General features: G+C 45.2%; 8 protein-coding genes across 13 annotated transcripts in view; 7 read left to right on the forward strand and 1 right to left on the reverse strand.

The window, feature by feature from the left end:
* Nucleotides 1-210: 210 nt before the first annotated feature.
* On the reverse strand, nucleotides 211-2,884 carry xbp1 (X-box binding protein 1). Its single transcript, XM_037258214.1, is given in 7 exon segments — nucleotides 211-543; nucleotides 652-1,265; nucleotides 1,462-1,552; nucleotides 1,657-1,787; nucleotides 1,789-1,827; nucleotides 1,959-2,055; nucleotides 2,531-2,884. Coding segments are annotated over 6 exon segments (1,140 nt in total). The 5' UTR covers nucleotides 2,761-2,884; the 3' UTR covers nucleotides 211-543; nucleotides 652-713.
* Nucleotides 2,885-7,455: 4,571 nt separating this feature from the next.
* znrf3 (zinc and ring finger 3) lies at nucleotides 7,456-42,386 on the forward strand. 2 transcript variants are annotated; one of them, XM_037258126.1, is made up of 8 exons: nucleotides 7,456-7,971; nucleotides 28,729-28,851; nucleotides 37,068-37,142; nucleotides 37,800-37,931; nucleotides 38,153-38,263; nucleotides 38,391-38,561; nucleotides 38,998-39,100; nucleotides 39,283-42,386. In XM_037258126.1, exons 1-8 carry the CDS (start codon nucleotides 7,642-7,644, stop codon nucleotides 40,776-40,778), a joined length of 2,541 nt encoding a protein of 846 aa, XP_037114021.1. In that variant the 5' UTR covers nucleotides 7,456-7,641; the 3' UTR covers nucleotides 40,779-42,386. The 2 variants fall into 2 exon arrangements, with proteins under 2 accessions (XP_037114021.1, XP_037114022.1); XM_037258127.1 differs by having other exon boundaries at nucleotides 38,156-38,263.
* A 953-nt stretch (nucleotides 42,387-43,339) lies between these two features.
* Nucleotides 43,340-58,962, forward strand: gak (cyclin G associated kinase). 3 transcript variants are annotated; one of them, XM_037258093.1, is made up of 30 exons: nucleotides 43,341-43,729; nucleotides 44,866-44,927; nucleotides 45,039-45,098; nucleotides 45,173-45,287; nucleotides 45,910-46,052; nucleotides 46,251-46,376; nucleotides 47,521-47,610; nucleotides 47,913-48,048; nucleotides 48,113-48,225; nucleotides 49,313-49,418; nucleotides 49,749-49,866; nucleotides 50,112-50,120; nucleotides 50,707-50,756; nucleotides 50,840-50,988; nucleotides 51,155-51,277; nucleotides 51,349-51,482; nucleotides 51,553-51,747; nucleotides 51,887-52,004; nucleotides 52,745-52,824; nucleotides 53,019-53,212; nucleotides 53,339-53,506; nucleotides 53,584-53,750; nucleotides 54,270-54,474; nucleotides 55,016-55,189; nucleotides 55,253-55,387; nucleotides 55,489-55,575; nucleotides 55,690-55,956; nucleotides 56,045-56,193; nucleotides 56,467-56,643; nucleotides 57,257-58,962. In XM_037258093.1, the coding sequence occupies exons 1-30, from the start codon at nucleotides 43,588-43,590 to the stop codon at nucleotides 57,356-57,358; spliced, it is 3,894 nt and encodes a 1,297-aa protein (XP_037113988.1). In that variant the 5' UTR covers nucleotides 43,341-43,587; the 3' UTR covers nucleotides 57,359-58,962. The 3 variants fall into 3 exon arrangements, with proteins under 3 accessions (XP_037113990.1, XP_037113988.1, XP_037113989.1); XM_037258094.1 differs by lacking the exon at nucleotides 50,112-50,120; XM_037258095.1 differs by lacking the exons at nucleotides 56,045-56,193; nucleotides 56,467-56,643; nucleotides 57,257-58,962 and having other exon boundaries at nucleotides 43,340-43,729; nucleotides 55,489-55,579; nucleotides 55,690-55,850.
* Nucleotides 58,963-59,475: 513 nt separating this feature from the next.
* On the forward strand, nucleotides 59,476-61,129 carry selenoe (selenoprotein e). Its single transcript, XM_037258208.1, has 4 exons — nucleotides 59,476-59,633; nucleotides 59,994-60,070; nucleotides 60,356-60,434; nucleotides 60,791-61,129. The coding sequence occupies exons 1-4, from the start codon at nucleotides 59,517-59,519 to the stop codon at nucleotides 60,932-60,934; spliced, it is 417 nt and encodes a 138-aa protein (XP_037114103.1). The 5' UTR covers nucleotides 59,476-59,516; the 3' UTR covers nucleotides 60,935-61,129.
* A 249-nt stretch (nucleotides 61,130-61,378) lies between these two features.
* LOC119126775 (transmembrane protein 17A-like) lies at nucleotides 61,379-64,122 on the forward strand. Its single transcript, XM_037258194.1, has 4 exons — nucleotides 61,379-62,008; nucleotides 62,477-62,574; nucleotides 63,128-63,241; nucleotides 63,523-64,122. Exons 1-4 carry the CDS (start codon nucleotides 61,759-61,761, stop codon nucleotides 63,820-63,822), a joined length of 762 nt encoding a protein of 253 aa, XP_037114089.1. The 5' UTR covers nucleotides 61,379-61,758; the 3' UTR covers nucleotides 63,823-64,122.
* A 61-nt stretch (nucleotides 64,123-64,183) lies between these two features.
* coq5 (coenzyme Q5, methyltransferase) lies at nucleotides 64,184-67,871 on the forward strand. 2 transcript variants are annotated; one of them, XR_005098695.1, is made up of 8 exons: nucleotides 64,184-64,410; nucleotides 65,205-65,354; nucleotides 65,564-65,782; nucleotides 65,909-66,015; nucleotides 66,315-66,403; nucleotides 66,504-66,615; nucleotides 66,860-67,038; nucleotides 67,382-67,871. XR_005098695.1 is itself a non-coding variant. In XM_037258187.1 (7 exons), the coding sequence occupies exons 1-7, from the start codon at nucleotides 64,218-64,220 to the stop codon at nucleotides 66,959-66,961; spliced, it is 972 nt and encodes a 323-aa protein (XP_037114082.1). In that variant the 5' UTR covers nucleotides 64,184-64,217; the 3' UTR covers nucleotides 66,962-67,294. The 2 variants fall into 2 exon arrangements, 1 of the variants encoding a protein (XP_037114082.1); XM_037258187.1 differs by lacking the exon at nucleotides 67,382-67,871 and having other exon boundaries at nucleotides 66,860-67,294.
* A 1,446-nt stretch (nucleotides 67,872-69,317) lies between these two features.
* On the forward strand, nucleotides 69,318-85,476 carry aacs (acetoacetyl-CoA synthetase). The gene is made up of 18 exons (XM_037258137.1): nucleotides 69,318-69,601; nucleotides 70,551-70,654; nucleotides 70,977-71,097; nucleotides 71,504-71,617; nucleotides 72,656-72,753; nucleotides 73,529-73,643; nucleotides 74,034-74,115; nucleotides 74,512-74,665; nucleotides 75,417-75,497; nucleotides 75,600-75,724; nucleotides 77,635-77,699; nucleotides 79,185-79,307; nucleotides 81,692-81,805; nucleotides 82,360-82,485; nucleotides 83,222-83,291; nucleotides 83,588-83,646; nucleotides 84,003-84,205; nucleotides 84,432-85,476. Exons 1-18 carry the CDS (start codon nucleotides 69,472-69,474, stop codon nucleotides 84,567-84,569), a joined length of 2,022 nt encoding a protein of 673 aa, XP_037114032.1. The 5' UTR covers nucleotides 69,318-69,471; the 3' UTR covers nucleotides 84,570-85,476.
* A 12,935-nt stretch (nucleotides 85,477-98,411) lies between these two features.
* The window catches only part of si:dkey-215k6.1 (transmembrane protein 132B), a 75,000-nt gene continuing 32,443 nt past the window's right edge, over nucleotides 98,412-140,968 (forward strand). Inside the window, exons 1-4 of one of the 2 annotated variants that reach the window (XR_005098692.1) lie at nucleotides 98,412-99,021; nucleotides 124,083-124,498; nucleotides 124,959-125,521; nucleotides 136,327-136,470. Coding sequence is in view for 1 of the 2 variants with exons in the window: in XM_037258096.1 (XP_037113991.1) it covers nucleotides 98,922-99,021; nucleotides 124,083-124,498; nucleotides 124,959-125,521; nucleotides 136,327-136,470 (1,223 nt within the window). In the remaining variant the exon portion in view is untranslated. The remainder of the gene's footprint in view (nucleotides 99,022-124,082; nucleotides 124,499-124,958; nucleotides 125,522-136,326; nucleotides 136,471-140,968) is intronic. The other variant, XM_037258096.1, reaches the window with a different exon arrangement.

A 140,968-nucleotide genomic window follows, 5' to 3' on the forward strand; every position in this document is an offset into this window, starting at 1 on the left:
AATGCCAGCACATCACCTCACACAAGCAGGACCAGATTACACCAAAAATACAGTAAGAAATTATTTTAAATTACTCACTAGAAAAGTGTTAAAAAAAAAAAAAAACATGGTACAAAAGTGATATTCATTTATAACCAATAACGTATTTCATTAAATCTATTTTAAAAATCTGAATGTTCATGATGCAGTGATGAAAACAAGACGAAAAAATGCAACACAGAAGTTATTTTTTAATGAAGACTTACAAGGAAAGTTGGCAACATTTTGAAGCTTGTTTGTATACAGCGACCCGAAAGCAGAATACACTAATAAATAGTATTTCATATTTAAATGACCCCCCCCTTCCCCCAATCCATTCCCATTTACAATACTGGATAGCAATCTAAAAGCGAACTCCATCTCCCATGAGCCATTGCGGCATGGTGAGCGCTACAGACCTGCTGTAAAGTGAAAGGGAGATATAGTGTGCTTGGCCAGAAACACCAACAGGTGACGTTAGCACTAATATATCGCTGGCGTCGGGCGGAATGTTTGCAACCTCCAAAATGATCACTATTCCAGAGACCCCCAAAACGGCATGTGTTGTTTCAGCTGTTAACCGTTTCAGACATTCAACCCACATGTGTGGACCGACTATAAAAAAAACAATTGTAACAGGAGGTTTAAGCTCGGCACCAGCGATATACGTTTGTTATGGCCAATTGTGAGTGCGTTCACACGCTAATGAGCTGGGGGAAGAGTTCAGTGGCAAATATGTCGTCCCAGGGGCTGCCGGAGCACAGCGGGGACGACGACATGTTGCTCAAAGGGGAGAGGGAGCACTCGTATCCAGAGTCGCTGTAGGCGTCCGCCAGGCAGGCTTCCTTATCCAGGCCGCCGAAGGCGGGTGAGGAGGCGGCGGCTGCAGCATCAGCATCGCAGAGGAAGTCATCCATTTGTGTAGGGATGACCGCTTCCCCCGGCTCGTCTTTGATGCAGACGTCGTCCTCCGACACCACCACCTCGGCGACGGAAAAGGAAGCAGTCAGGTTGTTGTCGCTTTCCTTGACATCTTCCGTGGCCACCTCTGCTGGCTTGGTGTAAATGTGATCCAATTGTATCAGTCCATTAAGGGTCTCCAGCTTGATTGATGGGGTCCCCATAGGCGCAAGTGCGGCGGTGGGTAGTGGATCGCCTCCGCTGACCAGGAGCAATGACGGCTGCTCGCAGGACTGAATGAAATGCTCCGGGTCAAAGATGTCCAGAATGCCCAGGAACAGATCAGACTGGCGAGAAGAGGGGGGGGTTAGAATAAAACGGTGTTGCAATTTTTATGACCAATGTTCCACGTTTGATTTTCGATTGCATTGGAAGAGTTCAAGTTTATTGTGTTTTGTGAGAGCGCGTTACAGGCTTTCTATTGAAACTGCCAAAATTGGAACCTTTTGCTGTGATTTGAGGTGCATGATGGCGCACACTTACCTCATCGTCTGCAGCATCAGGACCATCTGTATCCATTGGGATGTTTTCAGGTTTAGGAACTGCTGGGTCTGCACCTGCTGCAGAGGCACACGTAGCCTGAGTGCTGCGGACTCAGAAAACCCGATTCCCAAACTTGAGTCATTCCCATTGGACACCAACACCTGAACCATAAAAAAGGGGGCATGAAGGAGAGATTGATTTGTGTTATGTTCCAAATTGTCAACCTTGCTTGCACTCAAGAGTCGCACCTTCTCCTTTGAGTCAAAGGCGTCCAAATTAAGTCTGTGCTTCAGCCCATCATTTTCAGTAAGCAGGCCGTTGTTTTTTTTCCCGGAGGAGCCGGTTTTCAATGTGAAGCTTTTTGTTCTACAAAAAATGCAGATGAGAATACAAGTTTGTCCTGCTCGCTCTGGATAGAGGTGACACACCAAAGTAAGCCAAGCGGGTAATTAAACTGACAAGGCTGCATAATTGCAACCAACGGCAAAAGAAAATACCTCAAGCTCCAACTCCAGGACCTGCTGCTCCAGTTCGCCCATTTTGGCTTTTTTCCTGTCCCTGGCAGTCTGAGCCGCAACTCTGTTTTTCAGTTTCCTATAAGGAGGAGAGTGAAGAGAATAAGTGAGAGCATTCTTTCCGCCGTGCTGCGGAATCACTCCAGTCAGCCATGTTCCTGCCACGCAGGCACGTCAAAGTCCCGCAAGGCGGATTCACCGTGGCCAGATAAGCAAGTTTTAAAGTCCAATTGACACAACCGGGAGGCATACGCTTTAAAACCACCTCGATCACCAAGCTAAATACATTCTTCATTCACTGTAGAAAAACAGATGAAGCAAAGGGCCAGACAAATACAAATCCAGAAGTATTTAAAGCCAATGTGTATACTGGGCTTTGGTTAAGAATGATTGCAAATATTCGGCGTAAAACGCAAGAAGCAAGAGGGCATTACTTTATTAGGCTTGGGCTAAAAATCACCGCCATTTTGTGTTTTTTTAATCAACATTATAGGACTGCGCCTGACCCACATGTTTATTTCACACAAACCAAAGTAGATGTCTTCAAAGCAAACCTTCTCAGTGCCTTCTCCTCGGGACTCAAGTGTGTGAGCCGCTGTCTTTTGCGCACCGGCGGCACCGCCGAGCTGCTTGACTCGGAGTCCGACGACGCCTGGCTCGAGGAGGACGGCAGGACGACCGAGATGGGTCGGCCGAAACTCGCCGTCGACGTGCCGCCCCTCTGCTTCCCGGAGATGAGAAGCAGTTTGTGGGCGCCTCCGCTCGTTGATGTTACCACCACCATGTCGGCACGATATCCTCCTCTGTCTCCAACCACACAAATAATTGATGGCCCAAATTTCTATTACGGCCACGGTGCTTCTCTTCTTCTGACAGACAGAGTCGCAGTGTCGGCGAGCTTTCCTCGATCGTGTTGATACTTGATAGGCTGGAAAGACGTGGACGTCACTGAGCTACGGTCTGTGATTGGACAAGATGCTTACCTCATTTGCATTTTAAGTTTCATCCTTTTACAAAAGGCATAAACCAATCCTGTCCTCAATCATAAAAATGACAAAAAATCTCCGTTGATCATGTTCATCTAAGCGTTTTTTTGTGTGTGCAGGAAACAGTGCTTTAATCTGGTGTAGCGGATTTAGACCAAAATGATGCAAGCTATTGCGGGGGGGGCTTAAAAGTGCATCATCTTTCTTTCTTGGACAGGTGGCCAAGCACGCTGTGAAAAATGTAGATTAAAAGGAAACATATAACAAAGAGTTTAAAATAAACAGACACATTCATCATTAAGCACAATAAACACATTAACAAAATAATAATGCTCTGTCTAAAGGCATAAAGTTGTTCGAGGCTCAGTAAGATAAAAGTATGCCTGCCATTTGAAAACAAACACTTAAAACAAGCTGGCAAGTTTGCAAAGCTTTGGATTCAGTCAACTTGTACGAGGCCGAACATTCAACAGGGAAGTGAGCACTTTGTCACAGTGTTTGCTCCGCTCGAGTGCAGTGGAATGAAGTAAAGTCCCTTAGTCATAGTGTGAAACACAGCTGCTGCAGTATCAACCGTTTCAAGGCTGATGAGGAACCATTTTATGCCACTGAAGTGAGTCTTTGCACAAGCAATCAACGTACCAGATAACAAATTCATTAAAATACATAAACCGTCCAGAAAGAGTCAAATTAAAACAGTACCAAATTGATCCTAAAAATGTTCTAAGAAAATAGTAAACATTCAAGACAAAAGAAACAAATCTTAAATTACAAACATTAACACAAAAAGTAAAGTATAATTAAACAGCACATCCAAGTTAAACATATATTTAATATTTAAAAACATGCAAAAATCACAAAGGCTAGCATTGAAAAAAGCGCCCAACTTAGTTAACTATAGCATACACTAGTAACACACATGTTTGCCATCTTTTCACAGTACAAATAACAAAATGTCAATGGGTTTTTTTTCTTAATTTTTTTGTTTTAGTTTTGAGCACAGTTGGACTAACTTGTTAACAGTTTACTGTGAGAACGCACTTGCAAGGCCATAAAGGCACAAAGTCCACAAAGCTTTCAAAGCTTTCAAAGCCGGTCGAGCTAATGGCAGCGAAACATTGCCGTTTGATGTACTATGAAGTACTTTTAAAATGCTGAACTCCAAGTACAGACGTGTTTTCATCTCTTATGACGTCTGATATGTTTTATTCTCTGTCCCGTGACACACTAAAACAACTCATTTGTTGCGCTCATGCCTCAGGGGAACTTTAAATGTTTTAACTAGTAGCACTGCCAAGTTTACATTTAAACTATTATAAAATAAGCCATAGGACATATCTGACACATTAAATGCTGATTAGTGACTCTTAAATGGTTTCCGTTATTTCACTTTGGAAAAAGTAGGCCTTTCATGTGTAGTAGATGTCTCTGAGGGCTAAAATAACAACGGGCTGGCACATTTTTACTGATTTAGCTGAGCGCAGTATTAGTTGTTTCACTTAGGAAAAAGTTTTGTATTTCTTATGGATGTCTGTAAGTGATCAAATGCTAACTAATGAGCACATAAGTATGGATAGTTCATCAATTAGCATTTATTTAATGTTTCTAGGCCACAAAACATTCAACGATTCACAGACCAGTAGCAGGATTCTCAAATCTATTCTACAGCTGACTGGTAGGCAGTGTAACAATACATGAAATTGTAACTAATGGGGGGGGCGCGGAGTTTTGAAAATCATTTTTACGTTGACACAAACCTGTTGATTTGAATAAAGAGGCATAAAACACACAGCCTCCCTCTCAGTAAACAAAAGTCAGGTCAAGCATGTTTAAACCGCAGCAGTTTGTGTAGCAGTGGCAACGCCCTGGGACTGGAGACATTTGGGGGCATATTTGGTTTACCCTACTTCTCCCAACATTTCACACTCCGCCCCCCACCCACAATGTACGAGGATGTTGTTCGCTGGGCCTGCAGGCTTCCCACGGCTGTTGCGTGTGTGTGTGTGTATGCATGCGCAAATGGTGCGCACATATGATATTTTAATCAACCATGCATTCATTTTTGCTCAACACGAATTTTACTACAGGGCAGAGAAGAGGGGGTCGGCTGCAAGAGGACAGTATCTTTGGGCAACGGTCTCTGAAATCTTGTTTCTTTTAATGCACAGAGTAGGACATTTAGAAAATAATAAAAGGGCTTGTCATGGACTTGCTTCCCTAGGGCAACAGATCCAAAACAGGGGAGGGGAAAAAAACAAGACAAAACAAACATCATGAGCATCTATTCGTCTGTTCTCATCAAATGAATAAAGAAAAAAATGAATAAGAATCGATTTTATCATATATTATTTACAAAGTTGATAAGGAAATTTCTAGATGGTGGAGATGGCATGACGAAGGAAGGCAAATTGTACTGTATGTGATGCAGTCTCATGTTGCCCTCGAGTGCTTGAAGTTAGCAACTGCAACAATTAATACGGCCTCCTCCTCAAGACCACTTTCTCACTGCCACCTTCATGACTGGGGTCGCCATTGATGTTGCTGCCGCTGATAATTAACAACAATAATCTTAATGTATTAAATATTGCATTCTTAAAAGACAATCCATGTAAGAAAGCCCAGGCATAAATCACTCTCATCATTTTTACGCATGCAGGCTAGCCTGTACGTCCTGGACAGTCGCTATGTTTTGTTAAAAGGTGGCTGTGTTGATTAATAGCCACGCATTTAATAAATATACAGAAAACTACCCTTGACCACTTTTTTTTGGGACAGTACGTGCTCAATTGACTCATTGTTGCAACTGACCTTATATTTGAAGCCAGAATCATGGTGATGAAGATGAGGATGATGAAGAAGGGGCCTCTCACAAGGATGCCATGTCATGACATAAAGCAATTAGGGCAGGATGGAGGACGCAGTATTGGAGCTCCCCGGGTTGATGATGTTAGATACCTTTCTCATGATGACATTGTGGTGTGCTGCATGTTTACTTCTTTAATTATAGGTAGAAGAGATGGTCACTGAGTGTGCCAGTTAGCTTAGCCTATTTTAGCGTTAATACCGCAAGCCAAAAGTCTGTTTTAGTATTTCATCTAGAAAATTGAGCCTTGATAGCATTGATAGAGAGAAAAAGAGTTGGCAATGATGATCAAAACATTGGGCAATAAGTGTTTGTTGTTGCAACAATTGTGTCCTATTCAGACGTGCAGCAGATGGCAGTGTTACCCAAAAAGTGAAGTCGACTGTGCTCAGCGATGGGATTATTCATAAAACGTTCTTATAGCATTACGAAAAAGATGAATTAAATCAAATGTTTGGAATAGCGACAGCCAAAGCGAAGAGTGCCATGTTAAACTCTGCCACACAATTCAAAGTCTGCTTTATTGTCAATTTCTTCACATGCCAAGACACGCAAAGAGATCGAAATTACGTTCCCACTATCCCACGGTGACAAGACATAGTACACAATATACATACAAGTCGACAACACAAAAAATAAAAACAAGAAGGCACAAACAATGAATAAATAAGAGTGATGAATAAATAATAAATAAACATAATAAATAAGAGGAGCAAAAATGGAGCAAGTCATCTGACTTGGTTGTTTTAAAGAGCCAATTTCTTTTAAGCCATTTTCAAGGGTGCTAATAACATCAGATATGTTGAGGCTACTGATACAACGCACTGGGGCCTATCCCAGCCGTCAACGGGCAGTGGGCGGGGGACACCCTCCACTGGTTGCCAGCCAATCGCAGGCTACTAATACTTAAAACAAAGAATACCCGATAAAAAAGTAACCAACATTAGTATTTCAAAAGTAATACATCTCTTGTAAAAACTATCTTTATTACAAACGGCACTTGAACCAACCAAGTCAAACTTCTGTCCCGGTGACCTCCCGACTGAGTACCCCCCCTTAACAATCCGAGTACAGTGATCCCTTGCTACTTTGCGTTTCGTTTATCGCGGCTTCACTACATCGCGGATTTTAAACAACAACAACAAAAAACATACAACGAAAGTCAAAATAAAACTTCTAAATTGAGGAAACATGTGTCTAACTTTTAGGACAATGTAGTATTGCTCCAAATGTTCGTTTACATTCCTTTAGAAGTCCGTTTTTGCGTATTGGCATGATCGCGAATTAGCATCTTTCCGCTAACTCGTTAGCCTGCCCAGTACTTCTTGTTGGTGACCGTACTTTGCGGATTTCACTTATCGCGGGTGGTTTTTGGAACCAATTATCCGTGATAAACGAGGGATTACTGTACTGGCATTTGAGCATGAAAGGGGGCGGGGCCAAAAGCCTTTTGGAAGGGAGCGAAGAAGAAAAAGATTTAAAAAAAGAAATATATATATATCACATATTTTAGATCAAAGGAGATACGCTTTGTGGAGGAGGACGGTAGAAGGAGGGAGGGGTGAGAAAGAAAGGGGTGGTGAGAAGGGGGGCGAGGGGGAGGCGGCTTGAGCAGCAGCCAGCCAGTGTCATTGACAGACTCTCAGTGGTAAACTAAACACGCTCCCCCGGTGTGTTTCCGCACATTTTCGCTCCTTATCCCCCCCCTCCCCCCCGCCCCTTGGAAAAAAGTCATTTCGGCGCAGCACTCCACGCTCTCGCCCCGCGTCGCGTCGGACATGCCGTTCCGCTCGGCGCCGCAAAGCCGACCGGCGAGATGATAACGACGACTACCAGGACGACTACCAGGACGATGCTGCTGCTGATGCCGACGATGGTGGGGCCGTGGCGGGGCGGATCGGAGCGGGACCACCCCTACCAGTACCAACACCACCATCCCGGCTCCTCGGCTGCGGCGGCGCTGCTCTTCCTTGCCGCCGTGCTGGCCGCCGAGACCCGCGTCGCCCTCGCCAAGGATACGGCCTATGTGGAGGTGGTCCTGTTTGAGTCAAGCGCCAACGGGGATTACACCACGTACACGACGGGCTTGCAGGGACGCTTTTCCAAGGCTGGAGCCACCATCAGCGCCGAGGGGGAGATCGTCCAAGTACGTGTCAAGTGTCTCGAAACACGCTGCTTTCTAACTTTTCCTTGGCGGAGGTTGACAGGCGGGCGTGCGTGCGTGCGTGCATGCCCGTGTGCGTGTTTAAAGATGGTACGACTTTGCTGCCCCAATGCGGTCACAAGATGGCTCCTATCTGGTGGAATTCATTCTCACTGGCAACTTTTTTGTTCTCTAATACAAAGTTGATCAAATTTCTGTTTGTGTTTGTTTGGCGCGTTGGGTGCACGCATGTAGTGGTTTGCATGGTGCAAAGAAACTTTGTTGTTTCGAAGTTTTTTTTTCTTCTCTAAAGTAAAGGGTCTATTACTTCCGGCGTTACACACAGAAAACACGATGGTGCGTTCAGGTGCGCATGTTTTCATTTAGATTTGCGCTTCTTCAAATATCGCTTCTTGCTTTAACGTGACTTGACTACTGCTGCATCGAAAGCGCCTTATAAATCTCGGATAGCGTAATGTAACGTATTGACGTCACATTTAATGCCCAGACCGCCAATTAACCTCATTTCCATAATATTTCATATGTATACAACTCCAACATACCAGAGATGCGTCACATTTAATACCAAAGTAACATAATGTTCAGTCTTCCAATTAACTATACAGTATGTATATAACATTTAATGTTGTGCGACAGATTTGTCCCTAAGGTCTATACTTGTGGACCATTATATTTAATGACATTAAATGATAGTATTTCCATCAGTATTCATGCTTATTTCCTTACAATGTAGGATTTTGACATCACGTGTACATTGGAATCATATTCAATGACTACAAACCTCCAATATATGATATTTATGTCAATAATACACCTAATTTAGCCTATTTAACATAAGCTAAAGGCTTAATGTACCATATTTAGAATGATTGAAAAAAATGCCAAGCACTGTAACATGTCTGTACATCAAATTTACTGTATTTACATTGAATGCATCATATGCAATGGTGCGTTCAGATGTTTGACTTGTTTTGCCAAGTTTCTGAATGCATTTGTTTGTTTGTTTTTGCCTCATGGAGTTGGCTGCCATTGAATTGATAGTGCCTCGTATGTTGTTTTTACAAATATTTGATCGGAAGCTCGATTGCGGAGCTGATAAGGCTTTCAAATGGTTGTAACGTTTGTCATAATGTGTGTGTATATTTAGCTTGTGTGCACACATGGAGAACATACCTGCGCAGTTTTGTGATATGTTAAGAAAAACACACAGCAGGTGCACTGCAGGTGCCCAATGTAATGGCCATGTCATTTGCTGTGTTGTTTATGAAAATCAGCACCTCCAAATCTGAAACCATGGTTCTCAATCGTAAAAAGATGCCCTCTTCCGGTCGGCGATGAGATCCTGCCGCAATTGAAGTATCATGGGGTTATGTTCCCGAACGAGCGAGGGCAGGAAGAAGCATCAAATGGAATGTGCAATGCAGCATGTGTGCATCACATTAAAGGCTCTGTGTCCACCGAGTTCATCGCTGTTGGGTGAGTGACACACGGCGAAATGAAAAATGTTGCCTTCCCGCTCGTGTTTCCACGCCTTCGTGGCCGTTTTGGCGCCGCCTGATGACCACGCGCGAGCGCCGGACGTCGGCTTTGCGTCGGAAAACCGCACGCAGTCTATTTAGGTTTGCCCTAGCGTAGCCGGCAACCGCTCAGAGGCGGCCCGGCCCGTGTTTGCTCTCCTCGTATTATGACGTTTATTTCTTTGCCTGCATGTGATTGATGCATGTGACGACCCGAATAGTATAGCTCGCTGCACTGTTGTTGTAAGCATGCGGCTTAAGATCAAATATTTGCGTTGTCCGTAGTGACCTGTCAAGATATTTTATGCTCTGAAGCGTTTTTTCGTCTCTCTGGATTACTTTGAGTGATTTCTATTGTGCAAGGTGTAATAAGCGAGAGGAACCATCACATTAGACTCTTACATTGAATACGTTTATTTCTAGTTTTGATTTTCTATCGTGCTATCGCATTCATTATATGACTCTTAGATTGGATATAACTGCACAATTGGTTGACTGGGACTTATTTACCGTTGTTGGGTTTTTTTCTGTTGTAAATTAACTGGCGAGAGGAACTGGTGTCACGTGACCAGTACATTTTATGCGCTAATATGCATTGTGTGAAAAGTGTTAGGAACCTTTATGAATGATAACTTGCATGGGGAACCATGGCATTATTTACTTACGTTAAATCCGCGCCTATTCCACGAGACATGTTTTTTTACACTGGATTACGGTTATTTCTATTGTATCTGTTATTTTTCATAAGTAGCGAAATGAACTTGACACTTACATTGCATCACTGTAGTACATGCCAAGGATCAATTCATTGTTTTTGACAGTGTTGATTATTTGTAGTTGTGGCTGTTATTTCTATTGTGCAAGGTGGTGGTTGTTATTGATAAGTGGGGAGAGGCGCAGTTTCATTGTCAAAAGATTCATGCATTGTGTACACATATGCCTGTGCACACAACTTGCTTATTTGGGGGGGGGGGGGGGCTGTGTGGATTAAATTTAACCGGTTCCGCGATCGGGTTTGTAAGTAGAAACGTTTGTAAGTAGAAGCAACATTTCTCATAGGAATCAATGTAAAAGCAAACAATGCGTGCCGGACGGAAATTCCCCCGAGAAGACACGAAAGACACACGTCGGTTCGGAAGTCAAATATTGGTTCGTATGTCGATGCAAAAAAAATCGTGAGGCTTCGCCTCGTATCTCGAAAAGTTTGTACGTATAGGCGTTCGTAAATAGAGGTATTGTCTAGCAGTCAAATGTTCTGATTGTAATTCATATATTTCACGTTGCAAAAGGACCTTAATTTTGTACATTGTATGTTTTCTTTAAATTCTTTCGCCGATTATTCGCATATCAGAATTTGATTAGGCCAAATGTCAGGATTGGCTTTAAAAAAAAGATCCATTTGGTTTGCAGGTCAGGGCTTTAGTTCTTCCTTTGGTCCTGTGAAGAGTAAGCAACAAGACTTAACCGCTATACCTTTCGGAGCTGGCAGGACTTGTGTGGCGCCACATTTAGACTATAATGACAGCTCTGGCGGTTTGAAAAGGCATCCAGCGCTCCTTCTCCCGCCCGCCGCATGCTGGAAAGCTGGGCTCTTATGGACCCGTCACAGACGGGAGGTGCCACGGAGCGGGACAACTCCCAGTAGCGGCGGCGCTGCTACGCGAGCGCAAGTCTGGAAGCTAGCTGTGCTCTCCGCTTCGCAGCTGGGTTCGACTTTCAAGTCCGGGCCAAAGTCAAGGCTCCCTTCCCAACCCCATTCTTTATTCCTTTTGATGGCACCGCAAATTTGTCAGCACATGACCTCAGCTGATGCTTTCCACTACTTCATTACTCCCTCGCACTGCTGACTTGACACGAAAACATTGGGGTGCCCAACGGAGAGGTTGGGGCCTGTCTATGTAACTGGAAAGTGGCCCCAAGTAAACGCTGTCTGGAACTAGTTAGCTGTGTGAAAAAGGAACCATGACGTCTGCATGAGGAGAATTGCTCGGCTCTATTTGATGATGAAATGGAATCGAAGGCAATTTTCATTTTCAATCTCCTAATATTTGTGTATTTTTGAGTATTTGTGATTTTTTTTTTTTTTCTTTTTATATTCACCTACCATTTCGTGAGTCAGTTATTTTTCAGGTGATATTTTTGGCTTTTCTATTTAATGTTTTTTTTCCCCCTATGTAGTAATTATGTGCTTCGTATGTTTGTGTAACATTAGCCATCTTTGGCTCCACCCATTTGGAAGCCTCTAAACCTCTGCATTTGACGACGCCTGGCAGAAAGGTCGTTTCATCGCCCACATCTTCATCCCTGTGACATGGTGAGGGCCGCCAAAAACAAAGGGGCAAGGGAGTGGTGGGTCACGCCGCCACAATGACCGCCAGCCGCTCGGCGTGCTTTGTTGTGAGCCCAGAATGTGCTAACTAACAACGACGCCGGCCTCTATTGTTGTATTTTGTTTTTTTGGGGGCATTGGACAGGCGGTGGTAGCCGAGGGTGAGCACTGCGTTATCGCTCGTCGCCTCACTCCTCAAGTTCAAGAACATGTGGTGCAAAGTTCTTTTCTTTTGTGGACATCATTGCATCAGCCTCTTATGTCTTAGAAGGAAAATAAAAGATGGGGGGTGGATATCAATGACTACTGCCGCCTTGGACAATAGAAAGAAATAGAAGTCGTGCAGAAGTCAAGGATGGTTCCCAGGTCGTGGTTTGTGTGTGCATCATATTCATGTACACGTGTGGAGATGCTTCCGGAGCCTTCCGGACTGCAAGACAATGAGGCCACACTGTTGATGGATCGGCTGTGTTCCGTCCGCATGGAATTTGCCGCTAGGGTAGCCTTCAATGGGAGAGGTTTTTACTCTGTGTGTCTATGGACAATATTTCACGGCAAATGGAAGGCAAAAATTCCCACGCATTTCATGTAAACTTACTGAATGGGAAACAAAAATATTAGTCTGAAGAATTATACAATTAAGAAATGGGAACATCTTCGCCAAACACACATCATGTATACGAATGAGAGCAACGAGTTGACTACCAAACAGCCTGTGGCGTAGTTTCCGGTGTGTGCCCCCCCCCCCCCCTCCCTTTTCGGTCTTCCTCCCACTCAGCCCCTGAACCCTGAACCGGGGTGGGGGTGCAGAGGTGAATAGCTGCCTGCCGGGAGTTGTGCTGCGGGCGTAAAGCACATGAATGTGCCGCCTGAGCAGATAGGATCAGGGCAGGGGAGAGGAGAGGAGAGGAGGCCCCGCCAGCCTGTGACGCTGCCTCGGCATTACTCCACTCGCTTACTTCAAAGTCGGCGCTACTGCGGGGGCGGGAGTGCCTGAGGGCGCCGTCCAAGTCTTCAAAGTCTTTGCCGATGTTGATACGCGACACCGCCAAGGGGCACATGATGTCATCGCGGGCCAACTGCATTCAGGCTCCACACAAATCAAGGTCAAAGGGCTTCCTTGTGCGCAGTAGTACGATACTTCATACACTTTTCAGTTGGCCTGCTCGCCACCTCTTGCTTCCTACGACTACTCTGAGTACTTTTTACACTGAAAGTTGAAATGACTTCAGAAGTGATTTTGCTTTCGAACAGTGCTGTTTGGGTTTTCTCCGTCCCGTTGACGAAACAGTGGGTGCACGGAGGGATACATGAGACTAAATAATAATATGATTAAGAATTATTAGGAAATAAGTACAAAAATATTTGGTCAAAAATGTTTGATGTTAAAAAGAAGAAACCCAAAATGGATAAGATTTCATTTTTGACATATTTAAATAAAATGAAGGGGAAAAAAACCCCCAATATCATATCAGAAAACGATTAAAAAATTCCAAATAAAATGAAAAAATAAAATCGGAACCAGCTCCCATGGGCGCTCAAAACGCTACCCGCGCTAATTGCGCTAAAAGCTAATCGTCTGAAATCTGATAAGGCTTTATTCGTAACCTATCCATCGTTTTATTTCACTCCAACTACAAATCCTTTCAAAAATTCACTCAAGATCATCCGTCCGTCTGATAACTCATTGACAGCGCTTATGACAGATCCGCTCCATCAAAGGTTATTTAAAGCCCCGCCCGCTCTGCCCGCTGCGCCCGCTCCGCCCGCTTCGTCCGCTCCTCGCTTTGTGATCGCCGTCCGTCCCGGCCGGGCGCAAAATAAGCGTCAACAGCTGCATTCTTATTCATCCAGGGTTCACATTGAGGTTGGTCTCTTTAGCTCCGACGTTGCCCCTCAGGGTTGGTAAGTCAGGGGGGCTTCCTCACAAAGTCTACGTATGTCGGTCCACATACTGCTCCTGGCATGTGGATGCAGACAGAACACAATTCATAGCTTGCTCGGCCGGCCTAGGGAAAATACCAGAGCTTATTTTTGCTAGCCATTCATTTCTTCTTGTCATCTGGAACTGTGAAATGTGTGTGATTCAAATCCGCTCACTGAGACGCTCTACCGCTAAAAGCGTAAACTTTCCGATCCAGAATGAGTCCTAGCTTTGTTTTTGTTTCTCTTAACATAGTCGTTCTCAAACTGGGCTCCGCGAAGCCTAGCTTAGGGGTCCGCAAATACGTTGCAATGATTTGTATCTGAACTTTCGTTTACCACTACGTACTTAACTCAGTGATATGTTAGTGGTAATAATATCCTCAATTGTTTTGTTTGTACCAAAATAACGAACACGTTTTTAGACTAAACGACATGAACTATGTCAACCAGAATAGCGAACGTTATGTTAAGAATCTGAAGTTTTCCTCTCGTACGATTTCTCCCGAAAGCCTTCATCTGCACTCAAGTTACCGTTCTTTTGTTTTGAAACCTTAATTTATTGGACTGATTAGCTTTATTCTCAATTGCGTCGTGTCTTGATTTCATTTGTTCCACTTTCTGTCAGTACTTTGTCGACTAGTTGGAATGGTCTTCACCTCTGAGGTTTAGCACAGGTTGTCATTCCACTTTGAAAGTATTTTTTGCTCGGTCGGGTGCAGTGTAATGGAAACGCGCTAATGATGACTTGTCAAAAGAGAGCACAGCACGCTGTGCACGGGAAGGACGGAAAAAGCCAGAGGCCAATGCAGCCCTTTGCCGCATCCCACAGGCATGTGACACGGCCAAGTTGTCACGCCGAGGGCGACGTTTTGCATCCCACAAAAGCATCTGGAAGTAAACACGCGGCGGAATGCGACATTTGGACTGCGGCCTGTCTTTGATGTGCACAACAGCTCAAAGGAGTGTGGCTGGAATCTTTCATTTGCATGTCGCCTGATTAAACGCTGGCCATGAGACTCAAATATAGCTTCTCATTCTGCGTATGTAGGGGAATTTAGAAATAGACCTTTTGTTCTTAGGATGGTTGTTTTCTTAGCTTAGCTAAAACAGTGGAAGTAGACAGTGGTTGGAAGTAATGAACTGCAAATACTATGTCACTGTATTTTAGTAGAATCTTCTGTACTCGTGTGTGTAAAATTGAATTCTGCGCATCTTCTTCAATAGCCCCCCTAAAGCCCCTTGCAAATATCTTCACACTGTGCCCACCCCAACCGGCTCAACACATGGCCCCGGCTTAGAGGGTCCTCTTTTAACGAGAGGATATCCGGGCCGCTGCGGTATGCAAAGAGCCTGCGCATTCCTGACACGAGCGGCTCGCCTCAAAGGTGACTTTCAGGCGATTCGGGCAAACGTCGGATTAGCCGCCCGCCCGGCTTTGGCCACAGGCCTGCCAAAGGCCCCACCCGAATAGATCTGATTTAGATGTATTTTTGATGACACTCCTGCTTGTTTGACAAAAGCATGTCGAAGGGTGTGTGGGGGGGGGGGGGGGTTCAGCCCCCGCTGCACCCAAGCAGGACCAACTGGTTTGTCCCCATCTTGAAAGGGGACACCGCTATGGGATGCATACGTCCTAAGAGAGGGGAGGTCGTGGCGGCACCTGTCCCCTCCACTCAGAGTGTGCCGACGACGGGCAATCCAAAGCGCAGGCCTGCAAGCTCCTAAAAACAAAATGGAATGTTTGATAAGCGGATTCTTGGAATGCCTCGGATTGGTCACTTTGTGCTCTTGGTTTTTGTGCGGAGGATGATGGAGAACTTTGTGGCGGCGATGACAGGAGACCGGTCTGTCTCTTTGGCTCTCGGGTCATCCTGACAAAAGGGCCTCTGTCGTCGGAGCTATTGGTACAAACACCGACCCATTCCGCTACACACGTTGTTGTTGTTATTGATCGTATTGTTGTTGGTTTTTTTCAACTTTTATGTTATCCAGAAAAAAAATGCCTGAAAGTGATTGTAGTGCCTCTTCTTGGGCATGATTGAATTTCTCAATTTTATTTGTTCACTTCACTCGAGCAGTGGCTTACCCGAAGCTCGGCTGTTCCCTCAAATTTCGGACGGCAATGCAAAGCACCGACTCACCAAAGTGGTGCCACTCCTGCGTCAAGGTACCGCTAGAAAACTTCTTTCAAATGGGTCAAGCCCAGCCGCAACATAACAGAAGGGAGCCGCCATGGCTGCTACAAAATGTTCCATCACTCCTTTGAGCTGGCCAAGGAAAATAGCAACTGCTCACTGGACTGTGTGAGTCACTCGCTAACATGTTAGCGGCGCAACCCCAGGGGACCATAAAGGCTTTAGCGAGAGTCGTCGTTCATCTTTTTTTTTTTTTTTTTTTAATTGTATCAACCCCCAAGAAGTTGTAAATGGTCTAAGCAGGAGATGGGAGTTCCACACGCAATGCATGATGAGAGCTTGGACTCTTGCACATGTGCGTACACGCGCGCTTCCTTTTTCCAAAAGATTCACAGACGCTCTTTGATCCGCACCCAGTCCTCCCACCAGAGAGGCCTCGAGGATGTGAGCGCAGATTCCATTTTCAAGTCGCGCACGGCTTCCTCTGGGGAGGTACATTGGAATTCCTCGTGCAGAAACAGGCCAGATAGACGACTTGAAGTGCCAGTCGAACCCGGGATCCTCACAACTCGCTTCAAAAAGTCACTCAAACAAAAGAAAACACAGGTGGCGGACCAAAACATTTACCGTATGTATAGTAAATATTTTATTTGAATACATATTAATTGACGACTTGTTTAGGGCTGAGAAAAGAAATCAGCTACCACAGTTAAATCGACCACCGGCGAATTGGCTAACATTTTTCCCTTGAAACTATAATTGGAAGTGAATAAAAGCGGCAAGAGTAGTCAGTGGCGTTGTATAGTGTGCGGCAACTCTAACTGTTGCTCAGAATACAATACCACGACAATGTGCATGCATATATTTGTCTCTATGAGCTCAAAAATGGACTTTTAAAAAACAGAGCGCTGGAGAAAACGGCGCCGAAGTCGCTCCTGTCTCCGATGGGCCCGCTTTGCATAGTTGTACCAGCTTGTTTTTGCATCTCCGGAGGGGTGAGGTGGGGGCGGGGTGTGTGTGTTTGCCACGTCCGTCCCTCGGCAGTGCGTTCGCAACCTGCGGCCCCTTCAGAAGTGGAGCCAAATGCCCCCGGAGGTTAGAAGCGGCTAAGTGCTTTTCTTGTCTCATAAAAACAAATCAAATATCGCCGATCCCTCGGGGGAGTTTCAAGACGGCAAAGTCGTGACGCGGCAAGAAGAGCCGCTTTGCTTTGCCTTGGATAATTAGTTTTGTTTTTTTCTCTCCACTGCACCTCAATCAGGGTTGGGTGCACTTTGGTGCTTGAGGGCCATGTTGGAATTTTTAAAATGGTCAGATGGCCCAAGTCATTTGTTGTTGTGTATGAAAGCAAAACAAAATCCAAGTCTTAAAATATAATGTAAAACAGATCATTATAGACAATCAATTGAGCAAACATTGAGAAATGACAAAATGTGTTAAAAAAAATATTAAAAAAATGTAATCTTCAACCCATAAAAAACGTAAGCAGTAAATTATTTATGCAAACTGTTCTCATACATGAACGACAATGTGAATCCCTCGCTACTTTGCGTTTCGCTTATCGCGGCTTCACTACATCGCAGATTTTTTTTCCAAATAAAAAAAACATTTAAAAGTCAAAATAAAACTTCTAAATTGAGGAAACCTGTCTAACCTTTAGGACAATGTAGCATTGCTCCAAATGTTTGTTTACATTCCTTTAGAAGTCCGTTTTCGTGTGTTTGCACAATCGCGAATTAGCATCTTTCCGCTAACTCGTTAGCCTGCCCAGTACTTCTCGTTGGTGACCGTACTTCGTGGATTTCACTTATCGCGGGTGGTTTTTGGAACCAATTATCCGCGATAAACGAGCGATTACTGTATTGTGACGAACCAACAACAAATGTCGATCTTGGGTGGGCAGGATGAACGAGCAAACTCCGCCCACCTCTGATCTAATGTGTCCAAAGTTGTCCGTTACTTTTGAATGGCCGTAGGGAGTGCCGTTGTCTGTAAAAGGGGTTGGATGTTTACCTCCTCGGGGCTTTATTAACCCTAACCCTAACCCCCAGTTCCCCCTCATTCTCCACAGCCCAAGAGAAAACAGGGGCAAGAACAATGCGACATTTGTCTCGCGCGGCGCACCGGGCCCGCCGCTAAACAAACGTTCCGAAGAATACCAACCGCGGGCCACGGTGACTTCATAAACAGTCGTCAGCGGATCGCTGATGTGTGCGTGATTATTGACCCATTGATTGACCGCTCCAAAATTGTCCGTAGGTGTGATTGTGAGCGTGGATGGTTGTTCGTCTCTGCCTGAAGGACCCACGCTTGAAATTTTGCCCAGAGAAGCATCCATCCAATTCCAGAAGCTGGCAAACTCTTACTTGGGAATTCACCCAAGTCAAATGTTCTTGGTCCACGCCGTTTGCCACAAATTGCAGCGGAGCTTCTTCAAGTGTTCAGTTTGAGAACCTGGCCTGAATCCTAATCAGGACGGCATCCTCCCGAGTGCTTTCCGGCACCCCGGCGAGGCCTCAACTTGGCCCGCCACCTTGCCTTGCCTTTTCTCTCCGCCCGCCGATGGAGCTTCTGCTGCAGCCCTGGCCCCTCCCCAACCTTTCTCTGTGGCACAATGGCTTCCCTCGGCGGAGTTCTAAGAGAACAGCGTTTGTCCGATGGCCGCCGCAGCTCCCCCCCCTTTTTTTTCTTTTCTATTGGGGCTCTGCGGGGACAGTGAGCACGAGGGAGATCTGGCTGGGTAGGAGTTACAATTGCCCCAACAAGTAAACAACTTCAGGTAGAGGTGGTCCACATATGGATCAGGAGCCAGCTCATTGCAAGTGGTTTTTTTTAGTCAATGCGAAAGCTGCCTTGTAAAAGTTCAATTCTGACCTAACCAACACATTGCCTTGATTTGAGATATTCACGTAGGCTTTGCTTTCCTGCAACTTTGGACCTCATGTGTCCACCATGGAATGACCTCATCCATACTTGATCCTTTTCTTTGCCAGCCAAGGGCTTTTGCTTTCCCCTTTTTTCCACGCGGCTAACCTCCAAACGGGCAGGGGGCGCACCTCGGCAGGCCCTGGCCCGCCCTTGATGTGGACATTGTTGTAGAAGCGGGTCCCTCTCACCCGGGCAACCGGGCCCCTTTTGAGCCCTTACCCCTCGCTGTTTGCCCAGCTCGCTCTTTACCCTGTCCTAAGCCCACTCCTCTAATACCCCCCCCCTCTCACCGTGGGACTGGAGCTTTGAGAGACGGTTGTGTGAGAGACGTGTTGTTTTGTGCTCGCTTGTGCCGCTGGCGGCCGGCTTCCTACGGCGCACCAAAGCCGGCCATTCACTTCTTTTAGCCCCCACTCCATTGCTTCCTTTGACCTCCTTCGGGGAACCTGACCCCGTTTGATCACATTAGGGGACCGAGGAGGAGCTCAGTACTTTGACATTCCCGTTCGCTCACTGCTTACAAAAAATCACCTAAGCTTGCTTTACAACGGCCACTTTTATCATGCCACGCCATGCCTCCAGATATCTGCCATAATTGTCCACGTTAACATGCGGAGATGATCGTCCTCTCGAATGTTTCCCTTAACATGGCTTGATCAAGATCCAATCGTGGAAACGGTCCTGACTGCTGTAAGACCACGGGCCACTTTAGATTCAGCCCGGTTCCCAAATATGTTAAATGCCTTAAAAAGACACCGGCTTATCTTATTTATGTCTGGTAAAAAAAAAAAAAATGCCTGACCACAGTTTAAACAACCACGATCACCCCAAGTGTCAATTTAGGTCATTTTATATCCTCACAGGACTTGGAAGCCCTGAAGCAGAAAAAAAGCTGATGTAATGGGTTTAAGAAAATCTCCTTGGGGAGTCAACCCTCAACTCCCCCCCACGCCAATGACACCCCTGCCCTCTTCATCCCCAAATATGGTGACTTGGATCTCTCGGATCTTGAACAGTTCTTGGTGAGCTCTTGAGACTCAAGTTGTCGCGGTGCTAAAAAAACAAAACAAAAAAAAACACAGGACAAAAGGTTTATAATTCACTGATTTATTGTTTTGGCTGGGGGAAGGGGAGCCGGAGATGAAGGCAACAGAGAAAGAGGGGAGGGTGCTTTTTAGAGAAAAGAAATCCCAGCCCGGCTACACACACACACACACAAGCCCACGCACTCACACACGCACGCACACTCTGTGTGAGCCGAGCACAAAAGAAACCTGTAACGCCTCCAGATTCCTTCTCGTCGGGTATCAAAGACATGCTTTGCTTTAGAACAAGAGACGAGTGGGTAAGATAGCACCAAGCAAGCCAGTGAACCCAGCACTGGCCCGGCTGGGTGCTGCCAGTTAATCTCTCAGATAGGATTTTCACCCCCCCCCTCCCCTTCTTCCTCTTCTTCTCCTGCTCTGCCGCCTCCCTCTCTTTTCTCTCTCTCGGTGGGGATATCGCTTTTACGGCGAGGCCTTGAATGGAGGGACTTGTCTAACCTGATCACTTGTCAGATTGAGCACAGGGAGAGGCACCCCAAAGGCGCAGCGATAGAACTTGGTTGCACAATGAGGGAAGGCGCTGTGCGTTAGCTGCTAGCTTGGTGCTGCTCTCACGTGGACCCAAAATGATCCCGTTTGTCTTTGGTCGAAATGAACCCTGCTAGTATTTGAGTAATCCGTATCCATTTTCAGTTCCCAGAAAGCTCCATACATGCTACCGGTAGTTCTCTTGTTAAACTGTTAATTTGGAAAATGTCTGCCCCCCCTTTCCCCCGTTATTGCTCTTTACTAGCAATCAGCTGAAGGTTTTCTTTATCCAAATCATTTGGTTGGTTCCTCCTTGAGCCTTACTACGCCACACAACAAAGACACGTCAGGACAATTGGTGGGTTTGGAGCACATCCAAATAGCTTCCGCTTGCTCCTGTTCCTTGACACTGAAGACTTTTTCCTCCTTTCTGGAGTTGAAGAACTTGCCTCTGTCCCTTCCAATGATCTCGGAGGGCCGGAGCTCCCCCGTTAACCCCCCCCTCCCCGCCCTTGTCCAGGTTGTCCTGAAAGGTGATCGTGCAGCTATTCACAAGCAAAGAAAGAAGGGAGTGAAATCTTGAAATCCATGACTGGGAGGAATCAATCCATCCTCACGTTTTTTTGCGTTTCTTTCTGGCACAGTAAAGACCATTTTGTTTTGACAGACCGGCAGCATATAAAGAAAAACAAATGAGAAATACGGATCACATTTACGCTAATAGGTTGGCCCAAGATGGTGGATTCTTGTCTTATTTTGCGTGTGTGTGTGGGGGGGGTGATTAGAGATATTTGCAAACCTGTCGCCACATGTCACACACAGTAATTAAGAGCGTGAGAAATACCCCGTGGGAGTAAACCCATCTTTTAGGTAACATCTTTTTTTTTTTTCCCCCTTTGAAAATAATACACTCCCAGTTTGCCATCTCCTTTTTCCAAAGTCACTCTCCAAAGGTGTTTTAGTGTCTTTTTTGCCAGCTTGTGTGTGGGCTTAGCTTTTGACTAGCATAGCGCATGACAAGCTGCTCCGCATGGGACTCGGGTGGACTCACCTGATTTTCTTAATTAAAATGTACCAATGTCCGCCAAAGCATCTCGAAGACATTTCACATTTCTGAAGCGCTTTATTGCAGCAGTCGTAAAACATTCCACATGTTATTTGAGCTTCTGGTCCCCCCCATCAACCAGTGTGACCCCAACGCTTCATCCCGGAAACGGTGTAGGTGAACACTTCCCGCAGTGCGGTTTGGAACCCCAGTTGGCGTTCCTCAAAGAAAACAAAGTCAGAAGCGCGTGAAACCTGAAACCGGCGCTAATGCTGGCTAGCTCCACCTCGGCTTTCCTCCTTGCCTAAACACTGAGGCCCGTTTGGAGTTTAGGGGGATGCTGGGGGGGGCCTGGATGGTCAGTGTTGTTCCAACTCATGCACGGGGGTGTGTGCATGCACTGAGAGTATGATCATCTGCTTTCCTGTAAACAACCACCGCTTTATTAGGCACACCTTGTTGGAAAGGCCCGAGGTGAAACCTGCTTTTATAACGACGAGCTCTAAGTTGCGGCTCGTTCTATGATCAGCCCACGGCCGGTAATGCTAATAATATTAGGCACATCCCGACAGTCAGAACTTGTACTACCATTAAAATGTAATTACCAGTCGGCAGCACAAGGCAAGGACAGCGCTTATTTTGATGACTAAATCTTTAAAAACGCACCAATTTTTGCAAGCTCTCAAACAAAACACGCCAAAACTCACTTAGCCGTTCCATACTGGGAAATTTGAAAAAAATACTTTGGTTTAATTGCTCAGTTGACCTGAAATTATGAAGATGTGCTTATCGGTATGGGATGCTCAAATACGTCTCGATGATTCTGCCAGAATCGTCGTCCATTTTTGTGTGAAGCTGCCATTCCGGGCCTATTAGACAGTTCTTTGAGAGGCAAGATGGCCGAAGCTTTTTTTTTTTTTTTTTTTAAACTATGTCATTGAATGTAGGCAGAGTGTGGCGAAAACAATCATTTCCAGAATCCTTAAAAAATTAGGATTAGGAAAAGCACGATTCTTCTCATGCTTGGTTAAGCGGAAAAGTAGTGAGCGACAAAAAAAAAGAATATTCTTCTCTTTCTGATTGCTCCGAACTTGTCTTTCCATTGGCATATAAGCCGTATCCCAAACGCTGATGTCATCTTGCCCTTCCTTCGACAGCAAAACGAGTTAAGTGAAAGAACAGACCCAAGTTTTTATTTTATTTTCCACAGTACAAAAGGTATGACAACTTTGTGGCTTTTGAACATTCCGTGGAAAAGCTCAATTAGCGTTGGCGTGCACTTTAAAGGCCAACTTGCCGCCATGTTGTCCGGCCGGCTCAGAGGGTGGAAGGAGGAAAGAAGGGCAGTCCGGGCCCGTCCTCTAATCCCGCTCCAGCGCACCGAGTTGCAGCAGCTTGCGCCACATTCCACAACTCTGGGGGCTTTTTGGGGAGGGGGCGGGGGGCATTCCTCCTCAGCCGGGGCCATCAAAGAAGCAGCGGTGCTTCAAAGGCCTGTCAGAGCCTAGGTGTTGATGACTGGAACCCCCCCGCCCCCCAAGTGTCCAGTTTTAGCTCAGCCCTCCAACGCACGTACGGGCCGAGCCAGGTATGTGCCGCCAACCTCCTGCGGGGGGCTTAATGCTGCCATTAATCATAGCTCATTACCAAGTGACTCGGACATTTGGGGCGGGGCAGAAATGAAGAAGAGCTGACTTGAGATGCTACACTGCAAAGAGTTTGCTGTTTATTTTAAGATCAATTCTTTGCCTGTAGGACAAGAACATTTGACTTGAAATAAAATGAACATAGCTCTTCTGAAGGCCGCCACGATTCTTATTATTTGCATCTGAGTCAAGCGTGTGACTTTTTGTTTTCTTTTAACGTGAGTATCTGTGCTTCTCCTTTTGCCACCTCTGCTCGGGTGCCCTTGCTTCCCCTCCTCTACTCGTCCTCATCTCCTTCCAAAAAATGTTGGCATCCCGCCCAATGTTGACCTTTGAACTTTGCTGGCCAGGCCTTTGTTCGTGTCACTCTGGATTTGAAAGCCTGAAGAGCTGAAAGTGACACCGGAGAGACTTAAGAGTGTGTGTGTACGTGCATGCGACACACATATACACACACACCATTGACGGTTTTAGGATGCCCTGGCACAGAGTTAATAGAGTCACAAGCCAGGCAGTTGTGCTCAGTGTTGAAGCTGTCAAGTATTCAGCCTTGTGCCACATATCAGAACATTGACATGATATTAGATGTCCCCACTTGTTTGCTTTGTGCGTCGCTACGACGACTGTGCCGCCATTTTTCTTTTTCTTTTTTTTTTGGCGACGATAGCGAGGGTTCACCTTTGGGACACGAACTTAAACGGATTCAAAAGTAAACTGCAATCTTGGGCAGGGTTTCCGAATCTTTGGTGACCTGATACACTTTTTTGGTGGGGAATAAATGCCATTGACGTATTTTTTGAAATCTTTGCAAAGCGCGGCTAATTTTATGACTGTAGACAGGAAAAACTAAACAAACCAAAAAGTTGAATTTCATTGAGAAAACAAAAAATAGCTCGGAAAAAAGGACATCCTGCTCATTTCCGACCCAAAAGATTTCACAAAGTCTCTCTTAAATGAAACCCTCTACTCTATTATCTTAAAGACCGATCCCCCGTGCTCACCCTTTGAACAAATGGACTGCCAAAATAAACAGCGGACGTGTTGCTAGCCTTGCTAATTGCCCCACCCCGCCCCGGTCCGGTCGCCACGGAAAAGACAAAAGAGAGGAAGTGCATTCTTCCAGGGATCCCTCGCCAACGCTTGTGTTACAGGAGAAGGAGGAGCGAGGGCCCCACCTGGAGGGCCCTCCCAGCTGCTCCCGTGAAACTGGATCCCCCGGCCGCACTCCTCCGGGCTCGGGGCTCCTACTTTGAAGTTATTTCCAGTGCTGGGAAAAAGAGCAGAGGCAGGGTGGAGTGTGTTGTGCGGATGTTTGCGCGTGACATCCCGGAAGGGAATCGGGACCAACGCTGGGACCAGCGCAGCACTGGTTTGGCTGTGTATCAGCATCAGAAAAATTGAAAAGAAAAAAAAAAACAACACCAGCAAAAGAAGACCATCTTGCTTGAGCTCCCGAATGCTGCATTACTCAAGTTGGGATTGTAGCTTGCATCGCTATCATACATACAAAACAATATGTTCAACTTAAAACTTATAAATCTGTAAGTATGCGCTCACGCCGACTCTGTGACAGGACAATAAAATATTCACACTTGCATCATGAGATTTTAATGGGTCTTCTCATGATGTAAGTTTGTCCTGGTTCTGACCTTGTGGAGCTGAATTATGTATGTTGGTTTTGTGTTTTATGCTGAGTCAACAAACTTTACCACCATGGCCCTCCTACACACAATTTTTAAAATATTTGTCAAAACGGTCTAAAAATGTCTACTTTGAAGATTTCCTGGATTTTTTGCGACCCACTCTGGATTTTATGAAACTTTCTGTCTTTGAGTGCTTGAATTTTCCAAACAATTGTGATGATGCCAGACGAGCGGCTGATAAGAAGAAGAAAAAACATCCCCTTCTTGTCTGACCCTCGTGGATCCATTTGGCATTTAGCAAATCCTCGCCCGCCCGCCCGCCATTTTTTTGCCGTCCAAAATGTCAGAAGGCATTTTTACGTGTCGGCGTAAAACGTCCCCCCCCCCCCCCCCCCGTAGGCTCCCATTTTCAGATTCTTGTTTGCTCTGTCGTCACTTCACCTCCCGTCAGGTTGCCGCCGCGTCTTCTCCATTTTCACCATAACCTCTTTAAGCGCAAGATTGCCGTTGAGCGGCGAGCCATTGATGAAGGTTCATTTGCTTTCCAATTACACGATGAAACCTCGATACCTGGCACCCGTGAGCATTTCCGATTGTTGGGCGTGGCTGTGATCTTTAATTCGGCAGCTGCACGGGGTGGCCTCTTTTGGCACCCGCTTGACATTTTAACATTTATTTTGTGGACATTCTTACCACCCGTGCCAAAGGAGGAGGAGGTTCAATTGGTTATTTTTCTCTCTTTTTGTGGGGGGGGCATGACCGTGCCTGCGTGTAAGGCGAGGTGAGTCTGGGACTGTGACGTTTTAACACCCGGCGCCGACTTCTCCCCAATGTTGTGTCGAAAGCAACGCTCGCCGTCTGACTTCATCAACCCTCGTGCGTCAGCGACGGCGTGTTCCGTAAACACTCGGCACTCACTCGCTTTTCATTTTTCTCCAGAATGCCTCAGTAGTCTGTCCCTTCTGCGTATTCCCCAACAATCTGTTTGTAGCGAAGCACTCCCAGTGCGGAGCCAAAACTCCGCTATTCACAATTCAAACATTTTTTTATTTCATTAATTTTTTGGAATGGTTCGGAAACATAATGGTAGCTAGCAATCTGAAAAAGTGCGTGCATCCCTGCCATAGAGTGTCTTCAATCTGTAGCAAAGCAAACCGAGCCTGGGCGTTTGGAGGGAGCTCAGGAGGGGTCAGCCGGGGGTCTTCTTTGCAAGCCGCCCGGTCACCTGCGGGTCAGCGGCGGGGCCTTGGGAGACAGGCGCTCGGCGTGCACGCCCTACGCTCAAACACGGCGCCGGGGAGGCGTGAGGGTGCGAGGACTGGCGCCGGGCCCAGGTTTGCCTACCTCGAGGTTTTTGTGTGCATGTGATCGACAACACGTTGCTTCAGTTGACTTTGTCTGACGGGATATCGAGCAAAACCTGCTTTGAAGGTGAGGCGGTAAATACGAAGAAGCAATCTGCTGCCTCTCTCTCTCTCCTTCCCTCTCACTCACTCTCCCTCTTTTTTTTTTTTTGCCTCGGACACCATGTGCTGAGTGTTAGAACGTTGCGCGACATGCTTCAGCAAGAGCCGAGCTTGGAATAGACTTCTTTGAATTTTTTTGGCATCTGTAGCCCGCAAGCGTCCTACTCACACCCTCAACTCTCCTTAGTTCAAAGGCCCTCATGGCTGCTGGCGAAACAAGAAAACAAGCGGAATGGGTTTGCCCTATACGCAAAAAGAAAATCACTGATGTACAGCTCTGGGGAAAAATGAAGAAAAAGTAACAGTTTTTGCTAATTATAGGTGAAAATGAAATATGACACTGCTTTTAATTCAAATTTAATTAAACATGCATTAAAAACGTGACATCCCAAATCTAACTACAAATCTTGTTATTCGTTTGCAGAACATGCATATTATTCTCAATAAGTAAATAAAATGTCCAAATTTTGGGGTCCCATGGATGTGCCAATAAAACCAACCTAATTAAGCAATAGGGTCATCCCTACCTAAATTTGGGTTTGCGTTCGGGTTAACCTAATTCTGTCTGTCAGAAGAAGCAATGAATAGTCACTCAATGCCTGATCAAAGGCTTAATCAATTGTGTCACAGGCAGACACAATCAATAGCCCGGAAGGTGTGACTTGCATTTTCCTGTCCTTCCGAGAATACCCCTCCCACCCCACCTCCCACAAATGGTGGTTTAGAATTAGGATTCTTTAGAAACTCTCGAGTCATACAAGGAAAGTTCTTAGCAGAGCGCGGTTGGAACGAGCGCCACCCTCCGAAGTTGCGGCCGGTGCGCTACAGGTGAAGTTGAAATTCCCTCGCCAGGATTTCATTGAGCATTTGTAACAGGACACTCATGTGACAGGCGGCCCTCACTTTTCAAGCATATGACAACAGGCGGGGCAGGACAAAAGCTGCCCCCTCGTGGTACTTGTGGCGAGCGCCTAGCCTTTTACGACCATTATTCTTTGGAATGTCACAACTTCAGAAAAGCAACCTCTGTTTTTGGACACGTTTAGACCAAACCTCTCCCCTATTTTTGTGATAGTGCCGCTTCTTCTTCAGGTGCTACATGGTGTCAAAGGTTTGAGACCAGCAGCATGTTCTAACCCTTGTGGAGATAATGCTAAGCCTCGAAAATAACAACAACATTGGCCTATTTTGCAGCGCAGAAGTCTCCCAAGGCCGGCCGGTGAGCGCGCACAATGCTCCAGTGTTCAGGCAGCGGGGGCGCCGGCAGGGCTTGTTCCAAAAGCTCCACAGAGCAGCGCTTAGCTTCTAAGGCACAGGTGTCAAACTCAAGGCCCGGGGCCCAGATACGGCCCGCCACATCATTTTATGTGGCCCGCCAAGACAAATTGTGCATCAAATTCATGTGTCATGACTAGAATTGCAAATTGTCTTCACTTTTAATAATATCATTTTTTTTTTCAAATTTGACCAGTTTTTACTCGTCTGATTTGAAAACGAGTTATTTGTCAGTTTGTTTTGTAGCTTTTATGTATATAATAGGAGGTGCTCATACATTTATTTGGGTTGACAGTCACAATGGCTCTCCGAAAGAAGCTATGACTACAATGCGGCCCGCCAAAATAATGAGTTTGACACCCCTGAATCTAAGGGCTTCCCTTCCCCCACTCACATTTGCGCGAGGCACTCTTGAAGTGCTCGTGCAAATCTACCGAGAAGTGAAACTGACAAAATATAGAAGTTGTTGAAGTCAAAAATGTTGTCTGGGCTCCCACGCAAATATTGTCCTTGTGAACTATGAATTGAGATTGAAATGCAGCCGCTTCTTTCCGTCTCAGCGGGCGGGCGGGCGGCCACTTTGCCACTCGCTGTCGGTTGAAAATGACATCGCAGTTGCCCCGGGCGTCGCCGACCGATCACAACTCAGCTGTTTTCTGAGTTTAGTCATTTGCAAGCTGAGCCCTGAGCAAATGCGAGGTCCTTTGCGGTCCACAGCAAGTGGCAAAACTGCTTTGTTTATGTTCATATTTATTTTTGTGCCTCGTCCTGGATTTCCACAAAGGCTGCTTCAAAAATGCGACTTTTTCATATGCACTGACATTTGTGTATAGTGCGACTGCAGCCGATGAAAAAGGTCAGGGGTCACCTCAGGGATGAAGGCTATCTGGGGTCATCAGCAATGGCCCGGGCGGGGCCCCAAGCGGACGGCGCCACAATGCTGACTAATTGGTTTGTGAGGCGCATTTTCTCTTGGCATTGTTGCCAGGGAGGCCAATCGATTCGGGTTCTGCTTCTTGCCCAGTGACAAATTCGACGAGTGCGTCACGGAAATTGGAGCGCGTCGGACTTGTTGGATTTACCGGATTTGGAAATGCTGGGCGTCGTTCTCAGCACACCGACAATCTCTGTGGAGTGTTTTTTTTGTCAAATAGTTTTTAGAAAACAGGTGCCGATCCGATTGAAACTTGTTCCTCTGTCTTGTCAGAGGGGATAACTCCAATTCTGAGAATCTTTTCTTTCCCCTCCTTTCCAGATGCATCCTTGGGGATTGTGTAACAACAACGACGAGGAGGACCTGTACGAGTACGGCTGGGTGGGCGTGGTGAAGCTGGAGCAACCAGAGCTGGACCCCAGTTGTCTCACCGTGCTGGGAAAGGTAAACAAGAGCAGCCGCCGACGCCTGTTGCCGTCCCCAAATACGCCAACTGTCAACGTGCCGTGTTCCTCAAGACGGGCTTTGTTGTTTAAGACTTGGCCTGAGCGCTCCAAACATGGTCGCGCGTCGCTCAGACCTTCACGCGGCTTTGAAATCAACAGAGCTGGAATCTATTCTGCTCAATTTAAAAAATCCAATTACTAAATTCGTGTGAATGCGCAAAAACGGGCCGTTTACTCAGAGCGGTGTCTAAAAATAAAAGGTGTCTGGGAACACAAGGACCCCCAGCTGTGCTTGGCATAGCAACGGCCACGTTGGCCTCTATTTAAAGCACGACCACGGCCATTTTATCGAGGTGGTCGATGCAAATGGTTTTGAAAGCAGTTTCAGTGTTGCCAATTTATTTTTCTAAATCGAGTGCATCAATGACATGAAACTAGTTTGTTTGAGTCGCTATAATTCAAGCTTTGAAAAATTCAAAGAGGAAGAATTTGGAGGAAACGACGAGGGGCTCGGCGAGGGTCGGCCGCTCGGCTGTGTGAGGTCGGCGGGCCGAGCTGACGAAAGTGCTGGCGTGTGACATATCTTGACACGCTTCTTTCCTGCCTGCTTTCCTGTCTGCTTTGTGTGAGCCGCGCCGGGTTCGGGAGCCTTGATCCCGTTTGCTGTAGTAGCGGCGGCATCGGCGGCGCTCTGTCTGTCTGTCTGTCTGTCTGTCTGTCGGTCTGTCCAGCGTAAGTCATCATCTGCAGCAGTTATGTGCTTGTCGTGTGTGGCCTGCGTCAAGCACCATCAGGTTAAAACAACGCGTGCCAAGATAATATTTCAGAGCGCGACCGGGGCCCACTACAAAGCGCTTAATAATAACCCCAGAGAGCGGCAAAGAGAACAGTAGAAGAAGGGGGGGGGGGGGGGGTTCATGCCATTTCCTCCCTGAAATAAAGCGAGCAAGCTCCTTTCAAGTTTGCCAGAGGCGGCACGCAAGCGTATCATGTGTATCCTATGTCCTAAAATCCGCAGCGGCCTGTGGAAGGAACAATGTGTGTGGCCAAAGCGAGGGGGTCTCCTTCCGCCATTTCAGCCCATTGCTTTGCGGCCTCCCATATATTTGAACCCACGGCGTCTCGTGAAAAAACAAACTCCAACTTGAAAGACTTCTGGCCAGACCTTCGACTTGTGCCAGATTTGGTCTCACGGAGGAATGTCTGCGCAGATCGAGCGCTGCCGCAAACAGTGAAAGGTGTTGGGTAGTTGCGGCCCCTTCAAAAAGTTGGTGCATCAAGAGGGTGTCAAAGCACTACTTTACTACTAGGCAGGGCTCATGAAAAAGCATGCCAACAAATGATAAATGGCAAAAAGGTTGTCATGTAGGGCAGAGTGAATATGATTGTGTTTTCTGTCCCCCCCAGCGTTAACATAAGTCAAAAGGTAAAGTAACACAGTGACCTCGTACTCGTGTCCTCATCTTGCTTTGTGGACGCGTGTGGAATGCGTCTGGTGATGGGTAGGCACGCCGGCCAGGAGGAACTGGCACGGATCGTTGGAAGCCTTTGAGAGCAGGTTTGGTGGTTCACACTAATGTCATCGCGGTCCCAACGCAAACAAACTTTGTACGCCCCCTAAACACTCCACTCGTGAATCCCCCCCCCCCCCACAGCAATTGATAAAAAGCACCGGCAGGAGGTCCGGGGCTGGAGAACGGCTTACGGAGCTCTGGGCTCCCCGGGCGTCCCACGGCTCTTCCTGGCAGGGTGCTGGCGGAAGAGCTTCGCTTTTTCCCCGAGGGTCCCGCCTCGCCCGTTTCCATGGTCACTGGGAAGCTTCTCGTGGCATGCGGCACCGAGTGAGCCCGGGACGGACTCGCCCGGCTTTCGAGGCCAAAAGAGCGCCACGGCACACTTGTTCTCCGGCTTTAGTCACGTGATGTTTACAATGAGTTTCAGATCACAACTGGATTTTGGGCCCTCCCAACATATCGTTTCACGAGAGTTCAATCTCAGCTGCGCCTCAGAACGTCTGATCAAAAGCGAGGGACGGACACCCAGCCGGTTGGGCCACTGCCTCGTGCCTCCCCTTCCCTCCCCTTCATCTTGGCTGAAGCTTTTGTCGAGGAATGTCTGCGTGAGAATCCGCGCGCCCCGCTGCGGAATCTCCGAGAGGGGCCCCCGCGCTGCTAATCTGAGGCCCGTTCCTATCTGGAGATGCTTCCAGAGCTGGAAGATTAGCGGGGGCGAGAATGGCATCCTATGCTCTCGGGCTGCTTTTATGCTCGGCCAGCGAGCCCACGATTGTCCGACATCATGTGATGAGGAGGAGGAGGAAGGCCCGCTTGCTTCAGTGAGCACAAGCCTTAGCAATTGACTCACTGGCCCTAACATTAAAAAAAAAATAAAATACACTCTTTTGACTGGATGTCTCGCTCCTGTTGAGATTATATTGTTTATATTTATCCACCTGACCACACATGCGATGCCATTTCACTGCCTGTTTCCTCCAAAGGTGTTTCTTCAATATTGACATTCGCTAAGGGGGGTGTTTGTTTATTTTCTTGGGTCACGATATGATGGCATCTATCCACCAGATGGCGATCGTGTTCGCATATGCAAAGCATGCAGCAATATTTTACAGCCATTACTATTTCCTGCAAGAGTGCCTCGCCACCAAAATCAATAGTCGCCTTGGATGTTGGAAAATGGTGTTTTTATATTTCTCCTTCGTGATTATGTTTTAAAAGGCAGAATTTTCTACTCTTGCCAATGCACGTCATTGGTTTAATTGTTGACCGAGCGCCAGGGTACACTCTGCCAGATAAGACAACAATGGAGGGTTGTGTTGCGCCATCTCGATTTTTGCCCGCTGCTCAAGGCCGCTTTACAGTCGTGCCGAGGTTATCTTTATTGGGACCACAGAACAAATACACAACAGAACACTCGCACCAAAAAAAAAAAATGAAAGAAGTGCTTTCTTCAGTGTTTGCTGATAAGATCTTTTGATCACTTTGTTCTTACTGTGAGAACTTCATCCACAAAGAGAAAACGCTTTGAACCCCTGAAGAGGTCCAAGGGATATTTCGTGCCTTTTTTTTTTACATGAATACGATTCAAAGCATCCGGCCGCATTCTACGTTTACGAAATCCAGCAAACTTGCTTTGCTACTGAAATGATCAGCGTCTGTGGCTATTGATGTTGAATAATTGTTTATATGTCTGACGGAAGTACCTGTTAAAGCAGGGATTGTCAACTGGTAGTCCGCAGCCCTCTAGTGGTCCGTGGCAGTATTGCAGGTGGTCCGTGGAATTGGAAATAGAAAACAATTGTAACATTTTCAAAAACAAAATTAATTTATTTTCCAGTTAATTTTGTGAATCATTGACCCATCTAAATTGTGACAAACGTAGATGAGATTCTCAAAATAGACATACAGATGCAAAGCCTGTGTAGGTCTATCCTCCTTTGGTGCAAAAGGAGATAATAATCCGCCAAAGCAGCGATCCCTGAGTTGCTTCTTCTGGTCCCTTGGACAAAACCAGTTGAAGATTCAATTCCCCCGTATTTTAGTCTAGTTGTGCTCAAGGGGCGAATTTCCCCCAAGCTTGTGACACTGAGGTGTACATTGCGAGAGGTGTAATTTTGCACGGCGGGAATACTGCTGGTGGTGGTCTGGGCTACGGAGTGAGCTACATGGGTTTGGGAACTTGGTGTATGTGTGCACGCATGCGTGCGTGTGTGGTCTTAATTGGGACCCGCTGCTCGTTTTGCCCCATGACCTTGTAAAATACAACTGTTAAGGCCTCGTATGTTCCACCCCCACCACCACCACCAAACGTTAGCGTCCTCGTTTATTTGTGTCAGGGCCATAAAGTCGCTCCGTAACAGGATTTGTTTTGTTTTTTGTTAAGATCATGCTGGCACAAGCTATCGTTATCAGATAACTGGCTCAGGATGCCGCATTACATCACACAAAAACCAGTGATTGCTTTGAGTCTGCAATTTTGGATGAGAGATCCAGTGGCTCTCGTCCAAACATCCTCTGTGCTTAAAAAGTGGTATTCCTGTCTCGGCTCACAGAAAGTTTGTTTGTTTTCCTGCAAATCACAAAGGGCTGCAGTCCTAAAGCGGTAAGAAAACAGCACGAGAGGCACGCCGAGGAAATTTAATTAGCAGCTCGTCCTGCTCCTGTGGCTGGGAAGCCCGAGTCGGAGCACTCCCTCTAAAATCAAGATAAATACTCCAGTCGTGCTGTAGACTCTCCGCAGAAGGTGTAATTCTGACATATACCAACATGTTTTTGTATTTGATACTTTTCCCCCACGTCACACTTTCAAAGTCATCAAAACACACTTTTGAAATGATTCCTTAGCACTCCCTACTCTTGCTTTAAGTATATTGTAAAAACATGACAAAAAAAATAGTTACACATTGATTGAACTGTATATTTAAAGTGTGCAATGTTTGACTAAAAAGTAAAAAAGCAGGTCATCTAATGAAATTCTGTTAGCTTAATGCTAACATATGAAGGCAAACGTCATTGACTGGCTAATGGACATTAGCATGGATCTCTCCCGCGAGACTTTGTCGAAGTGTTTCTTAGCGTAGCACAGCACGACATGCTACTGCACTGACGCTGTGCAACTCCTAATTCAGAAACATTTGAGACGTAGCCAAAGACGCTAGGGTGGAGGACATGATTCTTTGCAATACACTAACTTTTGTTAAATCAATGTCGCCACATTTTCCTAAAATAGGCCAATACAATACTTTGTGTTCATGTCTTTAAATAAATTTCACAGATTTCTTTTGCAAGCTAAATAACATGGCAACTAGTTAAACCACAATACATGGCGATACGTGCTGTTGCTGAGTACAACATACATAGAAGCCTCTCAGTACACACACACACACACACACGCACACACACACTGTTCGGTAGCACAGGATAATTGTGATTACGCAATGGCTGGTGACTGGCTGCTCCACATTGTTTCTTGGCAGGAAGGGATGGATGGATGGATGGACGGATGGATGGATGGATGGATGGATGGATGGATGGATGGATGGATGGATGGATGGATGGATGGATGGATGGATGGAGGGATGGATGGACAGATGGACGGATGGTGGGCAGAAGAGAGAGAGTGCTTGCTGGTCAGGGAGAAAAGAAAATGACATGGAAACAAGTGATGTGTCTTTGTAACGTCAGACAGAAAGCACTGAATGGAACATGTGATGACATGATTTTTGTTGTTGTTGTGGTGAGCCGCTGCCCGCTCAATGCCCGTGTCCTCTGACACTGCCAGTCGGGCAGCTTGTGTTGGCACTTGACTCAATTCGGTGTGCACTTCATCCGAGTTATATGACATCCACTTAGCGCTGGAAGTACCTCAAGTGACTTCTTTCCCGAGTGTATTTATGTTGGCGTGACTAAACTCTTCACATTTGCTCCGCCTTCCAAGTGTGAACGTGATCTAAACTTCAAGTCTGGCAAAAGTAGCGCCAGCCGTCCGACTTGTATTTGTCTTTTCGGTGGTTAGATAGTAATAATGCGCAGAGCTCCTCCTCGGCCAATCAGCACCTTTGTTTTTGAGCATGTGACTCGGAGGCGCTCCGAAAGGTCTACTAAGCGGCGCTTAACACAATTTTGAAATTGTTCATTATAGTTTTGAGGCAGAAAAGTTTGATCTTTTTTTTTTCCCCCATATTTTTTTGGGATGGTTCAATTAGGCCTGAATTGTTCACATGATAACAATGTCACTCTTGTTTTCCCCGTCGGAAGTGGTTTTTTTTTTTTTACATTTGCGGTGTGGCAAATGGAAAAGATAATCAAGGTTAATGGTAGGAAACTCACCAGTTTGCCACTTGCGGGAATGAGGAAGTTGGCGCCGAGTCCCAGTTCGCCTCATCAGTTTACAGGCTGTCAGGTGACTTGAAACAGAGCCGACCTGCCGGGCGTTGGGTCACGACATTGACGCGGCGGCGACAATTGATGCCAGCGCAGAAGACGCAAGAGTCAGGGGATGACTTTGAGACGTACCGAAGAGGCTCCGCGCCGTGTTGGGAGTACGAGTTCTCTCGGTTCCTGTGGCGTCGAGAATTACAAAGTTTACATCGACAACAGGGGGCGGTGCGTTAACAAAACGGACGCTTAATTCTTGTTCCGCCAACGCACTATGAATCAGAAAACCACGTCTGCTAGACAACCTTACAACATTTTTTACCTGAAGTTTTCCTCAAAGCCAAACAAAAAGCAGAACACGCTGGTGGAGTTGAAGCGCAGAACAGACCGCTATGTTTGCTTTTATTTTTGGGCAACTGTGGCCGAACAACGGCGAGAGGGGCGACCACATATGAGAAGAGCTATGGGAGAAAAGTATGCCTTTATCTTTTAATAAAGCCAGCAGGCAACATGGAATTACGACGTAATAGCAGTGCGCAGTCCTCTGAAGACTTAATTGCTTTAATTATAGCAGCAGTGGCGGGTGGCGGAAGAGGAACAAGACCAAAGGAGCGGCAAAAGTAGAAGGCCATGATAGCGGAAGCAGGCGCAATCCAGGTGTGCAAACGTGCCGTGCGTACGTTTGCACGCTTGGGTTACGCGGAGCAAAAGCATCCCAAGCTGCCAGGCCGATGTGGCGAGGCTAAAGATAGCTCCCGTTTTGCTCGCCGTCTAGACTCAGTAGCCGGCTGCTCTTTTTGCGGCTGCGGTTTTTGTCCTCTCGCCCGCCCGGGCTAGATTGCGCGCGCCGACGAGCCAGCAGCAAATTGGCATAGCCGGCACCCAACCGCACACGCACACACACACACACACACACACACACACACACACACACACACACACACACACACACACACACACACGTGCACAGCCGCTACTCCATACCTGACCTCGGTCCATACCTGTCATCAAGCCTTGAGTATGTGAAATGATTTTTCATACCATATTGCTAAATATTACAGTTTCGTGCTCGTTGTTTTTTGAATTTCCAGTTGCTTTCATTTCCACCAAATTGTCAGCGGTTTTTTATGGTGTTTTTTTTATTTTGTGTCTTGCAAAATAAACGTTATTTTTCCTATAATTGTTTTTTGTTTAAAAGATACATTTTGATCTTGTTTGTTTTTATTCTATGATAATGAAATCGATGTATTCAGAAGACTTTCTATGTTAACATCTGCTTAGTAAACTACTCAGTAATTTGGAAAATTGTCATGCCTGGATTTCATTTCCAAATTTCAACAATTTTATATTTTAGCCTCTTTTTTGGGCTTTGTGTCGACATTGCCAAATCCTCGTTGGAAATAAATAAATAAAAATTTAAAAGAATATTTTCCCAAAAGAAAATATATTGTCACTTCTATTTTGGCCCCATGTTTTTTTTTTTTTTTTGTAAGGCCTGCCAGTTTGCCTGCGGGGACATTTTTGTTGTCGTCAGGCAAGTCGCTGCACTGCAGATTCTTGAGGAGGGAGTTCGTCAACTTGTTCGTTTTTTTTGTTTTTTTTTTAAACTTCACAGCCACAGCTATTAATTATTAACTGGGAGAGACGACATCAAAGCTGCAGACTAATGCCAAATTAAGTGTGTGTGTGTGTGTGTGTGTGTGTGTGTGTGTGTGTGTGTGTGTGTGTGTGTGTGTGTGTGTGTGTGTGTGTGTGTGTGTGTGTGTGTGTGTGTGTGTGTGTGTGTGTGTGTGTGTGTGTGTGTGTGTGTGTGTGTGTGTGTGTGTGTGTGTGTGTGTGAGGCTATGGAGGAAAATTGAGTGTGAAAAGAAGCTTTTGGACTTTCCCAATGCAAGAAGACAAGCAAAAAGAAAAAAAATACCAAAAAAAACAATGAAAAGTGCAGGAAACAAGTGGACAAGTGAAATAGCTGTTCCTAATATTTTGACCGTTCCATGTTGCTACATAACATTGACAAATGACAAAAAAAAGTATTCATAAAATAGCAAAGAAAATGACTTAGAAAAATGACTGTTCCTGGTAATATTACGTCTCGTAAAAAAAAAGCACCGAAATATCCATCCATCCCTTTTCCGAACCGCTTATCCTTTTTTAGAGTGTCCAGTTGTACCTAATATAGTATGTGCGTGTGTTTACATTTTGCTTGCGGGTTCCGTCACCACGTGTGTGCTGCATCTGATGGAGAGCTCCCCCTAGTGTACATTTTCTAATGGTCAACCCAAATCAAAACTGTGTTGCGTGTTTTTTGTGTGTGTGTTTTCAGGCCAAGCGAGCAGTACAGCGAGGCGCTACCGCCGTCATCTTTGATGTGTCAGAAAACCCGGATGCCATCGACCAGGTTGGTACACACAGAAGTCTGCTGTGTCCAAATTTGCCGGCTGTGTCCTCCAAGGCCAGTTCGAAGGTTCCGTCCTTCGCATCCCTGGAAGCTCCGCCTCTGCGGACCGCATGAGCCGTGGTGAATTTGGACAGGAGGACCTATCTCTGTACAAATTAATAGGCAGCGTCCTTCAATGCACAATATGGTGACGACGTGGTGTCATTTCCGGCGCGACAAGGTCGCACTGCCAAATTGTTCCAAGGTTATGTGACCTATTGACCCCAAACTATGAAGAATGATAGTCCCACATAGGCTGATTGAGATACACCTCTATCGTTTGAATGCTTAATTTTTTTAAATGAATTTATTTCTGTAAATACTAGCATTTTAGCTCAATAACTTCCAAATCATGTGACCTATTGACCCCAAACTGTCTAGGATGATGATCCCAAAGTGGGCTGGATGAGATACGCTTTTTATAATCTCATTTGAATGCCTACATTTTTTAATGAACTGTAAATATTAGCGTTTCTATTATATTAAATTACGAGATTTAATTATATTAAAACACTGGCTCGAGCGCAGCCTTTCAGATTCCACCGGCACGATTGTCTCGAGCGGGTGTCCGATCCGGATTGGGTAGCTCACGTGGCTCTTGTGTGTCTGTCTCCTCAGCTCAACCAGGTGGCGGACGACCCCCTCAAACGTCCCGTGGTCTACGTGAAGGGCAACGACGCCGTCAAGCTGATGAACATCGTCAACAAGCAGAAAGTGGCGCGCGCCAGGATACAACACCGACCGCCCAGGGTACGGCTCATTTCAAATCAATGATCGTGTCAGGTCGCACGCCCTTGTTTTATATCCTATTTGACTTATCTATTACTCTGGCAGCTTACTTATGCCAACAGACGTTTACGGAAGAAGAAGAAAAAAAACGCGCTCCTCCCATGCGCACTGAATTTTGGGTAATATTTCCACATTGATGCTAATTTTTGCACTTTGTTGCTGCGGCGGGTGGCGTTGCGCAGCAGCCCACCGAGTACTTTGACATGGGCATCTTCCTGGCCTTCTTCGTGGTGGTGTCGCTCGTCTGCCTCATCCTGCTTGTCAAGATCAAGCTCAAGCAGAGGAGGAGTCAGGTAGGCGATTGCGTCGCTTCTGTGTTTTTGTCTTTCGGCACACACCACAGTTTATACGACCTCGCACGTCGTAACATGTCTGCTTTGCAATTCCGACCTTTTTTGGTCTGTCTGTTTTTGTGCGCAGAGCTCCATGAACAGGATGGCCAGCCAGGCACTCGACAAAATGGAGACACGCAAGTTTAAGGCCAAAGGCGGCAAAGTGGCACGTGAGAGCAGCTGCGGGGCGTCCGACTCGCTTAGCAGCAGCTCCACGTCCGACTGCGCCATCTGCCTGGAGAAGTACATCGACGGAGAGGTATGCAAGGGGGGGGGGGGGGTCAAAAACCGTGACAGTAATGCCAATCAGTATCAAACGACAACATAAAGCGCAGTGCCGCTAATGGCTCCCTCTAGTGGGATGCGAATAAAATGTTCAAGCTGTGCCTAATGATGCAGCGGCTTCAAGTTTTGTTTGCATTTTTTTCAATCAAGATGTCTATTGCGATTCAGTTGTATTTAACTTTAAACGGCTATATTTGTGTTCCTATTTTTATTTTATTTTTACAACTGCTTCTTCTCAAACATTCATTGAGGTAATACATATGTACATGTGGGTGAACCAAATTGAATTGATAAGACGCATACAAGACCCGGACTGCTTCTTTTTTGGGAAAGTAAAAGCAGCTCTCCTCATGTAAGCCATTTTCTTTGATTCTTTAACCGTGTTATTTTTCCCCCTCCCACCCCTGCAGGAGTTGCGGGTCATCCCTTGTGCGCATCGCTTCCACAAGAAATGTGTGGACCCCTGGTTGCTCCAGCATCACACCTGTCCCCACTGCAGACACAACATCATCGGTAAGTTCTGCAGTGCTTCACCCGCTGGCTTTTTGTAGGAATGAAGAAAAACAGTATGCATTTTCATCACAGTTTAAAATGCTTCTCAGGTCATAAATGAAAAAAAAAAATGAAGCAGCCCGTAACGATTGCATTGCTTGACCCGTCGCATTTGTTTGAAGTGTGTTTGTTTGGCTCCACAGAGCAAAAGAAGGGAAATGCAGGCCCCGCTTGCATGGAGTCCGGCAACCCGCTTCACGGGCGGCAGCAGAGGGTGGTGCTGCCGGTCCACTACCCCGGCAGAGTGCACCGAGCCGGCCAGGTGACGGCATACCCCACCCGAACCAGCGTGGACCTTCACGGCAACGCCATCACCGTGCTCACGGTGGACCAGCACGCCGACCCTCCGGGCCTGTACCCGCCCCGAGCCGCCTCGTCCTTTCTGCGGAGCTACCACCCTGCCGCCTTGCACTTGGACCACTCCCTCAACCCTCATCGCTGCGGCCTGGAGCAGCACGGACCCCCCGCCTACCAAGCGCCGCCGCCGCCGCCTTCCCAGCAGCCTGCTTTGAAACGCCCCAAATTCCACGGCCGCAACTTCTCGCGGGCGGCCTGTTTCTCCCAGTACGAAACCATGTACCAGCACTACTACTTCCAGGGCTTGACTTTCCCCCAGCAGCCTCCCGAGGGGGGTCAAGGCCACAAGAGGGCCTTCCAGCAGGGGCTTTTGTACCCTGCCGTGGTCCACATGGCTCCGGCGTCCTCCAGGGTGGCCGACGCTTCCAGCCTGAGCTGCTACCACGGCCACCGCTCGGCGTGCAGCGGCTATCTGGCCGACTGCCCCGGGAGCGACAGTAGCAGCGGCGGCTCGGGCCCGTGCCACTGTTCCTCCAGCGACTCCATGTTGGACTGCACCGAAGTCAGCAACCAGGGAGTGTACGGGAGCTGCTCCACCTTCCGGAGCTCGTTAAGCAGCGACTACGATCCCTACGTCTACCGGAGCAAGAGCCCCTGTCGGGGGGAGGCGGGGACCGCGCCGTGCCCCTCCGCCCCTGAGGAATCGACGCCATCATCCGTGGGACCCTCGGTACGCGATTGCCTCCAGCTTCCCTACAACTCCGGGGACCGGCTGGCCAACTGCAGCTTGGAGCCCAACCGCAGCGGTCGCTCATCACTGGAACCCGAGGAGACCATCGTCCCTGAACCCCCCGCCGCGGACGTCGGGGCCCAGGTGAGCGAGCTCGGGGCAGGAACTGCGGCGGGGTGCACCTGCTGCTTCGAGGCGCTTCCCCAGAAGGCAGACTCCAAGGCCCGAGACTCGGAGCAGACGTCCGGACCTTCGAGACCCTCCGGGAACTTCTCGCGCCCTTCTTCGGAAGGACCTCCTCGCTGTTTCTACAAGGAGATGAAGGTCCATAGGGGACACTATACGGAGGACTACGCCGTCAACGTGCAGTACGCCGAGTCGGAAGCCCAACCGGCACAGGGCTGTTGCGAACTCAGCCAGCGAATACCCATTATCCCCGAGGACAGTGACTGTGAAAGCAGCCTTTTGCCCGACTCCGGCGCCACGTGGTCGGAAGCGCATAAGGACGACTTCTACACCCGAGGTGGCTCGTACCCTCAGAGCGAGGAGACCAGGGCTTTGTTTCCGCCGCAGCTCTCTGAAAACACTCCTGGCCGAAGTACTGAGGGCTGAATTGTGTTTGGTACTGTCCGGTCGGTTGAAACCTCCAGTCGCCTTGCTTTCTGGTGAATGCGGCTGCGTAAACAACCTGGGGGTGTCTGCCCAAATGCTGGTTTCTGGTGAATGTCGTCGTGTAGGAACGTGGATCTTTCTACCGAAATGTTCGTGAACGTGTCCGAGCGGCCATCCAGGGCTGGACATCTGCATCTTACACTGCCTTCCGAGCTTCGAGCCAGTTTGTACGGTCGTAGCGATACCAAAACAAGCAAGATGTGATTGTGTTGTTGCCACCGGAGCTGGCCACCACGTCAACCACGTGGAGGAAAAATACATGTCGTGTGCTATTTTTAACACTTGAAACTGGTTAAAATGAGAAAATATTCAATCACAATGGAATTGACCATTTGTACCAATTTGGGGTTGCTAAGTGAAAGAGGTTTTGTGGTCTGAATCTTTAAAACGTTACCGCGTTTACATGAATTTTGGAGACTTAAAACCCAAACCCGCAGAAAGTCAGTCAGAATCCTTCCACGATGTTTCCGAAAGCCCTTTGAGCATTTGTTCGATATTCAGCACAAGGTCCGTGCGCTCGTATGCTCTTTGTCCTCACTAGCACGACAAGTCAGCGCGACAGAAACGGGCCGCTAGCTCGCGAGCTAGCGTGCGACTGGCGGCCAGCAGACTTATTTTTTTGCTGGTTTTCTCATTTCGACATTGTTTTGTCTTCAACGCAAAGAAAATGTTTCCAATCGTCATTCGAACACGTCCTACTCGTGCGCTAAAAGGCATTTTCTTTCTGGTGAGGACAAACGCGAGCATGGCTCTGGAGTCCGTGCTCAAAGGGTTTTGGCCATGAGCGGGCTTGCGCCAAAAGGCCAAAGCAAAAAATCCGACGTCAAAAGGCTTCCTTGTTGTACTTTGACGAGTTGGAGCAAAAAGAAAACAATGCATTTGAAATACGATACACGTTCATGCCTTTCTGTTTGTCCTGCAGACTGCTTTCCATACTGTTTCTATGAAATACACGCACGCACGCACGCGCAGAGGACAGGCGTCCCCAAAAGTTGCCTTTTTGCATCGCAAACCTGCATGCTGGCGGAACACATTTGTTGCTGTTGTCTTTTGGGGGTACATGAGTCACTATTTAATGTGTTTTTTTTTTTTTTCATGTTTGTAGCACTTAAAAAGATGAAATTGTGTACAAATGAATATTTTGTAAAAAAAAATGTAAGAAAGAGTATAATTATTTGTCCGTCAGTCAGTCTCATTTACGAATGTTTTACGACATCAACCTTGTGTATATTTGTGTACATGTACAGCAAAAAAAGCATTTCATGAATGGAAATATGTTCTCTGAATATTTATTTACTAATATATTTATCTCAAAGCCATGTCTTATGTTCAGAGTTTATCGGAGAGACAACGGAAATCACTTACGGGCGTAAGACTTTGTAAATACGCGTGTGTTCACAATTGCACAACAGTTGAGACGGGATGATTCAATCTTCTGACCAAAACAACAACAAAAAAACATTTGAGAAACTTTTGTAGCGTAGCAGACTGTTTTGTAATTACCAGTGTACAAAGATGTGTGTCAAATATACACTTTTATTCAAGGAAGTCCTGCCTTGTCCTGTCTTGATGCTGAGAGAAAAAAAAAAGGCACATGTTTACCACATGGACATCACATTCATTCAATGCAAACACATTTTGAAGGCACACAAAATTGTTCGGGTTCGATTCTGGCTCCGCCCTTCCTGTGTGTGGAGTTTGCATGTTCTCCCCGTGCCTGCGTGGGTTTCCTCCCACATTCCAAACACATGCATGGTGAGCGCTCCAAATTGCCCGTAGGTGAGAGTGTGAGTGCAAATGTTTGTCTCTGTGTGCCCTGCGATTGGCTGACGACCGGTTCAGAGTGTCGCCCGCCTACTGCCAGCTGGGATAGCAACCCTCATGAGGAGAAGTGATTCAGAAAATGGATGGGTACATACTGAAATGAAAATTCTTTTTTTAAATCTTGTCATAATTTACATGAATGAAGATATATAGTAGCTTTTCCTCAGTCATTTTCCTAATAAAAAAGGTCAATTTGGAGACAAAGAAAAGAGAACGCAAACCCGGCTCTAGCTCGACCCAGAAATGCAAGTCCCTAACCCTTTTGAAAGTGAGCATGTATTGTAAGACTTTTCTTTTAATTTAACCCTTACATGCATAAGTGGGTTGCGGTTTGGTGGCGCACTGGTTAGCACGTCTGCATCACAGTTAGGAGGGTGCTGGTTCGATTCCACTTCTGACAATTAAATCATTGCTGTGTGATCATAGATATAATACCTAATATCATACAAGTGAATTACTCTCTCCCAAAATTACAAAAATGGCATTTAAAACATAATATGGGTCATTTTTGACCCACTTATGGAAGAGCGTAGGCTAAAGTCTTTAGTGCATCTCAGGGTTAAAAATAAAAAAGGATTATGCATACACCATCAGCAAGCACCGATTTATCTTGATTTTTCTTACTTCCGCTCACGTGACCATAGGTCACTCACGTGATCAGCTCGTGTCGTGACATCACCAGGCATCCCGGAAGTAGTCTCTAGCTAGAATGGAGTGATGGCTGCGGCCTTTCGTCGTCAACACCTCAACAGGAAGAAAATGTCAGCAGATTTTCAACTCTTCTGAACGATCTATCATCGAGTCCGGTCGGACCTCCGTCGGCGTCGCCAACGTCCCCCACACCCCGAGCTGTCCCTGGTTGGCCGTTTGGTGCACCTTGAAAGAAGAAGAAGAAGAAGCAGGCTGAAAGAAAAATTGGACAAAAATGTCACTGTTCCAATCGGCGCTGGATTTCCTCGCCGGGCCCGGCTCGATCGGAGCGGCAAGTCGGGACCAGAACGACTTTGTGGGGCAGATGGTCGAGTTGGGTGACATGAAACTGCGGATCAAGCGGGTGATTGCGGAAGGTAAAGGAATACACATTGTTGTTCATTGACAGTGGACTCGTGCTAACTCGCAGCCGGTAAGCTAACTTGCTAACAATTTATTCAGTTGCCGATAAATGACAGTTACGTTAGCACGTATTTTAAGTAGATATGCAGCAATAAACTAAACTTTGGTGCAATTGCATCGGTTTGACTGACAGGACTGCGTGACGACTTGAACTCCAAACTGCTGATGATGTTTGTTTTGTAGGAAAATCTAGCTGTCTGCAAAGTGAACCTTTATATTCGCGCTCCACTGTTCACGAATTCAACTGATTGCACATTGTCTTATTTTTATTTTTTCTTCTTCCCCAACCTCCGATTAATTCCGGACATAAGTCAGCCATTCACATTCTTTGGACACCATCTCATAGAATTTGGGAGCCATTGAATCATGTTGAATTGAGTACACAAAAGCTTTGCCAACATCTCTATCGTCTATCATAGCCCTTTTTGTTAAGGGTTCCTTCAAAAGTCCTACAGAATAGACATGTCATCTCCAAAGCTGACCTTTATAGGCCAAATCAGGGATGATGACAACTAGCAGCCCGCTGCCATTCAACAGGTTAGGGAATGTGTGATCCTATGCTGCCCCTCCAGTAACACTGAAGAAAAAATGGGGACCCCTCCAGCATTTAAGTAGCCGATCCCAGGGCTAGATAGACAAACACAAATAAGAAACTATAACAATTAAAGTAAAGTTGTGTTTGTCCTTGTCTGTTATTTACCCTATTTTGAAATTTTGGCCCTTGTTTTATTCTTGCACTCGTATTATTCTTGCACTCATGTGCGCTGCTGTGACAAGTGAATTTCCCCGCTGTGGGATGAATAAAGTTCAATCAATCAATCAATCAATCAATAGAGAAGCAAGGAGTTTATTTATGTGAGATGGAGTGAGATCTAAAGTAACAAAGATGTAGAGAAGGAACGAACACAACCAGGTCATGTTAAAAAGAAAAGAAAAGAAAAAGAGAAGATTATGGCCAATTTTCTTATTAAAAAAATACAATGACTGCAATAATGAAGAATAGGAGTGAAACAAAAAATCAGAATCAGAAGAATTAAAGCAATATAGACGAAGAAAGTGGGAAGAATCGTTAACAATGTGCTTTCCGCAGGCGGCTTCGCATTTGTCTACGAAGCCCAAGACGTCAGCAGTGGCAAAGACTACGCTCTGAAGGTCAGAGGAAACTTGTTGAATACAAGCCTTCCGTGCTTTAATCCGGATTCATTCCGCTTTTATACCTCGTGAGCGTGACATGTCAAATTCTGCTTCTGGGTTTTACTCCAGCGACTTTTGTCCAACGAGGATGAGAAAAACAAGGAAATAATCCAGGAAATTTGCTTCATGGTACGCCCGCCACCCCTATTTTCGAAATCTGAAAATTCAAATTTTGTAAAAACTTTCCCGGTCGGCCTTTGCAGAAAAAGCTGTCGGGGCACCCCAACGTGGTCCAGTTCTGCTCTGCCGCCTCCATTGGCAAAGAGGAGTCGGACACGGGTCAGGCCGAGTTCCTCATCCTCACCGAACTCTGCAAAGGTACGTTCATGACGGCCGCGACGCATATTTTGCGCAGTCGTGACTTCCTCTTTTCCGGCCGTCTGCGGCTTGGCTGAACCTTCACCCGCTTTCTGACGTTTGAATATGACTGCTTTCGAGGGCAACCTTTATCTCCTGTTTGGAATGAAACAACATCAAATCGTTGCAGCATCGACGTGGTGCGCCATCTTGTGTTTGTGCCTGGGCCACCAGGGGGGCAGGATAATATATACATACGAATTTACGCAAAGAAGATGGGTCACAACAGCTCAGTATTCTATACCCGTATTTTTTTAATTCCGATATTTGACGGAATAAAATTCTGCGTGACCGATCAGCCGAGCATTTTAAACAATATATCATGAATTTAAAAATAATTTTTTGTACTCCCATAACACCTAGAACAATCCTTTAATTCGTTGGGCTGCTCTCGTTCATGGTTTCTACATCAAATCAATTTGTTGTCCTCTGCACAGTGCAGTGCTGTTCCTCTCCAGTCCTGTAGGTGGTAGTAAACGCCAAATACAGATTTTTATCTGTCTTCTGCGTGTTGCTACTGTGTTTCAACGCCACTGAGACAGAAGGTAATGGGGACCCTGCAAACATTTGGTCTCACCCTCAGGCCAGCTGGTGGACTTCCTTCGGCGAGTGGAGCAGCGCGCCCCCGTCTCCTGCGACACGGTGCTGAAGGTTTTCTACCAGACGTGTCGTGCCGTGCAGCACCTGCACAAGCAGAAGCCCCATGTCATCCACAGAGACCTTAAGGTGGGCCCCAACAATGACATCACCTTTGCACACACCGCGTCGCACATCTCAAGAAACAATTTCAAATCTACACACAAGACCTTATAATCTTTTCAAGAGTGGTTTTTTTTTTGGTTTGTGGTCATTTTTGCTCAGTAGAGCGAATCACTCGTAATTCCTAACGATGGTTTGAGCCATGTCGCCATCTCTCGCTTGCAGATTGAGAACCTGCTGATTAGTAACCAAGGCACCGTCAAACTGTGCGACTTTGGCAGTGCCACCAGCGTGGCTCACGACCCCGACTACAGCTGGTCGGCACAGAAGAGGTCCATGGTGGAGGACGAGGTACGTGCGCGACCTCACGCTTCTTTGCCCACATTTTAACGGCGCTTTGATTCAACGTTTGGGGATAGTCTCAAATCGGTTCCAAAAAAAATAAAGTCCACTTCAAAAGCATTGGTGGTCAAGTACATGAATGGCAAAGCAGCAGGTGGCACTCTAAGCCTAACAACAATGCTGAGAAATAAAAGAAAATAATCCCATCGAAATGATCAAATTGTTATTAAGTACACCCTTTTCGACACATTTCTACTCCAAAATGACTTTGCAGTTTAAATTTAGATCGTATTTCCCTCTCTCCATAATTATCCACGCATAATTATAAATACAAAAGATGTCCGTCTAATGAAATATGTACTTAATATTTGATCGTACCGCAGTCTATTGTGTTTTGCTCTAAATTAATACTTTATAATTATTTAATCTGTCCATGTCAGTTAAATCAATGCGTTAAGTTATTAGATCGTAGTTTTGCTATATTTTTTTGTCATTTATTTTTACATTCTAAAGTGTCTATATAGGATTATTAGTATGGCATAGATATTTGATTATGTATACTTCTTACAATTAGAATAAAAGACCGAAAGAAAAAATATCAAAATCGTTTTTTTCCCCCGATTGCAAGTTCTGAAACGTATACGAAAAGAAAAGGTCGTTTGCTGCCATTAAATAACCATGAAGTTTCCCCCCCTCCCTCATGACCGCCGCACCCGTAGGAGAAATCACATTGACAAGCACCAGGCTCGCTGTTGATTGAATAACCAAGCGGGCAGTCCATGATGTTTTGTGCGGCTTTGACCACAACGAAATGCGCCCCGAGATTTGTGTTTGTAACCTGCACATCCGTCACGCTGATAACACACACGTGCTTTTATTGGACCATCACGGTTAAAACCATTCTAACCTCGCGTTGTTCCCCTCATTCAGGACTTTGGCCTTTTATTTCCACCTCACCATTTTTGCTATTTGTTAGCAGTTAGCTATGCTGAATTTGATTGGATCGACTTTACATATGCTAGGTCTAAGTAATGACGACCGTGTGGCTCTCTGAGCTGAAGTCTTCTGGAGCAGTTGCTTTGGATTTCGCAACCTTACAGTGTGTACCTGTGTGCGCGTACACACGTCTGTTTGTCTGCCTGTCTGTCCGTAGATCACAAGGAACACCACTCCAGCATACCGAACACCGGAAATGATCGACCTGTACTCCAACTATCCCATCAATGAGAAGCAAGACATCTGGGTCAGACCTCCGTTTTACCTTGTGTTTAATCACCTGAGCACAAAACCAACAGATGCCAATGTCCACAGACCCATACCCACCCATCTAACCACCCAGCCTATGCATCCATCCATCCATCCATCCATCCATCCATCCATCCATCCATCCATCCATCCATCCATCCATCCATCCATCCATCCATCCATCCATCCATCCATCCATCTGAAGCAAATTTCTTATCCCACCCTACGACAATCAGCAAGGAAGCGGATACACGAGTAATCAATTAATCCCCCATGCCTAATTTTTCCTGCCCCATACAGGCCCTGGGCTGCATCCTCTACCTGTTGTGTTTCAAGCAACACCCGTTCGAGGAAGGCGCCAAGCTGCAGATCGTCAACGGGAAGTACTCCGTGCCGCAGAACGACACCAAGTACACGGTCTACCACAATCTCATTCGTAAGTGCGCCGCGTCTAGAGTCGGTACTGGAAGCAGGTGGCAGTACCCCTCTTTCATTTGCAGGCTCCATGTTGAAAGTGAATCCCGGGGAGCGGCTCTCCATCACAGAAGTGGTCAACCAGCTTCAGGAAATAGCGGCGGCCCGAAACGTCAACCCCAAGTCCCCCATCACAGAGGTAGTGTCACCTTTTCGGAATGGTTGCTCATTCATTTTCGTCGTAGCGCTGCACTTGTTAGCAAATTAGCAAAGTCATTTGTCACCAACATGGAAGCATGCTTGAATCGCCGCACCGATTGAAATAGAAATAAATCCCCGCTCGAACCCCCGTCTTCACGCCCGCTCGGCATGGTGCCTCACATTTAGCAGTTGAGCCACAATCCTTATCCCAAATTATGCCACTTCATTAATGAGCAAATCCTCCACCAAATTTGCCATTTATGTTAAGCTGATTTCAGGGTCAGAAAGCCTCCACTTTGTAGCCATTATATACACAGTCGTCAGCTTAGATAATTGATAGGGGCCGTCTATATAAATAACTACTGAAGGGTTATCGAATCACATTTTAACTCAAGAAAAAACAAATTTGAGGAGAGGCCACTGAAAGGACATAATTGATTAGAATGCAAAGAATGAAACATTTTTACCACATTTTTGCTCAGTTCTATGGGCATGAAGCGACTCTTTCTGGTGCGTGCGGATCAGACACTATTTTGTCTTTTTATTATCCGTCCATCATCGAGGATAAAGAATATACGCCTGTTTATTTAAATATGTTGCTCTACAATTTGGGTTCTGAGATCAGCTGCTCAAAGGGGATCACGAGACCCCAATTTTGATTGAGCTCAACAGATTTAGACGACGCAAAATGAGGCGGTTGTTTGCTTCTAATTTTTATGTTGGAAAATTGCTAAATAGGGTCACTGGCGTGTGAAGGCGCCACTCTGTTTTGCGGCTCGCGGGCCTCATTTTGAGAAACGCTACTTTACAGCTCCCGATACTGTCCGTAGCCGCCTCCTTCGAAGGGAAGAAGGCTAATCTGATTAGCGTTATGGGGTTTCCCTGCTGCCCGTAAGAAGATTATTGTCCTCCGCCTCCTCATGAACTTCCTTCGACGACACGGTGGAGTGCAAGGAAAGCGGAGTAGATAGCGCCGATCGCCGTCTCGGGATTTTGTTAGCGTTGAAAGAAGCTTTTGGAAGGGCATGATGTTGACCGCCTACTACTGCTGGCGTCCCATGCATGACGGATATGAATGTCTGCAGCTCCTGGAGCAGAATGGAGGGTTCGGAAGTAACGGGGCGGCGGCGGCAGCATCGACGGCGGCGACGACGGTCACGGCCCCCTCGCAGATACAACACAACAATGCAGGTGAGCGCTACTTCTTTTGTCCATAATGGGATTTAGAATTGTTTTTAAATGCTTTCTATGGTGATGGGGATGTCTGCTTGTAGGCGTGGCTCTCTTGAAATGGCACTTGTTGGGTCTACTCATTTATAAATCATCAAATGTGTACAAATAAAACCTCTTTGTATAAATTGCTAATTGATGGATCGCTAAAACCAGTTTCTTTGAAATGTTGTCTATTTGGTGAAAAGAAATACAGGTACATTTAGACTGTACACCATTGCCATGCTAATAATAAGTAAGAGATTGGTTTGACAATTTTGCCCACATTTTCCCTAAACTCATACGATAAAGGCATTTACGATCCCGACCAGTCGGGTAGCGGCTTCCTGGACATCCTCAAGGGAGGAACCGAGCGCTTCCTGACCAACATCAAGGATACCTCCTCCAAGGTCATCCAGTCCGTAGCCAGGTAAGATGCTTGTTTCTTGTTTTTTTTGTCTTTTATCGACCGATCTCACATGGACGTCGCCGTCACTGTTTCCTCCCGGCTCCTTATGCCGGAGTGCAAATCAAAGTCTGAAGGTTTTCCACTGTTCTCCTTCTGTTTGGCTGAATTCATTGTTTTTCACCCTTGGTATTTGGTTTGGTCATTTTGTGTATTTGTTTTTCCTTTTTTCTCTCCGTCCAATCCCTCACCATGTCTCCATCTGCTAGCAACCCAAGGTAAACATTGAGCCTCGGCCAAGCTCCTGTAGTCTGAGCGTGTGTTTGATTTAGTTCAACTCTGTTGCATTTGTATTGTCTGCAAAATAACTGCTAATTTGCGCGTGCTCCACTACCACCGCAATCATAACGAGGATCAATCGTTTGCTGTTTTTGTCATTTGATTTGAAGCGGCATAATGTGTCTCCCCTCAAGACGAAGAAGAGACGTGCGACAACGCATGAATGATTGCTAACCAAGCAGTGTCCGAACTCGACGTCACATAATGATGCATACTAACTTTCAAATTGACCCGGTTAAAAGGCATTTTACAATTTGAAATATGTCCCGGTCAAAGTGACCCGGGTGCATTGTTTGTACTCCTGACAAGCGGCAAAACGAGAATTATGCCACTGGATGACCTGAACTCGGGTTCCTTTGACTCGCAATGTATTGGGAGTGCCGGGCCAGTTGTTCGGCTTTAAAACGGGTCACTTTGACCCGCAGTGTGTTACTTAATATGGCTGTCGCAGTCATATGCAGGGAGGATGTTTGAAGCACTTTTTTTTTTTGGTCCACCTCTGCGACCCTGCCCTTTGTTTTGCAGCTACGCCAAAGGTGACCTAGATATCTCCTACATCACCTCGAGAATAGCAGGTTAGTTTTCGGTCGGGAACCAACCTGTTCAATATTTCCATCCCTTTTTTCGTCTCACAAGTAAAGTTTGCATCTGTATGCAGTCATGTCTTTCCCGGCCGAAGGGGTGGAGTCTGCTATAAAGAATAATATCGAGGACGTGCGCCTATTTCTGGATTCGCGGCACCCAGGACACTACGCCGTCTACAACCTCTCCAGGCGCTCCTATAGGCCGTCCCGCTTCCACAATCGGGTACGCGTGCGAGCGGGCGGGCAGCTTGCGCAAGCTCTGCTGTCGATTATTTTGTCGATTTAATAGACAAGTTGGTTGATGTCGATTGTTTCCGAACATCAATGAGATGTCCTTTAAGAGCTCCCGAACGTGCGCAAACGGCGTCCCCCGTGTTTTCCCGGCCTAGGTCTCGGAATGCAACTGGCAGGTTCGCCGCTCTCCCCACCTGCGCAGTCTGTACAGCGTGTGCAAGAACATGCATCAGTGGCTCAAGCAGGACCAGAGGAACATCTGCGTGGTCCACTGCCTGGTAAGCAGGCGCCAGAAGGTGGCCGCGCTGCTCTTGCCTTTTGTGTGCAGCGTCGTCTGTTTTTGCCGCAGGACGGCAGGGCAGCGTCCGCCGTGGCCGTTTGCTCCTTCCTGTGCTTCTGCCGCCTCTTCACCACGGCCGAAGCGGCCGTCTACATGTTCTCCATGAAGCGGTGCCCGCCCGGTATAGCCCCATCTCACAAGAGGTGGTGCCGCCGCCCCGCGTTTGTGTCCCCTTTCCGTTACGGCGCCGTGACAGCCGGCTGATTTGTGCAGGTACATCGAGTACATGTGCGACATGATGGCGGAGGAGCCCATCGTCCCGCACGGCAAGCCCGTTCTCATCCACGCCATCACCATGACGCCCGTGCCGCTGTTTAACAAGCAGCGCAATGGCTGTCGGCCCTTCTGCGAGGTCTACGTCGGCGACGAGAGGGTCCTCACCACCTCGCAGGAGTATGACCGGATGAAGTATGTCTGCGTTTGGTTTCTTTTCAAGCATAGAATGCTCCAGGCGGTAAATTGAGAGGAATCTGTGTTTATGAAATGGAATCAAATGTTTCAGCAGTGTGAAGCTCCTTTGATGTCGCGGCTCATGTTCCATTTACAGGGATTTTAAAATGGAGGACGGACGAGCGGAGATTCCTCTCAACGTGACCGTCCAAGGAGACGTGCTGGTGGTGATCTACCACGCCAGGTCCACGCTGGGAGGACGTCTGCAGGCCAAGGCAAGAATGAATACCGTATTTCTTCTAATTATCGCCAAGGGGCACTGAAATGGGCGATGATATGTATATTTTCCTTATGTAGTATGCAATAGCTGCATCTCACCGGTGTTCTCAACACTAGATCTACCTCTAACAGCGGGGTGCGTCAATTGACGCTCCATCGATGAGACACGTCGCACATCACATGTTGCGCACGTCATATTATCGCGATCGTCTTGTTCGACCGCACGCCCCGATAACGTAATTGTGTGAGGATATTGTAGCGGAGTGACGAGTGTAATAGTTTAGGGAGAAAACCAATTTAAAAGGGACATTCGATGTGCTGTCACAATCAGTCATATTTAAACTTGCGCAATGACGTCGGCATGCGGTCGCGGAGGAAAACGTAAGTTTTGGGGGGGATTTTTAGCAGCATGGGCGATAATTAGAGGTATCAATGTTTATTTATTTATGTCATCGCTAACACACACTGGGGGATTATTAGAATGTGGGCGATAATTAGAATAAATTCGGTACCTCCGGTAAAGAGTTCTTTGGTCCCGTTATGATGCACACATTTTTTTTTATCCCTTGGGCAAACTTCTTTTTTGGAACGTGTGCACTTCCAAGCAAGACGGCAGGGTCGTTGATACTTTTTGATCCAGCGTCGTCGTATCTTCCTCGGTGAAAGCCGCTCCCAGGGGCTGAATTTCCAAAACATCGTCATTTATACATTGGCTTCCCTGCGTTTGCTGTTTCAGATGGCCTCCATGAAAATGTTCCAGATCCAGTTCCACACAGGCTTTGTGCCCAGAAATGCTACCACGGTGAAGTTTGCCAAGTCAGTATTTTCATTTTTTTTTACGTTGAAACGTTTTCTTATTTTGCACCAGAAAATAAAAAGGAAAAAAAAATCACACAAACTATTGGTTCGTTCTCAGTAACGGGAGAAATGTCTCTAATCTCAAAACTTTGACTTTTTGACCCCAACAAAATGCATCTTTGTTCTTCTGCCATGACATTGCTTTCCGGCAGATACGACCTGGACGCCTGCGACATCCAGGAGAAATATCCGGACTTGTTTCAGGTCAACCTGGACATTGACGTGGAGCCCCGGGACCGAGCCAGCGCCAAGACTCTGCCGTGGGACGGCTTTCAAACCAAGGGCCTCAACCCCAAGATCCTCTTTTCGTCCCGCGACGAGCAGCAAGAGATCCTCAGCAAATTTGGTAGATTACACCTTTTGGAAGCAATGTTGTTTTTCAACTCTGCTGGCCATTTTTGGACCAATTTAAGGTCGAAAGAGCCGTGCAGTAGAAGAATGAAAGAATTTGCTCACCTTTCACGATCTGCAGGTAAACCGGAACTGCCACGTCAGCCGGGATCCTCTGCGTTCTATGACGCCGGTCAACCGCCTCAGCAACCCGCGCAAGCCTCGCAAAGCTCGACCGCCTCGGAAGCGGATTCTCCCGTGAGCAGCGACACCGGCGCCAACAACTTCTTCCAGACGCTGGACTGGGAAGGTGCGAGGTCATTCCATGTGCTTTAAAAGCTTCTACACTTTGAATTGTTCATAAGCCTGTCTGTGCGTGTCTGTCAGATGTCGGCGGGCCTCTAGACACATCGGGCATCCAAACGGGCGGGTCCTCGAATGAGCTGGAAGATCTGAGTGACCAGTCGGAAGGAGAGTCCTACTCGTGCTCGACCCACAGCGGGGAGCCTCCGGCGCGGGATAACAGCGAGCCGCTCTTCGATGCCGACTTCCAGGTACGCAAAATATAGCTTGAGGCTTTCCGGGGAGAAGCTAACGTGGCACTTTGCAGCTTCACGTTCCACACCAGTCACAGATGGTCCAAATCTAGAAGTTGTGGAATCAACATCACATGAATCACCCTTGATTGTTATAGAAGGGTGGCACTGCTTAGCACGCCCACCTCACAGTTCAGAGATGCAGGGATCCATTCCTGCCCTCACCACGTGGAATTTGCATGTTCTTCCTTTGGGTTTCCTCTGGGCACTCCAGTTTTCTCCAAAAACATGCACGGTAGGCAGATTGAGATCTCCAAATTGCCCGTAGGTGCGAGTGCAGGTGGTTTTTGGTCTCTGTGTGCTCTACGATTGGCTGACAACTGGTATAGGTTGGCACCCGCCTACTGCCCGATGACTGCTGGGATAGGCTCTAGCATGCCCGCCACCGTCAGAACAAATTAAGTGTTCATAGCAGTGTAAGCATATTGATTGCTAGCATGAGAAGCTAATGCAACCCCCTCCCTCCTTCCCTCCCAGACTCCAATCCCATCTCCCGAGGACTCACCCACCGACAACACAGCCGATCTCTTAGGTTTGAACTCCGAACTCCAGGCGCCGACGACGACCTCCGCTGGCCTGAAGGCCTCGTCTAGCCATGGCGACCTTCTCAACGACCTGTTTGCACCACCTGCCGAGCACACGACGGCAACCCAGGAGGACTTGTTCTTTAGCAGCTCCAAACGTAAGCATCTTTGTGAGAATATTTGGGTTGAATTGCAATATTTCAGGCCTAAAAGTCATTTGAACTCCGGGTTTATGTAGCTTTAGATGCCTCTTTTCAAGAAAATGTCGGTGAAATTCTCAGTTGAGCAACTCAAAAATGTTGCCTGAATTTCTAATCCGACTGACTTCCGAGTTGATCTTTTGATGTTGACTGAACTGAGTAATTACACCGAATTTCGCGTGACGTTGTGCTGGCAAATTTTGGTTTGAACTCCCATTTATTGATATTTTGTTCAATGTAGGGATGTGCAATTATCGGAAGCAGGGGCGACGGACTGATACCGACCTTTTTGGGATATATCGGTCCCTTGCCAAGGCTGCCGATTCCAGCCGCCCTATACTTAAAATAAGAAAAATGAAAACGTGTCGAGGAAGTTCTTGCCAACGGTCACTGCGGTGGTTTGACACATTGGTCTTTGGTCCAGTTTATTGAAAAGGCTGAAAATGTTTGACATGCAGTAAGTAAATATGCAGGGCACCGTGTGTGTGTTTTTGGGCAGCCACAAGCGACCCGTTCGACCCGTTTGGGATGGGCTCCAGCTCCGGCGTGGGCTCCAGCGTGGGCTCGTCCCGGCAGGCCTCTGGCCCCGACCTGTTTGGGGACTTGATGGGTTCTGAGAGTTCGGCGCCGAGCAAAGCCGCTTCCGCTTCCAACGCCAGCCTCTTGAACCTGAGTGAGTGATGCCCCTTCCTTTAGCGCATGATGCCGGCGTGTTCCTATTTGTGTTTGCTGTCAGATCAATTAGGTAACAATGCTCCCAAGATGACATCGTCGGCCAGTCACCCGGACCTCTTGGGCGGGTGGGAAAGCTGGACAGCCAGCACGTCGGCGGCCATGAACTCCACTGCCAGGCCCGCCTATGTCAGCGCAGGTAAGAATCACCTAATGTATGAGAATACATCAGGTAGTTTTTTTTTTTCCCCTTTGTTTTGAGGGGGAGGGGGCTAACTTCCCGTATTTGTGTGCTCGTAGCTTCGAGTAGGTCTTCCATGTCCAAGGCCAAGTCTCAGACCTTAGATCCCTTTGCTGATTTGGGGAATTTAAGCTCCAATTTACCGGGTAAGTGTTAGCATCCATCCATCGACTTTCCAAAGCGCTCCCCTTGATTTGAATATCCAAGTATCCATCCCCCCCCCCCCCCCCCCCAAATTGAACGTGATGCATTTGTTCCAGGTTCGACCACCGGTAACTTCTCCAAGCCTAGCAAGGCTCCATCGCCCTCCTCATGTTCGGCTAAGCCTCAAGGTCCGGCGTCCTGGCAAGCCGGCAAAGCCCCCCAGGGCCACAACAAGACCTGGCAGTCGGGTCCCGGTTCTGCGCCCAAAGCGTCTGCGCCCCCCCAGTGCGCTGGCCCTCACACCACCAAGGCCAACTACAACCTCAACTTCCCCAGCGTCATCGGGGGTCGCGAGGAGAGAGGCGTTCGGCCTCCGGCATTCGGTAGCTCCCCGCCGTCACGTTTGGCGCGTGTGCCGCCAATGTGCTCTGAAAATGTTTCTTTCTCGCCGCTTGCGTTGCCGTTACGCAGGCCCCAAGCCCAAAGTCAAGGAGGACGACTTTGGGGACCTGCTGTCCACTCAGGGATTCTCCTCCAAGATGGATAAAAAAGGGCCCAGGACCATCGCCGAAATGAGGAGGCAGGAGCTCACAAAGGAAATGGATCCGCTTAAACTGCAGGTACAATTTCCCTTCCCGAGTGACTTTTGATTGAGAAGTGGATTCAACCTTTGACAACGACCGAGATGTAACGGAATTTCCAGCGCACTGCAATAACGCGACCTCCTTTTTCAGGCATGCAAAACCTCTTGGAAACTTTTGGGAAAATTTGAAAAGGGACCATCCATTGGCAAATGTCTTTGTATTCTTTGTTTCAGTTTGTAACTTTGAGTTTGTAGTTCTCTTTGGCTCAGCCACGTGCCTTCCGATGACTCTTGACCTCCCTCCTCTTAGATCTTAGACTGGATCGAGGGCAAGGAGAGAAACATCCGCGCGCTGCTGTCCACGCTGCACACGGTGCTGTGGGAGGGCGAGAGCCGCTGGAGGCCCGTGGGCATGGCCGACCTGGTGACGCCCGACCAGGTGAAGAAGTTCTACAGGAAGGCCGTCCTGGTGGTCCATCCAGATAAGGTGCGCTTTGGACACAATACGTATAGTGCCGTGAGACCTGCAATGGTCCCTTGACTTGCGAGTGCCCCTTTTTGACTAAGCTGAGCAAGTTGGGAAGACAGAGCCGTTCATTGAACGAGACAATTCGTCCAAGACGCAAATACAAAAATAAAACACTCACAAGCGGCCTGAATGTTGGTCAAATTTGAATGTGAATTCTGATTTTTAAAAGAAAGATCCCTTTACTCAAAAACAGGACATTGACGATGACGCAGTTACTGGTTTGGTTGGTAATAAATACATCAGGGGTGAAAAAGGGCCAAAAGGTTGACTCTATATAGTAAAGCAAAAGAAGATTTTTGCCCGTGTCTCATTTTGGAAGAAAGAAAAACAACGCAAGTCAGTCTGCTCTAATGGAAGACGGCAGAAATCTCAAACAATGAACCTTTTGAGAGGTTGAAATTCAGGGGGTTGGGCCATTTGAAATTAAGCAAGGTCCATGCATCTTTATCGGGAGTTAATTTGATTAGGTGCGGGTTAATCGGATAATTGTTTCCCCTCTAATGACAAGCATTCATTCAATCCTGATTTGTCTCTTCCTCCCTCTTTTTGAATCAACGGAATCACCCCGCAGGCAACTGGCAAGCCATACGAGGACTACGCTAAGATGATCTTCATGGAGCTGAATGATGCCTGGTCAGAGTTCGAGAACCAGGGATCCAAAGCCCTCTTTTAGTAGAAAAGACAACAAAAGTGACACAAAAAGACGGTCCGGCTGAGGACTGCATTGTGAACAGATATATCTAACCCCGCGGGGCATGATTGGACGGGACTGAGCCCACATTGGGCCTTCTTTGTTTTTCTTTTGTTTTGTATTTTTTTTGCACTGCCCGTCTTTCACTCCACTTCACAATCTCCCCAAGTCCTTGCTACATCTGTGGAAATACAAAAGAAAAAACAACACCGTTGACGCTCTGCAACATTCAAGGGGTGACAATGGTGAGAAGAGCGAGGAATTTCTGAATGCTGAGAAATCCTAATGGATTTTACAAACGGAACTGCTTTGTTGGTGCCTGTCAGTATTGTAGACAAGCCTTCAAAATGGCTGCCAAACAATGTGATTTGTCTGCCAGTCACTATTGTGAAACACACACGCTACATACTCACGCTAGTTAGTCTAGTGGTACTTTCTGACAAAACAGACCCACGTAAACAAAAGTGCTCTTTTTTTTAAAATTATTATTACTATAGCCGTCCAATCGTGCTATGCTACGTGACTAACCGCTCATGATAAGGCCATTAGCGATAGAGAGTGACGAACATTCCATTAGCGCTACCGCTAACTACTTGCACCTCAACAATCCGGCTTGTAGTTAGCGTAATGTGACAAATAATGAAGGAGGTGTGCATCCAGTTAGCATCATGCTATCCTAAATCGCTAACATCGCGCACTGCAGCAATCAGGCTTTTTCGATGCACTCTGACGATGAAGCAATTAACAGCCGACCACATGCACCCTAATTAACAGTCAGGCTACTTTTGACAGGGCAAAGCCTTGAGTTGGGAGCTATGCCACCCAAGACTGACAATGTGAAGTTGGCAAAGTAGCACGGCGTACTGCTAACCACGTACACTGAATGTTGGACAGGAGCTCGCTCTTGTTGGCATCTCTTGCTAACTCGTGAACGGGCGTGGCTGATGTTTTCTGAATGACATAGATCAACCATAACATGTGTGATTCGCTTTTCATATTTCAGAAGGGTCCATTGTGTGCATAAATATTGTAAATACAAAACATCCATCTCGTGACTTTGTGAAGATGACATTCGAGTGACAGATCCGCGCGGGAGTACGTGTTTTATAACATCACACTGTTGTTAGTTGACGTCGTGTTAGTTCACATTTTTACCTCATGGACCAATCCAATCACTTTCTTATTTATTATTATTATTATTTGTCAGTTTATTTTTTGCATTCTACTGGTGCCTGATTAAAAAAAAAAGATTAGAGTTGGAAAAAATCATTGGTTAGATTTTCATATGATAATATATTAGAGGGTGTGTGGGGGACCACTTTGATTTCATCCCAAAAGTTATAAATATGCTTTTTACAAATATGAATACAGATATATATAGAAATATATATCCTATCTTGTCATATCTTTCTTTTCTTTTTTTTTTTTACTTCCTTTTTTTGTTGAGATTTTTAAATTTGTGTTTCCAGTATGATTGTAAGTTTAAGAATGGAAATCATCAATACAGTGTTTTACTGGATCAAATTGTCATAACAAGAGAATATGAATGTATGAATAAACATTAAAAGTTCTGACGGCAAAAATAATTTTTTGTAACAAGCCGACCACATTTTCAGTCACGTTTTACTTGAACTGAGCTTCATGGTACGTAGCTAATTAACAATAATAAAATACAATACATCTTTATCTATAGTACTCTGTCAACTGTTGCCGTTCATGTATTGGAAGACAAAATTGTCTTTTGTGAGCAAATACGTTGGCATCGCTTACAAGGAAACGTACGTTTGGAAGCTCTTGAAAGCTTCTTTGTGCAAAGTCGTGTGGGAAAAGGTGATAAGGACCCAGATGTCACCTCTGACACCATTAAATGTGGACCATCCCACCAACTTAGGCTTGACGGGTGACTTTTTCAATGATGAGAACTTAAAGATGCCAAGGATCAAGAGGCTAAGCCAATTGAAGAAGACTCGTGCGTTTAATCACGAAAAAGTTATCAGATGCTCGTAATGTCACAATTTGACACAATTTGTTTTGGACTGGAAGGAATCCAACTATGATGCGAGGTGGTCTCGCCCATGCGAGTTTAGACCAGGTGGACACGTCGGCATGAGCCAAAGCAGCTTGGAGAAGCTGAGACAACATGTTGCCCACTTTGTTGATGCTAACCCTCGGCGTTGTCTTGGTGGCGACGGAAAACGACATCAAAACCACGGCGGCACCGGACGGTCACATCACCATTGCGCAGGGGAAACTTCTGGTGAGTCCTCCACATCCAAATCAGCCCTGGGAAAATGTTGAAAAGATCCAAATATTGGTTAAAATGTGCATGTAAGTGAATGCCAAACAAATGAAATATTTTCTATTTTAATTTTTCCTGATGCAATTCTAAAGTGGGTCAATGATTCACGGATTTTTGCTCTTTGCCGGCCAACGGAATTGTTTTTCCTCACAATAAGCGGCGATGTACTGTATTAATGAGGTGAATACATATATCATTTTTCATACCAAAATAGCAACAGTTTTGTATTTTTGATGAATTGGATTATTCTTAATTATTTAAAAATCACACAAATATATATCAAATGGGTGATGTAAAACTTGTTTGTTTGTTTTTCAGGCTCCCAGCGTGGTTGGATGAGGCATCAAGAAAATGCCCGAGCTGCATCAATTCCTGATGGAGCGCTGGGCTTTGTAGTATCCTTCTCGTCAACACCTTTTCCACACAAACGTCTTTTTTTCCCAAGACGCAAGTCGTCTTGAATGTTTGCCATAACACATTTGGTCATTTATGCTGTCGAATGAAAATGGAATTTACTCGAGTAAATGATGTTGAGCTCATTACACAAAGATGCTAAATAATTTACGATGTTAAAAAAATAAAATACGTACGTTTCTTTTGTTTACGTCAACGTTTCTGAAACCATGCACCGGAGGTGCGTTCGAGTCGAAGTTTCCTTGATTCGAGGTTTCCTCTTCCAGTCACAACCTGGAGTATGATTCCTCGGAAGAAGTGGACCCTCGACTCGTTTTTTATGATGACAAGGGCGAGGTCGTGAAGGTGATTTGTAACTCTCCCCGTTTTTGGCAACTCAAATTCAGAGAGGTGGGAAGGCTGCAGCTATTAGCTAAGAAATCCAAACAATACCAGAACTGAAGCTTTCTTTTTTTTCTTCTTATGAAAGCTGGATTTCTGCAACATATCTACACAAAATAATTTTACAAGAAAAAAAGCTTAATATTTAGCCCATATATTTTTAACTTCTGATCTAAAAAAAAAAAAAAAACTAAGTTAGTCAAAAACATTTTTTTCTGCTTGAAAACTTTTTTTGTTTTTTCAAAAAATGTTTGATTTCCCTCCTAATACTGTAAAACTATTTTAAAACCAAATTGTTTTGCGTCTCTTTCTGTTTGCAGACGGTTGGCGTGAAAGGTATGAAGGCGGTGGAGATCGCCGCCCTACTGGACTCCCTTGGCTTCTACAAGCGGTCGCAGAAGGGCGAAGCAGTGCCAGAGGAGTTCCAGAACTTCCCCTTGCGTGCCCTGCGTGACGAGCTGTGACGTACCCCAGGAAGCCAAACGCCGCCACTGCGTCTCGCACACGCCATTGATGACGAACGGAGCCTCAAGGTGTTCCCAAAATACAAAAACCCGGCTTTGTTCTGACGGCTCGCTTGGCCTGACGTAGTGCGCGCCCGTCGTGCGCTTATTCCTCACGTGTCTGATCCAATTAAAAAAAAAATTTAACATGCTTGAGCGTGCTTAATATTTATTGTACATAAATCTAGGATGTGAGCAGAAACCAGAAAGTTATATACAAGGAAGAAATGAATTGAATTCAGCTGTAGTTTGATAAAGGACCAAAACGAACAAAATTAAAACTAAGTAAAAGTGAAAATAAATACAAATATAAAAAAATAGATAGCTGAAAAAAATAGATAGATATTTTGACCCACGGGGGTCGCGGGCTTGCTGGAGCCTATCCCAGCAGTCATCGGGCAGTAGACGGGGGACACCCTGAACCGGTTGCCAGGACACACTAAAAATGGATGGATGGGTTTTGGTCCTCCATAGTTCAGGTCTTCCATCGTCTTGGACCACTATGTCTGTCTGCCGTTGGCTCCACAGCGTCGTTTACTGGCGGCAGCGTGCAATTGCAGCAAATTTTATAATAACTCGACTCTGACATCTACTGGACAAAACCGATCGCTCTTTTCAGTCCGTTAAATCCGGAGTTCTTAGAAGAGAGGAGTCAGTGTTCAATGTTGTTATCCGATTATTCCATTTTCTTTTCAGTACGGTCTCACTGCGCCCTTGAAGGGTATTTTCTTGAATTTCTGTCCTTTTCTTTTGCCATTAGTTGAGCCGTGTTTCTTCTCGACGACATGCAATATGCACGCTGTTATCGTTTCAGATTGACTCATGAGAAGATTTTGACTAATCCGCAAGGCGCCCGCCTCCTCTTTGCCAATCTGATTATCTGCCCCCGCGCACGCCTTGCGCACGTTTGCGTGATGCCCGCGTTCTACTCGCCGGTTCCCGACAACGTTGGCGTGGGCCCGGCCCGCGCGTACTCTTCGCCCGCCCGCAGAGAGCCCCGTGACCTTTCACCTTCGTCTTTAGTTTCACGTTCAGGTTGGTCCTCATTCTTGACTTTGATTGATTTGATTGATTGAACACATATGACACAAAAGGTTAAAATTTTGGAAGAAGGGAAAAGATGCTCATCAGATATCATCGATCAAAGCGGTTTACATGTTCAAATGGAGCGACGACATTCTTCACCGCATATGTCGGAGGGGGATTAGCGACACAAACAACACATGCGGACAATTAGATGGCTGCCTTCTAAAACATGAACATTTAAACACACACAACAAATGCAAGTCGGATTTGTAGTCAGTTGAAAAGCCAATATTTTAGAAATCAATAATAATGATACTAATGATAATAATAATAATAAAAGTGCTAATCAAAGAAAATATATAGTGCTTTGAGATCATTCTTTTTTCCAAGAAAAAGCTTTTTATAAAATTTCAGTCAACATTCATAACATTGTGTGTGTGTGCGTGTATGACATTTGTACAATTTGTGCCTTTTCAGCATGGTGGTACGACGTGTGTCTGCAGATGTCGATCTACTTCAACATGTTTTATGTGCCTTGCTGGTGGTTTTCGTCCGTCTGCATGCTGCAAGTCAAGGTCAGCGCTTCGACGAAACATGACCCAGAGCCACTGAGAGGGCCAGTGAGCCAACTCTGTTATCGTCGTCACTGTCAAACCTCATCCACGATCCGAGAAATTGAAAAACAAACAAACAGGGTTGCAAAATTATTTTTTGGGCTTCAAAGATTCCAATGGAGATCCTTAGGTCAGGATTAGAGTTACCTTTAAGATTGGGTTTGGTATCAATGGGGTGAATTAGTTTAGGGTTAGCGCACCGACCTTTTTGAAAATGAGAGCTCGGTCCTCTGTTCCCAAAAAGGCGAAAAAGGTTTACCGGTTGCGTACAGACTCTTGAAATGACAAATTTACCGGTTGCGTACAGACTCTTGAAATGACAAATTTGCTAAGCTCCCAGGAATGATCAGCATCGCAAGCTAGAAACGAATGATTTCCCTCAATCTGTCCATGACATTTCCAAAAGATGGCTTCCACTACGTTCCTAGGAAATTACAATGCCCGGGCCGTCACTGCTGAGCTGGATTTCAAGCAGACCTGCAGGCAACTCGAAGCCTGTGTGTTTGTTTTTCAGTTTGCGCATCTTCCAGGATACTATCAGGGTCTGGCGATCAGCGGCATCGCACTCGTCACTGTCGTGGAAACTGTCCGCCTTTACCTGGGTTACTTTGGCAACCTGCATCAGAACGTGAGAGCTTTCCTTCGCATGCATTGTTTTGATTGCTTCTTTTTGTAGTTCACATTCTGTTTTCCTCATCATTTATGGAATTACTTCATGTACTTTGTTATTTACTTGAAGTACTTCCTTTTAAGATTCTCAATGTTCCTGTCACTTTTTTTTTTGAATCTACTTTATGCTCTTAAACTGCTTTATATACATCGGAACTTGATGTACTCAAAAGTACTATGTAGTGTGTATACTTGTAAATTGCATGCAACTAATGGATATACGTGTGCATGTGTGTGTAGGTTGCATGGCTGTGCTGCTTCTGCGTGTTGACGCTGTCGTTGGAGCTGCCGGTGCTGTTGTTCTTTGTGACGGACGAGGGGGAGCTCATCCTCCCGCTGGAGCGTGCCGTCCACTCGCTGCTGCTGACCGCCGCGCTGGCCCAGGTCGTGGCCGCCGCGCTTGCGCTGCACTCCATGACCAGAAAGCTGACACTGCTCTTCCACCTGCGCCAGCTGGCCAAGGTTGACAGCTTCGGCAACTCCGCCACCCCCGGCGAACCCGGCCTCGGCTTGTCGTACCGCCGGGTTACTGCTCCTTAATTTGGAAGTCGAGCCCAAGTGTTTCCTGACAAGAATATTTCTAAACGTTGCATTCTGATGAATTGCGTAATGTGGATGAAGCAGTGGCAGAGGGCGGCCATTCCGTCACCTACTGTACCTAAAAATGACATGAAGGTGCCGATTAATTGTTTTTCTATTCTTTTTTGAATGTTACGCATGAACACATAAATGAATGCCGACTGTGGGAAAACCTTTGCAGGAAATTGTCCGTCGTTTTTGCATTTTGCAGTTTAAGGCTATTTGCTGATGCATTAAGTCTCTATTGTCACGATGGAAATACGTCTGATAAAAGTGATTGATAAAAAAAATAAATAAATAAATAAAGTCGCCCATTGATTACGTCACGTGACGTAATTTGAGTTGCATCGGTAAAGATGGCGGCCCCCATTGTCCGGTGGGTTCTTCACCCATCTACGACGGCCGTCTTCCTTTCTGCGGCGGGCAGTCGGCGTCTGTTTTCCCCAGGCTGTGCGCCACCATCCTGCCGAAGTTTTAGCGATGGAGCCGCGGAGAAAAACACTCATTTTGGCTTTGAAACGGTTCCGGAGGGCGAGAAGTCGAAGAAAGGTAAGTCAAGAACGAAATTCGTTGTGAATCTTACTATTTTAACCATTACTTGCCTTGTAAATCGTGGGCATTCCCTCAGGTATAAGACATTTGATATTTATGACATTTCTACATGTAAATTCGGATTCTAACTTTGTGCTGGGATTGATACTTTTGCTCAAAGAAAGCCCATTAAGTTTAGAGCTCATGCCATTAAAACATGTAAACAAATGGGTATCTAAAACAAATTAAAAGTATTGTTTGATGCTATACATCTTGCCGAATTCTGAGATAGGGGTAAATTGTTGACATTAGCAAAAAAAAGAAGCTCATATGAGATTGTTACCTTAATATTAAGCAAATATGAAATGGATTTTTTTTCCAATGAAGTCTAGTACAACACAATGGAACGTGTAAAAAAACAAATATTTTCACTTTTACATTTCTAACATAAAAGGTGCAAACATCATCAGACATTTTGTAGCGAATCCATTAAAACTGTGAAAAGTAAAAACGAACAGGTATGCTGAGATCGGTGCAGTATGATAACATTTGTTCAACAGCACTCCTACCTTAACATTTTCTTAACAGGCATTGAAAACTAATAATCAAATGGAAATTGCTCCAAAAATAAGCAGTGACTAATGCTATTAATACTGCAGAATTTTAGGGCGGAGTTAATTCTTTACTTTAGCCAAGTAGTCCCGACTTGAGATTTGTCTTAATTGCAAGGAAATATGTATGTTTTGGCAGTCAGATAGAGTTTGGTCAAAACAAAATGTGATTCTGCTTTTGACATCTTCTCACTGTTGTAGTGTATAAAGTGTTTGAGAACGTGGCACCGAAGTACGACGTGATGAATGACGCCATGAGTCTGGGCATCCATCGTCTGTGGAAAGACGCGCTGCTGCATGCTATGCACCCCCAGCCCGGGGTGCACCTCCTGGACGTGGCCGGCGGAACAGGTGCGCCCAATGTTCAAAAGCGGGGATCTTTTTGAGCCGGAGGTGGTACCATCGAAATGTTCACAACTGAATAGTCTGTGTGTAGTGATTCTTACGTGTACCACAAGGGGGCGCTTGTGTCCCACGTTCCATCCACCCATTAAATTTTGAATGTCGGAAAAACTCAGAAATCAGCAAAATATGCTTAATCTATTCTCCTCTTGTCCCAGGCGACATTGCATTCCGTTTCCTGGAATACACATCCTCGCAAAAAGAGCGGCAGGCCAGACGGACGGCGTCGTGGCAGGACATGTCTCACAACTACCCGGGCAACCGCGGGGAGGGTGAGGAAGGCGGAGCCCGAGATTCCAGGGTGGTGGTCTGTGACATCAACAAGGAGATGCTCAAAGTGGGCAAGCAGAAAGCTCACCATGAGGGCCTCGCTAGCGGTGAGCAAATAGACCCGCACGGACAAAAAACAAAAAGGGAGCTGTGAGGCACTTTTAAGTCAGGGTGCGCTACATTTGCTCAGCCAAATATCCAAGTCTTCATTCATGTGTGTGAGTGTGTGTCAGATGTGCTCTGGGTGGTCGGGGACGCGGAGGAGCTGCCGTTCGACGACAATCAGTTTGATATTTACACGATTGCGTTTGGGCTTCGCAACGTCACGCACGTGGAGTTGGTAAGCACTTTTCGATCATTTTATTCTTTTCCTTTGTCATTTGCGGGACCTGAGATGCTCTTGGAATGTTCACAAAAAAACACAACGAAAATCTAATCAAAAATGAAGAAAAATGAGTCTTCTCAAATTTAAATTAGAAATAAATTCTTTTAAAAAAAAGGAAATAATTTTATAAATGTATTAGTGAGAGTATTTAATCCAGAGATCAAAAAAATATATATTTTTGTAAAAATCCGACTTTTATGTTGTAAAATGACTCTCTTCCCCAGAAAAAAAAAGTTGTGTATTTCTCTCTTGAGGCCCTACAGGAGGCCCTGCGAGTGCTAAAGCCTGGAGGCAGGTTCATGTGTTTGGAGTTCAGCAAGGTGACCAATCCCATCTTGGCCAGGTGAACCCAAAGCGTACCGGGACTCCACCAAGATCGAATTTGACGCTGTTCTTGAACAATCTGCCAATTTTTTTTCTTGCTATTTCTTTTTCTTTGTTAGGCTTTACGACGCCTACAGCTTCCAGGTGATCCCGGTTTTGGGAGAAGTGATTGCCGGAGACTGGAAGTCATACCAGTATTTGGTGGAAAGCATCCGCAAGTTTCCAGCTCAGGTAACAACAAAAACTACCTTTGTCATCATGCTTCAGTCATTGTATGAAATTCTTGTTTATTTTTTTTATTCTTACTTGTGCATGGTAAATTTTTTTCACCCAAAAAAAAAAAAAGCCTTAGTATACATGGTCATTTTTCTTTGGTCTTTTTCAAATAAAGGTGTTATGGTTAGGCGTAGAGCATTCAAAACCTTACTGTGTAAAAATCATTAAGAAGCCTTTCCTTTTTTTCTGCAATGTGCAGGAGGAGTTGAAGGAACTGCTGGAGGAGGCAGGTTTTTGTTGCGCACGCTACCACAACTTGACAGGCGGCGTGGTCTCCATTCATTCAGGTTTCAAGCTGTGACAGACGGCAGAGCCACGGCACCCGGCGGCGTCCACCTTTTTCCATCGGGCGTCGAAAGCCTGCAGCTGTTTTGCACGGTGCTAATGAGTGACTTTTATGCCGTGCGCTCAATATTTAAGAGCGGATCCAAAAAGGCAAACTTCATTCCCCCATCAGTGAAACCGAGATTTATAATCTCTCTTCTTTTTCTCCAAATTGACCTTTTATAACAGAAAAAAAAAAACATTGACAAAAAGATACTTTGTAATAAATCATGTAAATTATGACAATATTTAAAAGAGAAACTGTTTATTTTATTCATTTCAATGTCAACAAACCCATCCTTCCATTTTTTTTAACTGTTCTCCTTGGATGAGGGTTGAGGGTTAGGGTAGGGTTCGGACATAGCCTTAGTTGTACACTTGCCTGTCTTGTGTGCAGGCACCATGAGTTCGATTTCAAAGGACCACTATGTCTTGGTGTCCAATCACGAACCGAGCAGATGGATTCTATGGACCCTTTCTTTGTATGTGTTTGTGTATGTGTGTGTGTGAATGTAATGAAATGTATGTATCTGTATATAAAATGTATCTGCATTCAAGTTGGCTTAGTTTTTCCTCACGTTAATTAGGACTTAGTGGGTTCATACAACTTGGTAGTATGACAAAGGTAGTAAATAATGCAGGATTAAAAGCAGAATGCCAGGGGTTTAACCAAATTGTTTCTATGGGGCAACCGGACATGTGCTTGGAGCTGTCCCCGGTATCTCGTGTGAACTGGATGCCAAACTGAAGGCTGGAGTTGGGGTAATATGTGGGGGTGATAGCGTACATTTTGGGGTAATTCTGCACAGCAACAGAATTATTTTTGCAGTCGGATACTGCTTTAGGGTCTGCGTGGACAAGTCAACAGGCTGTTGCAATGTGGGTAAAATATTGAAAGTACATGCCTTGTAGACAAAGTTTTAAAACATTTGAAAATTTAAACAATGTTTACTTAAACATATTGGTATTATGTGGGCCAAATGCAAAAAAAACCCCAAAAAAAACTTGAAAGTGAAGTCACTACTACGGAAAACACAAATAATGCACTGCAGACATAACAAAGCCATAAAATTACAATGTTTATAATTGCAACGGTATAATGTAGGCCAAATGCTAAACATTGACATGATGTAAAAACGTGACATCACATTTGCCAATGCCGTCCATGTGAATGTGCTTCATCATTCCAATTCCAGCAGTGAAGAACGTACATTTAAAATGTTCATTTTGCCGAAGCAAAATTGAATTTCAAATAAGTGGAACAAATATTTATTCTGTTAACTGTGAGGAGGGCTGCGATTCAACCGACCACAATGAGGGTTTGACCCCCTGTCTCCTGATAGGGCACACCCCTCGGGCGTCACTCCTACCTCGCCCTCCGATTGGTTGCTGATGGGGAGCAGCGCCCCTCCCCTATCCCTTCGCCTCCTCCCTCTCCTCCTCCGACATGATGCCATCTGTCGGCTGATGTGGAACCAGGGCCCCGAGGGCCAATCACAGCCCGGCTCTTTTTTTTGACAGGCGGATTGAGCGGCGTGCGCGTGAAGGTTTGCGTGCGCGTGCACGCTGGGAGCCGTTCAAGACCTCCACGTCCTCACCAAACTGTAGGACACATTTCAAAGAAAGGGTATCTGCATGAAAACAACTTCGATCCATTCATTTAGCAATATGTATACAAAAAAAGATACTATTTCTTGCATTACTTTTGTGCTGTGTTGTTACGTGCATATTTTACTATGCATATAAAACAACAATCATACTTTACAAAGTATGTTGATGTTTGTGTTTAATTTGCAATTCAAACAATACAAGCACTACCCTCTCATTTTAGTCCTTTGTACATAAAAGTACAAACATAATTCTAATTTTTTTGAAACATCTAAAAACATCCAAAACACTTATAGATGTTAATTATCAATTTTTTTGTTATATAAAAAAATAGACGCATAAAGTATTTACTGTAACATATATGTACTATAATATCTTAGAGTCCACAAGAGGATGGAAAAAAACCCGCAGACAGGTGAGTTTTTTCACCAAATAGAGGACTTAAAAAAATCAGTGAATAGGTGAAATATATTTGAGAGTCCCCGAGATAGACACTCTGAGAAGTAGCAACCATACATTATTGAATTATTTACCTTTTTTTTTTTTTAATTGCATGACACCAATGGAATTGAATAATTGAATATAATTGGATGAATGAAAAAACACGGATCACAGTTTCAACTCGAAACGTCGCTGGAACACCACATGGTATTTGATACGCCCATCTTCGTGACGTCACGGCTACGCAATCACAGCTTTTTTTTTGCCCCGCCCCACCGGACTCGCTTCCTTGACAGCCCCTCATACGCGCTAGGTTCCCACTGGACTGGAGCGCAAGGACGACTCAAACTGGCTAGCTGACTGTTAGCTTAGCTTATTGCATCCAACCCGAGCCAGCGAGCGACGTGTCGTCAAGTGAAGACGGGAAAGGACGCCAACATGTCCAAAGACAAGAGCGACACAATTATGGAGGTGGACAACAAGGTGCTGTGGTACCCGGACTCCAAGAGGGACACGCGGATGGACCAGTTCAGGCGGCAGGTGAACCGCCAGCACGGGCTTGACTTGGGTGAGTCGCACGTTCGGTGGCGCTCGTTTGCGTGCTTTTGTAGTGGTTTCAGTTTCCATTGCTTTCATGGTTGTGGGATTACTGGTGACAATGACGCTGTGTATCTCCGTCAAGGCCGCTTAGTGGAAATATAACCCCAGTTAAAACAGACAAGCGACCCTCTCAGATTGCGGTCGGTTTATAAAAACTTCCTTTTATACAAAGAAAGCAAAACAAACAGAAATAAATAAATAAGTACAAAACAAAACACCAAGAACTGGGAATGATCCGTTCCTGAGCCAAATTGTCGCGTTCACCTTTTCACGGATTTTTTTCAATATTTAATCATAGTTGACAAAAATAATTTCGAAAAAAACAAAAAGAAACACCAAGAACTGGGAATCATCCGTTCCTGAGCCAAATTGTCGCCATCACCTTTTCACGGATTTTTTTTCAATATTTATTAATAGTTGAAAAAAATAAATCTCGAAAAAATAAAATATATAGTATAAAAACACCTGTCTATGTTGCTGTTGCAGGAAGCTCGTCTTGCTGTCACCGGTTCTGCTTTTTCAAGAACTTTGGGGGTTAACAATTATATGTACCGTAATTTTCGGACTATAAGTCGCGGTTTTTTTTCATAGTTTGGGTGGGGGGGCGACTTATACTCAGGAGCGACTTACATACATATATATGGGGTTTTTTCACTTTTTTGGGCATTTTATGGCTGGTGCGACTTATACTCCGGTGCGACTTATAGTCCGAAAATTACGGTACTGAAAAAACTCAATGTAATTATAGTTGTGGGTCTGTTATGTACCTTGTGACATCAACAGCAAGTAGTGAGTGAAGTTGCTCTTTGCGAGTGATCTCACTTTGCATTTGCGTGTTTGACCTAGCAGTTAGCAAGAGTAAAGAGGAGGTGGGCGTGATTTGCTCCTTGACCCGTGTTTTTTTCTCTCACCGCAAGTCAACTACGGCGACTTGTACCAGTGGTCGGTGGATTGCTTCGCTGACTTCTGGGCAAATGTGTGGAGCTTCTGCGGCGTGGTTAGCTCCAAACCATACCACCAGGTAAAAAAAGTCAAATCGTTATAAAGTTAAAGTATCTTGTGACAGCCATTGCTGCTTGCCGCATGAAATAAAACAACCTGGTAGAAAAACAAGTTTTCCGGGAAAATGTCTCTAGTGACGGTGCATAGTGTCACTTTCAAATAACCTGTGTGTGTGTGTCTCCTTGTGTGTGTTTTCTTTTTTTAATATATCTGTATGTGTGTGTCCATTTGTGTGCGTGTTGTGTGTGCCTTCTTGTGTGCAGCTGTGCACATTCTGTGTGTGCGAGTGTATAGATCTGCCTGTTTTTGCTAATCTGCGCTACACGTGTCTCTGTGTGCAGGTCGTGGACATATCCAAGCGTATTTCGGACGTTCCGGAGTGGTTTTCAGGTGCTCGCCTCAACTACGCAGAGAACCTGCTCAAACACGCCGATCAGGACAAAGTGGCTCTTTATGCCGCAAGTGAGTACGCTGCACATGCACGCATGCGAGCTGGCTAAAGATAGCGCTATCATCAGCGCGCTCCTTGCGGAACTCTAATGTAATTATGGTTCCATCTCTCGGCCTCTTGTTACCTACATCTGCGCTGTTTTGCTGTATGGTTGTGTTACTATGGGCAATACCGGCCCCTGATGGTAGTTGGTATCAGATCAATTCCCGTTTAACAACAGTTGATACGTCTGTGTCAGCTTCTCTCGTTTGCATTTCCAGTATATATTTGCATAAAATATCAGTAACACTATTAGTCGTATTGGTTTAAATGGAGACTTTTCATTGCTACGGTGCACAAGCTCCACCAAAACCGACGTCAAAACGGAAGGCCTCTCATGTCGCGGGAATGCTAAGCTAACTGAATCGTTCTTTCCAGCCGAGGCTAACGAGGAGATTGTAAAAGTCACCTTTCGGGAGTTGAAGCGTGACGTGGCATTGTTTGCCGCCGCCATGAGAAAGATGGGCGTCCAGACGGGAGACAGAGTTGTGGGTGAGTTGCCGGAATGTTAGTGCTGAAACTAAAAAAAAAAACCTGACGAAAAAACACAATTGACCCTGTCCTCCATCTCCAACACATTTACGAGGCATCATTTGAAGTTGATCTTCAGAAACTCTGAGGAGAATCTTACTCTGAATGATAAAAATCAGAGATGAGCACTTCACCAAATTTTACCGGTCCGTCTCGGGCACTCAACTGTCCGTCCTTATTAAATAATATAATCAACCCTCCATACCCGCGCGTCCTCGTCGTTGAAAAGGGCTTCCGTCCCCGGTTCGGTCCCTGAGTCCATTCTCTGTTTGGGGAAGAAAAAAAACAAGTCATTGTGCAACAAATGAGAAAGCCAGTTAGATTCAAAATCAAAGTATATTCAACCGTTATCAAAATAACCAGGTTTAACATCTTACCCGGAAAATGTAATCCTTAATAAATATTTAGGACTATGCTAGTTGAGCTTATTTAGAGAGGGCCAAGTATCAATACCAGCTCAAGGACAATTTGTAAAAAAAAAAAAGAAATCACACATTGAGTGGTATTGAACGTCCATGATCATACGTTTTACGAAATCTTTATTGTCAATGTTTTCTGGACCATTTTCTACGCTAATGGCGACCAATCTTGTGATAAAGGGTGCTCATGTTATGAAGCGAAATGAATGAAACCATGTCAGCGGTGTCCTTGTTCCTCCCAGTTGCTACGAAGACGAGCACTTAGCTGATGAGCTAACACGCGCGCACGTGCACACAAACATTTCGCGAGGGTCCTTGCTCTATTACTTGACAATAAATCACGAGATGTTATGGCAGAGCAGGCATTTTCATTCCACGCAGCAGCACTTTGCTCGCAAGTAAGGTCAGGTCGGACAAGATGGCGCCATCTAACAGAAGCTAAGCTGTACTGATCTGGAGTTTATCTTCTTAGCCGCTTTGTATGACTTGAAAATATATTTGTGACGACGTCTTGGTCTTGTGTTCATTTTCCTTGCTCTGAATTTCAGGCAGTTGCATTAATGTGCGCGTGCGCTCGCAGGTTACCTTCCCAACGGCATCCACGCGGTGGAAGCCATGTTAGCAGCGGCCAGCATTGGAGCCATTTGGAGCTCCACTTCCGTCGACTTTGGCGTCAATGTGAGCAAATATTTTTGTTTTTGTGTCGTAGCATGATAATATGAAGCATACGGCCGTTAACAAGCTACAGAGGACTACATTGCCAACTACCTTTTGCACCTGCTGTTTCTCTCAGCTTTGAAACGCGAGGGATGTCTTTGACGGTGTTATAGCGCCTCCTCTGGACAATAGCGGGAACAATAAGTGCAACACGCGGGGAGGAAGACTCACGCCTCAAACTATTCCTCGTGTTACTATCGATTGTGACTTGAATAAAAGTAAAAAGTAACGTTCCATACAATTACTCTAGTTGATAATTATGCTCCAGTATTTATTGGTTTTATTTATTTTTGCTCTGATGAGAAAACATACAGACTTTATGAAACGTAATTTAATTCAATGAGTTATTAAATAATTTAATAATAATAATAATGTAATTAATTGAATTAATTATCCATGCTCAAATTAACGAAAGCCTACTTTTGGAAGCCCTTACCCTGACTTGAAAAATAATTTGAAATCCCAGCTCTGGTTTAAAACCCTAATCCAAGCATTCAAGCATGAAATCAAAATCCTTACCTTGATTTGAAACCTCTAGCCTTTGTTTTAAATTGTAACCCGAACACATGTTTAAAACCCTGGCTTGAAATCCTACTTTTTGAAGCCCTAGTGTGCGTTTAAAACCCTAACTCTGGATTGAAACACAAATTTGAAGTCTAACCTTTTTATGAAGCCCTACTTTGGACCTTTTAGCCTTGTTTGAAACCCTACCCCCCAGTATTTGTGGTGTTTTCAGGGAGTTCTGGACCGGTTTTCGCAAATCCAGCCCAAGCTGTTGCTGTCTGTCGCCGCTGTGGTTTACAATGGGAAAACTCACGACCACATGGAGAAGCTCACCTGTGTCGTCAAAGGTTTGGAGCACCAACTTGAAGCCCTAATCCTGACCTGGAGCAAACCCCAACTACAACTTGAAACCCTACTTTAAAATCCTAACTCTTTTGTCAGACACCCTAAACCAGGTTTGAAAGCATTTACCCGACTCGTGAGGTGTAGCCATCTTCTTTCTGCTTTAAAACACTAACCGTTGTTAAAACCCTAACTCAGTCTTGAGACCCTAATTTTAAGCCTTAATCCTTATTTAAAAGCCTTAGTCAAGCCTAAAACACTTTAGCTTCAATGTAGTTGTCTGTCAAAACCCAGTTAATTGAAGTACCACTTTTACATCCTGAGGGAAAATTGCCCGCTTCTGCTTGTGCGTCAAGAACAAAAATCCCCAAGGTGTGTGTGTGTGTGTTCCGTAGGCCTTCCTGACCTGCAGAAGGTGGTGGTGATTCCATACGCTCGCGACAAACAACACATTAACCTCTCCAAAATCCCCAACAGGTATGTTCACCAAATACGACATGAATGCTAATTTCTTTCACTTTGACATCTATGCTAATTACCATTAGCCTGATTGTAACATTGTATGTTAGCATTTAGCTTATGGGGCTTTTATTCTGATTTGTTTTGGTTGAACATTTTCATCCTTTTGATTTGTAATTCTCTTTTTTTAGTCTTCAACTTGGAATGGCAAATAACTTGAAGCTAGCATGCTTTGCGTAATATTGGAGAATTGTACGAGCGAGTCTTTTTTTATTTCCTCCCTCAAAGTAAAGTTATACCATAGTCTCCCATTGCTTGACAGATACCGGGTAAAAAAAAAAAAACATTTATTTTTTATGACCTGTGTTTTTTAATTGATATTTCTGAGATATTTTTTTCTCTTGTCCCGTCCAGTGTGTTTATCGATGACTTCCTGGCGTCCGGTCGTGGCGATGGTGATCATCTCCCCCAGCTGGAGTTTGAGCAGCTGCCGTTTAGCCACCCGCTTTTCATCATGTACTCCTCAGGAACAACCGGAGCTCCTAAGTGCATGGTCCACTCGGCTGGGGTGAGAAGAACAACATGGATCACTCTGGCTTGAAACTTAAGCTCTCCTTTCCAAGTGTTGCAGCTCATTGTGTGTAAAACTATTGCTGTCACTTTCCACCAGAGAGCAGCAAAGTTCCATCAGCACACTCAGCAAACGCCCCACAAAGTCCTTTCCTCATCTTATCCTCTCTTCAAACCCTAACTCGGATGGAAAGACAAAATTGGAAGCCTAGTACTGTTTTAAAAGCCACATTTGAAATCTACACCTAGCTTGAAACCTTAATTTGAAGCCCTGCGGGATCAATGTATTTTGAAGGCCTAATTTGAAACTTTAGCCCAAGCTTCAAATGCTACTTTGAAATAATAACTCTGGCTGAGATCACAAATTAGATTTACAACCATAACCCTGGCCTGGAAGCTTTAATTGGAAGCCATAGCTGGAAACACTAACCCTGGTTGAAAATCTTAACCCCGGTTAGCAAATGCTAAATCTAGGTGAGAACCCTAATTTGAAACGCTAACCCTGGTAAGTAAGGTATCGATACCTGTAGTATTTTTGATATTCTGGATTCAAAAATACTAGAGGTATCCTGTAGTATTTTTGATATTCTGGATCGGCGAGTACTCTGCGAGACTGAATAAGTGTACAGTGGTTCTCGAACATTTCTGAAACTCTAATAATGAAACCGTTGTTTGGTGTGTGTGTGTGTTTGTGTGTGTGTGTGTGTGTGTGTGTGTGTGTGTGTGTGTGTGTGTCTTTGCACGCTCAGGGCACCCTAATCCAACATTTAAAAGAACACATTCTCCACGGCAACATGAACAGCAATGATGTCATCATCTACTACACCACGGTAGGTTGCCACGACGACCGGCCCTCATTGATGCATTGCGCTGTTTTCAACCTCTGGATTGCGTTGTCGCGTCGTGTGTGTGCGTGTGTGTAATTTCAACAGACGGGCTGGATGATGTGGAACTGGCTGGTGTCGTCGCTGGCGGTAGGCGCCTCAGTGGTCCTGTACGATGGCTCGCCCCTCATGCCGACACCCAACGTCCTCTGGAACCTGACCGAGACGCTGGGGTGAGTGGCACTGGAAGCCGTAGAGTCATGTGACCAAGAAGAAATGAGAATGAGATAACGAACGGGAATGGCTCCAATGATTTGTGGTCGGCAAAAAAATGATGTTAGCTGAGATGTATTGTTAACGCTAAAGCTGACGTGGTGGCTAGCTCAAAAATGTTACCCAGGCTTGAGAACTTTATTTGAAAACCTAACTCAGGTCTGAAACATTAATTAGCAAAGCCCCTAATTTGAACCTTGGTGTGAAATCCTAGCCAAAATTTCACTCTGGTTTGAAGCCCTAAGCCTTGTTGACACGCTAATTTGAAACCTTATTCTCAAACCTAAGCCGTGTTTGTCTACAAGAAGACAAAGCAAGAATAAGTCAAAAACAAAAGTCACCAGAAAAAAAAACCCAAATAGAAACAAAAGTGAAGCATGGAGAACCTGAAATGTCTGGTTGAGCTCGGTAACAAAGTATTTGTACGCGGTCACACCCGGGGGCGGGTGTTGTTTAAATACGAGGCGAGGCGTGACCGGCACGTGTTCACTGGAGCGTCGGGCGGAGAAAGACGAAGAGAAAACAAAAAAACCCAATTGGGGCCATCGACTTTGGCGCCAAGCAAACCACATAAAGTCAAAGATAACGCCGCTCTCTCTTGCGTAACGTCGCATCCGATCAACCGGGAGCAGCTTTAATCGCTACGGTAACCACTAAAGTAAAAAAAAAAAGAAAAAGGAAGATGAGAAGCATGTCCCCTGGGTCGTGGCCACAGAGCCATGAGACTTCAGTTCAATCCATTTTCATTCGAGCCGTCGACGGGTTGGGAGTTTGCTCCCCGAAGCTCCTTCCGCTCGGAAACACGAAATCGATTACGTAGGTTTATCAATGGGCGACCCTCAAAAAGGTCCGAAGGAGCCTGGCTCATCTTTAAACAGCTCTCGAACGAACATTCCCGCCCTAAAGAGCGCCCGGTATGTTTTTTGGTTAAAGATTCGTAGACGTTAAGAGATCAGCACATGGGGCAAAAAGCAACAGCGAGTAGTCGTAAATGCCAATTAGAGGACGTAAAAAGCCCAGCGGAGCGGTGCAAGTGCAAATCAAAAGCCGGGGAGCTTCACTCAGAGTTTAAACCTCTCGGAGACTCTGACAGATTTAGCCCCAATTAGACGCTCCGACCTCCCTTTGCAGGACGACGGTGTAAAAAAAAAAAAATGTTCTTGTCAGTCTCTCCCGCAGGGCTTCGGCACCCCTCCCCCCCAATCATCCCCTATTGCGGCACTGCAATGTGGGAATGTGTCTGCACCGATTGCTTCAAAAAAAGGCTCTCCGTTTGGAAAAAGCACCTATCTGTCTCTGTGCTGTGGCGGCCGCTCCTCTCCTCGGTCATTTCTGGCCAAAAAGTCCGCACAGGCACTCCTTTAACCCGTCATGGTTGTAATTGATTAGAGCAGCAGCAAGCGGGCCGTTCGCTAGCTTCACGGGAGCCAATAAATGCAGAAATCCATGTTGAAAGCAATCTCGTTAGTCAGCAGTTTTCCTTTTTCCGAACCTGACGCATCTCCCGCCCTCGCAGCTTCCCCTGGGCGTCAGAAAGGCAGAGTCGCTCTCTTGCTGACGGCAAGGCGTCATTTGCAGCGCGCCACACTTTTGCTGACCGCGGTGTACGTTTCTGTCACCGTTCGGGAAGTGAGGTGATGGGGCTCTTTCGGGGGATGCTGATTGACGCCAGGCTCAAAAGTTTCCCAAAAAAAAAAAAAAAGCGCAATTTGTCTGTTTTTTGGGGAGGATCAAGAAGGACTACAAAAACATTTCCGACTGTTTTCGCGGCCCTTCCTTGAAGTCCTCCCAGAAAGTTTTTGGAAACCCATTTGACTTTGCAACGTAAATTTGCTTCAAGTATTGACAGCGATCATTTTCTCTTATTCAGCATCAGCATCTTCGGCACTGGCGCCAAGTGGCTGTCGGTGCTGCAGGAGAGGAACCTGAAGCCCGGTCAGTGACGCCCACGCGCAACTCCCGCCTTCTGTGGTGTCGCAAGCAGGATGCTCATCCTGGGGTGGGCTTCAATGAGGGGAGTGCTTCCCTCATTGAAGTGGGAAGGCTTCTACTTGGCCATACAGGACGAGCCATCCCACTTCTGACACCAAACGGGAAAATGAAATGAAATCTGTTTGAATCAACCGCAACTCAACGCGCCAGCGTGAAGAGGCTTTGTTGAATCATTCCACCCCCGACCATTTATGTAACCAATTTGTCTGGTTTATGCAGATTTTCCTTCATTTTATGTTTATTTCCTCCCCCAGCCAAAACAAAGGCAACGATGCGGCCGTTAGCGGAGAACGAGGGCGGCGCGTCGGGCTTTCGGAGCGGGGAGGGGGGAAGGGGGTCGGTCGTAAGATTAGCGGGGTGGCTAATCATCACCGACACGACTCCCATTATGAGCGCGGACCGAGCGCCTTTTCCATCTCGGGAGAGTCGCAGCACTAAAAGCAATTAGCCGGCGACTCGTGTGAAGAAGCGTAACGGGCCCTTTTATACCCGTGATTGAGTGTCAAGCACGGCAAACTGTTGCTCTGCCGCCGCCTAAACGGCCAAAAGAACATTAGCCGGCTCAGCCCCTCGCCGTCATCAGCGTTAGCGTGTCCATCTGCTCTCATTGTTCAAGTGCAAATCCACTGGCCCTGGGTCACTGTCGACTGCTGTCAATTGCCGCCTGTTGCCGTGTGTTAATGAATCGGTGTGTGTGTGTGTTGCTGACACAGCTTGAGGAGAGCACGCCCTCTGTTTTACATCTCTGGTTGGTTGGAGCGCATAGATATACCTATTGGCCCGTTCTTTTCTGCTTAGGCGTGAGTGTGAATGGTTGTCTGTCTGTGTGTGCCCGGCGATTGACTGGCGACCAGTTCAGGGTGTGCCTCGCCCGCTGCACAAAGACAGATAGACAACCAGTCTGCTTTCAAGACTACAATAATCAGAGAATCGTTCTCGTTGAGAGGATTTGAGTTAGTCAATGGCTCTAAACGAGTACTCGATTAGTAAAATAGTTCATTGGTTTACTTGTCAAGTATTTGATTAATTTTGTCACCTTGTAAATTTTCACATTATTTTCAAATTCACATTGATTTAGTACATTTTTGAAGCAGGCCTGTTCATGTTTAGTCGTTTTTCTTGAGATTTATTCGATTGAATATCAGCTTTATTTATTTATTTGTCTTGAAATGTCATGTGTCTCGTGCCTAAGAAATGGATCAGTGGATCGATTAAAGGCTCATGTATGAATCGAATCGACAACGACAGAAACCAAGCACGTTTTTTTTTTTCCATCTTCATAATTTTGGTTTTGGAAACACAATTGAACAACAACAATGTGAATTGTCATCCAGTAAATCGTGTACACTCTTGTGCATCTTACATTTTTCCCCTTGGAATTTTTGTCAATTAAAATCAAATTTCTCTTTTTTTTTTTATCCTCCGCAGCTGAAACCCACAGCCTTCAGTCTCTGCACACCATCCTGTCGACAGGCTCCCCTCTCAAGCCCCAAAGCTACGACTACGTATACCGCTGCATCAAGAGCGACGTGCTGCTGGGCTCCATCTCGGGTGATTTTTAATGTATTTGTTGCTTTTTTTTTTTTTTTCCCCCCCCCCCAATCTCTCTTTTATTCCCCCTGGAGTGGTTCCCCACACACCGGCTTACAAAAAGGATTGACACATAAAGGGGGAAAATGTATTGAGAATGTACATTTTTGCACACACTGCCACCCACGAAGGCCCTTTCAGCCCATTGTTGCGTTGACAGGGTGGCAGAATGCTATCTGTCTCTCTGTGTGAGCTCTGAAGCGTTTAACATTTACTGACTGACACACACACACGTTCAGTGGAGGAGGCGTGAAAAGACGGACAGTAAAAGGCTTTTGCACATCCATAAATAGATTTCTCCTTCACCCCAACTAGTAGAGGAAAGCATGTTTTCAGTTATTTACAATTTTTGACGCCGGATTGTAGAGGATTCTTGACAATTCCGCCCCTCGCCTGAATTTCATTTAGCGGCATGCACAATGTGTTTAGTCTTGTCCGTCATGTGTAGACTTAGAAAAAAGTCTCATGAAGCCATGAGTGAAAAGAACCAGCGAGGCAGTCATTTTGCATTTCTCTTGGGGCGGCGTCTCGCTTAGCGGTGAATGCTTGAGAAGGCAGAAAATGTTGGATTGGTCAACTTTTGCCACGGATGATGAAAAGCAGGGGATCTCACTTGCAATTGGCGACATTTAGCGGCCATCTTTAAGCCACTCTCCCACTGAGCGCGCTCGATTGTGAGTGAGGTGACCATTTGAGGCTCGCCAACTTTATTTTGCCCAGTTTTGCTAAGCGACAGGTCTTATTTACACACCATGCGCATTTGCACCAATTTCACCAGTCAGCCGCGCCCCGTTTGCTTTTTCCAGTTGTCAAGGGCAACAATAGGATGCCATGCTATTGGCTGTCAGCCCACCTAGCCTTGACCCCTGAGTGTGGGTGTGTGTGTGGATTCATCCCAGCATATGCGGCCGGCCGACTGGTGGTCACTGTGACATATGCCACGGGACCCCTTTGCCCATTTCACCCTGACAACACAGACTCTGTTCAAGCCTGAGAGGGAGGATTACTTCAGCGGGTGATGAGAGGCCCCCCGTGGCTTCTCATTGGGGGATTTGAGCACTGACTGCTCGCTTCCCCCCCATCCTGATTTAAGATGGTCTGACTCACCATATGTCACTCTTTCCCTCAGCTCCACGTCCATGTTGTTCTTGTGTTTAACAATTCAGCCTCTTTAACCTTTGCTAGATCATGAATAGACCCCACCAAAAAAAAAAGCAAGAGGACATTTGCCGTGGTAGATCCAAGTGGCCAGTTTAAGTCCAGGTTACGGCGCTGAATACGACAGCTCGTCTAAACCTTTGTGGGGTATTTTTCGGCAATTGGACCCCCCAAAGCAATTCTGCCCGTCTTTCTCAGCCTCTGCCTCAGGTTCTGACCGCCAACTCTGTCACAGTCAAGGACGTCAAAAGTTCCCTGGCATGAGAAGCGCGGTGGGCTAAAAATAGACGTCCGCTCTTGAGAACAGTTCTTTCCGGCATACGCTCAAGAGTATCTGACATATTCTCCACTTTCACCTGCGCGCGACACCAAAGAAAGCAACGGTGCCTAAAATACACTTTGTGTGACCGCCTAAGTCGGCACAATCATGAAATAATTGCGCATCTTCCCACTCGTGAGCTTGCGCGTTTAATCAGAAGTTTCCTGCCGACCCCCGTGGGATCTCATTAAAGTTCGCTACGAGAGCCCGATATCATAAAAGTGAGGCCCAGGGATTGATGAGGAGACAAAGAAGAGATAGAAAGCAAGCCGGCAAGAAACAAGATGGATGATGGCGGCTGCCCGCCTGCCATGCATACCAGGTAGACGACCAACAATGGCAAGAAAGGAGATGAATGCGAACACCACATTATTGGAAAGCGCAAAGAGACAAATGGGGAAGAAATCTGACCCCAAAGCCATTTTCACTCGGCTGCACGAAATTTGGTGGCCATGTCTGTCTTCAGCAGACCCACATAAAAGTCGAATGGCTCTTGTCCCGTTGGAGTTTGAAGTGGCCGTTTTAAGGTCATTTAGGCAACATAGGTTTGTCCTTTACAATTGGACTTAGACCTGCCCACCGGGATCGAAGCGAAAGAGGAAGTCTGCCATTTTGTTGTGGAGACGCCATGTTTGGCCATTTTCCGGGCTTGTTCAAAGTCTGTCATACACAATTTGCTAGACCTGTCTGTCAATCTTGAGCAAAGTCTCCAGCAGCCTTAACCTCAAACAAACGCAAAGTCTGCTATTTTGCTGCCATTATAGGGTCCGTTTGGATGCTCGCGGGGTTCTGGCAGAGCCAAACTACTCCTTGAGATTTTGTCGCTCATAAAACAGAACTTTTTTGGTTTGTTTTGGTCTGTCCACAGGCGGCACAGACATTGTGTCTTGCTTCATGGGTCAGAACCCAACAGTTCCGGTGTATCGGGGCGAGATCCAGACAAGAAACCTGGGCATGGCCGTGGAAGCGTGGAATTTTGAGGGTAAGAACTGAGCGTAACGGGTGAACAAGCTTACAACGGTTTCCAGGGCCTGCCTGCCTGCCTGCCTGCCTGCCTGCCTGCCTGCCTGCCTGCCTGCCTGCCTGCCTGCCTGCCTGCCTGCCTGCCTGCCTGCCTGCCTGCCTGCCTGCCTGCCTGCCTGCCTGCCTGCCTGCCTGCCTGCCTGCCTGCCTGCCTGCCTGCCTGCCTGCCTGCCTGCCTGAAAAGAGAACCTTGGGCAAGGAGCTGTCAAAACATCGCAAACCGGTTCTCCAGAGTGGACATTTTAATCCAAGAGTAATTAGGCAGAACATTCCCAGGGTAAACTCAGCTGAAAGAAAGCAGAAGCCAATGTTTTAATAAGAGTTTTTATCTAAGCCCTTACTGACACCAGCCCCCCCCCCCCCACACACACATTGATTGCGCCCCCCAAGGATAATTTAAAGACACTTTTTGTAAGAAAAAAGCAAACGGAAACTAAAAACAGTGTCTCGAGCGGGAAGAGACTATCGGACGTAACAGCGAGCGTGTGTATGTGTGTGTGTGTGTGTGTGTAGGAAAACCTGTTTGGGGAGAAAGTGGCGAGCTGGTGTGTTTGAAACCCATCCCGTGCCAGCCCACGCGTTTCTGGAACGACGACAACAGCTGCAAGTACCACAAAGCCTACTTCTCCACTTTCCCGGGTCAGTACAAAGTGGGATAGGTCCTTTTCAATTTTGACAGCTTTTTTGGGGATTTTGAAAAATCCTTTCCAAGTGTACGAATGGCACACAATTTATGTTTGTCAAAATATACCAATGTGCAAAGACACTAATACTAAAAATGTGCATATAGAATGAATAATAACACTGTGAATAAACATTTTTGTTGACTACGATCAAGTATTAGATCCAAGAAACACTAATAAAAAGAATAGCATTTGAAGAAATTGTATATAAATAGTGGAAAATATATGAACAGTGGTTGGAAAAAGAAATATTTGTTAAAAATTGTAATTGTTTCAAAGCAAATATAAAAGAAATATATATGTTCAAAGTGCAGAAATATATTGAAGGGGATAGAAAATTAATGTAAAAATACATACCGTAATTTTCGGACTATAAGTCGCGTTTTTTTTTCATAGTTTGGGTGGGGGGGCGACTTATACTCAGGAGCGACTTATATACATATATATGGGTTTTTTTCACTTTTTTGGGCATTTTATGGCTGGTGCGACTTATACTCCGGTGCGACTTATAGTCCGAAAATTACGGTAAATATTGGAAAAATCTAAAAAAGAAAAATCTAGGGGAAAAAAAAGAATAGAAAAATATCTGAATGTAATCACTTAAAACCAAAAAGGTCCCAACTGGCTCATTCGGCCATCTGACTTGTCAGTTGACAAGAATGACCATTTGTGCGCTGTATTGGTCTTTGTAGGCGTCTGGGCCCATGGCGACTACTGCAAAATCAATCCCAAGACGGGAGGCATCGTCATGCTCGGCAGGAGGTCAGTAAAACGTGCAACTGGAGTTTTTGCATGGAACCGCTGTCGATTTTCTTTTTTTTTTATTGTCTTTCCTTATTCAGCACAATGTTGAAAAGCACAATTTGTACGGGCACCGACGTGAAAAGAACCCCGGTAGAATTTAGTCAAAGAAATAATTTCAATTAGTTAAATGCATAACAACATAACAATGAACAAACAAAACAATAATAAAAGCATAATAATGGTAGTCAGTCGTGACAAGAGTGTAATCTCGACAGTATTTGAAACAAAAACTTCAAATCTTTTTTTCTCCGCAGTGATGGAACATTGAATCCCAACGGCGTTCGCTTCGGCAGCTCGGAGATCTACAACATCGGTGAGTCTCGAGGGAATTAACGTCTACGTTGAATTCAAATTGGAACAAATGCGTTAAAGGGAGATGAATTATATACCTTTATATACAAAAAACCTACGAGAGCATTGACGAGCGAATCAGAGGCCCTTGAAACGGTGGCAGGTGTGAGCAGACTCACTGATGAGTTTGAATGTAAATTCCCAAGAGGGTGTGCTCACTTGTGCAACCACATTCAATTATTAGTTGTTAATTTATTTTAAAACCATTCACCCTGCTTTCATTTTTGGGGCCTTTGAGGAGGGGTGTGTTAACGTTTCCTAGCCACTATGAGAGAGTCAAGTTGTGTTTTTTTTTTTTTTTTTTTGTGCGCACCGCAGTGGAGGCCTTCGAGGAAGTATCAGACAGCCTGTGCGTGCCTCAGTACAACGCCGACGGCGAGGAGCGGGTGATCCTCTTCCTCAAGATGGCGCCGGGGAAGCCCTTCAGTGGCCAACTGGTGGCCGACGTGAAGGCGGCCATCCGCAAGGCGCTCTCCGCCCGACACGTGCCCGCCATCCTGCTGCAGACCGCCGACATTCCCGTGAGTCCACAACCAAACGCTTGCTCTGGTCACATTCCATTTCAACTTAAACATTTACACGGCGCCCCAAATAGAGAAAACTAATTCAAACTGTCACCATCACATTAAAATGTATTGCTGGTAAGAGAAAGCTTGAGCCAAGGATATCCGAGTTGAAAATGCAGCAAAAACTAACCAAAATAAAAATCCCTAAACCGACCTGACATTTGTGGTTGTCGTCCTTTAGTACACGCTGAGCGGGAAGAAGGTGGAGGTGGCGGTCAAGCAGGTTCTGGCAGGGGGTGAGGTGTCCCAACGAGGGGCTTTCTCCAACCCCGACTCTCTTGACCTCTACAAGAACATTCCAGAACTGCAAAACTTCTGAGCCACCAGCAGGTCGCAAAAGAGAACAGAAGACAATGGCGTCAAGCTGCCTGACGAACCCCAGAGCGGCAAACCCAAGAGGTACGTTAGCATCAGCGCTTTGCTTTTATTAGCTGCCATTTTCACATCTGGAAACCGTGGGATGCAAAGATCACACTGAACTTTGGACAGAGATGATGAACTTGAATTCTTATTGTTGTGGTCTGATGAGAGATTGGGACAGTTTCTATTTTAGTTTTTGCAAAACCAACCCCTCTGGTTGAATTAGAATTTTTTTTCTTTTTTCAGCAGCATGGGGGTTGCGATCAGTCATATTTGCTTAAAATTTTGCAGTTGAATCGGAACTGCAATTATTCTTATTAAAAATAAAAAATGAAATAATCGACGGTTCAACATTCTGACCGTTTCAAGCGGAGAAATGATTTGCTTTTAACATCAATTCTTACTTGTTGGCTTGATAAAAATATGATTCGGAAAAAACGTATCGGGACTTTTTTTGCTATGAAATGCCGGTGACAAAAAAGTCACGTTGGACAGTGTGTCGCTCAAATTGTAATTCTTATGATTACTTTGCACATTTACTCGAATAGGCAACTGCCAAATACTTGTCGCGTCAGAGTTTTGACTTTTTTTTTTTTTTAAGAACGGTTGGTTCCATGAACCAGGTGCAACTCGCGCCAACACAACTAAAAGCGCGCACATTGTGTCTAACATACAAACGTAACAGGTTTTCCATTCCATGCAGACGTGTCAGTCATTTCCTGTATTTTCCTGATGCATTTTTTCTTTTAGAAATAAATATTATGAATGTTGTTCTTGTGCATGTTGTTGAAATGTCCAAATATTTATAATGACCAAACAAGACATCATCGATTCTCAAAATTAAAAAAAAAAAAACCAAGGTTGGACACCAGACTTGATTTAATGAGTGTGTTTCTTTTTTAATGTATTTGACGTTGATTTGATTCATGGCAATTGCATTTCATTCATTGTTCAAAATGATTACATTTACAACACACAATTATTTTCAAATTCTAAACTAATAAGATGCCTTTAATTGTAAGTGGATGCTTTTACATAGATATTTTTTCATTCTTTTAGATAAGAGCACAAGTCGTGTCTGAATGGTCCGTGACGGCTATTTGTGTCCTGGCCTTCTATATCTTCCTGAATTGAGATATTTTGTGTGTGCGCAGGCGTGCCAGCATGCCATTTTGATCAACATGTGGTTTTGCCTTCAAACGGGCTCTGAGAAACTCCCGGTAACCTTTCGAAACGCGGGCGCTCGCTAACACCTGTCACTCATCAAAGGAACAACAACTTCTCCCCCTCCATATGTACTTTTGAGATGTTTGCATTTTGTTTAGGAAGGCGGAAAATTAAAGGAGCACGTGTTCAAAGTGTGGCGATGGGACTGAGCGCTTTATGAGATTGGGGGGTATGAAATTGCACAATAACGACTAATGACACCACGGTCGGATGTGGGAATTGAAGAGGCTCGATTAGCGCCGTTATTACGCTGTCATTGGAAGACAAATTGACGATACCAATGTCACCACTTTTACTGTTTTGTGAATCCCTATGAGTTGCTCATTTTCAAATACTGTTAGACGGTGTCGTCAGGATAGCTTGTGCACTAGAATATGAATTCATACCACATAGTCCAGTTTCAGCCATATAGTCAAGTATGTCCTCAACAATACATACAAATCCTGTTGTTGTGATTGGGGAGGCCACAATGTAGTTCAGTGTATAAAAATCTCGATATGATCGAGTTACTCTATCTCAATAGAGAGTTTGTAACTGCAGCTAGTTTGTGTGCTAGTAAAATACGTAGCTAAATGAGTTTGTGACTGGAGCTCGTTCGATTTTAGTGTAATAGCTAGTTAGTCATTCAAATTGTTATTTTCATCGGTTTGCTTTCTCTAGCAAATGGTTTGCACCTTCGTGTGTGTGTTTTTTAAATTTCTTTAAAGATTGTTTGCTAGTTTCTACATTTTCCTTTGTTCAATTAGTTTGCCTGCTGTCCAACTTTTGGTGATTTTATTTTTATGCTTAGATTGCTAACAGCCCAACTGGATTGTTAGTTTGCTAGCTAGTTAGCGAACAATGTCATAATGATAAGAACAGAGTTAAGTAACTATGATTAGTTAGCTCATAATGTAGTGATGGCCAGCGCGTCTTCTTCACTGTCGACCTCTTTGTCGCGCTGTTTTCTATATTAGACCGGAGTGCACTGACAAATGTCACAAGTTCGGGTTTAATTTTTAAATTTCAAGCATATCTTTTCCACTGTGCCGTGAATGGTGCAACAGCTACCATTGGAGTGGAAGTCATGTCTATAAAAACTCCACAGCAACACTTTTTTTCTCATTTGTTCTTTTTATAAAAAAGCAATTCCATGTGTCAATCACATCTTTCTTTTTGTAGATTATGTCTCAGCAGGGCGCGCCACCTCGTACTCCCACCGTCACAGCTTGAGTTGTGTCCTGTTTGCGTCGACACGTTCTTTCTCTTTGCCAACTATCAAACTGTCAAAGTTGATTCTTGGCGGTAACCCCCCCCCCCCCCCCCCCCCCAAAAAAAATACCCTGCACGAAAATCTGTTTCCACTCTCTGTCGGGGATTGAAATATTAAATCCAACTGAATCGAAATGGGTCGGGTCGCACAAGCTAACAAGAAGAACTGCTTCATTAAGAACACCTTTGCAAGTGCAGACAAAATCCCTATTTCAATGACATTGTCAGGGAAGTTTTTGGTTGGATAATTTGTAAGTTTGATACTAAATCAGTCAGCCAGTCAGTAAATACGAATAAGAATGACATCGAAAGAAATGTGCTTTGTGATTGTTTGCTCACTAGTTTACTAGTTAATCAGCTAGCTACCTACTTAACTAATTACGCTGCACAAGCTAACAATGTTGTACAAATGCTAAGAAATTCAGAATTCACTGACGTTCTATAAAAGTTGGTTGGTTGGTTGGTTGGTTGGTTGGTTGGTTGGTTGGTTGGTTGGTTGGTTGGTTGGTTGTCAGGTTACAAGTGCCAAGAAATTCTATATTCAATTAAGGGAACTTCTTAGACAATTAGTCAGTTATCTGCAGACTCAAGATCTCAAGATTGGCTTACTTGGTTCAATTTTTTTGTCCCGAGGCTAATAAGCCAGCTGGTTATTTGGCTCACTTGGACGGAAACTTTTTTTTCCCATTTTTGACGATAACTCTTCTGGATTGAGATGTCAAACTACATATGTTTGCTAATATGATTTTACCTGCGCTGCAGCAGCTTGTCAGCGAGAGAACTTTGGACGTCTGAGCCCGTCTGTTTATTTTCAACGTATCTATTCAAACAAGACGTCCGTCCTTGATGAAATCAAATCCTCAGCCAGCTCGGCTCTACTTCTTGACTTCGTCTTACTTACTTTAATCTTTCCCACGCTCGTACTCCATTAGCGTGCTAACACATCGATCCACGCGCACAGCCGCGCGCGCACCCAGAGATATAAGTGGAGCTTCCATTCCACTCTTACTATTGACCCACTGACTCAACTAAACAGACACGCACTCCAAATTTGCTTGGTACTGTGCAAACAAACGCACGTGCATAAATAGAGTTGCCAGTTTACGCACACACGCACACGCTTGTGTGGTCTGTCCTTGCGTGACCTCTCATTTTGTCCACATACTCATCGGTCACTTCATTAGGTACACATTCTAAACACATCCAATACCCTCAATGTTTTGATTGACTATCAGAGAGGGATGAAAATAAAATAATGAAATAATTGTAATTGTATTCATGTCTTAATCTATTTCTGTATTTGTGCAAATGATTTAAAATGAAGGTATTGATTTTGTTGCGATATTAACGTAATGAAAGTATCTCCAAAAGAATCATTCAAAACTCAGCGAGTATTATTACATTTTTAAACATGTGCATTTTAATGCTTGATTATATTTTTGATATTTTTTTTCTATTTCATTGTGTTTAATCTTAGAATTGGTTTGTAATTATCTTGCAGAGAAAATACAACTGGACAGTAGTTCACAGCAAATCCATCTCGTTAAATAATACACTCAGTTTACATTTACTTTTAGCTATTAAAAATCTTCATCATAGATTGGAAATGCATTTCTAACATTTTCAGCTTTTTTAATGTTAATTTGTTTTACAGAGGGAAATGCCATTACAAATATGTCTTTAATTCACAGACAATAGCTTTGGAATAAAATGATCCATTTTATTTGTAAAATTGAAAGTGTATCACCAATATTGTTTTCATGGGATAACAAGAAAAAATTTCGACAGCTTTTTTTTTGTTTTACCTTTGGCATGAACGTCTAAACTGCTAGCAACACCCCAAAAGTGAAAACGTCCAACGCTGGCCCAATTAGTCAACTCCCCCGTGACATCATTTTCATGACATGATGCAAAGTTTCTTTTTTTCCAGTGTTTTCGAATCAAGGCTTTGCCAAAACGTAATGGGTGTGCATACTTTGAGCATGCTAAAGAAAAAAAATCACACCCATCACAGTGTGCATACTTTATTGGGCATCCCAAAGATAAAAATCTGTGCTTGTGATTTGAAAACAGACAGCGTGCTAATAAGAATTGAATCCATAAGTGATAATAACACCCGCGAACCCTCTTGTGGGAGTTTTCCCTAAATGAGCCTCAGAAATCATTAGCTCGCGCGCACACGGCTAAATAAGTCAGCCATATTAATCCGCTCAGCATTGTGGGAAGATTTTCACCTCACCCATCGACCGCCTGCGATATGAACGTGCGTCACCTCTCTCGGGACCTTTTGTTTACCAAGCTCGGATCGTTTCTTCTCAAACTTCATAACAATAACGCACAATAAAGGAGTGATTTTTCATTTAGTCAAATGAGTCTGCCGATTCTTATTACTGACTTTACCATTTTGTCATTACAGCACTTCTTATTTTACGTTCAAAGGAAAAGTCCGAACATGTTGCCGCCCCGGTACTCGTCTAAACGCGGCATTCGGATTGAGATAGAATTTGTGGAATATGAGTGAAGCAGCAAGTTTCAGCCCATCTCAGGGGGAGGCCATTTTGACACTTGCTATTGACTGAAAATGACATCACATTGCCAGTGTCAATTCTGTTCATCAGATAGATGCGTTGGCACCGTGCGAAATCTGCTTTGTTTTGAAAGGAAAAAGTCGACATGAGCAGGAACAAGGATTTGACAGTTGAACAGAAGTTCTCATGCCAGCCGTGGTTTGTCCACGCAAATGCTAACAACAAATGCTGAACTTTGTACTTGAGTGTTGTAATAAGAGCTGCTTCTAATACTATCATCTTTATTTTTGTATGTATGTGTGTGTGTGTGTGTGTGTGTGGTGTGTGTGTGTGTGTTTCTACTGAGTAGTGAGGTGAGATTGAGGGAGAATAATGACTTTGATGTTTGATTTCTAGTTTATGTCATACATACACAAGCACGCACAAGCTCACATTTTGATCCAGGCCAGGAGTGCAACAGCTTGCTATGAATATTCAGAAAAGGTGTGCGTGCGTGCGTGCGTGCGTGCGTGTGTGTGTGTGTGAGTGTCTGTGTGTGTGTGTGTGTGTGTGCATGCGCACACGTGCGTGTCTGTGTCTTCAGATTTGTCTAATCCTACTCAACAGGAAACATATACTCCTGGGATAGGACATTTTGTTTGTCGTCTAAGCGTGTGCGTGTTTGTGTGTGTGTACATGTGCACGCGCACGGATGCCTCAGGGATGCACTTGGCTGTGAATTTAGCTGGAAATGACTGTAGCATCCCCAACACGCACGCACTATCACACACGTGCACGCACACACACACACACAAGCACGCACACAATCCATCACACATGTAATAACACATGCCCTTTGTTATTATTGTCTTTTGTTTTTGACAAGCTGATACAAGCCAAATGGCTCTTACCTGTGTGCGTCTCTATCTCTCTGTCTACCTACCTATCTTTATTTTTGAAACTCCTCCTTTAGAAAGCTCTAGCTAAGGAAGTTGAACATTTTTAAACAAACTCGAACCGTCAGTCTGACTATACGTTTTTGTTCTGGGCGCTCTTAGAGGTGGCAGCTTGACGGCCACAGCTGCGGTGGTTTAAGCGTTCTTTGCTGGAGGATTAGCGATGACTTTGCTGCTGCTGGCAAATGATGACAAATAATCAGCCCCCCAAGAAAGTAACACACTAAAGAAGCCTTGAGTTATTTGGAAACCGCAAGTTTTAACTGCAAAGTTTTTCGCCAACTTCTGGTGCTAGCTACGTTGGAAATCTACGTAGCTAGCATGACATTATAACCTCGGCACTTTTGGTAAACTGTCCAACCACAGCATGTACAATAATTCTTTAAAATAATAAAATCACACAAGTAAGCCAATAAATACATTCATCAAAATGAAAATATAGAAAATGCATGTTGGTAATATTAAAAATATATACTTTATTTATGTTAGAATAAATTGTAATTTTCAAAATAACTGCCGATTTGAAATTGAAAGACCCAGAGTAAAATGTGGATATGATGAAGAAAAAAAAAGAAACTAAATGATATGCTAAATAATCGTTAAATTACAAAAATAAAATAAGGAAAATAATATTAGAAACAGGGCGGCGCGGTGGAGCACTGCTTAGCACGTCTGACTCATTCCCCGGGCACTCCAGTTTCTTCCCGCATCCCAAAAACATGCTTGGTAGGCCGATTGAGCACTCCAAATTGCCCCGAGGTGTGAGTGCGGATGGTTGTCCGTCTGTCTATGTCCTGTGAATGACTGGCGACCAGTTCAGGGTGTTCCCCGCCTACTTGCCCGAAGACTGCTGGAATAGGCTCCAGCATGCCCGCGGCCTTAGAGAGGAAAAGCGGTCCAGAAAATGGATGGATGGATGGATGGATGGATGGAAGGATGGATGGATGGACAGACGGAAGACGGTTAAACCTGATGTCGCTGATGAGCATAGTTGCCATTGTCATATTTTACTTTCTGCCACAATATTAAGAAATCACATTGCTTGCTTACAAATTCAAAGTTGTTGTCCATATCGTTGCTGTGGATTTTTTCCCCCAACGAGAACGACGACGTAGCTGACTACTATTAGGCTAGTGAAACAACGTCTCTCTCAGTTTCTGTCCATGAAGTACCCCTGAGCATTCGGCGTACTGTATATTGCACGCCAGACTCCAACTTGTGGTTGACGTGCGAGCACGTGGGACGTTAATGCGAATGTAAATAAATCTGCAAAGTAGGTTTTAATAGCGACACAAAGCTCGTTAGCCTCCACAATGGAGGAGAACACGCACACAAACGGCTTGCGTGACTTTGTTGTCCTCTGGCATTGTTTCCACGCGAACGCGCACTCTGCGATTGTGTGAGCGTGCGTGCGTCACTTTCCACTTTGATTGTGTTCACAGTGTCAAGCGCTCAGTCTGTAATTAGCACACAGCAGCCATCTGTCCAAACAAGCGCTGTCCCGCTCGCTTCCGCGCCATCATCCCCGACGCCGACGCGACACTATTTGCCGTTCGCTCGCTCGCCGTCTCCATCTGCCCGTCTGCCTCTGTTTACAAGCACACGCGCTACCATCTTTTAGCTTTTTTACACGTACACTTTTTATTCACAACTGTGTGCCGCCATTGCACATTTTTACAGTTTCATTTTTCCAATTTTTTTTTGCAGTTTAACGATTATATATTGTATTTTCATTTGTTGGTAAATTTTTGTCTTTTTTATGTATTTCATTTGTATTTTGGAAATGTTTTTAGAATTGTTTTTTTATTAGATTTTATTTTTACTAAAAATATTTTTGTAGTTAGGTGTTTTCAAAAAATAATTTCATTGAATCTCCATAATGTCGCTTAAACGTTTGTTCTCTGATAGACGGGCTCCCGTGGGACTATGCTGAACGGCTAAACGAGAACACGCAAAAGACGACACTGCCTTCCTGAAAGTTGTCACACACAGCAACGGTGATCTGCGAGGCTTTCCAAACCATGTTTGGGCAGTGGAACAGAAACAAGGAAACAGTGAACCTTGCCTAGGAGACAATGAATGTGGGCTCGCAAGTCTCGCTAGCTTTAGCTTTGCTCCTTGCGTTATGGTCAGTGATGCACTTTCAGGTCTTATTTGAAATTTAGAATTTTTAAAAGACCAAAGACATTGAGTATATTATACATATGGACAGATACAAACAAAAACACACACACAGAAAAAAAACATTGGTTATTGGTATCGGTTTGTAGAAGCAGGACGTTATCTCCTATTGGTGGTGTAACTATGGTGCATCGATGGTTGCTAAAGAGTGTTCGTGACAAACTCGAAGCCCTTTTTCAGCAATAAGCGAGCAGGCTTCGAGGCAAAAAGATGTTGTGCTCGCAGGTACGCAAGGCCTAATTCTTTTTGACAGTTACCTTCAACCGGGACTTGCGATTTTTGGAAGTTTTTGCCAAATTCTCGGTGTGGGTTTAGCTAACCTTATGCTACTTTTTTTTTTTTGTACTGAAGAAAGAAGGAGAGCAAAATGGCAAAGGCAAAGATGACATCAGGGACAGGGACTCGATGATTAGCTGCAACGGCTAATTGGTGCCGTCGGTCCTAGCAGGGGAAATGATCGGCGATGACAATATCCTTAATTCAGCATTTGGCCCAAAGAACACTTATGCATGTGCTCGCCTTTGTGTATTTATGCGTGTGTGCGTTTGGGTTTTTGCACTCCTGTGGGGCACAATCACAGTGAAATTAGTGTAATTAAGTTGCCAGTCGCAACGGGCTTCTGTGGAGAATTAATATTTACGGCCGTGTGTGTGTGTGCGCATGTGGAATTTTTTTATTAGCATCTCGCTGATGTGTCACCTCCCACCTCCTCCCAGCGAGGCCTCGCGGGTAATCCGCCCGGCAAATTGGATGTTTGTTCAAATCGTTATCCCGGCCGGGGCACTTTGTATGCGTGCGCGTCGCTAATAAAAACAGATTGACTAACGCTCTTTGGTGATTAGTTTTACTTTTACTGGGGGGACGCGGCGGCGAGAAAGCGGCACCCCGATGTATAAACTGTTTATTTAATGTCATCGCAGAGTCTATTATGTTTATTTGAATTTGTTTATCGATTCCAGAAGCTACCCAAGACAACACGCTGAATTCAAACAAACCTTCCACGTGAACATTCAAGAGAATAAATGGACACTTTTTCAAACTCTCGAACGTTTCCACCGGAAGGGAGAGTTGCCAACATTTTCACCTTGGACAGAATACACGTCACTACAAGAATCTGGCGGTGCGGGACAAGGGACATCGATCACTCGTAGTTTAATCAATATTAACTCATTCACTGCCAACACAATTAGAATAGATGTTTGACGTCTATAGCCGTCAATGGGAGTGAATGAGTTGAAGTATGGGATTTTTTTTGGGGGGGGGTTGTCTAGAAATATTCTATTAGATCACATCTTTGTACGATCAACTTTTCCTACTTGCGTGACGACACTTTAAGAAGGTTAACGAGCTCGAAACGGGCACCGCCTTCCTCCCCTGTCCTTCCTTCTCGCGTGAACAGCGTGAGGTCATCAGCGGGGGGCGGGGGGTTCTTTACGCGTTTGTACGGGGGTTGGCACAGGCGGATGCTCGGCTTGAGCCGTCCCGCGAGCTTTTTCCCGGGAATGTCAAGCGTGGCTGAGAGGCTGCGACGCTGCGAGCTGTGAAGGGTGAATCTGCGGGGATTGTCTCGTGACAGAGAGAAGGTAAAAGGGGGATGTGGAGGAGGGCAGGGCTTCTGCTGGCAAACAATGGCATCGTGTGTATGATACCGCACACAATTTGTTTGTTGGTCAAAACACTATCTACCAAACTTTTTACAAGCAAAAGTGGAAACTTTGACATTATGTGAATATAGTCCCAATAGTTTTCTCTGTCCACTCAGATTTAAGCCTCCATGTGTTGCCATGTCAAACAAAATGAGTAGTATGGTATTAGCAAGGGAATGTTCTCATCTTTTTTTTTTTTAAGTAATCAGATTTCAACTGCATCCTCACAGGGCCCGAACGCGAGCACCCAATGATATTTTTACATCCTTATTGGTTCGTTGGTTGAAGCAAAAGGGTACAACTAGCGAAGCACATCTGCACAATTTTCAGGTGGCAGCCACCCTGATGTGGACTTTGTCGCCATGGCGATCAATGTTGCAATGGGAACCTGCCCAAAGTATAAAAACGCTGCATGCTCTCATTTAGAGTGGTAAAGGAGCCTGTTTCGGATTTGATCATCGTCATCAAGCTGTAATTGGTTTGTTGACTGCAATTGAATCATTTGAGAAGCAATACAAAAGTGCTATGAGGCCTTTTCAAAACAGCCTCAGGCTCAGCTTTTGTAAATTCATCGCCGTAGCCTGTTGGACTTTGCAATGTGAAACGTGGTAAACAGGTCGATCATAAGTAGGCCCACAAAAAAAACACTCATGAAGTCATGTGTGAAAAAAAAAGGAAGTCTGATGTCTTGTTGTAACTTGGATATGTTGGCATTATAACTAAGAGTATTTCAAAAGTCAACTTCAAAACCTCGCTTGATTTAGCAACTTGAAATGAGGTAAGCATATCTATCAGGAGGTGACCCACAAAAAAGTCAAGAATTCATGCCTGAAAACACACACGTCAGCCATTTTGGTTGAAAGAGGCCTTTTTTCTCCCCCCCCCCCCCAGGTGTCCTTCATAGTCCTTCCAATAACATTTTTGAAAATACATCCCCTGAAGTCTCTCGGTCTTCTAATGATGAAATTTGACAGGTTTGCATATCACGGGAAGACATACAAAGGCCAACGCTGCCGCGCTATGCGAGTGTGTGTTGGATCTACGTTCTTGTGTTTTGTATGGAGGAGCAATCATCACATAAAAAAAAAACCTTGGCAAGATCCGCTCTGATTCCCTCCCCACCTGCAGAGGGCGACGTCACACTACGGAGTCGGGGGAAACTCGCTTGTCATCAAGTGCTCTCGCTCGCTCACCTGCGCCGGCGCATGAACGCATGCCAGGAGCCACTCAGGAGACGTTTGCATGTGGCTCAATTGACCCTGTAGGACTCTTCCTCGTCACGAATTGCAAGACGCAACTGGTAAGAAAACAAAAATAACTTTAATGTGGTTAAATTAGAAAGTCAAATGCGAACCAAGTGGGATCGTTTTGGGAAATTGGGATTGTTGTGGAAATTGTTGCACATCTTTTCTATTTGGATTATCAAGCAGTTCCATCTCCATCTAGTCTATCGTTTTTATATCTCTTTAAAATTTAAACTATAAAATCGGAAACGATTTGAAAGAAAAGAAAGAAATCAAATAAATAAAAGTCAAGCGAATGAGACAAATGAGACAGCAAACGTTTTTGTCAGACCAAACGGAAATGACCTCAGTGGCCATTTTGAACCACAATGGCCGACTTCCTGTATTTTGTCAAGGGTGACGAAGTTTTTTTTTTTGTGGGTCTACTGATTCTGGATGAGTCCACCGTATTTTAAAGTTTCTAAGTGAATCTGAGTCTGAATCTTTCATAACCTCTCGAGATTCCCCAAAGAGTGTCGGCCAAATTTCCTGTGAAAATGACTCCGGGCGCTGAATTTTTATAAACTGTTTAAATTCAGTTGTTGTAAGCATGTTTTGCTCATAATTATTAAGTTAATCATTTCAGTGAGCAGCGATGAAACCATATCCACAGTACTTAAATGACATTTTTTTTTACAGTTATTTGTATTTATTGAAGTAGTTAAGAGTGAATTATATTTGAAGTCAGTTTGACAGGTATATTAATGGATAAAAAACAACAATGAATGACGTTCTCAAAATAATATCAAGCCCAGCGAGCAATCTGAGTAGTTGATAATGATTTGCGATTTGGTTCTGCTCATTGCTATCGGAGGAAGCTTGCATCCCATAACCCTCGTTCATTACGCATCGGAAAAAGAAGCCATCCGTCACTGTCGTCGGTCGTAACCTGGCATAGATTTGTGATAAGGGATGACGAGGCACTTTTCAAGCCATCTGAAAGCCATACCAAAAATGGCTCTTCTGCTTTTTACTGTGCAATCGGGCGAGAGTCGGAGGCGCAAATTGAAATGAGACCTCCGCCAAAGTTCGAGGTTTTATTTGAACGACTGATGTTCCGGATACCCGCCAAGAGCTCTGACGTCATTGTGAAATTGCTGACTCACTTCCAATAAATGGAGAAACATCCTATCGGAAATAAATGAAACGGCAGAACTTGACCACACGTTTCACACGCGTTGCACAACGCATTTGGGCTTTGATGAGTAGACCCACAAAAAAGTCCCAAGAATCAACACCGGAATATTTGCTGGAGGTAAGCCATTTTGACTTGAAGCGTCCATCTCAGGTCGTTTGGGTCTGTATTTACGACATAATCCTCCAATCACAAACTCCTGCTAGTTCCCAAAGCCCACAGCTGTAAGTCTGCCATGTTGGTTTGAATTGGCCTGAAGACAATTTGCAATTTTACCATTGGAGCAAGACAGAATATTTGCTGTCGCCGACCATGGAAAAGAATATTGCGGGCCATATCCGGTCCCCGGGCATTAAGTTTGACATCTGTGGTTTAGACTCCTGTATAACAACAAAGTCAGAAAATGAAGAGGAAACCTGTCAAGAGAAAGTCTGCGAGTTTAATGCTATCATAAGATGTGAAGCTAACAGCCAACAGAAATTAGCCTAAACGTTCGGGTTGGCTATCGTCCCTGAAAACGGTCAAAGACAACGGTTAGCTCGTAGTGGCATTAGCAAAATTAGCCTCCTTGGCTAGTGAGGCTAGCTACGACACACAAATTCAAAATTAAAACACTGGCAAGGAGAAGAGGCTCACACTTCAAGTGTCTGACCAACTGCACTGACTCCAGCTTTTGACGTCACTCACTAGGACACACCCACTAAAGGTCCCTTAATACTAAACCCGACTTTTTTTTTTTGTTAAAAAAAAAAAGCTCTTTTGTGACTAATTACGGACAAGACGAAAGATGTTTGCACACCTGATGGCCACCAGGGAGTGCGCTTGCTCCTCTCAAAAAGACTCCCCAGAGTCAAACACTCAAACAAACAAAAAAACAAACAAAAAACAAACAAACGCACAGCACACAGGAGTGAGTCAATCGAAAGTGGATGCGTTTTATTACAAAGTGCTTCTCCGAGGCGCGCTCACGTGGTGTGCGCGCGCCTGGAGAGTCTATCGATTACACGGAGAACAGGTGTCGCGCGTGTCAGTGAATGAATAATACAGAGGGCACGAACGCCACTCGCGCACGCATTTCTGGACACTCGATTGTCTTATTGATCTTTAATCGACAAGTGACTGGGGATGTGTTTTGACTTTTAAAATTCATTAAAACAAATGATGAAAATAGATAATCATATAACAGGTTACATGTAAACTATAAGCTATAATTATATATTCTTAAGAATATAAGAACTAATATAGAACCCTTTGAAGTAAAACAATACCATTTCAGGCATTTAATAATACTTTGAGAATCCAACAGTATTATATTATTATTCCTGCATTATAGTATAAAACTGAAATTAAAATAATACTGACTGACGAAGTTTATACATGCCTGTCATGAAGTTGAATGAACACGCCTGAGTCCCCCCCACACACACAAACCCTCGTGTCTTAAATGTCAGTCCGATTGCCAAATCCCACCCCCCTTATCGCCATATGCACCCTCCTCCTTCCATGCCGCGTCGGATCCACTCTCGACTTGACGTGCATGCACGCGCGCGCGCGAGCACACACACGCTTTCTCTCTCTCGCTCGCTCTCTATTTCTCACGCTCGCGCACCCGCTCGCTCGCTCGCTCACCGGAGTTGTAGTTGAAGCCCCGCGCTAGAGCAGCACAGTGTCTGTTGGGTGGCGAGAAGGAGCGCACCATCTTCATCATTTTCAACATCCTCATTCTGAGCCCGTTTGGATGTATTCAAGTCACGTGACTCACTTTTGGTTGCAGTTGGACACTGGACTTTTGTTGACTGTTTTGTTTTTTGTCTTGTGAACTTGTTCGCAGGTGTTTGAACTTGGGATTGTAAACGCAAAGTGGAGCTTCGCCATTTTCCCTATCGAATCCGGTTCCGCTCCAATCCCCCCCATTTGGGATAGTAAAGAGTTCCACTCAAGTCCGCCATGAGGTTGCTGACGGCGTCTTGCTGCTCCCCTTAGTCGCTCCAGCGCCTTTGCTCCGCCACCGAGGAGACTCGCTCCCTTCGCCCGCGATCGGGTGCAGACGGGCTCCCCTCGCCCGCGATCGGGTACCCTGGCCGGCGGGAATCGAGTGGCCTCATCCGAACGGGACCGAAGAAGGATGGAGGCTCCCCGGGCGAGAGTTGCGGGAGGAGTCGGAGGAACACTCCGAGGACGCGCGACCTTCTGGATCTGGACGCTGGTGCTCGTCTTATGCGAAGGTAGGAAAAGTTCAGCAGAATTATTCACGTGATGCGTCTTATGCATTTGAACGCTTTATTTTTTGGTAAACCTTTTTGTTCCGAACCTTTTCGCACTTTTTGAACGGAAGTTTTGTACCCAACACACGTTTTGCAAAAAGTGTCTTGTGCGCGCAAAAGGCACGCCATCACGTGACTATTTGGCGACTGCATCATCGCGGTGGTAAAGTGGTCGACGGAATTCCTGCGCATAACAAAAGCATAAAAACTTGTCGTCAATACCTGAAACGGTCTGCGTTCATATTTATTACTAAATGCTCGCGTTCTGTGTAACGACATTGGCACGTGCGCATGCCAATGACGTGTTGCTGTGTAAGAGCCCGATGCCAGATTAGTGTGTGTGTGTGTGCGTGTGTGTGTTATTGTGCATTTTGCGAAGCAAATTGGAACTATTCTGATAAAAGAAGAGAATGTACTCTTTCGTCTGGTCAGGTTGATGCGACGTCACAATATTGTGGGTGGCAACAGATCAGACAAACTGCTCGAGTTTTTTATTTGTTTTTAACGCAGGTTTTTTTTTAAGTGCAAGAGTTGAAGCAGTAGTTATATTTCAAGTCTTTGCATTATTATTATTATTGTTATTGTTATTTATTTATTTTACACAAGTCTCTTCTACAACAAAGAGTACTCTTGGCACCGCTCGCAACTGGCAGTACAATTCATGTTTCACTTTTGTGCTGATGTGCTTTTCAGTCATTTTTAAAAGAGTTGACTATGTAGGTATCTTCACTTCTCATGAAGTATGCAGTAAAAGTCTTTTTACCAGCTTTGGGATTGACAGCAAAATGGTTCCTGTTGTCCTTTAATACATTTCTGTTCTCTTTTCCTCTTTTTTATCTTCTTTTTCTTAAGTCCAAGAGTTGAATCAGTACTAATGCTATGAGCAGTCTTTTGAACACAATATCGACTTTGACTAAAGAGAAAGAGTACTCGTGCCACCTATGTCTCTACTTGTTACGATACTTAAATAAAGGAATTAAATCGGTAGTACTTTTACCATACTCACCAGTGTTGTACTTGGATACAAAGTGTGACATCTTTTGCCAGCCCTTGCTATGCGAGTGCGTGCTAATCAAACCCGGCTTACGCTTCGATGGAGACTTAACGGGACGTGCTGATGTGCGTTGGCTTGAGACCGGAAAAAAAAGTGCAGCGATTACACGCGGTTGCGGGGTTGGGGGGGGGCAGTCATTGGTCATTGAACACAACAGCTGGGGCTGAGTTGGCACACACACAAAAAAGTTGAATCACCAAGTATGAAATCTGGAACATCTGAGGTCCATTTTGGCTTTGGTACGTGTTTGAATTGGGTAATTTGTTTTCATCTAATTGGATTGAATTTGCTTGTATTTGAATAGTTGCTTTGTGCCATTTGCTCGACACCTTTTCTGTTGCAGTATAAAACAAAACAAACAAACAAAAAAAGGACAACTTTCCCAATCCATGTACTGCAGCATAAAAAAAAATGTAATCTGGATTTCATCAAGATTGGTCGCAATGTCGACACCACACGAAATAAGGCAAAATCAAGTTGAATGAAATTTGGAACCAGATTTGGCTTTGACAACAGTGCACACACCACATGTGATTTATTTCAGATTCACTTTTGACACAAGTGTGCGTAAGATAACATCAGGTCAAACCAAAGTTCTGATCTGAGCAACTGCGCCAGTGCATAAAGTCTTGCCTTTTTCACACGCTGATTAGTGGAGGGTTGGGTGTCACTTCCTGTTGGTGTGTGTGTGTGTGTGCGTGTGTGAGTATGGGGGGGTAGTTTGTCATGTCTGCAGGGTTCAAAGTTGCATTAATCAGCACCACATTTCCCTTTACATTAGCTTCACTTGACTGTGTGTGCGCGCACGCAGGCATGCACGCACGCGGTGGATCATTATTACGACAAGATGACTCAGACGGGACTCGTAATGGATTAACATAGAATTTTAATCCGATGTCATTTATCAGCGTGTGCGAGTAATGACCGCGCGCGTGTTGGGATTTAAAGGCTACGTTGATTAAATGCACAATCTTTCAACTCGAATGTGTTTGTGAGGTGCCAACAGCAGCGCCTAGTGGTGTGGATGAAAGAATCGTCATCTTTGATTGACGTGTCATTTGTGTGGCCCATGGCACACAAACGGTGCAGCAGCAACACCTAGACCCCCGCATATTGGCACTTGAGCTTTGCAGATTTTTTTTTTTTGGTTCAATGTTTGTGTTTTTGCAGTTTCTAAAATATTTTTAGCAAGTTTTGGGAGGGGGGGGGGCATGTTTGCTGCCATTTGCAGCCCGTTTTTCATAGGAGACATTTATTAAAAGTTTATCAGCGTTTTGGACAGTTTATGAACTTTTTCCCCTGTATTTGCTGATCACGCTCCCCCGTGTCACATATAATTTGTACTCTGTGCAAAACAACAAATATTAGTGCCGTACTGATGTGGTGAGATGATGTGATGAGCTGAGATGTTGCAGTGGTTGCTGCATCCAGGCAACGCTACATTCAGCGGCGGCGCAGCAGCCAACCATTTTGCCGCAGGCAGACATGTACCAGGCCCTCGATTCAGTTTAGGAATTTCCGAAAGAGAATCCCCGGTTTCCGACCGATGGCCGAAAAGCTTGCCCTCGGCGTATCACTTGTCACACTGATGTGCTTGCTTGTGTAGAGTGTCGGTTCTACCTGGATTTTTGCTTCGGTGGGCCGGGCTGGCCAGGTCCCTCACGCCAGCCGGTGCTGCACTTGCTTTCTCTTTCCATTATCTGCAGTGGGAAGAAATCAGAGCTCTTCAGATTGGACACTTGTTTACGACCGGCACAGAACAGCAGACTATTGATTTTTGCACACGCACATACGAACGAGAGGCGCTTTCGGGGTGGTGAGGCGGGCGAGATGAAGGTTTTCAATTTGATTAGCGTCATCAAACGCAGCACTGTTAACAGGCGCAGGCGCTAATAGAAAATCATTTGGATGTGGGGCACACTCTCTCACAGAAATGTTGCCGCGAGGAGGCGAGCGGGGGCAGGCGCAAGAAGGTGTCGCCAAATGGATGAAGGTGATGAAAAGCGGGACAAAGGCTTTTTTCCCCTCATTTGATGAGAAACAAACACAAAGATAAAAGGCAGGATGGCAAAAAGGGCAAGATGAGGACGAGTAACCTTTTCCTCCACAAATTCATCCACAAAGTTAACATCAAAGTTTGCAAAAGATGCGACACTCACAGGTGGTTCCTTTCTCCTTTGAGGTTGCTGCAGTGGCATCATAAAAAAACAAAAAAAACATACAAGAGTGAAAATAAGTGAAGCAGGCAAAGTATGAGGGTGACGTTGTTTTTTTTGTAAATAAACAACAGAAATATAAGATGAAAATAGGCATGAAAATATTGACAAAAAGTCAATGAAAATAACATATGATGAATATTAAATAATACAACAGAAGCTGGACAAAAAAGTCAAATGATTGCAACAAAAGAAGTGTGTGAGGAAAAAATACATAACCAAAATGTTACAGACGAAAATAATAAACATGATAAAATGATTCCCAAAACAAACCACCAAACAACAATCCTATTGAAAGTCAAACTCATTCCCCTATAATAGTTCAAACTCATCTACATATTAAAAACATCAGAACACAAAGCAAAATATTAGCTACAAAATACACAAATATTGCTAAAAAATGTAAAATATGCAAGTACGACAAAACACTTGACCTTAAACCGGCCCCCCCCGCCCCCACCATTGGTCTCTCATTGGCCAGCATGCCCGTGGTCAGTCAACACGTCTCCAAAGGAGCAAAAATGTGCAAGCGAGGCACAATCTAATCCCATTTGGGTAGTGTGTGTGTCTGGGTGTGTCTGTGATCCAGCTCCTTGTATTCAAGCAAGGTGTGGGGGGGGGCTGTTGCCGGGGGACAGGCGACAACACTCGATGGCATCCGCTACATTCCCGCTGCGGCGAGGAGGAGGAAGAAGGAGGAAAAAGTGCGTGGGGACATTAAAAGGCCAGACGAGGCCAACGAGTGCGAGAAGAAAAAAAAATGGGATGAAGGCAGTTGTTGTGGTGTGAAATGAGAATTGGGGCGGCGGAAGAGATGAGCCAAAAAGAAAAAAAAAAAGATTGAAGAGGAGGCCTGACTGAGAAGCGAGGCGGAGGTGCAAAAACTCAGCAGCCTGCAGGCGGCGGCATGCCACGCACATCGTCGCCTCCCGGTGGCCGCGAAATTGGTGAGTGAGGGTCTGTCTGCTGTAGCGAGCGGAACACTTTGCTTTGGCGAGCATCTCTGCTCTGCTGTTAATGACCAGCATCGTGCGCAGCAGAAATGAGCAGCCAACTGACCGTGACAATCTATACGGAAGCGCCGAGCTGTCAATGAAAAGGCAACCACGGACTCGCACGCATGTTCGAACACATTGAAAGCGTCCGTTGAAACACAAATGCGGAGCCGCGGGAAGCTGGTCCTCCTGCGCTCGTTTGTCAAGGAAGCCGCAAAGTGATTAGCGTCCCGCTAACCGCGGGCGTGCACGTCCTCCTTAACCAATTAACCAAGCCCGAGGGCACGGCGGCCTTCTAATTAGATGTGCAGATAGGGGAGCTCGTTATGCAAATAGGGGAGGGGGCTCCTTAGGCAAAACGCCGGCGGCTTCACCTGAGATGGCCGAGAGCTCCCGTGCCATCTAATAATACATGACAACTTTTGCAGGTCGTCCAAAGTCTGTGTGTGTGTGTGCGTGCGCGTTTCTTTGCTTAAGTGTTTGACTCGTGTGTGTGATTGTGGTGATGGCAGCACAGGCCGATGTTGACGGTTGTGACCTCGACGTGGCGGCGGGGCCTCCTGATGCATCCATCGCCACTGCTCTCTCCACCACACACATATCAGACGAGGTGTTCCAAAACATGCTACAATGTACACTCTTCGAAGGGAGGGAGGGAGGGAGGGAGGGCGGAAGAGGAAATGAGCATCGAGGAAGGCAAACAAGGACGATATGAAAGGAAGGAATTAAAGAAGCTAAAATTGTGCATGGAGTGAGACACTACCTACATGTGTGTGTGCGTGTGTGTGTAATCAAAGAATGAATCTTTTGGAAGAGTGTAAACTACTTGTGTGTGTGTGCTTAACTCATTAGTGTGTTTTATTTAGCCCATGATTTGGCTTTGCAAAACCCGCTGAGGTGTCAGCAGCCTTTTTCTCACCGTTTTATAAAGTAAACACACACATCCGCGCACACACACGAAATTAGATTTTCATGTTAAATGACATGAATGATGAAATGAAAAAATTCCGAATTAAAATTTTTCCATGTCAAATGTAAAAAAAGAAACTGCTGAAATTGAAAATGTATTTTTCCAAGTTTGCCCGAATAAAATATTTTTCGCAAATTTTATTGCTCCACTAAAATGTTCCCTGCTGCACGTCTTCCCTCAACCACAAAGCGTCGTAAGAAACAATAACAAAGAGCCTTGAGTCACTCAAGCGGTGTTTTCAGCGGAAGTTGCGGCTCGGCGCTGCCGTTTTGAGGGACAGCTGACATTTGCCCTCTTCTCTCCATCAGATGCATTACTGGACACAGGCCTCTGACATTTGCGTTTGGGCAGTGCTAGCCCTCCTCGTGCTAGCTGACATTTTGTTGGCTGCTAATGCTTATTCATGGCCTCAAAATGGGACCTGTGGGTGGGGCGTGGGAGCACTCCGCTCTGTTTGCTTCCCATTTTTTGTCGACCCAGGTGGGTGGGGCTCTGTCAAATGATAAATTCCACCCTGACCCAAGAGATAGCAAAACAAATTGGAATTTTAGTCAGGGCAAATCCCTACTTTTTTTGTAATATTGTAATATTTTTTGTTTACAAAAAAAGGATAGAGAAACATATTCGAGACATGTTCGAATATGACATATATTTGGTCAAATTCAAGTCAGCTAGCTTCACGGTAACAAAACCTGAGAAATGTCTTTGACGGGCTAATGGAAATTAGCTCGGATGTTATGCTAACTGTTACTTGACGTGCCTTGAGCAGCAACGCACCCAAAGGCTGCCTACAAAATCCTCGCAAGCATTTCTTGTGTGCTCAGTGCTGCTTGACATTTTGTGGCCCAGCGCAGTACTGCCCCAAAGGCTCGCATGCGTCCCGATACTTTTGTCGTTGGGTTGGTGATGTTTGTGTGCCATTACCTGGCTAATGGCTAACGCTCAGTAGTGTCACGCTGATGACTTTGTGTGTGTGTGCGAATGCGTGCTTGCGCACGTGTGGGACTGGAGGGCAGGCAGATAAAGGTGTCTGCTTTTTTCCGATAAGGACTCCCACCTCTTCATCGCTTTGCTGTTCTCGCCCCACACCCCCGCCCGTGGTCTTCCTCATTGTCATCCAGCCGCCATTTGCTCCTCAAGATTCCCCTTAAATTTTCATTAAATGTCATTTCTGACTTTGATTCTTTCATTTTTTTAGAACGAGTTCACATCAATTTGTAAATCATGTTTATTTTTAAATTTAAATTTTAAAAATATTTTAATTCATCTATTTATTTTTAAAATGAAATTATTAGTTTAACGTGTTGTTGAAGTTATTACGATGCAAAATTACTAACAGTTTAATTAAAATGGATGGATGGTACCTTATTGATTGTTCAAGGCAAAAGTAAAAGTTGCCACGAATACTTCCGGGCCACTTCTTGCAAACTGGGGTACCTTCATTTTAGCTGCCTAGTGACCTTTTTCGCTACTTGTTACGCGAGCTACCTCCCTAGCCGTCTACTCGGCTAATTAGCGACCGACTGTACCTAGCTAGCTTCCTACTTTGCAACCCGCATTTTTGCTCCCAGGCTAGCAACCTCAGAGCAAGAGTTACTACTTTGTCCTATTTGATTTGTGGAAACAAATTGTGGACACAAGAATCAGGAGCCATTCCCTCGACAGGAAGTGAAGAAAGCGCTTCCCATTTACGACCTCACACTCGTGTATGTTGGTGTGTTGTTCTCCCTCCAGGATGCCTTGTTTGAATGATTCATGCCTGGAGAATACCTTTGGTCTTATTGTGTCTGCCGTTCACGTTGGGTGGAATCAGCACCATGGACAGCCGCAGGCCCCACACCAAGTCTTGCAACGTGTACAAAGGCCGAGTTACAATCAGAAACTCGGTCGCCTCGGTGCTTTGCAACTCAAACTAAAAGGATTGTGTTTATTATTTTTTTTAATGCAACTAAAATAGAGGTCATAGTTGCGGCACAATCTGAAGTTGCAGAATTAGGCGAGTGCTGACCAGTAAGTAAGATGTTGACCAAATCGAGCCGTGTTCTGGTGATGGTCTCCAGAGCACATTTTGAAGGTGTTGGTCGTGTTCCGGTCTTGAACTGGCCAGTCTCGGGATTTTGTGGACACCGGTCAAGACCAGTGCTGATTTGCTGATTTAATGGGCAAGCAATTAATGGGTCACTGAGCCCACGTTGGGTCTCGTCCCGGTCTTGTCTCCGCTCCCAAAAGTCTTGGCGTTCTCACAGGAGCCTCATCCTCCCTTGTTGTTGCCGTGAGTGCTGAGTTTGCTGCGGCATGTTTTTTTTATTTTTTTTATTATTGCGTCAGTCCCCCACAAAAGTGAGATGAGGCAGGTAAGGTGCGTGTTGCTGTCATCAGCGTGCAGATTGGAGAAATGAAACGGCTAACAAGACAAACGGCCCCAGCGATATTAGCCGGGGTGAGCGCGAGGACGAGCACTTTTTCTTTTGCCTTCTTTTCTTTCTTTTTTTTTTTTCTTTCCAATCCGCACTTCTGTTGCCGCCTTGGCAGGCTGCGCCGCCGCTCGTCTTTCCTTATTTTGTCTCCCTCTCTGCTCCAATCCACTCGGTGTGTTAGCCTTTAAGAAGCAAGCACCTGCGCTAGCTTATCCTCCTTGCCGCTCTTTAAGTGCGTGATGACATCTGTTGATTAGCATTCCACGAGCGTGAGACAAAGTGGCAGCTTAACCTGCTTGAGAAGTTCATCATGTAATGCTGCTGTAATCAAAGTCACAAACGGCAAAATGGACTTTTGGATTCCTGCGTCTGGGTTTGATTCGTTTGTCACCGTCTACTTGCCAAGAGCTCAGTTGAAGCCTCCATTTGTACTTAAATGGCAAGGGGATTTATTTTAGACAGAATGAGATGAAAATACAGTTGGAGAAAAGCAAACCATGACATTTTTGCAAGTGGAAATGAAATTTAACAAACATAATTCCCGTGGAATGTGAGAAGAAAGGTCCATTTGCGGTCCATGGTGTTAAATCAGCATCGAAGCACGTAGACAGGAAACATCTGGCGCCGGTCGCCGCCGACCCCTTTATTGACGCGCCGTGAATTCTTCATCGGGACAAATTTCGAGAGGACAGTCGGCGTCTTTTCACGGCCGCCGTCATCCTTTTAACATGCGTCGGGTTCACCTTTTCAAAGGGCTCCTTGAAATGACCTCCATGACCTTCACGCACGCAATGAGATAGCTGTTGACAGTCGCAAGTGGTAGAAAGACGACAATCATGCCTTTTCGTGTGTGAGACATCAGAACAACTTTGTGAGCCCCCAAAAAAAGTTGATACCAGGCCGAGAAAACATTGCCTTGCTGATTACACACACACACACACACACACACACACACACACACACGATGACATTACGGTGCTGAAAGACCGCAGACAAAAGTATTTGGACACTTCCCGCTCGCTCCTGTTGGGGAAGTGTGCCACTACTTCACGTTTGTGCTACTTTTGAAGGCTTTTTTTTTCTTGGTGTGTATTCAGTACCTGCCAGGCTGAATTGTTCTGCCTGGTGTCAGCCGCTGACACTTTACTAGGAACATGTTGAGATACGCTCGTGCGTGTGTGTGAGTGTGGAAGTCCGAGAGAGAGAAAGAGAGCGAGAGAAAGTAAATCTGTCTTCCCGCTTCTGCCGACAGCCCAGGGAGAGGATGAAAAAGATTTAATACCTCTGCCAAGGTGATGCCCTACAGTGTTGCCTCTCTCTCGCTCTCTCGCTCTCACGCACGCTCGCACGCACTCCTTTGCCTTGTTTGCAGCGGGATGTCAGACATTCTCGTAAGGAAGCAAAATGCCAAAACACAAAATCTGATTTTGTTTGTGGTAAACGAAACAGAAATATTAAATCTAAATTTCTTTTTTTTTTTTTCAGAAAGCAAAGTAATATTGACTACTTTTTTCTTTTAGATTTGATGTTAAAAATCTGTTGGACGTGTGCGCTCACCATCTACACACGGATTAATAGTTTGTGTGTGTGTGGTGTTTGTGCGTACACACACGTGGTTGGTGTGTATTTTGTTTTTTTTTTCATTAGTGATGAGTTGGCCAACTGTGCGCTGCCATATTTTATCCACAATTAGGGAACTTCTCTGTCAGACGGGACGTAGGCACACACACACAATGATACATTGGTATCGTTAGTCCTCATCCCCTCCTCGACAGCTGTGCATGTATGTACGCGCACACACTCGCCAACATCCCAGTGTGCGTGCAGACGCAACACGTTAGACGTGAAAGACATGAGAAGAAAAACGAGTCGGTGGCAATTAAGGGTGCCTCGCCGGCCATCTTGCTTTCCTGTGACCTCCCTGTGACCTTCCTGTAAAAGTGACTCACCAAATAGAAAAGAATGTTGATTACAAATATATATTTTGTCCTGTCCTTTTCTCTTCGATGAAGAAATTTATAAAGTTCATCTTTGTAAGCAGCATATGGCTCATCAATACTCCCAAATTCCTTTAGCTTAATGCAAAACATCATAGACGTGCTAGCAAAAATGAGCATGTACCATTTTCGTCATTATCATTTTATTTTTTTAATTCATGATCTGTTTTTTTGTTTTTGGTGGAAATCCATGATTTGTGATTTTTTTGTGGGCACGATGTTAGGGACAGAAGCCAGAAGACCCTGCATACTGCACTACGCGGATCTTATCGCAATTTCGCCTCTTTCGTGCAAGCATTACCTCATCCCTTACCTCATCCTGGCGTTTATTGCAGTACGGCGAAACAAATTGCGGGTGGAGTGTCACGTTTGGCATTTTTGCAGCTAGTGGGCGAGGGAGATGAGGATGAAGACGTGGAGGAAGATGAAAGAAAAGCTTCTTGCACCTGCCGGGCTGCGTTGTCCCTTATCAAAGCTCCTGGCTCTCTTCATTTCTTCCTCATTTCCTTTGGTGGCTGTCTGGCCGCCTCTTCTTCATTGACTCTCATTTCCTCACGTTATTGTGGCGACGGGCCGGCTTTTTGGCTTGCCGGCGCTTTCGCCTCCCCGAGCGGCGAAAGCGAACAAAGAAGGGGGAGGATGTTCCTGAAAAACAACATCTGACGCCGCTTCTGCTCCGTCACTTTGCCAAATGCTAGCTTTGCTCGCTCCCACCTGCCAGTGTGGCCAAATGACAATTTGCCACGTGAAACATTCAACGAAGCACGATTTTAATTTGCGCAGAAAAAATTTTATGATTTTTCCCACAACCGCGCACCCACCCACAGCCCGGCGCACTCGGAAAGCATCCGCCATTGTCGTCGTCGTCGTAGTAACAATAATGACACATCAAAGCGTCTCATTTCATGTAAGGCCATTTTTTTTTTTGCTTGTTAATTCTGATCTTATCCGTCCGTTGCCGCTGCCGCCGCCACCCCTTCAACTCCGGCTGAACTTTCCCGCCGCAAAGTGTCGGCAAAAGTTGTTGGCGTCATATGCGATAAAAATAAGACGGCGACTAGTTCACAGGAAATGGTTTGAAAGCATGTTCGCCCGGCAACGACTCCTTGTTAGCAGAGAAGCAGCAGCTATCTTTCTTTTTTTTTTTTTCTCAACAATAATAAATTTGTCGCCTCTCCTCCTCACTGCTCTACTTTTCCACTTTTGTGGTTGTGATTGACAGGAGAACTTTGTGTTTATGCTGATTGGCTTTTGTAACCTGATTTCCTTGCAGAAAATATAATCACAACGCCATTTGCAGTTTTACAAAAGAGGAAGTGAGCTCATCTCAACTCCAAATTGATTTAATTCAGTCACATCAAATACCTGTCCATTTTTTTATTCCAGTTTTGTATTGACAAATGTCCTTTTTTCGGATTTAATAATTGAATATTTGATTTAAAAAAACAAAACAAATAACTTTGACTTTGTTTTTGTAATCAAAACTTTTGTTTATCATCAAATTGTTTAACTCAATTTTTATAACTATAATAATAAGTGTGATATTTTGTAAAGTGACCTTTTTAAAAACAAAAATAAAATAACAACCAAGAACCTAGAGATCAATCAAACGCTCCATGAGGTTATTTAGGGACATTTTTTTCCCCTGCTCCTAAATGTAGAATCTTCGTTCGTCGTCGTTTTTTTTTTTTTTGTTTTTCATTTTTATTTTGTTTCTCCCGTCCTGGTTTTCCCACCTCCGTCTCCCTTTGCAGCTTGTGTGGCGGCATGTCTGTGTTTTGGCTGCGTGGGCACCATCCTGTCAAAGCCCTGCTGTGGGTGTGTGTGTGTGCGTGTGTGTGTTTGTTTTGCTTCAATCACTGTGTGTGTGAGTGTGCGCGTGTGTGTGTGTGTGTGTGTGTGTGTGTGTGTGTGTGTGTGTGTGTGTGTGTGTGTGTGTGTGTGTGTGTGTGTGTGCGTGTATGTGGCTGTCGAGTTTGATAAAAAGCCTCTTCTTTTTTTTTTTTTAAATAAACAGCTTTTCCCGCTCCATGCGACGGAGCCTCTTTGATCGATTGCCTTCCTCCAATTCTGTCTTTGATTGCTCGGCGTTCTGATCAATGGCTGCTTGCACGCTTTGTGCACGCTCTCAGCCGAGCGCTTCAAACGGCGCGGAAGTTAAGTGGCGCCGCGCCGGGTTTCCCTCAACGGGCAGGAGAGAAACTAACTTGCTAAAGGACAAAATCCTTGGATTAGCTTCCGTTTGCGTGCGGCTAACGCATGGTGAGATGCGCGTGATCCGGTTTATGATTTTTTTGAAATTTTTTCAGACACAAGCCGTCATTCAGTAGACTCCCAGTTGAAGTTCAGGAACAAAGTGAGTTTCATTTTGGGTACTAGAACAACCACATAGCTTTTCCTGAGCAAACTCCGTTTTGCTTAAGACAATGCAAAGCGCCCAAGACAACCTCAATAAATTAGCATCGAAACTATGATATGTATAACTGAAATTTGAGCGCAGGCGATGTTTCACAAACGTCATGTATTCTTTATCCTCTGCAAAGAGGGAGTGATATTTATTTTACAATGGAACAATTGTGAGCGTCTCCTTCACCTCAAGCATATATCTGTATTATACTGACCCCAGGTGGCCAAGGCACACACACCGGAAAGAATACATTTCCCGTGAACATAATCAGCCAATGTACACAGCCGCCCTAGCGCTCTTGTCGAACGAAATATTTCTTTGTTTATTCCCTGACAGAGTTGGGCCAGTGCGTGGCACTTTGACCCGCTTGCAGAGCGTCGGTGTGAAACTTGCGACTTTCGTATCTCGGAATCTCAGAACTGACACGTGTTTGTATCTTTTTCGTTTGTTAGCATCTTTGCATCGTTGGGCCTCCTTTAACTTCTTTGAAACGCTGCTTCTTTGTTTTTGCATCTCAGTATACGAGTGCAGCTTCAGGTCATCTCACGATCTCAACATTTCAGCATCTTAGAATCCGTTAGCAACTTTGCAATCTTAGCATCCGAGCATCTCGGCACCTTTCTTTCTCTTTGAGTCTCGGCGTCTCTTTCGAATTTCAGCATCCTCGTAGCTTCCCTTGTGTCTCCGCATCTTCATATTTCAGCATCTTAATGGCATTCTCGGCGTTTGGCCGCATTTGTCAAGGCACCTTTGTATCAGGGGCTCTTTCGTCTCGGTATCACAGCCCGGTGGCATGTCAGTGGCGTTGCACCTCTGCGTCACGCCAGTTTAGCGTCACTGTATCTCGGCATCTTCTCGCCCTGCTGTGGCCGTATCTTTACATCTCAGCACGGTCCTCTCGATGCATACATTGTGTGTGTGTGTGTGTGTGTGTGTGTGTGTGTGTGTGTGTGTGTGTGTGTGTGTGTGTGTGTGTGTGTGTGTGTGTGTGTGTGTGTGTGTGTGTGTGTGTGTGTGTGTGTGTGTGTGTGTGTGTGTGTGTGTGTGTGTGTGTGTGTGTGTGTGTGTGTGTGTGTGTGTGTGTGTGTGTGTGTGTGTGTGTGTGTGTGTGTGTGTGTGTGTGTGTGTGTGTGTGTGTGTGTGTGTGTGTGTGTGTGTGTGTGTGTGTGTGTGTGTGTGTGTGTGTGTGTGTGTGTGTGTGTGTGTGTGTGTGTGTGTGTGTGTGTGTGTGTGTGTGTGTGTGTGTGTGTGTGTCTATACATAGATCCAGCTGAGCAATTAAAAGGAAAGATAACGAGGGGAAGTGTGGCTCACGACAGTCACTGGCCTTATTTGTTGTGTGTGTGTATGTATGTGTGTGTGTGTGTGGTGGGGAGTCTTTTCAAAGGCATATTAGCGAGCGCCTTGAAAGCCGAGTGGCAGCTTTAATACTTGCTCATAACTGCACGTACGCACATGCACAGTTTTAATCACGCCGTGTGTGTGTGTGTGCGTGTGTGCGCGAAAGGCTGCTTGATGTTGATAATGACGCCGGGGTAATAGATGTGTCACTCTGCACAATTAAAGCGACGCACTGACGATACAATTTCAAGAAGCCGTATAAAGCGCATGCGCACACGCATTCATTTTATTTGGAGTTGTAAAATAAATATGCTGCATGAATGAAGGATTAGGTCACCGCCTGTCACGTTTGCTCCTCGCTTGTAATTAAGCTTGAAGTGATGTGTGACACACACACACACATGTACGCACAGATACACACAAGCACAACTACATTTTTGTACCTACCTGCAAAAAAGTGTCAAAAGAAGTTCACCCCTGGAAACAGCCGACCCAAAGCAAGTCCACAAAATAACAACCCCCCCCACCAAAAAAAAGTGATGATGTCATAACTACGAATGATGCAACTTGCGACCATCCAATCAGATTACCCAATTTGGGATTTCTGCGATACGGCAGCACAAAAACATGCAATTGGAACTTCCATTTAAAGTTCTCTCTGCTCTGCTCTGCTCTGCGCTGCGCTGCGCTGCGCTGCATGTGGTTGAAAGACATAAGTTGTTCCGAACAACGCAAGGCACTCCGCCTCGGGGCGAAAAGAAGCTGGTGAATTATTGAGGCGACACTGCAAACAAGTTATCACGCGTGCGCGCACGCATGTCGTAGTGGGCGGCCATTTTTGCTTTTATGAGCATGTCAGCGTGTGTTTTGGCACCCAAAGATCTTTCACTCGAGAGATGAGCCCATTGCAATTTGACACTTTTCCGAGAATTGTACACATGAATTCATGTATACGTTTTTGTTCCCGCATGAAATAGTTTTCCGGGACAGCAAATTTATTTTTTTGCAGTGGAAATTCTGTATATTTTTCTTTGGATTTGTTGGGGTAAATACATGAGTAAAAGGCAAATTTGACAATAAAAATAGCAGTCAAAATCTATTTATCAATTGATTACTCGTATACTTTTCCTGTAATTTATCCGCTTCAATCTGCTCCCTGCAATAATGTTGAAGGATGTTTTTGCTTCGAAATAAATGTTTTGATTTTGGCAAAACTACGTACGACCTCACAGTGGTCCGCAAACTTTCCATCTGATGACTTGTTTGTCCTGCCAACCCTCATTTGCCAGGTCAGCAACTGTGTGTGTGTGCGCATGTGTGTGTGCGTGTGCGTGTGCGTGTGTGTGTGTGTGTGTGTGTGTGTGCGTGTGTGTATTAGCAGCATAGAGGACGGCCAATATCAACAGTGCAGGAGGCCACCCCCTCAAAAATCACACTGATCCAAAGTCAGTTTGACATGCGAGCAATTTTCTTTCTTTCTCTCTGTCAAAAAAACCCCGCAGGGAGGTCTACTTTTAAGAAAGCACATTTGATTTGGAACAAAAGAGTGAAATAACGGGCGTCAAATCATTTCATGGAAATAAACGCTAAGCGTCCTTTTCTCCAGGCCTCACTCAATAATTCAGTCTCGTGTGTGTGTGTCTGCTCTTCTGAGTTTGGCGTCAAAGATCAAATGACGTCAGAGTCGCGCTCGTTTCATGAACAAAAACAAATGTATTGAGGACGATCGACGCAATATGGCGTGTCACATGAAGTGAAGTTAAGCAGAATATGTTAGCATGCTAGTATTTAGCATGAGCATCCCGTACATGGGTTCATTACAATTATTTCAAACAATAGTTCAGTTATAATATATTTAAGTAACGAATAAAATAAACCAATGTTTTTCGAATGAATATATGAATGTGTGTGTAGAAATGTTCCAATAAGAAAAATGAAAATCTTCATCGGGAGCTGAAAAAGTCCTCATGGTCTTTCACTGACGTCAGATGAGGAAAATCAACTCTTGAACTTCAATGAAAAGAAGGTGAAGGTTTAACAAAACTCGTTCTCCTAGCAGTGGATGCATTTGAGTAGCGTTTCGTTTTGGTGAAAAAAACTGGTGAGCGGCCAATCGAGGCAGCCGTTTCCAAAAATGTCCCCAATATGACGAAATTGCGATTTCATCAAATATGACAATTTGATCCGTCTATGGGCTGCTTGTGGATGACGCAAGTATTTATTTAAAAGGCAAAAACATGTTGATTTCATCTAATTTCTTCAGGAGCTCATTACAACTCCTCAATATCCACCAGTCCCTTCAATAGGTTCCCTTTTCTATTCTTACGTGTGTGGAGAAAAGGTTGGATTACCGGCATGTTGTTGCCAGATAGGCTTGGATTACGCGTGGGGAGAGACACACAGCGAGGAACTGGAGGTGTGACTCGGGCGATACGCACACGCACAGGAGATGTGAGGTGCGAGTGAAAGAATGACAAGATGAGGTCGGCGGAGGACAGCCGAGTTGCGGTCAATGCCCAAGCTTCGGAGAGGCCGCCATCTTGCTTACTGCCTCATTGCATCTTTACTGTTAATTACACTCGGAAACCATCAGGCTACTTCATGCTTGTTTGGTTAGCTAGCTAGTCAGTTAGCTTGTTGTTTACTATTTTGAGAAGTCATCGATTGACTTGCTTGATTTTGTGAAGAATTTAAAAAAAAAGACTTTCTGGCTCTGTATTAACTGTAAAACATATTTCATACAGTGATGCTCAAAGCCTCCGATATGTCTTCAAAGTAGAAATTGGGATTGGCAGGACAATCTTTTTTTTGTTATATTTTGTCTCTGTATTGATTGTAAAAGGTGGGGCGCTTTGTTACCACGGCAACCTTGCATCCTCGCACCACCCCGCCCCGTTTAAAGGCACACACGTGTATTTTTAACAGCCGTTATGTGAGCGCATGTGCTGACTACTCTAAAATCCAAGTGGCACCCCATCTTTCACACACACGCACACACATGCACACAGTTCTGCGTAAGCACTGTCTGTCCCGCTAATGAAGTTTAATGAGCACAAAGCCAGACCTGTGCACTTTTTTTTTTTTTTTTTTTTTTGAAGCAGAGATGCTCACCTGCCTTCCGCTTACACACAAGCCAGTGCAGCAAAGACACGCCAGTGATTTCCCCTGTAACTTGCCTGAAAATTGTCGAGAAGTTGCTATCTATGCTGTGTTCAAGACCGCTGGGAAATGGTGTCACATGACTTATTGGAGCTTAGCGTTTTACGGCGAATCATCAAATTTTGCCGCTTTCCCCAGGATAACCCCCTTTTTTTTTTAATTTGCCGTGGTTTGTCTGTTTGATCTATGTGGTTTTGAGGGGGAAAAAAAAAAACTTTCAAAAGTTTGTCTTTGAGGGACCCTTGCGAGTGGCCAAAATGACTCAAAGATTGGCCTTTGAAAGCAAAACTGATGAAGATTTTGCAAACTGAAACAGCCTTTCAAAAATCTCCCAAGGTGGAGTTTGTCTTTGTAAGAACTTTGAAAACTAAAAGTGAAATGGTTTGGGAGGTCATGACCTTTGTTGGTCTACTCTTGCTTGCTCATGCCTGCCTAGCAAATTTCCAGCAATTATCTTAAACAAGCTCTGGCAGCGGAATTGTCCAACTCAGGATAACTTATCAATGTGCTCTCGTGTGAGACTTTAAACAACAACAAAACAACAGAATGCTAATTTCCATTTTTTAAAATGTTTTTTTTTTTTTTCATATAAAACGAATGGCGTCACATCATGGCATCTCTTTAGGGACTCGCTGACTCTGACGCTAATTACCGCTCCCGCCGTGGTTGAACGCATCCATCAACATCGGCGCTGCCTGTCGTCACGTCCTGGCCATTTTTGAGGGATTAGTCGCACGTGAGAGTGCGCTCTCACGCGCACACAGAATCACACACTTGCATCGTCATAGCTGTGTATCAACGACTGTGTGTCGAATACAAATCATAACCTCTGCTGCTGCTTTGGAAACACCCCACCTATACAATGCATGCAAAAATAGTGATTGATTTTTATTTTTTTTTTTTAAATCCATAGTGTCAGACTTAAGCGTGCATGCTAATGCTGCTTATTTAATATTCGATGGAGGGTTGAATTTAATTGAAACTTATTTTTGGGGACCTTGTATTAATTCTGCCTAGCAACAAGTGACGGTGAATGAACGTTGTTGTTGCACAGTTGATATTTCCAGTCTCCTTCCATTTAAAGAAGTTGAGCTGAACTCCATCACACATCCAACTTTCCTTTTCCTCACTCTGTCAATCAGCAGACTAATTATAAGTGCGTCCCGTCATTTCTGTTTAGTCGCCGCGACGCTTGAAGGGAGGCAAACAAATCACAACACGGCATGGCTAACGTGACGTGTTAGCTCACACCTCATGTGTTAAGATCACCCTTGGGTCACAGATGTCATTGCGATCTTTTTCTTTTTTTTTCTCTCCCAGGCTAAATGTAAAATCTTTAAATCAATGTTGCAGATTTTTTTTTGGGGGGGGGTAAAGGTTAGGATTGATCGGGTATGATTGGTGTTGTCGGGGCAAATGTCAGCCGGTCAATGCCATGTCCTCTGTGTTCTTTAGCAAATACGCTACCCAAAAGGACATGATTAGCACTTGTGAAGCAAATAGAGCTCCCTGCTTAGATGGGCTGCGTGTTCCAATTCAACAGATCCGTTTCAATCAAGTGGATGTATTTCAAAAAGATGTAAGACTTGCAAAAATGGAAGGCATCAGTATTGCTTACTAAATGATGGTTTGTCAACCAAATGAGTTTTTTGTGTTTTGCAAAGAAGACTCTAAGATGACCGTTTCTGCTTAGACGGGATGCATGTTTGGGCCGCTCGTCAAAGCGGAATGGAACAGAATCGCCTGCTAGGTCATGATTTGTCAATCAAACGAGTCAAACGGACATGCTTAGCTAAGATAGCATTTTAAATGACGCTTAGACGGGCTGCATTGAATCTGCGTTATCGCTGTAATGGGACACAATTGTCTCCCGCGGCGTGATTTGTCAATTGAATGGACGGGTTGGGCTCAGTAGACGACATTTTATGTCTTTTAGACGGGCTGGGCTTTAATGCACCTTACTGCTACCTGCAGTGAAAACACTATTGCCCGTGTAATTTTGTCCATCAAATGCGTCAAACTGACGTGTTTGAGCAAAGATGAGAACATGACATTTGAAGTGACATGCGCTTAGACGGGCCGCGTTTAAAGCGCATTACCGTCACGTGTTATTGTATGTCACAATTTGTCAATCTAATGAACATGTTTTGCGAAGCAGATATTTAAAATCTTGTTTGTACTTCAGCAGGCTGCATTTAATGTGGATCACTGCCACTTTTAAGTCCAAAGGGGAGCACTTCGTCTCAATTTGTCCATCAAACAGGCAAAAGAAAAAAGTCTCATGAAGCCATGTCCGAAAAAGATGGGAAGTCTGCACTTTGTTGTGGCTTGTGATCGGATGGATGGTCGTCATCACTTCCTTCTCTGCTCGGCTGGATTCCCGTTGCTCCATTCAGTCTGTCCAGGCTGAGAGTCTTTTTTTTTTTTTTCTTTTTTTTACCAGCAACGTTTTTACAAGTTGGCTCTCGCCAGTGTAGATGAACGCTGGGTGTTTATTTTTTTTTTGGTGGGGCTTCCATGTGATTCACAGCCAGCCAGGCGATCTCGAGCCTGACCCACTCTGCTCAGCTTGAGAGGTTCTCTCTCGAGCTGCTGCGTCGGCTGCCGAGTTTGCTGAGCCCGAGACACTGTTGGCTCGATTTATTACACCCCCCCCCCAAACCCGGGGCCCAAATCACGTCGCCAGAGCGTCTCACTGAACACGTTTCCAAAAATCAGCCTGGCTGATGTTGCAGCGTGACATTTTGGGAAGCATGTCTGTCACATGTACAGGAACCAAAAAAAAGTCATGCCCGACAAATCACGGGAAGTTTAGGTCATTTGTTGGCAAATTGTAAGGCGTGGCTATCTATGCCCGCCTTATTGAACCCAAGTCCTGACAATTTAAGAAAGCAAAGTTGCGACAATCAAAGACAAAAAAATAGCCAACCAAAGCGCAATGTTCTCCATTCATCTGCGCTTTTGGACATTTGGTCGTCGGGATGCCTGGCGTGATGGCTGATGACACCTCGCACACATTAAAGCGCTGCCGGGCCACACCGCAAAGCTGTTTGTGTGTGCGTGTGTAGCTCGCCGCACCGTGTCTGGGGAAATGTGAGCGCACTGACCCACTGACAGGCGCATCAATCAACAACTGGAGTGTGAACACAGCAGGTAGAGCAACACGAACGACTGGGCTCGGACATGCTCGCTTTGTTTTGAGCCGAAATGGAACTTATCAAAGAAATGTTCATTTTCTTAAAAGGGGGGAAAATACACGTTCTTCCCGTCCGACAGAGAGGACTTGATTTCACACATTTCTTGGAGGACACTGCTTCCCCTCACGCATCCTTGTTTTGATTTGAAAATGTCCAAATTCAATTGAGAAATTAAAAACAGTGTCTTTCCCACGCCCCAAAGTTGAATTCAGCATTTTTGCAAAGCCGGCATAGTAGCTAGGCATTGCTAAGCATACATTTAACTTGCTAGCTAGCTAAATGTACTAGTTTTGCTAAATGTATGCGTCGAGTGCGGTCCTGCCAACGTTTGGCTTCCTCTTTGAGCGCTTTGCCATCTTGCACGTGAGTCGAGAGCATAAAGAGCGGAAGGGGACGGCAAAGGAGAGGGCCAAAATAACCCCCCTGATAAATGTCAGGCTCGGAAATAGAAAGTCCATCCTTCTCTCCGTCGCTCTATGATAGTTTTTCCTTTCCTCTCACGTGGAACGGCTGAGCCGCCGCCGCCGCCACCGTGGTGGTTGGAGGTTTTGCAGACGGCGCGCCATCTGCGTGATCAATGGCCGTCATTCTTCCAAAGAACATTGGGTCACGATGGATCTTTTCATTGGCCCTTGTGAGCGCAGCGCAAAGTCTCATTTTCACGGCCAAGGTGATGCTTTTGCGTTTGGGCTGCGTCACTCTTCTCGCTCTAGTAGGCCACGTTTTAGCACCAAAAGGGGGGGGGGGTCGTTTATACCCCTTAGCTGGACAGTATCATTTTACATTTTTGCTGAATCCGCCACAACATACTAACCAAACACTTTAATTCAAAGGATCCTTCCATACAATAATTTTAGTAAGAATTTTTTTGGGAGATGTTATATTGGGTTTTCCTGAAGTTGGCACCAAATCCCAACCAAGCGTCTGAATTGAAGTCAATGTAGATCAAAGACTGATAAAAATGTTGTTAAATGGATCTCATTAGATAGATAGGGAGAGTGTAGCAAGGTTGTGTGTGCGTGCACGCGTGTAAAATTGGACAGGAACACAGCCAGATGTACAGATACGATGAGGCCCATCTGCCATTCTTCTCCACCCCCCCAACACACACGTACACACACATGCACACACAAATGTCCATTCCGTTCCATTTTCCAAGGATACACACGCACACACAAAAGCAGCCGATAGTGAGAGGAAGCAGAAAGTGATACTCGATGCCATGTTGGTTAAATATTGACGCTTGGTTCTTTTACATTACGCAAACACAAGCAAGCCTCAGGGGATGTATGTTTGGTTCTTACACACACACACACAGCAAACCCCAGCAAACCCGCAACCCTTGTGAGAATAAAACAGTTGAGATAACGGATGGATGGATAGTACTGGGGAAAAAACAGAAGGAATATGATATTTATTGATTTTATTTCTTGTCTTTGCACGTCAGCAATCAACAGCCACCATCTGTCACTGTCCTTGCGCTCCATTTTTTCCCCCCTGTTTTTCATGGGTGGGTGGGTGTGGGGGGGCTTGTTTGGTGGGGGGCGCGCTTGTTTGGCGGCAAACTACGCGCAATGCAGCAGACGCCATCTTGTGCATCCAAACCAATCATCCACCTTAGGGAAGGGACATTCAGGATGATTCTTCTACTCAGATTCAAAGAACTTTCTTCATCTAACAGGATAATAAAAAACAACAAAAAGATGAATTGAACTGTGCTGTCCTTGCGGCACAAAACTGGATGTTGCTAGACAGCAAGATGGAAAAATCCGCTCTTGGTCATGAAGTTTCCCGCCCATCCAAGATACAGCAACACAAAAAGAAAACGTGTCGACATGTAGACGAAGAATACTTTCATTTGTTTGCTTTGGTGCTGATTAGAGTTGGAGAATGATTGCATTTTTGTTGTTTGGGTTATTTGTGTGCGTGTGTGTGTGACCTGAACAAACAAGGTGAAATTATGAAATGAAGTCAAAAATTGAAAAACAAAAGAAAGAAAATGGAAGCTCATAGAACCCGTTACAAAATGTAAGCAGCCATTTGTTTCAAAATGGCCCGAAATAAGGACACATTTCCGCACTGGTGGATCCAAACTGCCAACACATATGTACACACACACACGCACGCACACACACACACACACACACGCACTCACGAGACATTTACAGTGTTTGTGTATCTATGTGTGTGTGTGTGTGTGTGTGCGCGCATGCTTCCTTTGCAATGTGCCAGTGTAGCCGGGTGTGAAAATATAATGAGGGTGGGACAGCGCGGCGCTGTCTGGGGCGAGCCATTCCAACGCAACACACACACACACACACACACAAATAATAATAATAATATAATAGCAGTGATACCTCAGAGCGGCGCGGGTGCACGGGCTTGAATGGTGCACGGGTGGGGAGGGGGGGGGGATTGTATTGACGGTGAGAAAGCATCAGATGAGAAACAGGCCGGGAGAAGATTCTAATGTTTTTTTATGACATCCAGCGCGTCTGAATGCAAATGACACTCAAGGAGTCTGTCTGGTATACGTGCTTCAAATTTGGGAACAACTCGATAAAAACTCCAGGACAGTTTTGGCCTTGAAGGACCCCTGAGATGGCCAAAATGACCTATGGATGGACCATTTGGACCAAAATAGCACATGTCAGTGCACAGTGTTTTGAGGCATGGCTTCTTGTATTTTTTTTTTTTTGTGGCTCTCCTCGTGTTAGACACGCCTACCAGATTTCATGATACAAAGTTTTTTTTTCTTCTTTTTTCTTTTCTTTTGTCCCTACCCAGGCCCCTGGAATTTACCAAAAACCCCTGATAGGACTCCTAGCAAAATGGCTAAATTCCTATATATTTTCCAACTTCTTGAGGCTTTTTGTCAGTCTGCCTATGACAGAGTACTAGCAAATTTCGGAAACTGAAACTAAAAGGGCTGTTTCAAAACAAAATGAAGTTTTGCCAATCCTGGCCTCAATTTGCCGGCATCCAAACCATCCGCGTAGTATCCAAGTTTGTCTTTGAAGGACTCCGGGAAACAGCCAGCATCACTCAAAAACGGATGCTTCAAACCCAAACCTTGGGAGGTGTAACCGCGGGTGTGTACGTGCGTGTGCGCGGCGGTGTGCGTGTGTGTCGCCGGCAATTTCATGAAGCATATGTCATACTCCCGTGCAGGGAATGAGAGCAGCTGACACACACGCGCACACACTGGCTTCGCCGTGACCCTTGGATGGGAGCATTAGCACCGCACGCACGAGCTAACGCAAGCTAGCGCCGACAATCCCAACTTTTTCCACAAACGCTGGCATTGAATGACTGAGTTTATATTTTGGGGACTTTTGAGTGCATAGAGGAGCAGATTGGTGTCACCTCAACGCGTGGCGCTCTGCCTGATGTCACAGCTTTGCAAGCTGGCGTTAAGAGCCGTCATTGGCTCCAGCACAGATGACCCGCTGCCGCTGCGATACGTGCGCGGATGACTTGAATGGGCAACCGCTACAGCAGCTTTCACCATCCAGAATATCTGTGAATGGATGTATGTAGGATAATTTTATGAATGCATGAATTAAATTCAATAATCACTGATTCTGGGCTCGTTTAGACCAATAATGATATCAAGGCCGGGAATTCACCTTCTACTTCGACTTCCTTTTGTTGGCGTTTAGCTTTTCTTTTGTGGCTACTCTTACGTCAACATTTCTTCCCAATTTGACGTTGGTTGGTCTAGAGAACTTTGTGTAATTGTTTTTATTCAAACAATTTTTTGTTTGCCATCCAAACCAAACGCTAAAAATATGGATGGAAACAAATGGTGATCGTCTTGAAGATAATTCAGAAGTTACAGTAAATAATTCTCTACAGCGTTTCATACATGAAAGGGTGTTTGAAATGTATTTCAAGATCAAAAAGAATCAAATAGAGTGAGCGTTATAGAAGCAAATGTGAATCATTTGTCATTTTTTTGAGACACTGTTGAACCTTGTGTCAAATAACCATCTGAGCTCCAAAATACAAAGCAGCAGTGTCTGCCATAAACGAGTTCAATGTCATCGAGCAGGAATGAACCGCAGTATGGAATACACACGCCCATTTTAATGAGGATAGTCAAGGAAAGAACCAAAGTTGCTCTCCCGGCGGAACGCCGTCACCTTGTCTTCTTTTGATAAGAAATAGGCCAGAAAAAGCCGCAGTAATCCTCCCTCGCAACCTCCCTGAATTGTATCGTAAATACTGCTGGAATTGGATCATAAAGTGCACGGGAATATATTGTGCGGGAGCACTGTGTGTCATTTTGGCTGCACGCTGCTGTAAATCCTTTTGGAATTGGGCATGGAAAAAGCCACGCGTCAGAGTTAGCGCCCTACGTCCGAGTTAGCGCCCCGCCTCCAGAGCTTGTGCACCGCGCCAGAGCTAGCGCCCCGTGCCAGAGTTAACACCCCACGCCAGAGATAGCGCCCCACGCCGGAGTTAGCGCCCCACGCCAGAGTTAGCGCTCCACGCCCGAGTTAGCGCCCACATCCGATAACGCTTGTGTCCAAATGTCAGGAGTTCCCCGGAAATGTGTCTCGGCGTGGCTAAATGGCGCAATATATGCAAAGTCATGTATTATTCCAGGGCAAGCTTAAACAAATCAAACAATGACAATTTTACCCAGTGCCGCATTGAAATGGTATGCTTCTTGTCTTTACTCCCCAGTTAACACCGAGAGACGGACGGGTTCTGGGAATCTGACGTTTTTGCATTATACTGACAATAACCAAACAAAAAGGGGCCGAGACATACTGTAGCAGAGCCGTTGAAGCTACTTCCAAAAAGCTCAAATTAGCTACAATGCTTGGTACAGCTACGTTTGTTAGCACAGTGTTTGAAACCAAAATGGCCGACTTCCTGTGTCTGTTCAGACATTGGGTTATGGAACCGCTGAAGTTCGGTATGACCACCAATTTTGATTTTGCTACACGAACCTAATTTCAGCACCTTCGTTTTGAAAAACCTTTTTGGAAGAGTATCTGCAGATGACTCTTTTGGTTTGACATGTGTCAAAAAAATTTGACTTGATCTAAATTGGCAGCCTCAAAGAAAAATGACACTTTGTGCCTTTTCAGGCTTGGCTTCTTGAGTCGTTTTTTCTTCGTGGCTACTCAAGAAAGCCACCCCTGCAAGATTTAAAATAGAGAAATACTATTTAGTTGCAATTTGTCCTTGTGAAGATGCCCGACTGTTTGGAACCCCCCTCCCACAGATCACTGACCTGGTTTGCTTCTTCTTTCAGTATGTGGCGGTCACTCCGGATCATCCGGTCCCGGTCAGGCAACACCGGACTCTGCCCAGCCTCATTTCTCGGCCTCGCTGTCGACTTATCTGCCGGTGCAGTGCCAGCTGAGCGGCGTCGATCAGGCCTTCTTCCTGCGCGACGCCAACCGGGACGCGATGCGCAACGGGAGCCTGGCGTCGCGCACCGAGCCCTTCCTACTCCATCGGCTGGATGCGGGCGTGGCGGCGCCGCACGCCCTGCCCGCCGTGGCGTGCGGCTACGGCAACCTGAGCGCCGAGCAGCAGATCCCTCTGGAGTTGCTGCAGGGGCCGCTGGCCAGTCCGCTGCCCGCCGCCAGCCACGTCACCCTCAACTGGAAGGTGAAGGGCCACGTGGTAGTGCCCAAAGTGGGGTCCACCCAACCTTGGATACAGGTATCGCTTTTCATACGTGAACACTTTGAGGGCTTTTTTGTCGACAGATGTTCAGCCCGTAAAGCCTTTTTTTGTTTAGTAACAGGACTTTTTGTAGGTGTGTCACTCATGAGTAGACCCATCAAAAAATGTCTCCAGAAGCTATGCCTGGAAAGAAGCAGCCATTTTGGTTTGGAGTGTTCATTTTAGACTGCATTTTTCGAAATTTGGTACGCAATCATGACCTACGAAAATTAAGACGCTACGCCTGATAAGTACGTAGACCCACAAAAAAGTCTAAAGGCTCACTGTTTGAAAAGACACAAAGTCCATTTTGGGGTCATCCTACTCGTATACAAGAGTTCCTCAAATCAGTTTTCCCGATTATTGCCAAATTTGAAACTGATATTCCTAGTCAACTTTCAGATCAGGTTACAGTGTCTGTGATGTTTTCAAATATGTTTCTCCATTTGCGTTTCAGGTTCTTTTTTACTTGGTGGGTCGCCGTTGGGACGAGCCCGACCCGCCTCCTCCGGGCCTCCTCCCGTGCATCCGAGCCTTGGCGGTGCGGGACCCCAGCGAGGCGGCCCCTTCTGCCGGCTGCCGGCTGCTGGGGCCTTCGGGCATCTGCGTGGTCCGCTTGGAAATCCCCCCCGCCTGGTTCATACCCCTGCAGGCCAAACGACGACCGGCGGAGGGGGCACTGCCCTCTCTGGATGTGTACTACTCCATTATACCAGTGGAGGGAGCCGGACTGGAATGTCCTTCTATTGTGAATGAACCGTGGAAGAGTCCGAATGTGAACACCGGGCCTCTCGGAGTTCTGAGCCCGTGGAGCCCCCTGGTGGAAGGAGGACTTCAGGACATGCAGAAAGCCGGCTCAGTGAGCATGAGCGTGGGCCCGGTGGCACCCAAAGGGGAGATGCTGACTCTGGACCACAATGTGGACGTCCGAGTGCCTCCCAGCCCCGTCCGGCTGGGGAAGACGGTGGCGTTCGCTGTCTACATGAAGACGGAGTCACATGCTGAGCAGTTCGTCCTAAGGTAGGCTTGCAAGGCCTCCATTCTGTATGTTAATTTAACTTCTTTCATTAGGAACATGAATTTTCGTCGACATGGCTGTCATGAGTAAACCCACAAAAAAGTTATGGCCAAAAGTGACAGGAGCTGCCCATTTGCTTTGAAGCAGCCATTATCAGAATCTTTAGGCACTTTTGAATTGTTTGAAAAGTCATCCCTCACAGTTTTACTCAGCAACATGAAATGTCGTGGCTAGATCTATCATGAGTAGACCCACAAAAAAGTCAGGCAGACAAAAAAACACATCATTTTGTTTTAAAATGGCCATTTTAGGATTATTTGGGCGGTTTTCTGTGGTACTTCAAAATTTTGGCCAGGTTCCCTTCGCAACATCAAATGTCGACCCACAAAAAAAGTCCCTAGAAGCCATGCCTGCAATGGCACAGGAAGTCCATCATTTTGGTTTGAAATGCTTTTTTCATTTAGGTTATTTCGTCAGTTTCAAGGGTCCTTCAAAGGGTCATTCACGTCAACCTGAGGAAGGAATGCAAATCCTCCATCTCTGCTAGCTTTTTCCCCCCTCCTGTTGTTTTGACTTCGTTCCTTGAGTCCCCCATCCACCTTTTTTCTGTCATCGCTCAACGCTGCCTCCGCCGCCGCCGCCTCCTGAGCTTGATGGCTGTCACCTTTGTGTACTCAGCCTCTTTTCAGGAGCCAGCAATGCAAATAACACGCTCATGAATATGCATGGGGCATGCCGGGAGAGCGGGAAAACAGAAAAGAAGACGTAGGCGAGGGAGACGTTGACAGAGGAACGTTTACGATAAGAACAGGACAATGTAAACAGTTTAAAAGGCATCTCAAACAGCGCAAAGCCGCCAAGCGGTGTGGCGGTTGGTTTCGGTTTGTCGACCAATCAGTGGGCAGCGCTTGGACACAAGCCACGGTGTCGACAAGAAAACTACTGTGACCAAAATTGGTGTGTGTGTGTACATATGTATAAGTGAATCGCCAACTATTGGCCTGACATGCACATGCCGCAAATCTGCTTTCTGTTTTTGTGTACGTAAACTCACCTTGGGAAAGGGTGCAGCTTTGTAAAAAAAAAAAAAAAAAAAAAAAAGCCTCCTCACATGGAAGCTTTGGAAAATTGGTTGTCAGGTGTGCTTTTGAGGGCTCGACACACGCTTCCCGCCCGCCATTATCCCGAAAAACAAATGTATTCTGGCTTGGCCGGCTGAAAATAATCCACTCCTGCACTCCTGGCAACGTTTACGTCTGCCTGGTGTTCGTCTCGGCCGCTCTCGGTGTGACAAATGACATGTGTGCAAACAAACAACCAAAGAGCATTTCCATAACAATGAACTGATGCGGGACTTTTTTTTTGTTTGCATAATTTTGTGGTTCCTCATCTAAAAGGTTCTGCTTGGGTCACGGGAGGTCAACGTCATTATCCAAGGGGAATCAGTACTTTTTATATGGGCTCCTTTCAAAGACATGCAAAAATACATAATGTATGATTTGAAAATACCAAAAAATACAATAAGTATTGAAAATACAGAAAAACGTAAAAAAAATATTGACAAAATGCAAACAATTGCAAAAATGTGCAATGTACAAATGTATACAATTAAATGTACAATATGGTGAAATAAATACAGAAAATATAGAACAGACTAAAAAGTTTGCAAACAACAATAATTCAGATATTGTTTTTAAAAACACAAAAAACCCAGCTACAAAAACAACAAATACAGTTAAACATATACAGAAAACATGAATGCAATGTTTACCAGGGGGAAATTGACCGAGAAATTCAGAAGGATAAACAAATCTGTTAAAAAAAAAGTATATAATATAAGCAAAATATTTGGAAAGTATGTGAAAATTGACAAAAATATTGAAAATAAATGAAAACTGGTATTTGTAAATAAGTGTCAATTTCCTGCTTTTTTGGGGCCAACACTAATTTTTTATTAATTTAATTTAATCAATAACCACGTATATCTTGTTTGTTGCAGCTTAAAACAATAAAACATTTCAATCTCCTCTCCTCATTTTTCAATTTGCTGCACTTTGGCCTCATTTTCATTTAGTCACTTTTAAGTAGTAAACCTCAGCACAAACGCTCGCCTTGGCTTAGCCTCGGCTTGTTTTTTTTGTGCCTTAACACTAGACGCTTGGCCGCAGTCTCCACTTTGCCCTCAGTCTCCTCTTGGATCAGACCGAGGGGCCTCACGATGTTGTCCTTGCGATCCAGCCTCGGCATCTGGCCCAGCGGTGGCTTTCCTTGCGCTGGTGCTTTTGGCACTTCCCTCAGAATTATGCTCGGGCTACACAAGTAGATAATCGGACATGCTAGAAACGCAGTCAGACATGTTATCAAGCTTAAGTGGAGCCCAGCGTTTGTGCGCACATGCGTGCGTGCACGCGTGTGTGTGTGTCTGTGTGTGCCCTAATCAGGCCTAAGTGTGCTCCATCACAGCGATGGGGATGTGATTATGCTAAACTGCTGAGGAGATGGAGTAGCACGCCGGAGCCGGCCTGGAAGCTGGCCATGGATTGGCCGTGAAAGACACACTACCAAAAAATAAAACCACATCTCCGATTGTTGTTTGTATCACTTTTTATGATAACACATGCAAACAGTCTTACTTGTAATAATATACCAATGGTTTATCCTGAATTTTTTTTTATTAAAAAAGAAAATTAATAAAATAAAAATAGATACAAATGGAAAAAAATGATTAAGCATATGAAAAATCAAGACAATATAGAACATACTGTTACATGAATTTGTATTGCAAAATATGTAACAAAAAAGAAAATATGCAAAAGACAGAGATGCACATGCAGAAAATGCATGAAAATACTTTTTTAGTACAGAAAAAAAATAAAAAAATGCATAACATAACGGTAATATAAATACAATGTAAATAGATATGGAAAAATCAAATTCAGATAGAAATGAATACACAAACCTTTGTAAACAACACAGAACATACAGAAAACACATGATTTTTTTTGTGCAAGTCTAGTTCAGCCTCGCTTGCTTTATCTTTTCATTCTATGCGTATACGCATGTGCACTTGTGAGCACTGGGAGGTGTACAGCTTAGTCAATTTTTTTTTTCTTTCCTCCGGATCAGAGAAGAGATGAACTTGCGAGGAAGCGGCCGAGTCCTCTGGTGGCCACTTTGGCGTTTATTTGTCCAAAGCCACCCCCAGCCATTGATTTGACTCACTCAATCCATCAATACTCACTTTTCTGCCTGAGCCCACATATTCACTAGATAGTAGAGAACACTTTTTCACATATTGTCTTTTTGGTCTGGTTACCAAAAGTTTTTTTTCTATAAGAAACCGACTTTGGTGACTGTATTTTTACAAAGTTTGTTTTGGTGGTAATCCTGAAAGTCGCCGCTTTGAACCAAAATGGCTGTCTCTCTTTGGATGTCAGCTTCCTGAGAAATTTTGACGTGTTCTTCTCATCATAGACACGGCTATTAAATACAATGTCGCTGAGTGAAAATGGGTCTGGGGGCTGAATTTTAGAACTCAAATGTTACATTTTTCTATCGTGCTCCACCCACATAACTCAATTGCTCAATTGTTGTCCATCTGTCTGTTATACACTGGTGGAAGTCTGAAAACACCCCCAAAAAAATCCCTGTTTATTTTTCCTTCATCTGTTTAACTAATGTTTCCAATATATCTGTATTGTAAGAAGGATGGAGCCGAAGCCTCGAGTTGTTTGTCAGGGAGGTGGGGGTGGGGGGGGGGGTTGGGTCGTGGCTCCCCGTTGTGCCGAGCAAGCGGGGAGATGCACAAAGAGAGAAAATGATTTGGTGAATTGCGTTTTACTTTTTTCCCCCCCGTCTCTGCCGTGAATTAAAGCGGAAAGAAGGCCATTGTGAGGAAATGGAACGGAAAGAAAAGAGCAAAAAAAAACACGTGGAAGCCTGCGAGCAGATAAAGGCGCTACTTATAGAAACGTGGCTGATGGAGATGAGCAAAAGCCGCAAGCAGTTATTTTTTCATCCTGGAGGGGACGCTTTGTGCATAGGCTCCATTCAAGCATCACGACACAAAATGATATCGTAAACACCATCGGAATCACATTTAACCGGTTCAGGGTGTCCCCTGCTGACCGCCCGACAACCCGACTGCTGGGCAGGGTTCCAGCGCGCCCGCGACCCTAGTGAAGATCAAGCCGTATGGAAAATGAATGAATCAACTAATAAGGAAGTAGATCCATCAGCACAATTGATAATGGAAGCGCTAATTGCTTAAGTATTACTTCCCATTCCCGTTTGGCTTGGTGAAGCAGCATGTGGCTCATCGTCAAAAGTGCTTTGAAATTCCATTCAACCTGTTCCGGACATACGGTTACATCTCGGTGAGGTTACTTCAGTTTGTATGTCGCTGGCAGCTGCAGCAAAGGAAAAACATTTGGAAATGGCGCCACGCTTTTGAACAAACTTCCATTCATCCGCTTTGGGCCTTTGTGGCACTTTCAAGAGGACTTTAATCGGCGGGGGAATTAAAGGCGAGCCGAGGTCCAAACAGATTGCGTCACCCTGCTATGCTCGCCGTCTTTCTTTTTTTTTTGACCAAAAAATGAAAAATGGGCAAAACGGAGGCACCCATGTGACGCTGACATATATATATGTATATATATATATACATATATATATATGTATGTGCTCCTGGGGTAACTTTGAGGTAAGTGCGGAGTCAAAGCACACACAGACACACACACTCACACACACGCACACACACACGCAAATTGTAAAGAGACTTCAAGCAGCCGCAGAGTTCCTGACTCCAAAAAAAAAAGACGTGAGCACAGAGGCGTGCCTGTGTCTAAATGGAGCGCTCCTCTGTCGTGCAACAAGCAGCCAGGCGCGTACACAATCAAAAGCGGCCATGCATTTGCATTTCAAGCGCACGCCAAACAAGCACATGCGCTTTCCAAAAGCAAAAAGCAACCACCGGTGGAGGCCTCGCGCGACGCAGCGGAGCGCCGTGACCAATCGGCTGCAAGCTGTCCAGTGCCACTCCCGCCTGAAGTCAAACTTGACATAAAACTTATTTGAAGCAGCCGCTCGTCTCGCCGATGTGACCGAGCGAGCAACCACCTCGATTCCCGCCGCCGGCTGGTTCGTTAAAGCTAATTAGCCGCGCTAATATGCCCATTAGGCCGGCGAGGACATCAGATCGGCTGTTATGACGGAGTAATGGACCCAGACGATAAAAAGAGAAAAAAATGCTGTTGCGCTTTGCGTTTCTTCCGCCTGCATGATTTTCGGCCCTTTTATCGGATGTCACCGATCGAAATCAACAGAGCGATCAGTGATAATAATACTCCACACAGTGTGGTAATTGTACTAGGCTAATTTGCTATCAACAATCCAACATGCAAAATGATATTGTATGGATGATTTCTTTGTTTTGGCAATCGAACTAGTGTTCTTCTGTTTTTAGCAAAATCTAGCTTCTATAAATGCATCGGAATCCGCACTCTTTGCGGTCGTACCTAACGAAGCGCGTAAAATGGCGGCGGCGTGCTAAAATCAAGGCAATGCAAAAGCATGGAACGATGGTGTCGGCGGGGGAAGATGACAACTCTGCGTTTGATGCGCCGATGCTACGGCTTTTGTTTTACGTGTTTACAGGCATGAAGCACGAGCGCCTTCCCCTGCCGTGCTAATCTCAGATTGAAGCGTCAAGTCCTTTCACGCAGTCTATGTCTGTCGTCTTTTGTATTGAAAGAACATTGCTGCTGGCTATTGTCCGCTTCTATAGGCGCCACTAAGCTCATTTATGCCCATCTGTATTTTGCTCCTTGCATTGTTTGATTCCCGGACACCCCCACCACCACCACCCCCCCCCCTCCTATTAGCTTGATTAGGGATGTGGCTAATTCATTAAAGTAAGTTTACTATTTTCTTGTGGTTAGCAGGAAGGACTCACCTCCGCGGAACATGATTTGGATACCTTACGCACGCACTCACACACAAATAAAAATCATCATGATATGTATTTGTCGTGTTGACGTTAAGCATCGTGTGCTCAAGCGTACTCTTGCAGCTTGCCAACTTTTGGCCTCGCCGCACTCCAAACAGGAGCAGGTCCTTTCCTGCCAATCATCGTCGTCTTCTGCTTCCTCTTCTGCGCTTTCTCCTACTGGCCCAGCAGGCGCCCGGTCACGCTGTCATTGCCGCTGCTCAGCGTCAGCAAGATGTTCACTTTTGGCCCCCCCAAGATGACAAAAAGGAGGCTTGATCTCGCTGTACAGCTGCGTGTGTTACAGAGTGCCTATGTGCGTGTGTGAGCTATTAGTCAGATTAGAGCAGCAGCAGAAGAAGAAGAAGAAGAAGAACGTGGTAATGAGTTCTCCAGTGGAGAGCGATAAGAGGCAGGCCACATTAATAAGACGTCCGGCATGGCGGGACGCCGCACTTGACGACATCGCATGCCGACAAATGGAAAGATTGGATCACATGTCATAGGAGAGACTTGTCTTCCTGGTTTGTAAGCACATATAGCAGATGTTAGCTTAGTTTAGCTTACAACGTCAGCATGATACAACAGAGTCTCGGCTTGGATGCAACTCATCGTTTCTCTCCCGCCCTCAGTCTCCTCATGGGTAAAACAAATTGGGCTCTCTGATATTCAATTCTCATCTTCTGATGCATGCTAATGCTAGCTTAGTCTGTCATCCACAGTCTCTACTTTAGTGCATTACTCTGGCTCACGGCTGCCCTTTCTCAGGAGCTGCCCATAATCTCATTTTTGGTCAAATACAGAAGACTCTCTATAGCTTGTTTTTGTTGCCATATTTAGTTCCCAAGTTACCTTACAGATGTAGTAGTAAACTCCACACTCATCATCTTGCTGTACCGTTCGGCGCTGCCCTGAGTCTCCTCTTAGGTAAAATTCAGGAGACCTTTGTTGTCCAATGTTGTTCAACGACTTGTTCTGGCATATGCTATCAGCATTGTTGTAAGCCAAGAACTTCTCCATGCCGCCCTTAGTCTCCTCTTGGATAAAACTCAAGAGAAAGTCATACATCGAAACAATGGACCTTTTTTTTGGGGGGGGGGCATGTTTTTTTGCAACACAAGCTAATGTTGGTTTACCTTGTTAGCAGCAGTGATATACTCCACAGTCTCCATTTTTCTGTTCCTTTCAAGATTCAAGAATTTTCATTTTTCTGCTTTTAAGTCTCTGCACAGATAAAACTCAGGTTATCCTCATGCTCTCCTGTTCCTGTTTTCAGCGTGTCTCATTGCTACAATCAACATGGGTTGATTTGCTTTTGTTTTTTTTGTTTATGGGTTTTTAGGGGGGGGGGGGGGGGTCGAGACAAGTGACGTGTTCTCGGCCCAGAAGGAAGGCCTGCTACAAGCTCAGTGTGAAAGGGGTTATCCGGATTCGTTGAGAAGACAGCATCAGCAAAGTCAAATCTTTGTCAGCCTGTCAGACTGAGCGGCGTCAGGTTCAGGAAGCATTTGTGTGGCACTTACATAAGAGCAACACAGCGGGAGGAAGCCAGAGCTACGGGGGAAGAAGATGAAGACGAGAGGGACTCGGAGGAAAGGAAGGAGGTGCGAGCGGGATGAGAGCAGCGAGTAGGTGTATGTTGAAAGGATTCCGGGGGAGCTCTGAGAGGACGCCAAGTGCACCTTCCAGGAGGAGACGACTCCAAAGTCTGGAGATGGAGCAGTTTGCCTCAAGTGCACAGTCTTTCCGTTATGATCTCAAACTTGCTATGGAACAATGAACACGATGGTGCTTTGGAAACACGGCCGGTAAATTCCAGCAGATCTGAACCGGGTCGAAATGTCAACTCAGCTCAATCGTCAAAGCGGTCCCCATTTCGCTGAAAAATAGGGCGACTAGGAACTTTTGAGAATTACATCTTATGTATGAGTTAGGGTTAGGAGTCTCTGGGTTGAAAGTAGGATTTATCATAATCGTTAGGACTAGTCTCTGAATTAGGCTTGTGTTTGAAATTAAGGCCAGGCTGTTGGACTTGAGGTTAAGTTTTAAATCTTATGGTTCCAGTTAGGGTGAGAACTTGGAGTCAGAATCGGATGACGCTCGAGTTGAGATTTGGGCTCTTGCTCGTTTAGGTTTTTGAATCCATTGAACCAACAAACTGCACCGTTGACCCGTTTAGCAGTTAGCTTTCCCAACCATATGCTTAAATAATAGTGTCGTAGAAGGATGAAAACGCTAGCGTAGCAACAGGACGGCTGTTATCACGGCAAAGCACCTGGACGAGGGAGGTAGTGACGGACCGACGGCGGGAGGTGGAACAGACCTGTCCGTCAAAGACAATCGCCGGCGCGCAGAGAGAACAGCAGTCAGTCAATTTGTTTATCCGCCAGCCGCTTGCGCATGTGGGAAAGGTCACCGCCGCCGTCGCCGCCGTCCATTCGTCTGACTGTCACTTGCCGCCCTCTTGGCGACCTCACTCAAGATGGCTTCTTTTTGCCTCGCACGCCTTCCAAAAAGGCCTGAGTCTGGGCACACCCGATGGAACTTGTTTCAAATACGTTTCATGATCATTCAAGCCAATGTTGTTGACCTTCAGAACTTGATTTTTTTTCTTTTGTTTTTTGTTGCGCACGTGTGTCACCTTCACAGTGCTGCCGTTAGCTTCACTATTGTGCCGTTGTCCTCCTGCCCTCAGTCTCCTTTTGGATTAAACTCAGGAGAGCCTCAATCTCATCTGTTTTGCATTTGTTTTCCTTTTAGTTTTCCAACAAATGCAAATTTTGAATTTATCGTGTTTGCTGCAGTATTCCATTTTGCTAACCTCAGTCTCCTTCTTGATCAGAGACCCTCATTCGTAATTGTTTTTTTTTTTTTGTCGACGTGGCCTCTTCCATCACATTTTCAAATTGTCTGCTGTAGTCTCCACTCGGCTGAAAAGTTCTAATGTCTCACCAGCTTCATTTGTTTTTTGTCCAAATGTCTCGTTCCGACATGGGCTGTCATTAGACCCAGTGTTCTGCTCCACAGTCTCAGCATTGCTGTAGCGCTCCTGCCCTCAATCTCCTTATGGATAAGCTCTTGCCAACTGTTGTTTTTTTTTTAGTTTATCTCTCGAGCCCACGTTTTCAGTAGCTGCGTTTTTAAACATCCCAGTCTCTGCTTTGTTGAAATGCTCCATTTCTTTACCGCCCTCATTCTCTTCTTGGATAAATCGGAGGAGAGCCTCATCTCTCTTAGTGTTGTTGTCGTTTTCTTACCCAGCTCACTGCACTTCGTTTTTGCCATTTTCTTGTCCTTCTACCCTCAGTACCAACGTGGATAAAAAAAAAAAAAAATCAAAGGCTTTCTCCTCTTTTGTGTTTGTCATTTCCATTGTTATCCCACGCAGAGATAAGGTACGTTTTCAATGGTGTTCTCACTTGCCTTGATGCCTTTTTCTTTGCATGGCAACGGGGACGTGTTATTTGAATTCTCAACGTCTTGCAGTCTTTTCAAGTACGCCACTTAGGCACGTGTTGTATGCGTGTGTGTGAAGAGCACCGTTGTCGCAAGCTGCCAAGCGATGTGTGCAAACGCATAAGCAAGTTTGAAGTGTTGTTGAAGAACAGCCAGCGCATGAGAGCGTTGCGAAAAATATTTATTTTTTAATTTTAGATGACAGTAATGGAACCCCGATGCGCCACATCTTTTCCCGCGGCAGGCGACTGACTGTTTTAACCTTTGCGCCGTGCTTTCGATTGGCGCGGAGAGCAACTCACAGAGACACGTGCTTTTACCTCTTTTAGGGAGAGCTCTTGGCGTGAGACGAGAGCATGAACTGCAACCACAGCAGCCATTTTTTTATTATTATTATTAACCAATCATGTCGTTCAAAAGTAAGCACAGGCAGGATTTAAAAAAAAACAACAAAAAAACTCCTTGTCATGCTCCAGCGAACCAGAATAGAAAATATCTTGGAAATGTTAGCCTGCAAGTGCACAAAGCACCCCCCAAAAAGGCCAGTTCAAAGCAAGATGGCGGACGGACGACCTTTGTCTGTTGGTCTTACCGCCTTCCCGTGACCACATGCAATCAAAAAAAAAGCAAGCAATCAATACAAAGCACATCATTAGAGCATTGACGGCGGACTTTACTTTTTTACAACGAAAGCCTTTAAGGTGAGCAAAAAAACATTTATAGGAAATATTAAAAGAGCTCTGTGCGTGTGTGTGTGTGTGTGTGTGTGCGTGTGTGTGTGTGTGTGTACTGCAGCAAGTTGATTAACAGCTTCAAGAGCCAGGAATTTTTTTTTTTTCTGTCCGTCAAAGCAAACGTGTTTTGTCCCACTAATGAGTCATTTTTGAAAAGTATTCATTCACTATATGAGAGCGATGTTGAATGTTCTTCATCTCCGTTTCTTCCTATAGGAAATAATGTGAGCTGAAGGCGGAGGAGGAGGCGTGCGTGCCTGGGTGCCTGTGCGTGTGATGTATTTGGCAAGACTTGAATCAACAAGCGCATAAAAATAACAACAACAAGAAGAGGAAGAATAATGATGACATTGTTTTGCTTCGTCTTGTGTCTCGAATCCAAATCAACTCCAGAGTCCGTGGAGGCGTTTCGTCTCTGCCAACGCACGCACACTTGACGCACGCACGCCGTACCACGTCCAGGCAGAAATGTTTGAAGCAGATATGCAAAGACACCATAATTTGGTTTGAAACTGCAGTTGTTTTAAAAATGAAAAGCTAAACTTGAGATGCTGATTTGAAACCCTGTGGTGTTAGCATTTGTTGAGCATTAGCATCGATCAGCCATTGTGGCTTTTGTGGCTGTGTGCAGGGTTTGGTTCCAGTCGGGCATCAGCTTCCTGGCGGTGAAGCCCAGCGACCTGGTGGCCTGGGAGATCAAACAGGAAATGGCGCCCGGCGGAGGCTCGCTGGCCGTCATGTGCCAGAGGAAATCGTTTGCCACCGCCACCGCCAGGTAGAAGACGCACGCGCACCACCCACTGTTTTCTACCCGATTATCGTCAAATGTCGGAGAGGCGCTTTTCAGCTTCTCAACCGGGGAATCTAGCATATGGGTCTAGTATAGTCACCTCGGATGTTAATGTAGGAATGTGGAAAAGGAGAACGGTTGCCTGTACTATACTTGCTGGCTGCAAATCTCACAGCGACAGTGAAATTGTGACAATCGAAAATGGATGCATACTCACAACGCAACAGAACAGAGACAAATTCCTCATTATTCAGAGAGCTTAACGACAACGTGGGAGTGTAAGACCCGCACACAGGGACGCGCACACAACACACCAGATACGCACTTCTAATTATTACGGGAGCTTGACGACGAGTTGGAAATGAAACATCTGCGCACACACGCGCCACACAAGCAGTGAGTGCGATCGTGTGGGCTGGCTGGCTGGCGGGCTAATTAAAAGGATCTGATGGGTATTAATCTCTAATGAGATATTAGCACATTTTTTATGAATGAGCGTGGGAATTGATCACATGGCTCCATCCACGCTCAGAACAAATCCTACGCTACGCACCGAATTGTTGATGTGTACAGTCGAGCCGTCCTCCGCTAATTAGTAATTAATAATTATCAATTATATATATATATATATACGTATACATATATACACGTATATATATATTAGCGGGCTAACCATGATGACGTCATATGTTGGGAATAACTTTGGATGTTGAGTCAAATATTTGATCGAATTTCACATCGTATACTGAAATATGTGTATGATTAAGCAATCGTATGTTAGAGGTTTGACTGTGTATATATATATATATATAATTGATGTTTTGAAAGTACTCTAGCTTTGAAAGCCTAATCCTCCATTTTTGAAAACCCTAATCCTTGTATGAGAGCCAAATGTTGGGTTGAAAGCTCAATTTTGTTAAACTGACGTGGTTTGAACTTGATTTGCTTATTTGTGTTGTTCCGATTGAGAATGAAGAGTTTCTTTAAAGCTCCCGCATGCGCACGTGTACATGAAGTCAAGTCACAGTGTTTGCCTCTTACGTGAATAAATTATGATAAACCCATGTAAGATTTATGAAACGTATGACAGCAGCGGATGAATAAGCCATGTCGTCACGTCGAGCCGGAGACGTCATGTTGGTCTGGTCACGGTGTTGGCAAATGTTTTTTATTTGCACTTAAAAAATGTGTATATTCTCTGGTGTTTGGTGTAACTTTACATGGAATCTACTTTAGTGTGAAGTCGGACCGAACCATTAATAAAAATCCAGCCCCCCCCTTCAATACTGCAATTTAATATGCAGTTATATTTTCCAAGGTCTCCTTCCCATGCAAACAAGATTGGATTTATTTTACATAAATGTTTTGGTCTTATGCGTTAGGCTTACGCTTAAAAAGTCAAAATAAGCACAAATGAATATGATAAACAGATGATATATTCCACTTTTTTTAACTTACTTTGATTTACTACATGTTCAAAATTCTTTATTTACACAATAAAATGCATCCGTTCCCACAATTTTCATCCTAAATAAATAAATTTATTATCAGATTTATCATTTCTTAATTGAAATAATTCCCTTGTTAAAGTATGAAAAGTCAAGCCTATTGTCCGAGGTTGGACACGTTGCACTTTGGGGACGTCTTGTCCTTCCAAGTGACATACTTCACCTCGTCTCAAGTTGACATTCACGACTCTTGAGCGCAATCAACGCCTCTCCCGAAATTGTTTTGTAGTCCCGCATAAAGCCAAATGGTCTCGACTCACCACCATTCACTTGAAAAAATAAATGCCTCAGCCCAAATAGCAAACTATGGATGGCATGAAAATGCATTTGTCCTTTAATATTATTGCTAGCCAAAATAAACGCAGGAGTCTTCTTTCGCAAGCTTTGTGCATTTGTGCGAATAATAAATGCCTCCTTCAACTCCAAATGCATTCTATGAAATTGTGCATACATTTATGCAAATAAATACATCGCATACAAAGTCACGGCCCCCTCCCCATACAAGCCGGTCCCCCGTCGGCGCCAGCCTCCGAGCTCTGACCCGCGTGTGCTAATTACCGCTCTTCGGTAGGCGAGGCGTTCGCTAGCTTAGCATCATTCTGTCACTCGGTGCAATGACCTCGGCCACCTGGGCGCGCTCCATCACACGCGTGGGAGAAAGTCGCTACGCAGAGAGGCGCCCAGGAAATATATGCTTTGTGATATTTTTTTGTAGGTCACGCTTAAATAAGCCTCACGCTAGCCGGTCCCGCTGCGCTAACATCCCATTCCTCAACGCCTCGCTCGCAACGTCTCTCGCCCTGTTAAACGCCCTTGGGAGCGGGGCGTCGCAGCGTGTGGCGGGTAATTAAGCGACCTACGTGGGACCCGCCAGCAAATTTCTTTCTCCGTTGGATAAGTCTGGCATTATGTACACTTCTCAGCCAATCATGAAGCCAGAACCTGCAACGTCATGCACACATTAGCGCTAGCGTCATGCATATCCTTGGCACAACAATGGCACTCGCTCGTTCGTGCGAGTGTAACAAAAGGTCATTGTCCGAATTTTCACAAGAACCTATAGTGCATGCAGGAATGGCGATTTGTTGGCATTTGATGCGCATGTTATAAATCCATGGAATTGTTGTCATGATTGAATACAGATAATTTAACGCGGCCATAGTGTTGCCTAATTATTTGCATGACGTAGCGAGTTCTGGCTTCATGATTGGCTGAGAAGTGCATAATGCCAGAAGTATCCTGCGGAAAAAAATTTCACGACCCGCCGCGTTCCCACCACCATCCATCCTCACAGGACGGGCGAGGTGTCGCACTCAACGAGCTAACGCTAATCCCGCACAAAGTTTACATTTTTTTTTGCCTATTTGCACATCTAGCCAAAAGGCAGTGGTGTCTCAAATAGTCAACATCCATTTCAAAAAATAAATGTCTCTCCTCAATGATCCAAATCTGATGAAGTCAATTAGTTCCACATTGAGCGAGGGCGCCGTTTTGATCGGAATGAGAGTATAACGCAAATAATCTACTCTAACATCAAATAAACACCTCCCTCAAATGTCAAAATTTGATGGCAAGGAAATCAAATTAGTTCCACCTTTAACTGAGCGCAGAATCAAATGACACTTTGCCCTAACTTTTGCACCACTTGTGCTCTTAAAAGAAGTGCCTCCCTCAAACATCAAAATGTGAGCGCAAGGAATTAAAGTTTGTGGTTTTCGCGATTAAAATAAATGCCTCTCACGAATATCAAAAATGCGACTGCAAGGAAAGAAAGGGATCATTGGTTCGGCCTTTAACTGGACCACATTGATCTGAGCCAGGGATAAAACAAGACGCAAACACTCTCTTCTCTCGTGTGCATTGGGACCACTAAAAACAATGCCTCCCTCAAATAAATCCCCTCTTCTGTTTTCCATAACACAACGTGCTCATCCTCCTTTTAGTTTTTTTAAATGTATTTGTTTATTTGGGGTGTTCTCCGGCTTTCTCGCCGGAGAAGTCGCGCGGCCGCTGTTTATTCGATTCTTTTCATCACGTTCATCAAAAAGGCAACATCCCAAGTCGTTGAATAGCGGAGAGTGCCCCGACGTGCACCAAAGGCGGCAAACAAGCCAGTCACAGTGGCCGAGCTGAGAGTTGCAATTGCAGATGTGCAATTTTGGGGCTTTTCTTTTGCGTGAGACGTTCGCAAGTCATATCATGCGCAGTCAGCAGTACGCGTTTTGTCGTTGCTTTTTGTTTTGCTTCCTGTGTGTTGCGGAGTGGCAGCCTTTCATGCACTTTCCAAAAGCTGGCGGCGTGTCGCTGTCACTTATGGGTGGCCGCTGTCAGTACAATGTGGCGGCGGGGGCTGTCGACAACACCTGCGCTCGTGTCAACCCGTCCCTCCCCTTCCCAGGACGCGATCCCCCCTCACCCCGCCCTGCCTCCGTTTCATTTCTTGCTGTTTAGCCGGCGTCTCTCTCATTATCTATTTCCATCTCCGTTTGGCTCTCTTAACAAGGCGCTTCCCGTGTGTCTGTCTGGCGCATCTGTTGATTACCTAATGACCTCACAAACATGCACACGCAAAAAGAAGGATGAGGCTGCCTCGCATCGTCGCCGTTCACAATCGGTCGTCAGCGATGATCTGCCATCGTCGCAGAAAAAATTAATTGTGTCATGAGATTTGCGGAAAGAAAAGTTACTTTAACTCGTCATCACTGCACTATAACTCAAATAATGGTTAGTTGCGGCCCTACTTGTAATACTTGGATATTCCTCCAATTTATTTTTTGAACGTATAACATCTGTGCGCATGTTTCCTCCCATTTGATGAATTTTCACTTTTGTGAAAATACAAATACCTTTGAATATCCAAAGAAACTGTATCTGTGTGGTAAAGTTTGTGTTTATTTGGTCTTGCTCTTCGCTGCCCTTAAAAAAAAAAAGCCCATTGTGGCTTTGAGTGTCTCCTTGAGCAGCTTTAAGGTGTC

This window comes from Syngnathus acus, chromosome 9 (assembly GCF_901709675.1).
Source record: "Syngnathus acus chromosome 9, fSynAcu1.2, whole genome shotgun sequence".
Classification (NCBI taxonomy): domain Eukaryota; kingdom Metazoa; phylum Chordata; class Actinopteri; order Syngnathiformes; family Syngnathidae; genus Syngnathus; species Syngnathus acus.

What these genes read in the sequence shown, in the direction of transcription:
- znrf3 (XM_037258126.1), top strand. Translation starts at nt 7,642, where the DNA reads ATGATAACGACGACTACCAGGACGACTACCAGGACGATGCTGCTGCTG. An exon ending in CCGAGGGGGAGATCGTCCAA is followed by an intron (nt 7,972 to 28,728) that starts GTACGTGTCAAG and finishes CCTCCTTTCCAG; the next exon opens with ATGCATCCTTGGGGATTGTG. An exon ending in TCAAGCAGAGGAGGAGTCAG is followed by an intron (nt 38,264 to 38,390) that starts GTAGGCGATTGC and finishes TTTTGTGCGCAG; the next exon opens with AGCTCCATGAACAGGATGGC.
- gak (XM_037258093.1), top strand. Translation starts at nt 43,588, where the DNA reads ATGTCACTGTTCCAATCGGCGCTGGATTTCCTCGCCGGGCCCGGCTCG. An exon ending in CAGGAGTATGACCGGATGAA is followed by an intron (nt 51,748 to 51,886) that starts GTATGTCTGCGT and finishes TTCCATTTACAG; the next exon opens with GGATTTTAAAATGGAGGACG. An exon ending in TGGTGGTCCATCCAGATAAG is followed by an intron (nt 56,644 to 57,256) that starts GTGCGCTTTGGA and finishes ATCACCCCGCAG; the next exon opens with GCAACTGGCAAGCCATACGA.
- LOC119126775 (XM_037258194.1), top strand. Translation starts at nt 61,759, where the DNA reads ATGCAATATGCACGCTGTTATCGTTTCAGATTGACTCATGAGAAGATT. An exon ending in GTCTTTAGTTTCACGTTCAG is followed by an intron (nt 62,009 to 62,476) that starts GTTGGTCCTCAT and finishes GTGCCTTTTCAG; the next exon opens with CATGGTGGTACGACGTGTGT. An exon ending in TCTGCATGCTGCAAGTCAAG is followed by an intron (nt 62,575 to 63,127) that starts GTCAGCGCTTCG and finishes TTTGTTTTTCAG; the next exon opens with TTTGCGCATCTTCCAGGATA.
- coq5 (XM_037258187.1), top strand. Translation starts at nt 64,218, where the DNA reads ATGGCGGCCCCCATTGTCCGGTGGGTTCTTCACCCATCTACGACGGCC. An exon ending in ACGTCACGCACGTGGAGTTG is followed by an intron (nt 66,016 to 66,314) that starts GTAAGCACTTTT and finishes TTCTCTCTTGAG; the next exon opens with GCCCTACAGGAGGCCCTGCG. An exon ending in TCCGCAAGTTTCCAGCTCAG is followed by an intron (nt 66,616 to 66,859) that starts GTAACAACAAAA and finishes TGCAATGTGCAG; the next exon opens with GAGGAGTTGAAGGAACTGCT.
- aacs (XM_037258137.1), top strand. Translation starts at nt 69,472, where the DNA reads ATGTCCAAAGACAAGAGCGACACAATTATGGAGGTGGACAACAAGGTG. An exon ending in AGTGGCTCTTTATGCCGCAA is followed by an intron (nt 71,098 to 71,503) that starts GTGAGTACGCTG and finishes CGTTCTTTCCAG; the next exon opens with CCGAGGCTAACGAGGAGATT. An exon ending in GCTCACCTGTGTCGTCAAAG is followed by an intron (nt 73,644 to 74,033) that starts GTTTGGAGCACC and finishes TGTGTTCCGTAG; the next exon opens with GCCTTCCTGACCTGCAGAAG.